Below are 143617 nucleotides of genomic sequence, written 5' to 3' on the forward strand. Positions count from 1 at the left end.
ATATTTGAGACCTTAAAATTCTTATAACAGACTATAGTTGCATACACACCATACATTCAAAGCCCATGGCTTTTCCAAACAAATCCTGGGAACTGTAGTTTATCCCTTGCAGAGCTACTATGCCCAGCACTCTAAAGGAACTACACCAGGGCCAGCACAAGCATTTTGCTGCTTGAGGCAGAGAAGTTACACACACACACACACACACACACACACACACACACACACACACACACACACACACACACACCGCTATTTCAAGGTACAGCCGTGTCACAAATTAAGCCTAAAAGAATCTGTTTGCCCTACACACACTCTACAGTTATAAACCTTTCCTTCTGCAGTTACACAGGAAGGAATGCTGATCTTCCACTCCCTTTGGGTAAACTAGAATACTGAGTTAATTGAAAGGGTGGCACCCGTGGTTACATGGCACAGGGCTGCAAATCTGGATGATCCTAAATATAGAATTCATCCAAGGCAGCAGCCTCATGTATGACCTCGCAGTGGGTGGGTCTGGCTGGGTTGCACAAAGATTGCTGCTTCTTGGGATCTCTCTCTGCTTAATAATGACTTCACAGTACTGCTTCCTCAATACCCACCTGAGTTTTCTCCCTTTCACTTTCTGTTTCAGCCTAGTTGCATCATCGGCTATGCAATCTGGCAATGGATTCTGTGTAATAACTCTTACAATAAACTTTATAAGCCCAGGCTTTAAAATCATCTTTTGAGATCCTTCTGAAATCCAGGGTTTTTGCTTTTGTCAGGGGCTATGTACTTGTTGAATTAGCTCCCCTGGGAAATATGTGTGACCTTGTGGTTAGCAGTTTTAAGGAGAAATCTAAAAGCCTGAAAAATAATAATCAATGTGTGTTTTATTAATTGTTGCACTGGGGATCAATTGTTCATTTTTAAAGGGCTATTGTGGTTTCAATTTGATGGTTATGAAGAACTATGACCCCATCTGCACTATACATTTAAAGCAGTATCACACCACTTTAAACGGCCATAGCTTCCCCCAAACAATCCTGGTTTGTTCAGTGTGCTGAAAGTTGTTAGGAGACCCGCCCCCGCCCCCTAGTTTGCTCAAAGAGCTGCAGTTGCTAGGGTGGTTTAACAATTAATCCCTTTCCCCAGGAAACTCAGTGGTTGGCCACTGTGAGAACAGGATACTGTACTGAACTAAATGGGCCATTTGCCTTAAAGAGCAGTGTTTTAATTACATTCTTTTTGGTCTCTTCTCCAAGCTAAACATACCCAACTCATCAGCTTCTCAGCCCCTCACTATCTTTGTTGCCCTTCTTTCAACATGCTCAAACCATTTAAAACTTGTTGTTTAGTCGTTTAGTCGTGTCCGACTCTTCGTGACCCCATGGACCATAGCACGCCAGGCACTCCTGTCTTCCACTGCCTCCCGTGTTTGGTCAAACTCATGTTCGTAGCTTTGAGAACACTGTCCAACCATCTCGTCCTCTGTCGTCCCCTTCTCCTAGTGCCCTCCATCTTCTCCAACATCAGGGTCTTTTCCAGGGAATCTTCTCTTCGCATGAGGTGGCCAAAGTATTGGAGCCTCAGCTTCAGGATCTGTCCTTCCAGTGAGCACTCAGGGCTGATTTCCTTCAGAATGGATAGGTTTGATCTTCTTGCAGTCCATGGGACTCTCAAGAGTCTCCTCCCTTTGCCCCAAACTGCACATAGTTACTATTCCATGTGTGGCCTGATCTAAGCAGAACAGAATAGGAACATAACTTCTCATAATCTGACACCTAATTCGACACCTGATGTAGCCTAAACTTTAATTAGCATTTCTGTGACTCAGCACACAATCATTGTGAGCCAATATGAAACATTGAGATGTTTTAGACCACAATTCCCATCAGCCTGAGCCAGCATGGAGTCCGCAAGGTTGCACTACCATTTGCTGGCCCAAAGTGAAGTGGGGAAAGGGCCCAGGAAGTTCTGGTTGCAAATTATTTCCCTGGCTCCATTTCTAGCCCTTAAAAGAAGTGCTCCTGAGTCCAGAATGTTTTTGCACCCAATTAAGAAAGCAACTTCAAATGCAATAAAATAATAATAATAATAATAATAATAATAATAATAATAATAATAATTTATTTATACCCCGCCCATCTGGCTGGGTTTTCCCAGCCACTCTGGGCAGCTTCCAACAAAATATTAAAATACAATAGTCCTTCAAACAGTAAAAGATTCCCTAAATGAATGAGATTGCCAAGGCATGTGGAATTAAAACTGAAAAAGGAAAGAGGGTTTCCTGTTGAAGGTCAGAATAACCCTGCCTGTATTGCTTGGCAGCAGTTGGAAAAGTAATGCTCTTAGTTCTTTTGACATGGCCTTGAAGGAGTCTGGAGTTTCTGTCCTATACAGGAAAGAAGCAGTTTCTCATGGGAAATACTATCATAAACATGTATCAATGACAGTTACTACAATCAGTCATGATTGTTTTCAGTTTCATCTCAGCTCTATAGCTTTTACAGTGTATTTAGATCTTAACAATGGCTTTGCCAACCTTCTTAGGTAGCTTTAATGGAATGAAACATAACTGGAAATCCCACTTTTATTGGGAAATTAATGAATGGTTTGTTGGCCTTAACCACGTGAGAAGGAAAAGGAACTGATTTTTTCTTGATTTGACTGTTTTATCTTTTGTAAACCACTAAGGGTTCTTTTTTTAGTCAAGCGGTATACAGTATAAATTTTATGAAAGAAAGAAAGAAAAGGTGGAATTCTGAACAAGCTTTTGATGTTAAAATAACGAAGTCTGCATGTTCATTCACCTATCTGACCGCATGCACCCAATGATTTGTCCATTGATCTATGCAGGCATTGACAGAACATGCGTGTGGATAATTAACATGTGCCATAGTAGGATGTGAATCGCCAGTCTCTAGGGATAAGTTAAATTGCCTGTGTGGTGAACAGAGTTCTCTTCTTAACCTTGATTGTAACCCTATCAAATTTGTCACTTTTCTATCTCCTACCTGTAGAAAGGAGCCAGTGTGGTGTAGTGGTTAGAGTGTCGGATTAGGACCTGGGAGACCAAAGTTCAAATACCCACTCAGCCATGAAGCTCACTGACTGACCTTGAGCCAGTCATTGCCTCTCAGCCAAACCTACCTCAAAGGGTTGTTGTGGTGATTAAATGAAAGGGGGGGTAACCATGAACTCGTTGGGAGAAAAAGTTCGGATACATTATGCAATAAATACAAATAATTATAAAAATAATTGTTTAGCATTCTCCACTTCAATCTAACATTATCCATATGCTTTGAAAAGCACTAGCACCACCTGTAGGTACAATCCAGAGAAAGTAAAGCATTCATTATTCACAACTGATTTTTCAATTGTTTAGTTGTTACTTAAACCTTGTTACACTGGTACCTCTGGATACGTACCTGATCCGTTCCTGGGTGCAATTTGCACCCCAAAAAGTACATATCCAGAGCGGCGCTTTCACGCACGCACAAAGTGCTGATAGAGTGCTTCTGCGCATGCGCAAAGCATGCATAATGCTTCTGCACATGTGCGCGTGGAACCCGGAAGTAAACACTTCCAGGTCCGCCGCGTTCTAATCCTGAAAGTACGCGACCTGCAGCGTACTTAACCCAAGGTATGCCTGTAGTTCTCAAGATAGTACAGTTTTCAGGTTCAGCATATTTACTTAAAAAAAAACAGCAACTAAAAACAGTTGAGCCATGTTCTCTAAAACGTCACAGTAGCATATATTTCCTTACTTCTATACAGTAAAGTGAGAAAACTCCTGTTGAAAGAAATACAGTGTTTGAAAGTGATTGAGTTCTGCTTTCACATCTTTGACTGGTACTCCCAAGGAAATAGTTTGATTCAGGAAAAAATGAATCACAGAAAAATATTCTTTTGTTGTAAAATGTGTCCATGTTGTTAAACTTGCCACCTTCTTAAGACAAAACTATTTTAAGACTTGAGGAAATTCCTGCTTCAACCACAAGGTAGCGCCCATACCCATTTTTTTGAAATTGCATATACAATACTGAGCACAGCAAAACTTTGCTGTAACTCTGTGTAACTTAGATAGAAACCCAAAACCTAAGGTACAATGTAAATAACTCGGGAACAAAACATTTTGATACAATTTCTTTGCAATACTCACAGGACATTCAGACTGCTTCTTTAAATGCTATTCCATACAGTGGAACCTCGGTTTATGAACACCTCAGTTTATGAATTTACGGTTCACGAACGTCGCAGATCCATCTGGCACGGATTAATTTACTTTCCATTACTTTCAATGGGAAAGTTTGCTTCAGTTTATGAACGCTTCAGTTTATGAACAGACTTCCGGAACCAATTGTGTTCATAAACTGAGGTACCACTGTATTTTAAAAGGAGAAAGTGCTTTGAGGCACCTTAAAGCAGGCATCCCCAAACTTCGGCCCTCCAGATGTTTTGGACTACAATTCCCATCTTCCCCGACCATTGGTCCTGTTTCCTAGGGATCATGGGAGTTGTAGGCCAAAACATCTGGAGGGCCGCAGTTTGGGGATGCCTGCCTTAAAGTAAGGTTACCAGATTTTTTTTCAGTCAATCAAGGGACACTTTTCAACTTCAATGGATTTTGTATGGGGACTGATGTGTAAATCCGTGGACTGTCCCTGGGAAATGGGGACGTCTAGTAACCTTACCATAAAGTCTAAGGCTGCTTATCTGAAATATAGCTTCGTTGACTTACTTTTGAGTAGATACATAAAGGATTGTGCTGCAACAGATTTATTGCGGCAAAAGCTTTTGTGGACCAGAGCAGAGGTTTTGGGTCCAGGGTTCCCTTGACCAACTATCTTCTTTCTGTGGCCCCCCGTGGGGCTCAGGCAGGGGCGTAGGAAGGGGGGCAGTGGGCACGCACAGTCCGTACAGAAGGGGGGGCAGGAGGGCACGCACAGTCCATACGGGCTGCCTCCCGCACGGCGACCGTACGGGCTGCCACGCATGCACAGTCCGTACGGGATGCCGCTTGCACGGCGTCCATATGGGCTGCCGCACATGCACACTCCATACAGGATACCGCTTGCGTGGCAGCCCATATGGACACCACGCGCGAGCAGCACCCATACAGACTGTGCGCACCCTCGGCCGCTTTACAGCTGGGGGGAGGCAGAGGCCATCTTGTCACCCCTCCCATGTGGCATGGATGCCGTGCAAGCGGCAGCCCATACAGCTGCCGTGTGTAAGCGGCGTTCCGTACGGACTGCGCATGTGCAGCATTCCGTACAGAGTGTGCATGCGTGCAGTCCATATGGGATTCCACACATGTGCAAACCGTATGGGCTGCGCCCCCCCGGGTGCCAGAGAGGGTTCCTCCGCCACTGGGCTCAGGAGCCCAGTTATGTCACCCCTTGCCTGCAAAGCTGGTAGCCTCTCGCCCTTTTTCGAACACCCTCCCTTGGGGAACATTCACTCAGCCTCCTCTCCTTTCTTCCCTCTCCTTGGTAGTCCTCTGGGCATCCGTAGCTGCCGCCCCTGGTCTCTGTGCTGCCCACCCCACCTCACCCCCCGCTCCAAAGAGAGGTGCCTCCCACAGGGGCCTGGGAAGCAACCCCTGGCTAGCCCCAGAGGCACCATTCACCTGGGGAGCTTGTAGCCAGGGCTACTGCACAAACAGCTGTGCAAGCCTTTGGGAGGCAGACATGAGAGAGCACCAGAGGAGAGAGGGAAGGAAAGAGGAACAGAGGCCAGTGTTGCCCACTACACCTCTGACCATTATTCAAGGTACCCCAGGGTGCCATGGCACACTGCTGGAAAACCTCTGAACTAGAGCCTTATTCAACAGACACATGTATGATCCGTACATACATAATATGTAAACAGTGGAGACAAAAGAACATTAAATGTCAGGGATAGCAACCAGTCTGTGACATTTCTATGAGGAGCCCAGCAAAAGCAACGATGCAGAGCAGTGAGTGTGCATATCTCATGTGACTCCATGGTGCGGTTAGGCCATTTTAGACTCTGGACTTCATAAATCTTCATTGTCTAAAATGTGAGAACCATGGGGAGAAAGCATGATCAAGTGTTCACACTGCAGCGAATGGGCTGTTGTGCCAAACCTTTTTAGGCCTGCGCCACAATGGAAAAATGCAAATGATACCGGTATCAAAACTGCAATGCATCTCTTTGCCAGCAAAATGCATTAAAAATATTCAATAATGTGCAAAAAACGCATTGGGGGGAAAACCCAGAAATTTCTATGGCAAATGGTGTGAGCACTGATCTTTGTTGTGTGCACAAAGATTAAGTTTCTAATGGCCCGTCTGCTGGTTAAAGAGGCAGATAGCTAAGCTATCATTGAATAGACCAGGGATGGGGAACCATTTTCGAACCAAAGGGCCACATTCCTTTCTGATCAATCTTCCAGGGGGCACATGCCAATGGTGGGTGGGGCCACAGGTAAAAGTAAGCAGAGCAAGGAATGTAAATTTTACCATTGTCTGGTAGCCTAGTTTTTGCACACCTCTTTCCTAAGGCCTACCTCTCTACCCTCCCTGCAGGCAAGGAAGAAACATTGTTGAGACTGATTTCAGCCAGGCAGAAACACTCAAGGAGGGCCAGTGAGGGCTGTGATCCAGAGACAGTTCAAAGGTCCAAATAGAGGGCTGGGTGTGTGTGCAGCATTTGCCCTCCTAGGCTTGAGGTTTGCCATCCCAAGGAGAACCTGTGGGATACACAGATGGATGGAATTTCAGATGTACAACTGGCAGACGTAACTCTATTTTATTCACATTTTTAGAGGTTTATTTGTACAGTTGGTAATGGGATCATGTTCTCTTTTTCTACAGTGTGACATGTTCTCATTGAGAATGCTTTCCCTGCATGTAATCTGTGCAATCTGTTCTGGGTTAGCTGAGCACATCCCTGTCTTCTTTCATATTTCATTCTTAACTATGTTGTTTCTGACCTTCTCTTTCTGGGTTAATAAAAGTGTGCAGGCAGATGTGCAGCTGGATTCTCTTCCTGTTGTTAATTATTATACTAATATCATAGCCATGAGGAAATATCGAACGTTATGTCAAGGGCATAAGCTGAGGACAAAGCAAAAGCCACAATCCAACAAATGGTAGTTGCAACTGAAATCAGTGGTACTTAAATAAGGCCCCACCTGCACTATGGCCATGGCTTCCCCCAAAGAATCCTGGGAACTGTAGTTTGTTAAAAATGCTGGGAGTTGCAAACTGGGATATTCTCTGATGTTGTTTAGAGCTAGGAGAGTGAGACATTTCCCCCCCCCTTCCTTGATAAAAGGATGTACTCAAGGGGCACAAAGCATTTTTGGAATTAAATGACAGGAGGTTAGTAATAAGATGATTAATGACTACACAAATCAATCGTTTATAGTCTGTAATTTAAAACCATTTTGCATCTGCAAATAGGGTTGCCAGAATCAATAGAGGACAGGACTTCTGTGCCTTTAATTGCCCTGCTCTCTTTTGAGTCTGGAAACCTTAAAGAGAAACCAGCAGACCCTTTGTTTAATTTCTAAGGTTTCTAAGGTTTCCAGACTCAAAAGAGAGCAGGGCAATTAAAGGCACAGAAGTCCTGTCCTCTACTGAGTCTGGCAACCCTATCTGCAAAACAACTTCATGGGGACTCCATTTTGGGCTTCCCACAGGCATCTCTTTGGCCATTGTGAGAAAAGGATGCTGAGCTGGGTGCACCCATGACCTGACTCAGCAGGGTACTGCTTATGTTCTTACAATTCCAATATGGGAAGCATTTGCTGCACTGGGTTGAAGGGTGAGGTATAAATTTAATAAATAAATAAATTGAAGAGAGATCGGGGGGGGGGGGGACAGCAAGGAAAGGAAGGGAGCAGCATGAGAACCAAATGACCGAAACCTTCTGTAGCAGTATCACAATAAACAGTACCCATAGACAGAGGAAAGGGCAGATTGTTCATTCCTCCGAGATAACAAGTTTGATAAAGATGAGAAGTTCAGTAGTTTGCTCCTGGATTTTTTTTTTTATTCCGGTAAATTTTTTCTTCACATGGCTGTAGTCAATTCGAATTAAGGCAACAATTCCCTTCTCTGTGTGTGTTAAAGATACTTCCTTCTCTCGTTCCCTCCCCTCTCTTAGATGCTCCATGGAAACCCAGATGAGACAACAAACACAGATTCCAAAGTTCAACCCAACAATACTGCCAAAGAATGGGAGAGATAGTATATCGTAATTATAGCAAAGTACAGCTGTATAACTTTCCCTAATGTGTGGCCCTTATTTGCCAGGGAATTCTTTTCTTCCTCACCTTGAATATGGACCTTCAAGGAAGTTGGGTATCAGCAACAGCTGATTTCATCAGCTGAACGGCAGGGGAAGAGACACTTATGGAAAGTTGGTTGGGTGATTACTAAAATATATAGGACTAGGATTGTTTTACTTTCAAATGTCAGTACTCTGAATTATACCTGGAATGAGACTGGCAAGCAATAGAACTCAGTAGACAGAGTGTAAGGTGGCATGTTTTCCACCTGCTGTTTCTGAACACCTTTCGGCCCTTGTGAGTTCCAAAACTTCCCTCTTCCTTCAGCATAGTTAAAGACAATGTTTGATAAGTTAAAAATTGGTTTACTTACAAATTCTTCAAAGGTCAGGTTCATGTGCTTCTCCATACACCAGTCAAAAATGTTGTACAAGCAGTAAAACTAGGCTTAGTTGTACAGTGGTGAAAGTTCCTAAATTATTGGTATAGGTACAGAAGAATGGTTTGTGAGAGCTATGTGGTCTGAGCTTGGAGCAACCAGCTCAGACCTCTTCACACGTTGAGCTTCTCAGGTATACTGAGGCGCAGCAATAAGCTCGATTAACCTCCTCCCAAGTAGCGAGGGAGTGACCTAAACTAAGTTTGTTCTATGGCCTTAACCCCTGTGTTAATTAGACTTGAGCATGTTGGTTATGAGACTGATCCCATACCCCCAACCTTAGATCCATGGAGGCCACTGAGCTCCTTCTGTGTATTAGATTTGTCAGTTTGTCTTCAGATTTTTTCTTTTGATTTTAAGACTCCTCCCTAGCTTAGCCTATGTAAGCTTCTTACACCAAGAGCAGGCATCCCCAAACTCGGCTCTCCAGATGTGTTGGGACTACAATTCCCATCATCCCTGGCCACTGGTCCTGTTAGCTAGGGATGATGGGAGTTGTAGTCTCAAAACATCTGGAGGGCCGAGTTTGGGGGTGTCTGACCCAAGAGGAAGAGGGATGGAAGCAGGAGAATAAGCCCAACTGGCCCAATCCTTTCCTCTCTGCCTCATCCCACTTATCACCTCTCCTTGTCTTTCATTCTTCCTACAGCCCTCTGTGTGTGTAGGAATCACATGGTGGCCAGATTTTTTAAAGCCTCATGGCATATACTGGTTTTCCAGATTTTTCCAGAGAAAATGTAAAACAAAACAAAAAACACCTGAGAATGAATTAGATAGAGGGGGCTGGTAGTGCAGATACAGTGCATCAGAGACTAATATAAAATATAAATCCTATAAATGAGTTTTTGGTTGGCATCCCTCTGTCTGGAGAGACAATGGCGTGTACCTCCAGGGGTCTGCTGTGGCTGCAGAGACTGGTAACTCATAATTGCTGCCTCCTGTGTTGCTTTTGCTGCGTTATCAGCACCAAAGTGATGTATATCGCTTAGGATTCTGTGCACATTTTACTTATTATAAAGGACTTTAATACAATTATATTATTTAAGGTCTGAAAGAGAGATAGCATTTCTTTAAAAGCACCAACCTAGCAGTCATTAAACTATATTTTCTCTTCTACATAATTATCACAGCTAAGTCTAAGCCTATGACATGATTAGATGTTAATATATTTACTTTCCTCTGACACCTGCAACCCATCTCACAGAGAATAGTTTAATTTTCTTCAGCTCAAACAGAACTTATATTAACATTGACTTTTCTGCCCTATCACATGATTTATCCATTCTTTGATCACTGGAGTCTCTCTGTCTCCCATATTCTTCATATTTTCTTTCTTGCTGTCACAATCATATTAATGGCCAATTCTTGATCTATTTTTTATTTTTAAAAAGTTGCTTTTATAAGCCAATAAGAAAAATTGCAAATCCATTATTCAGGCTTCCCCCTTTCATTTCTTCTCTTCTTATATATCAATAATTCTTGGCTGAAGGGCAATTCTGTCACAACTGGGGAAATCACCCCCCCCCCCTTTTGACACTTCCATCAATTACTGCTACATTTTTTTTGTTTATTTAATTTAATTTTGTTGGTGTAATACACCATGGTACCATCCTAGTATATCACCAGGTCATCATTTTGAAATTGATTCCCTGTGAATTATGCACGTAAAGAATGGCACTATGATGTTTCGCTCTAACCTCCTGTTTGTTTAATGCTTTAAGAGAATCATAGAATCATAGAGTTGGAAGAGACCACAAGGGCCATCCAGTCCAACCCCCTGCCAAGCAGGAAACACCATCAAAGCATTCCTGACAGATGGTTATCAAGCCTCCGCTTAAAGACCTCCAAAGAAGGAGATTCCACCACACTCCTTGGCAGCAAATTCCACTGCCGAACAGCTCTTACTGTCAGGAAGTTCTTCCTAATGTTTAGGCGGAATCTTCTTTCTTGTAGTTTGAATCCATTGCTCTGTGTCCGCTACTCTGGAGCAGCAGAAAACAACCTTTCTCCCTCCTCTATATGGCATCCTTTAATATATTTGAACATGGCTATCATATCACCCCTTAACCTTCTCTTCTCCAGGCTAAACATGCCCAGCTCCCTAAGCCGTTCCTCATAAGGCATCGTTTCCAGGCCTTTGACCATTTTGGTTGCCCTCGTCTGGACACGTTCCAGCTTGTCAGTATCCTTCTTGAACCGTGGTGCCCAGAACTGGACACAGTACTCCAGGTGAGAAGAGCTTTGTGAAACTGTTGGTGTTCATAGAATCAAATGTTTGACTTCGCCTTATAGAATAAAAATGGCAATACCTTGAATAAACGTCATTGAAAATAACAGCAGTTCTGCAGCACAATTCTATGCTTACTTACTTAGAAGTAAGCCCCATTCCTCATCATTTCTAATGCAGGTGTTGGGAGCCTGTGACTCTCCAGATGTTGTTGGACTCCAATCACACCAGCATGGCAAAACGTAAAGGATGATGGGAGCTGTACAGCAATATGTGGAGTACCATAAGTCCAGAGAAGATAATAAATGAAAATTGCTTAATTTGGAGTTCAAAATGGACCCAGTGCGAGGGGAATCGAGGAAGTCTACAATGTTAATTAAAATGTTAGAATTGATATGTTTTTTAAAGTTTTTATTCTTTTTTTGTTTTTGTGAATTTTTGTAATTTGTAATGTTTGAAAATCAATAAATATTATTTGGAAAAAAAGAAGAAGAGTGGATTATGAAGACAATGGAATACGCTGAAATGGCAAAGATGACTGGAAGAATCAGACACCAAGAGGAAAACAAATTTAATACAGAATGGAAAAAATACATAGATTATATTAAAGAATATTCTAAACACTTAAAGACGTTAGTAGGATTTTCATAACACGCATAATCTGCAAAAACCAAAAGCCTAAAAAAAAAGTATTAAAGTTAGATAAATGTAATCAAATGTGGTAAAGATTTAAAAAATGTACATTTTGAAAACCGGGGTGGTGGTGGGGAGTCCAGGGGTTCAGAGAACCCCAAGTTTGTATCATTGTTAATTGGTTTGAATGGATGTTTGTAATGTTAAAAATATGAAAAGAAAAAAGAGAAAAATGAGGTCATTATCACAACCATAGGCTGCAATCCTATACTCATCTGGAAGTAATCCCCATTGAATTCAGTGTGCTTTATTTCTGAGTAGTCAAAGGGCACTGTTGGTTTGTTACCAACTTCGCAGCAGCCCATATGTCATGTGAATTTGAAGTAACTTATCCCAGGCAATCCACGGTGGAAGTGGGATGAATTCAAGCCCACCCAGTGGACCATATTGGCAATGTCCTGGCGCAATTAGACATTTGTGAAGGAGATGGCAGTCCCATAAACTACTAGCACTGTGTTTCTCCTGGTTTGAAATAACACTTCTGTAAATACTATCCCAACTTTGCTCATTAAAGAGCTTATTCCAGATGGGCAGGGGAGAATAATAAAACTATTATTATTATTATTATTATTATTATTATTATTATTATTATTATCATCATCATCATCATCATCATCATCATCTTCCAGATGTTGGCTTTTGCTGATGACTGGCCGCATTGATCCCACCAAGCTGGACATCTCTGTGTTGAACACTATGAGTCCAAATCTACTAGCAGAATTAACACCAGTGGAACAGCAGCCATTGCTTAGAAGTAAACTAGCAGCAACCATAGCCGAGCTCACTATGCCGGTGATAACAGGTACATCTTCTACAAGCCATTTGCTATTTCATGTTGGAAGGTGGTGGCTCCATTTGAATTGGCTGCTTCAGGGATCAAACTGTTTTGGGTTGGTCCTGGCTGCTGTATATTAATTATCATGCTTGAGCTGAATGATCCTAACAATTCTGCAAGATGTTGTTATCTATCACCTTTATCCTTGGGGAAGGTGTGATATATTACCAAGGGGACAAGATTGCACACTGCCCTTCCTGGTGAATGCTGCTCATTAATTGGCCGAGGTAATAGGAAGAAGCTGCAGAAGCTTGGTCAGAACATAGTTTAAAACAGTCAGCTCTATCACAGAATCCTGGACAATATTTCACCTACAAAAAAACACCATTTTCTTCTGTATCCTGAAGATCATCAGTAGAATCAATTTCTGGGAGTTGAGCTTTTCCTAGAGTGAAGGACCTGTCACTGCCACCTCTGGCACCATCACCAACTTCATTGTCACCAGCCTGGTCATCAGCATTGTCACTGTCATTCTCATTCCCTTTCTGTTCTGTATCGCTGTCATTTTCAATCATCAAAACTTCATCCTTAGCTTCTGGGTCAATGTCTTCTTTAAACCACACTGCTTTGTAGCCATCGTCTGACATCCTTCTGTCTTTAGTGAGGATGGATCTCACTTCCTTTTCACTGTCTGTGTCCCCGTCACCTTCTGCACCTTCCTTGTTCGTATCAGAAGCTGCTGATTCCTGGCTGCTTTCCTCTTTCTCCAAAGGAGGCGGGGTGCCTGACAGCTTCTCTGCAACTGGTTTGTCATCTTCAGACTTCACACTTGCTGGCAACTTATCCTCCTTTCCACCTGAGTAGTTAGGATTCTCATTGCCTTCTAAGTTGCCATTGATCAAGGCTTCAACAGACTGCAAAAGAGGGACATTTAATGTTCATACTGATGGAAAGGGAAAGGGAAGTGAGGGGCATAGAGAAGGATCACCCCCATTAGAAATGATTGGGTCTAATCCCCCTGTGGTATAATTCAATCTAATGATTAGCCAAATCACACAATTCATTTCTGCTTAGTATGTTTGCCACATTTACATATTTACATACAGTGGATGCTCGGGTTGCGAACGTGATCCATGCGGGAGGCACATTCGCAACCCGCAGTGTTTGCAACCCACGTCTGCGCATCTGCGCACGTGCAGGTCATGATTTGGCACTTCTGTGCATGTGCAAAGCACAATTTAGTGCATCTGTGCATGCGCATGCACCGAAACCCAGAAGTAACCCGTTCCGGTACTTCCGGGTTCTGCGCAGAGCGCAACCCAAAAAGACACAACCTGAAGTGGCTGTAACCTGAGGTTTGACTGTATTACATACAAATGCTTCATGCAATACCAGGCAGAGAATGCTGAGAACTTACAAATGTTATGTAGTGGCTGATGCTCACATGGCAGCCCCAACTTTTTCTTCTGTTTCTGCTTGACAAATTGCAATCCTAGCTCAACATACTAGCTTGTGTGATGTTGTAACTGATGTACAGGTGTGACTTTCCAACAACTCGTTGCATATGCAGTGAAGAGTGGACCAAGGATGTTTTTAAACAAGGCTCTTATCTTTCTTTGGGTATTTCTGTTGTCATTGGCCATCGTTACAACATGATGAAAGCATAAAAGCTCACAAATTCCTACACTGCAGTTCTTCACAACTAAGGCTTGTACTCTCACTCCAATATCAATGTATAGCAAAAGGTCCACTTACTTCGCTGTCTTCTCCATTTTGTTTTAGTTTGTAATACTTGTAGGAGACCAGTCCGAGCAGCACTAATGTGACTAGCAGTAAACATCCCAAAGTGGCGCCCACAGCAACCATGTCATCTGCTCTATACAGACAACTCTGTTCTGAAAACAAAAACATAAAACAATAGCCTGATATTGGGAAAAAAATCTCTAGAAATCCCCATTGAAATCTGGTTCAATAATATTTGGAATGTGGCTTTATTGGCATGCCTTACTTGCCACAAAAGGGTAATTAAAGGCACCTGGCTTCCTTCCTTTTCTTTTATAAATAGATACTTTGATTTCATCCTCAACACAACAATCTCTGTGGAGAGACTACTTTAACAGATAATACATACGGTAAACAAATGTACTGCTTGTGCACTATGAACGTACTTCATATGGAACGTAATAAGGATGTACCACTGAACAAGTTACTGTAGTTAAGTGTTGTTCTTGTATTTAAATGAAAAACAATTTTTTAAAAAATCATTGGGCAAGGGGGAATTCTCCTGAAAGTCAATGTAAGACTTAAGGAGTAAGATAGGTGGGTGTGGATAACAGGTTTAAGAGGTTGTAATGTCATTACTGTACTTCCTCCTCTTTCCTTGATGGTCTCTTCCAGATTCCATGACGCAATATATCTAAAACAGTGTTTCTCAACCTTTTTTGGGCCAAGGCACACTTGTTCCATGAAAAAAATCATGAGGCACACCACCATTAAAAAAGTTAAAACATTTAACTCTGTGCCGCCCTATATTGACTATATAATTATGACTGTAAGAAACACTTGCCAATTGCTGTGTTGGTTGCAATCTTCTGTAATAAGGCTTCACAAGCCGCTGATTTCTCTGCCAGCACAATCCTTTGCTCAGCAAGTTTCAGGTTGAGCTCATCCAGCCAGCTTCTTTAAGTTTGTCTAAAACCACCCTCCCATGGTGGTGGCTGTTGAGAGCTGCGCTCACCCCGCGTCGTGACCCAGCCGGCTTCCTTTCCGGTGGGTTAGTGGTGTGTATTGGCGGCCGCCAGGCACGTGACAATGTAAATCACCCTTCTCGTTGCCGCACGTCGCGGCACACTAGTGTGCCGCGGAACAGCGGTTGAGAAACGCTGATCTAAAAGTATCCCTAGCTTTTCAGTTAATGTATCTAATACTGAACTAGTCATCAGCAGATAGCTATGCTCCACGTTTCTATCCAACCGGAAACACATGCCAGGATTTTCTTAGCTTGACTTGGATTTGCCTGCCGTAGGAATTTGTCCTTTCTCATTTCACACTTCACATCCCTGTTAACTATCAAGCTATCGTTTTAAAGCTTTGTGGCGATTAGTAAAACCGTGACCAGCTATTAGTTTCATGTCTGTAATCTCCAGCAGTGTGGACTTTGACTATTGCCTGCAGGTTTCTATTACTTCTAAGAGTTTATCATTAATATGAAGTGAAAGGACTAGCACATTTATTAAACTTCACCTCTAAAAAATAGCCAATATCACACAACTTCAGAAGTGCTGGAAGCAAGCTACTGCTTGCTAACTGATTTAGGAAAAATTGATATGTTACATGAATTCTTAAACTGACTTCATGTGAAGCCATTTTTGGAAACAACCCAATCAAGCCATTTAAAAATTGACATTTTTTATTGTTCTGAAACCTTAAGTTCCAAGACAATATCCATCCATCCCCCCCTCCACACTTGTGGCTGGGGAAACCCAGCCAGATGGGTGGGGTATAAATAATAAAATGTTGCTGTTGTTGTTGTTGTTGTTTGTTGTTGTTACAATTGCTTTGCCACTTTAAATGCATTTTGCTTATGTGGTTTTTTTCTTGCTACTTATTAAATTAGGGCTTTTTTCCTCTTTAAAAATAAAACAATCTTTTGGATAGAGCAACAGCCAGAAGGGTGGCTCAGTTTTAGAAATGGAGAAGTGTGATGCCTAGTTCGGTGGTAAATGACATACAGTACTCTGCAGGCAGACGGGCCCAAATGAAATGCAATTAAAGGCTCTCCAGCTGCAGGGTCCAAAAAGACTTCCCAACTTGAGACCCTGGAGAGCCACTGCCAGTCAGCCAAAGGTGGAAAGCATGGTGGGTTAGAGCAGGCCCTCCAGATGGTCCTCCAGATGTTGCTGAGCTGCAGTTCCCATCAGCCTCAGCAAACATGACCTATGCACCACTGTTTTTGGCAGTTCATTAGTTCCAATGCACCACAGAGGAAAATCGGAACTCACGTCTTTCACGGTCATGCTGTTGCAGGAGTCTTGTAACTCACACAAGAGCATGCCCCCCCCAGCAAACGGGCATCTTTTGTTGCCGCACCCTGGGATCCAATCCGAAGCCAAGATGGCTTCTGTAATTCCTGGATGTCCCACTCAAATTGGGACAGTTGGAGGGTATGCAAACATTGTACGCTAAGCACAGGGCTTAGGCCGAAATCCACACTGTACGTTTATAATTCATCTCTCCCCCCCCCCCCCAGAATCATGGGACTTGTAACTTGTTAAGGTTGTTGGGTAAATGTGCTTTAAATATATGGTGTGGATGTGACCTTACAGAGCCTCAGCATCTGTAAGGTCTCTTAAGTACCATCTCTTACCATCTCTTAAGTACCAGGAAGTGTTTGTCTTTTAGGCAGCACAGTCCAAAGCCCATGGAAATTAAGAAAAGGCTGATGGTTGTTGTTGTTTTTAATTAGGAAGATTGCAGTAAGGTTGGATGGTGCCTTTAAAGAGCATTGTGGTCCTTCACAGATGAATCCCTTGGCATTGTACCATTGGAAACAGGGGTAATAGCAGCTATAAATATACAGGAGTATTAGGTTCAAAAGGGACCCAGGTGGTGCTGTGGGTTAAACCACAGAGTCTAGGGCTTGCTGATCAGAAGGTTGGCAGTTCGAATCCCTGCGACGGGGTGAGCTCCTGTTGTTCGGTCCCAGCTCCTGCCAACCTAGCAGTTCGAAAGCACATCAAAGTGCAAGTAGATAAATAGGGACTGGTTTGGCGGGAAGGTAAACGGTGTTTCCGTGCACTGCTCTGGTTCGCCAGAAGCAGCTTTGTCATGCTGGCCACATGAACCGGAACGAGACGAGCGCCGCAACCCCAGAGTCGGACACGACTGGACCTGATGGTCAGGGGCGCCTTTACCTTTACCTTTTATTAGGTTCAAAATCTTTCCAGACACATTGTTTTCCCTGGTGCTTTACTCAAAACAGCTCCCATCTAAATAAAACCTATGCTACAATATCCCAGTGCCTGCAAAACTGAAAAACTGATGAGATCCAACTGTTTCTGGACTACAGTTCCTATTATCCCTGACTACTGGTCCTGCTAGATAGGGATGATGGGAGTTGTAGTCCAAAAGCAGCTGGAGACCCAAATTTGGGAAACCCTGGTGTAGACAATACTGAGCTATATGGTCCAGTGGTTTGGCTTCCTAAGGCTGCTTTCTATGTTCCCATGGGAGATATCACCTTACTCTGTATGGGGATAGAGCCAAGAAGGAGTGGCTTAGCAATACTTGAATCATAGCTGCCAAGTTATCCCTTTTTTTCAGGGATTTTCCCTTATGCTGAATAGGCTTCCTCGTGAGAAAAGGGAAAACTTGGCAGCTATGACTTGAATTTGCTGTCTGGGAGAGAGAAATCCACTTTAGAGAGGAACTACAAAGCCTTCAGAGAACTACATTTAAAGAGGGACCAGGCAACAGGTCCACAAAATGGGATTGGCACTGTCCCTCTTTTTAAAGAGAGAAAAAGGAGAACTCCTGTGTTTGAGTGAAACAACAATGGAGAGCTCAGCCTCTATTGATTTTTTTTTAATGAAACCAGTCTCTCAATAGCATGCAGACTTTATTGCCCTCCTACCTTCCCACCTTCCTCTCTCCTTTAGAAGGGAAGTTGGAGGGGGGTGATTGTGGAAAACAAAACATTTCAAAGGTCAGCAAATTACGCAGGCCTTGGAAGGGTGGGGTTGTGTTCCTGATGTCAGCCCGACTCAGGCTAAACAAACACCATACATTTAAAATCACACACACACACACACACCCCAAATCCTGGAAACTGTAGCTCTGTGAGGGGCAAACTACAATCCCCATAATTCTTTGGGGGGGAGCCATGTGTTTTGAATGTATGGTGCGTATGCAGTGATATGCAACTACATTCTTCCACTCTGCATTCAGATAGCAACGGGCCACCTTGATGGCGGAAGAATTACATTTTCCCAGGGCTAATGTATTGTGCCTTGGATTCCAGAAAGGTATAATGCCCGTTCCTGACATTGCTTTCCTTCTTTCTCTTAAAGCTACCATGACTCCTGCATTGCAGGGGGTTAGACTAGATGACCCTTGGGGTCCCTTCCACCTCTACCATTCTATGATTCTATGACTTCATTTGACCCTGTTATTGACCCTGTTGTTTCACTTTAAAAGTCTCTGGCACGTTCTGTCCTACCTGTCAATAATATTTTCAGTCTGTTGCTTTCTGCTGCCTCTTTTCTTACCCATTCTTAACTGGCTTCTACCCTGCTCTATCTGCAAAAAAATACATCTCATGAAGCCCCAACAATAACAGTAACAGCTTCCAGTGGAGTTCACACCAAAGAAGCAGGAGAAGGGAGTTTGAGCCCCACCTGGGGGGGGGGAGAGACCCTACTGAACCACTCATCTTTTGCATGCAAAATAAATAAATAAATAAGACTCAAACCTGCACTGCATGCAGTTTCACACAACACCCAAGCCTTAGACACATATGGCTATTTAGACACATATGGGATATTTATCTTCCTTCCACCTACCCCAACACCCCATCACACATACCAGGGATTCAGGGGCTTTAGGACGAGGCCTATTTCGGATGGATAGCTCATGTTTCACATGCAGGAGATCCCAGGCTTGAATTCTAGGACAAAGCCCAATACAAATGGGAGGGGGTGAGCCCTCACACCTGGGAACACCTGACCTAACATGCCATATGAGCTAATAGACTCTGCATTGACCAGCTAGACTCTTTGGTCCACTCCCTCGCCCTGGTAACCTACCTGACCAATTCATACACACTCCCTGCTATTTTCCCTGCTAGGCTAGTTCTGCCAGGTTCGAGTAGGATTCATTGCCTGAGCCTCTTCTGTCTCACAGAACATTCAGTCACATGGGTCCCCCACCACCACCAGAAATGGTACAGGCCAGACACAGGTTTACTACTTCAGTGTGAACCAATTCTCAAATGCATCAGGGGGTATAGTGGTCTTACCTTACACAGAGAAATAATGCGAGCAACACTATCTCTAATCATTTTGATCCCACTCTGTCCCTGATCCAGCTAAAATTAGTCATGACTAAGCCCAAAGGTTGGCGGTGCGACGGGGTGAGCTCCCATTGTTCAGCCCCTGCTCCTGCCAACCTAGCAGTTTGAAAGCACATTAAAGTGCAAGTAGATAAATAGGTACCGCTCCAATGGGAAGGTAAACGGCATTTCCATGCGCTGCTCTAGTTTTGCCAGAAGCGGCTTAGTCATGCTGGCCACATGACCTAGAAAAACTGTCTGCGGACAAACGTCAGCTCCCTCGGCCAGTAAAGCAAGATGAGCGCTGCAGCCCCAGAGTCGTTTGCGACTGGACTTAACTGTCAGGGGTCCTTTACCTTTTAAAAGCCCCATTCAAAGGAGCAGAATTTTAGTAAGCCACGACTAAGCATTTGTTTCAAGTTTTTCACAATCAGTTTTAGCTGTATTGGGATCCCTGCATGTAATACCTAATGTCATGGCCTAGGCCCCAAACCTAGACACTTCTCCAACAACTCCCTGAACCAATCTCAAGAAGCTTTCTTTCATTGATGGATAACAGCCACTGGGTGGGACATATTCTAAAAGGGACTGTTAAAGCCACCATGCTGGTTATTTGTGAAAGAAAACCACATATGCAGAACCAAACCACGTGACAAATGTCATGCATAGTCTGCCTCTGAATAACATGTTTACTCTATGTCTTGGGCAACTTGTGGTGGTGGGTATTTGAGGAGACACAGGTTCTGATAGTCTATGAGATGAATTACCTGGTTGAGTGGACGTCGTTTGGGTGCCAGAAAATGAAGTTGTTATCGATAGGGTGGTTGTTCTAGTTGCATCTCCTGTGGTTGTTCCATTATAGAGAGGTGTTGGAACAGTGGAAGAAACAGTCGTATCAGTTACTTTGGTGGTTTCTGTCTGAGGTGCCTTAGTAGTCGATTGCCCTATAGTACCATCTGTTGCTGGGCTCTCACCTGTTACGAGATGCTTTGTGGTAGTTCCAGCCTGAGAAGGTGTATTTGCAGTCGGCCTTTTATCTGTTGCTGGGCTTATACCTGTTGTGGGATGTGTGGTGGTGGTTCCAGGCTGAGAAGAAGCTGAAGTAACAGTTTGGACCGTTCCACCTGTTGCCGTGGATATGGAAGGCTCAGTTACTCCAGAGTGAAAAGTTGTTTCAGCAGTAGATTCATCAGTCCTATCTGTTGCTTGGCTTATCCCAGTGAAGGGAGAACTGGCGGTCTGAGGTTCTAAAGTGCTACCTGTGATTATGGGAGACTTTGTTGTAGTTACAAAAGGAGGGATGATTGAGTCAGATGTTGGGCCTGTTGCAGGCTTCTCTGTAATGGCAGTATTCCTGGTTGTACTTGCAGAAGGTGTTATAGGAAGAGTAGTGATTGTCCCAGGTGGTAAATCTGAAATATCTGAAATAGTGGTCCCTGCCCCTGTGGTAGTGATGGCTGTAGGAAGAATGGTTGTAGCTGAAAATGCATTAGACCATGGTATTAGTTATTTTTCAGTGTTGTATCTTTACACCAAGAAACTGAACACCTTATTCATATGAAATGTGCACAGATTAAGGCTCACAACCATTATGAAATGGGGACAATATTGTAACAGCCCCTAGATGGTGAACCTTTATAGTTCCCATGTAGACAAAATCATGACAACAGGTATTTTATCAGAACCCTATGGTAAACCCTATGGCTGTTGGCAAAGATACTTATGCCCTTAGTTTTATGCTAGGAAAAGGGTTAGTGACTAGTTCAGATCCAAAATCACAGACCAAATGTTTTGTAAGGGCACATTTGGACTGTCCAAATTAGGCTTTCAGGCTTGCTATTTATTTTTTGCTGGGCCAAAAATAAGGCTAAGGTCCCTCAAGCCATATAGCACAACATGCCTTCCCTAAGGTAACTTCCAGATGGCTTGTTAATTGAGCATTAATCTTGGTTGGTTTGTACAAAGTTTGTGGGGTGGCTATATAATGTCATATATTTATTGAACCTTCATTCTGTTTTGTTTGCAGGGAGGCTATACAACATCACATCAAACAGTGGTAAACCTGCTACAGTTTAAATGTATCAAACTTTATCATGCTTTTAATATTCCATTGGGAGCCACCCAGAGTGGCTGGGGCACCCCAGTCAGATGGGTGGCACAAATAAAATAAAATAAAAATAAAAATAAAATAAGTAGTAGTTATTCTTACATTGGCTGAGCCAAGCCATTATTATCCTGCACTTTCCATTGCATTTTCCTGTCACTTTCCTTATGGCAGTATGTCCCATTGTTTTGAAAGTATGTTTGCTGATGAAGAACACACACACACACACACACACACACACACACACACACACACACACATGCACACACCGCTTTAAATATGTAATCTGAATTTGTTGGTAAATAGAGACAAATAGAGACAATCTGGAAGCAGACTTTTGCCTTAGTCTTTCTGAGCAATATCTGTGATCCTTATATTTCATCTACGCTGTATGTGCTAACTTACTTTCCAAAGGCTTGACATCTACAGTTATCAGGGTGCTGACCTCTTGCAGAGTAGCTGTGTCATTAGCAATAGCCTGTGCAGACATAAAAGTGGATGTTAACCCTTCACATAAATGCATTTATTCTGTCAATCCATTTATGAAGGCACCAAATTAGTTAAGGGCTCTGAACACTTCAAGCTTCTGTGCATCGGAGTCAATGCATGTGTAATCTGTACACTCCAGTGCTGCAGAACATACAACTGATGTCTACATATGCAATGCATAGATAGGTCTGGCAAGAGTGTGAAGCTTGGCAGCACAATTATGACCCCTAAAAGCATAAAATTAGGATGAAAGGGTTTCCTGTTTCATTTTGTTGATTGCCTTCATTCAAATATCCTCACAACAGCACTCAAATAGAGCAAGGCCACTATTTATTATGAAAAGGAAAAGCAACACAAAATAGGTAAGGTAGAAGATTAGACAATCTTCTATTGGTGCAGTGGAATGCAAGCTTTACACAGAAATCTTACCATATATATATATATATATATATATATATATATATATATATATATATATATATAACCTGGTCTAATAAAAGATACATAATCTTTCCTAATTTGTGTTTCCAGAGTGTTTGGAACAAATATACTAAAAGCTTGCCAATATTGTTACATTTTTTAAAACAAATGTGATTCTGATCAGAATGTTAATAACTATCGTGTCCCCTCTCCTATCTCTGTGTTTGTTTGTTTTTGTCCACTTTAAATTAACCATGACCAGACTCTCTTGGAGCGAGAAATAACAATGAGAGAAATTATGATGACAGCAGCCCATGCTTAAAAGGGGCCTCTGGTGCCTTTTTCTAACATCAGACATTGCAATCAAATTACGGTAATATAAGCACTCAATTTGGGGGGGAAGATGACCTACCAAAAGGGTGACGGTGGAGGCCACATCCAAAACTACAGCAGTCAGGAGAAATCCATCTACGGTAACTGTGAAATTCGTGCTGTTTTGGATTTGGTATTTGATATCAGGATTGAATTTCTGTGAATGGAGAATATAAAAATATATTAGACTTTAATCAAGTACATGGAAGCCAGACAACAATTTGCCCCTAGGCTCTCCACCCCATTCCCACCCTGGCTATGCAATATGCACCTAGTCACTAGTGCCAATGTCCTGGATGTGGCCTTGTCTGTATCAGCTTCCCTGTTATTGTCAACACTTTCGACATGTTTCCTTTCAGCCTGCCCCAATTATTTCCTCCAGGTTGTAGTGGGGTATGTATCTGCCCCACCTTCCAATGCTCATTTTGCAACCCCTTCAACACGGAATAAGATAAAATAACTAAATAAACTGAACCACTTCTTACTTCCAAATTTATCAGGAAGTTCTGAATTACACAATTTCAGAGCCTTATTTATTTGACAGAATGTCCAAATTGAAAATGGTCCCAGGGAATGATCTCAGGGCATGTGATACAGTTATGCTGTAAAAACTCGGCTGGCCAGTGCTTGGCTGGGAGGTTGCCTGGGAGTCCCATGTGTGTTGCCTTGATTATGGAAGAAAGGAGAGGGCATAAAATGTAAATAAATATTTGACCAAATAGTTTTTAATGTGGGGGAGGGGGAGAGGGATCGCGACCAATTTATCTATTTTATTTTTGGTGCCTGTAAAAGATTGCTTGATCCAGATGGTTTTTATTTCACTGTATACAGGTAAATGAGAGGCAAAGTGAGCAGGTCATATGCAGATCAGGGTTTGAAGATTTGCACAAGAACAAACATGAGATCATAATGCTAAAAGAGATATGAGGGTCGTTCTAACCCTCCATGCATTAACTCTCATGAACCTCACATAGGAACTGATATCATTATTAGTATCTTAACATCTCTTCCCCACCCCCCACCCCCTCCTGGCACCCCAGTGACCTTCAAAGGCATCTAAAATTCCATACATCAGTGAAGTCATCATCCGCTGCAAAGATGCGTAGGGGCACTGAAGGTTTCCGAGCCTCCATGACCAGGCTGGGAACAGGCAGGCCCACAGACACAGTTCCTGCATAAAGGGCTTTCTCAAAGTACGGCTTGTGGTCATTTCTACGCACAACCTTGATTTCCACTGTTGTTTGGGAATATCTGTATGGATTGTTGGTCTGGAAAGCCTGGAGAAAGAGAGAACAAGAAGCACAAGAACAGTCATTCTCCTCAAGGGATAAAATGCAAAATGACTTAATGGAAAGTAAGCACAGGGCCTAGGGCTTGCCGATCAGGTGGTCGGCGGTTTAAATCCCCACAATGGGGTGAGCTCCCATTGTTTGGTCCCAGCTCCTGCCAACCTAGTGGTTTGAAAGCATGAAGTGCAAGTAGGTAAATAGGTACCACTCCGGCTGGAAGGTAAACAGTGTTTCCGTGCGCTGCTCTGGTTCGCCAGAAGCGGCTTAGTCATGCTGGACTAGATATTGTGAAGCGGCTAGATATTGCTGGACTACAACTCACACCATCCCTATGGTAACCATTGGCCATGCTTGCTATGAACAACATCTGGATGGCAACAGACTCCCCATTCCTGATCTAATGAATGGCTAAGAGCCAATCCTCACAGCCTAGCTCTGCCTTCCCCAACCTGGTGCCCTCAGATCCTTTGAATGACAATTCCCATCAGCCCTAGCCAGTCCGAAACAATCAGAGGGCACCAGTTTGAGGGAAGCTGAGCTAGCTCTTTTCTCCTTGGTAAACACATATTCCAGCCAGGAGTTGATCAACACAGATCACCAAGAGACTTACCACAACATACAGCATGAAAGTCTTCAGAGTGTTAACAGTCTTGTTCATTGTTATTTCCCCAGAATCCTTGTTTATTAAGAATGTGTCATCATTTCCTAATGAAATTGGAGAAAATTAGCAATTGGAACTTCTGGTTACCAGAAGAAAGAATGGGATAGGTGTAGCGGGGGTGGGTGGGTGGGTGTGCAGCTGCCCTCCATCAAGTAAAAAAATAAAAATACTTAACTAACTGAGTAATTATTACAGTTATTATTATTATTATTATTATTATTATTATTATTTCGCAGATAGCTCAGTTCTGCCCTCCCAACATAAATCCTGGCTATCCTGGCTACACCCATGGCTCTGATACCACCACACAGCTGGGATACAAGGCTCAGTGTGTGTGTGTGTGTGTGTGTGTGTGTGTGTACACACCTGTGCCTGTCATGGGCTATCTACCCAATACATGGGGTAGTTTATTTAGAACATATAGAAACTCAAAAGGCTATGCAGGGATTTTATTCACTAAGCCTTGAATTACTTGGAAATGTTGGCAGCCAAAACATCTATTATTATTATTTTGCTGTGGGTAGGAGTAATCTACTCACCATCAGCAATTGCATACTCTACTTTTTCATTCAAATCTCTGTCCCCATCAATAGCATAGAGGGGTCCTGGCTCCAAGACCAAAGACTCATTCTGCAATAAACAAGGTAAATCATTTTCAGATGTTACGAAAAATCAAAGCATTTGCTCACTTCAGGTACTTTCAGCCATTACAAGTCTGGTTTTTAGTTAACAAGATGTTACAATAACAACATATCTGAAACAAATTAAAAATTATAGAGCTGATGCTGCAGCTGGCTGGTGATGAACTGAATGAAGCCTTTTTCACATATGAGTGATATAAACTTAATGATGATGATAATGATGTGGCTACATTCACTCTGTTGTGGAGGTCCTGGCCTGTTGAAGATGCTCTGTACCCCCATTGTTCCCATGCTTGCTCCCCCCACTAGCCTGCAATCATTGCTGCTCTCTATCTCTCATGCTAAAGAGGTTATCTAATAAGCTTGGCATGAAACCTGCCATTCTGCCTGTGGCCTCCAGCCTCAACGCAAGCTGTGTGCTTACATGCCGAACAGTAGGTTATTGCTTTCCTAGAGAACAACAAGTCCATGATCAGGAAGCAGCCACTGTAGCCTAAAGGAGTGGCAGCCACAACAAAGAGTCCCATTTCCTGGTAGTAGAAGCTAATTTCATGACACGTAGAAGTATTGTTTTGTCACTGCCATTTCTTATGTGTAAGAAGATGCTTATTGGGAGGGGTAGGCTGCTCATAGCATACCCACTCAGGAAAAATCTGCTCCTGAACCCCACTTGTTGTATGAAAGCACACTCCTCATTGTGTTGCTGTTTGGATTCATACCCCGGCTTGCTGGCATTAACCTGGAGAGAAGCAGAAGACTTGGGAGCAACAGCCCTAGCATGGCTAATAGGCTTCTCTGCAGGTAACAAGTTAGAAAGTTTGGCTGGCTGCTTAACCCATAGCTGCCAAGTTTTCGCTTTTCTCGCGAGGAAGCCTATTCAGCATAAGGGAAAATCCCTGTAAAAAAGGGATAACTTGGCAGCTATGGCTTAACCCCTCCCGCTTCTGCCACTTTTCCAGCTCAATATCGCCCTCCCCAAATTGCCTTTTCATGTGTGGAGGGAAAGACATGGAGGGGGGAGATATGAGAACCCCATTTCTTTCTCCCTCATGGGCAAAAAAAAGCAACAAGGGCGTGTTTTCGAGCTTTTTTAAAAAAAAGATGGGAGGGAATGGGCAAAGCAGATTCTGTCTGCTGTTTTTTTGCTTAGACATCCTTTGCCACAGGTTGCAATGGGTTAAAGGAAAGTGGAGGGAAGAACCAAAGATGTAGTTTGAGCCTCATGCAAAGTGTGTTTGGTTGGGTTGTAAAAGTAGCTGCCCCAGCTACGGTACTTTTCTTGGGAATAGCCAGTGCCCTCTTGGTATTGGCACCAATTCTGTTATGGGTTTGATGTGGCATGCTGAGGTGCTGCTTAGTTCCAGGGCACTCCTGGGCTGATCTTTGAGCCCATCGACTGCAAAGACAAAAAGAGTTCTATGGGGACCGAGAGGAGCAAAGTGAAATTAAGTGAGGCATCCTAGGGTGGACACAGCCTAAGGGTTCCTTGTGCATACCATATACTCCGAGACGTTGACCGTGCCAGTGTAGCCTTGGTTGATGCACATTATATTCCCTCCAAAAGAAGTGCATGGCTGGAACCAGGGAGGTCTCCGGTCAGCCTGTAGGACATGTATGGTTATTGTTGCAGTGGCTGTGTGTGGAGCTTCACCGGCCTTCCCATCCTATACGAAAGAAAAATGAAGGACAAAAACAAGAAATGGGAACATGTCCATTATAACAGCAGCACCAAAACAATCCCTAGCACTATACTTGCAAAACCCACCAGGGCAGGTTACCCTTGTCAGACGTTCTGAGTTCAAGTAGCTGCATTGATTCATACCAGCCAAATTGAATAAATTCATTTAAAGGCAATACCTCTGATCAAAGGGCATGTGTGCACCCTGCTGGAAACTGATAGTCCAGCACCAATGTGCGATTTGAATTATTTAAAACATTGGCATACTCCTTTATAGTTGAAAACAGAATGCAATGTACAGAAATAAAAAGAGTGGGAGGAATTCAACATTGAGATAAGGCAGTGGTTCAACCAGGGCAAGCATTATTTGGGGTTGCTAGATGGAACGATCCCTCTCTGCCTCTCCACTTGCACTGTTCTGGAAGCCCTTAGTTGAATACCACCCAGTACAAAAAACAAGACACAATTTGTTATGATATAACATTTGCAATAATACAATAACCACAGTGGCTGGCCACATGCAGCAGCCAATATTCATGGCCAGGAAACTCCTGGGTAAACAAGTAGGGTTTCAGCATGATCTTTCTTATGTATTTCAGTGAAGGGGGAAGCTCTGCAAACACTTTTATTTAAATATTTGAGTCTCTGCACTGAAATGACTGAGAAAGCATTTGCAGAGCAAGGAACTGTGTGCGCGCATCAGAGCTCTTATACCTAGGCCAGACTTTTGGGATGTGGGGGCCTGGCAATTGTCAAGATTGCCAGTGGCAACCCTGAAAGCACAAGGGCATTTTTCTGGTGAATGTGGAAACACACGTGCAGCAGGGCAGTTGCAAATAAACATATATTTTGTTCATGATAAAACTCACCATGGCATATAAGACAAGCTGCATGTAGTTAATTTTTTCATAATCCAAGGTTCTGCGCAAGTAAATTTGCGGGTTATTAACTCCTTCAGTGTTAAAATACTCCAATCCTACCTAGAAGACAAGAAGAGATAATGACACACTCTTCATCACAGATATGGAGCCTAATGCTATTTCAAAAACACTGTTCAATGTCAATGGTATTGCTTATTGTTGCATGTTTTGACATCTGAGCTGACTGGGTTATGGAAAGTATATGATCTCTGGTTTCTTACTGGTACAATGGAGTTTTCATTTAAATCCTTTTAATTAAGGCTTAGAGTGTGAAAACTATGCTTGACCCATGTGTATTTTAACTGTGTTTTAGACACTTCTAATTCTCTGGAATCAGCATGCATCAAAAGCTAATGGTGCCACGGTCATGTTTCCTGTGATGTGTCAATAGCTAATTAAGCCAGGACTAGCCTCCTGTGTGAGGTGATAGCCTGGGGTAATGCACCATTAGGAAATCAAAGGGTCAAAGGAACTGGGCATGAGACACCAATTGAGTAGGGTCCCCAGATAAAGAGAGGGTGGAAGCAACTGAAGCAATCTGGCTGGAAGCTTAGGAGTGAGGTAACACAGATAGTGAAGCAGTGGAGAGAGAGAGAGAGAGAGAGAGAGAGAGAGAGAGAGAGAGAGAGAGAGAGAGAGAGAGAGAGAGAATAATGTTTTATGTTTATTTGGATCCAGGGCTGCAACTATGGGAGAAGCAAGGCTCTCTTGGAATGTTAATGCTTTGAACCCTGCCATCATAGGCTCAGGTTGAATATATGTGCAAATAAACCATATATCCTAAAAACACCACAGTCTCTGCTGTGCCCCATTTCCAAAAGGAAACACAGACACACCTGGAACCCCCGGAATCACGCATCACTTGGAGATTGCAGTGGCATGCAACAGTATTAATGGCATGCAACAGTATGAACGATGCTTGGAGTGGTACATTTGGGAGGGATCCCACAGAAGAACAGCCTCTGTCCTAAGGGAGGCTGTACTCAGGTGTGCCGTCAGTGCAGGGCTTTGGAGCAGAAGTAAGTGAACAAATACACATTTCCATTGAAAAAGCTTCACTAAAACTACCTGTCTGTGCCACTGGCTATACCAGGCATAGGCAAACTTCGGCACTCCAGATGTTTTGGCCTACAATTCCCATCAACCCTGACCACTGGTCCTGTTAGCTAGGGATCATGGGAGTTGTAGGCCAAAACATCTGGAGGGCCAGAGTTTGCCTATGCCTGGGCTATACTAACTCCCCACCCAATTACGGTATACAGTATACCCGGTACTAACTGGTGGATCTGCTGTAAGGCTGTAATATATTGTGTCTTTGTCAGCGTCCTTAGCTGTTACATTAGCCTGGGGCACAACAGTTGTGTTCACTACTGTATCCTGAAAAACAAAACAAAAAGGAAGATCATTTTGAGCTATTTTTTGTCACACGTAATTTACAGCAGATAGATAATTTACATAATTTACTAGGCAGATAAGTAACATGCACACAATTTTCTCAGAAGAACCAAAATACAGTAGGTCACAACATTCAAATGCGATCTAGAATAAAGGAGCAACGAGTTCCTTGCAGATTTCTGGGCCAAAATGAAAAGGACCACAGTGATGAGGAAGCCTGAGGAGTCCCGGGGACCATGGTGCCGTGAGGCACGGAGTTTAACATCCTCCTACCTCTCTATTTTCCTCTCCTAAGCTGCTGTTGGCATTTTTTGAAAACACTTCCATTCCTGCCTATGGAAGCTGTGCAGGATCTTCCTCAGCTGTTATCTGAATTTACATAACCCTCCCAAAATGTCTGTGTTGACTTTGTTCATAATTATAGCCTCACATCTAGCCTGGCACTATACTAAATGCATAGACACATAGACATAGGCTTTTCCGTTTTTAATACTGTATTTGCATCCTGTCGCTTCTACAAAAACCTCACAGCAGCATATGGTTCTCTCCTCCCAACCTACATTTCCCCCTCACAATAACCTTGTGATGCAGGTTAGATGGAAAGAGAGTGATTGGTTTATGTCACCCCATGAGCTTCCTGGGGATTTGTAGCCAGGTCTCCCCAGTCCAGTCCTAGTCTCTAACCAATCCCCCCATTGGCCTCTTTATACCTTGCGTTAAGTGAGAGGGTAAAAAAACAAGAGAATTAATGGTTTATCACATAAGGCACAATGAAATAGAACCATACAACAAGTTATCACATGCAGAGGGGAGTCTGCATTGTATTTTAAAACCGAATATGTTTGGCTTAATCATTTTAAAGATTCAGTGTGACAAGATTCTGTGTGGGATAACGATAAGGATCTTATCTACGGTAGTATAAAAGAGAGTTATTGTTCCCTTCAGTCAGAATAGGAGAAGCTTGCATTTGACTATTAATAACTTTATTGTAGAGGGGATACCTTTATCTAAATTTACATTTAGTCTTTTCATGTTTAAATTGCTATAAGAAGAGTTTTCTGTATTTATATTAAATAAAGGAGTAAAACCTCATGTATTGCAGATACATGATTTTGCTGGCAAAGGAAGTAGGCGGCATTATAAATTACAACATATGAATTCTTTACAATACTAGTACAGTGGTACCTCTGGTTATGAACGGTTCTGGTTACGAACGCTTCAGGTTATGAGCTCCACTAACCCGGAAGTAGCTGCTCCTGGTTGCGAACTTTGCCCCAGGATGCGAACAGAAGTTGCACGCCAGAGGTGTGCACATAGCAGGAAACCCCATTAGCAAAAACGTGCCTCAGGATAAGAACAGTTTCAGCTTAAGAATGGACCTCTGGAACGAATTAAGTTCATAACCAGAGGTACCACTGTACCATATTAGGATGCTATCCCTTTAGAAATATTGCTAAATAAAAATAAACAGGGATATGATAGAGTTATTTAAACAGTGTGATTGAACATTGCAGCCAATATTTTAAATGAACAGCTACCCCTATTTTCTGAATGAACTTCTTGATTTGAGGTTGGAAATCTGTTGTGCACTGTAACTAGTCACTGAAGGAGACCTGAGGATGGAAAGGTATTTGGCATCTTCTATACAGTATATATTTTCCCAAATGGTTGTGTTAATTTGCATACAATTGTATCTAGGGCTAACAAAGTGAACATTGCTGTTTGAGCAGTTTTTATGAACTTGTTTCAAAGAAAATATTTTAGTGAGCTTAATAGTGTAATAGAGTTGAAATCTATATTTCTCTCTTAACTCTCTTGGATATTTGTTTGTTATTTTGGAGTTAAATTGGAAACAGCAATAATATGTTATGATTAAGTATTATTTCTATTTCATTGTTTTATACTTAATATTTGTATTTTAATGTTCTAGAGTTGTGCGTAAGGTTTTACTCTTCCCAAGATTATGGTTCTGTCAGAAGTATCGTTACAGCCCATTGTCACTTGTTGCAGAGACAACATCATCATCATACCTCTCGAACATTGACGGTGATGTTGGTTTCTGGAAACACAGGAGGGTTGTCGTTCACATTGATAATGTTCACTACAACAATAATACTATTTACCTGGTGGTGAGCAAAGCAGAATAATGTTAGCAATTGATTGACTGTTGAAATGCTGAAAATCAGGGGTGATGCTGGTGATGTTAGAACTATGATATTTAAACAAGGAATGTTGGGTGGTCCACCTTGGCTTCAAACATGAGCTAAGTTTGAAAATGACAATAATCCAAAAAGTTCAACCCAAGACATGTCTGCAGAAGCAAATGCCACTGAATTCAAAGATGTTGCATTACTTATTCTTGCAATTTAAAATAAAATAAATTTAGCAGTTTCAAGTGTTTTGTGTTTTTCTTTTTTAAAAAAATACAATACACCTGTTTTTGAAAATTGCAATTATCAAACAAAATTGAGGAGGGGGGAGCACTGGCCGCACCCCTGGCACCCATTGACAAGGGATGGAGAGAAAGAGAAGTGGGCGAAGGAGGCAAAGGGTGTAGCAGAGATAGAGGATGGGTGTGACGATGTCTACCATTAGCTTCAGCCCCACCCACACTTGGCATGCAGCCCCTGGCGGATTAGTTGCTGAGGGAATGTGGTTCTCACAGGAAAAACTATTGACCTAGATGACCTTGCAGAGAAGTGTTTCCCACTATGTTTGTGCAACATCTAACAACACAACACAAAGTAGCATTTCAGATATTACTCACGACCATATCCGCTCTAAAGCACTGTAGCTCTACAACTAGCGCTGTTGTAACCTGCATTAAAAACAAATGGTTTCAATTAAATCATGCTTTTGTAGCACAATTTTTATCTTGTCTTATATCTTATCTTATCTAATCCTATTTTATTTTATTTTATTATATAAGTTATTGGTGCTTCCCGATAGGGCCTTCCTGGTAGTGGCTCTCTGTTTATATAAAAGCACAGAGAGAATGGATAATTGCAAGGCACTTGTTTTAAATGTTTTAATTAAGGTTATTAATTTAATTAAGGCTATTAAATAGGTTTATCATATTTGGATATTTAGGTTCTGACTGTACTGTCCTGATTCATTTCCACCTCACTTTACCATGTTTCTAGATAGGAGTCTGACTGGATACCATTACTGTCATAGATGCTTTTGCTGAGATTCCTGGATTTCAGGGTGTTGGACTAGATGACCCTTGGGGAACCTTCCAACTCTAAGACTCTCTGATTCTATGCCATATTTCTGCATCTTTTTTATACCAGTTCGTTACCTCATAATCCACTGGATTTTTCAGGAGCAGTTGTGAGTTCTGAATCTCAAACTGGTCACCATTCATTACCAATGGGTTGATTTTTACTGTGACACCGTCAGCTGTGGTAATGTTGGTAATCAAAGCCCCAGGAGGGTTATTCTCTTCAACATCAACAGGGTTATCTTGCACACCACAATCTAGTGAAACAAAAGACAATACTTTAAATCTCCCAAAGCACAAGCTTAGTCAAAAGATCAACTAGTGCTTTGTGTATTCTACTCCAAGAATTTGTCTGCACAAATATATAGGAAATATCATGTAACTCAGACAGTGGTGGACCTACATTTTTGGGGCCCTGAAGCTTGAACTGCCATTGGGGGCCCCTTTGCAACCAGCAACAAGGTCTGGGTAACCCCATTTATCTTATTCAATGGGGTTGTTCCACAACAGATCGCCACACCTTTACAACATCTGTGCTACTGACACTCAAAGAATTGGGATCGTTGAAATATAGAAGAAGAAGAAGAAGAAGAAGAAGAAGAAGAAGAAGAAGAAGAAGAAGAAGAAGAAGAAGAAGAAGAAGAGGAGGGGGGAGGGGAGGAGGAGGAGGAGGAGGAAGAAGAAGAAAAGTTTGAGTCATGTAACTCAAATTGGGTCTACTAGACCCAAATATTTTAAGCAATGTGGACTTAAGTTGCTTCTGGGGCCCCTCCAGGATTAGGGGCCCTGAAGCATTAGTTTCATAGCAGATTCACCCCTGAATTCAGTAACAGGCAGGTGTAAGACAATCTGCCTAATAATCTTTCTTACCCACTTGATATCTAGATATATACATGTCAAGGTATAGTCTTTCAAATGTTAGCAAATAGTTAACTTTGCCAACATCTTCTAACCTTATAACTTGGGACAAACCCAACATCGTGTAAAAATATTCCTCTTCATATCATTAATTCCTTTAACTGATTTCCAGTTATTAAGTAAATTTCAGACATCATAGTCAAAAAAGTGCCATCCATGCATACCCCTATTTTTGTTGTCCATGTAATTAATTGTAAATCAATTATTCAAATGATAATTAACAATAAATCACTCCCTTTCTTTTGAAATGGCCGCCTTCTTGCCTGTGTGATAATTTGGCCATTCAAAGGTCTGCTACAAAATACATCTTTCATTAGAATATTGGAAAGGTTATATAGATTCTGGCTGACAGGAACCAAACCATGCTACAGCCTATGCTTGGAATACGAACGGCATTCAGGCTGCGATCCAAGGCACACTTTTCCAAGAATCCTACGTGATAGGACATATTTCCAGTAAAACAGGTACCAGCTTGTGCTGCACACTGAGAGCACCTGTGGCAATTGTTTTTCTACCGGTATATCCTTTTATATTAAAAAATCAAACCAACCCAGATCAAAGTTTTTCCCACTACCCAGAAAACATACTGACCTGAATTCTGTGCCTGAACATGAATTGCTGATAGCAAGAGGAAAATCACCCAGGTACAGGATTGCCTGAAAAGAGCCATTGGTCAGATGGAAAAGAAATCCCAAAAATGAAGGAAAGCGGATCATCCACTTTTCTTTGTTAATTGTTGCAATGTATCTTCTTCCTTTCACTGTTCCATGAGGAAATAATGTGGCAAATGACACTGAGCTGACACAGTCGTTTAACCTTTGCATCCTAGCTTATTGATTCACTTATTTATGACTTGCTTACTGTTACCAGTTCCTGAATGCGATAAGCGGATGGTCCCACTTTGCTGATATACATTGGGTTGTTCCTGCCTTAGAGATCACTTGCAAGTGACTAGGACCAAGGGTAATGGGTGATGCTGAACGGAAGAGGGTGGGCCATTTTACAGAATGGAAGGTGGTGAGTCATTTCACACATGCCCTCCAAAAAAATATCTGAATGGGCTACACTGGGTGTCAAAAATATTCAAACAATGCTTGAAACCAGACAGTGTGGTGCCATTTAGAGAGAGTCGGGGACCTATTCACAGGTTTTTAATACCCAAGCTAAGCCCCAAGAACTCATAAAGTAATAACAAAGATGAATATTGCTCTGGACATGTGCAGAGTGCCTTTGCTGACCTTTAGTAACATATTTGAGAAGAAAAATAAAGTGAGACGGCAAAACTTCAGGGGAAACTTCAGCATATCTCAGTTAGATTTCCAAAGAGAGGGATTGTGAATCTCACTCTGATCTTCAAACTTTAGATCATAGCAACTGCGAAGTCCTTTGAAATTCTGTGCCAGGGAGGCAGAACATTTCCCCTCTCTCTTTCCACATGACTATCAGAATAGGGTGCAAAGGTCATTACAGTGCTTGTGATCATCCAGCATTGCAAAGTTTCCTCTCTGTTAGGAGACTTTGTTACTATTTTTTCATAGTATATCTTTTCCTAAGGGAATACTTTTGCCATTACTCTGTAGTTAGGCCTTAAAATGTGCTGTGGGGTAAGCCTTATGCTTGTTTCTCCTGTGGTGTGCCAATATCTTCATGTTTTAAAGTGCTTTTTGCTGTTTCTTTATATATTGTGGCAGATTTGGGGTGGCCTCTAAACCAGGCATAGGCAACCTTGGCTCTCCAGATGTTTTGGAACTACAACTCCCATGATCCCTGACCACTGGCCCTCTTAGCTAGGGATCATGGGAGTTGTAGTTCCAAAACATCTAGAGAGCCAAGGTTGCCTATGCCTGCTCTAAACCCTGGAAATTAATAAATGCTAGAATTTTGATTATTTGGATGTGAAGGGAGAAATACAAGCTGCAGAGGAATTCCTGAGCTAGCCTATGCAAAATGACCTGGCCAAGCTAGGGCCGTTAAGAAACAAACAGAGCCATTGGCAGTACAAGAAAACTGTCCTTCCCCCTTCCCCTGAGGTGTGAATGGGGAGGGGGAGGTATGGAAGGTTGCCAGTGTGAAGTGGCAGGAAAATAGAGTTTTTAGCAAGGTGCATTGGGAAGAAGGGGCAGAACAAAGGGAGAGCCATCTTGGGCAGGTTGGCTGAAGACTGGGAGAGATGCCTTTGACTCCAGGGCTGCACTGTTGTAGGGAACAAGCCCTGCTTGAGATGACCAAGCTGTGAGATCTGGACTCCCTCCATGCAAACTGAAAGTGTAAATAGGTGGATAAGTCATATTTCTTAAAGCTACAACAGTCTCAACTGCATCTTCAATTCTCCAAAGGAACACAAACCTTGTGTGAGCATCTGGAACCCCCTGGAACCTTGTTGAAACCCAGACTGAGATTCTTTACCTGGCATGCATATAAGCATGGAATACAGATGGCATTGATAGTTTCCCATGATTGAAGCAGCTTTTCATGATTTCCCAGGTAGGTGAGAGCACCTGTCCACACTATACATTTTGTAACCTTTCAATGCCAGGATTCTTCCACATGAGGGAATGTTCCAAAAGTTTAATTTACCCAGGAAAATGTAGCTAGGTTTATAAGATAACTCTCACATGCAAATAAATAAATAAATAAATAAATACTAATAACAAAAGAGCTTTGCTATAGTTTCTTTATTTGATTTTGGAGAAGATGAAGACAATATGAAGATAAATAATTTTAGACTCTACCATGAGGCATATAAATGCCTGAGTCTTTCATTCTAAGTCCCATTCCTTTTGATTTATGCAGTGCTTACTAACTTATTTCCATAGTTTGTTTTCCCCAATCACTTAATCCACACATGAAAAACAGAAGTTGCAATTTATTTATTTATTGAAGATCCTCATGGTGCTGGATGCTTCATTCCTGATTTTCATCTACTGTTGCTCCAGATACTGCTTCATTTATTTCTGCAATCAGTTGGCAAACCAAGCGGCTAATTATCTGAGGGGCACCCTCTGCATCATTTCCTGAAAAACTGCCATGAGAGAAATGTAGGTAAAATATCATGCAATAGTTCACTGGCCAGCATTCCTGGAACATTGCCTCCTCAATCTGCTCACTGAATCTGGAAAGTCTTATGAATGAGTTCTAACTGACTGACTTAATCTACCCATCCTTCATGCTCAGAATCAGAAAATTACTTGTCATCTTCCCCATCCCCCATTGCCTTGTTTATTTCTTAGTATTTCCTCCCTCCACTTTATCATCTATTCTTCCTTCGCCCCCTACTGCTCCTGACTTGAAGCACATGTAGCAACGCACTGCTTCCCACTGCTGCTGTGGGGAGAGGGTTGGGGAGAGGTAACCCCCTAGAGCAGGGGTCAGCAAACTTTTTCAGCAGGGGGCCAGTCCACTGTCCCTCAGACCTTGGGGGGGCAGACTATATATATATATATTGGGGGGGAATGAACGAATTCCTATGCCTCACAAATAACCCAGAGATGCATTTTAAATAAAAGGACACATTCTACTCATGTAAAACCACACTGATTCCCGGACCGTCTGCAGGCCAAATTTAGAAGGCGATTGGGCTGGATCCGGCCCCTGGGCCTTAGTTTGCCTACCCATGCTCTAGAGTAACAGTAAAATCAGCCAAGGAAATAGTGTAATAGTGAGGTGAGATGACCAGAGCTGTACACAGTATTCCAAATTCAGTTGTGCCATAGATTTGTGTAATGGCATTATGATATTGGGAGTTGAATTTTCAGTTCCTTTCCTAATGATCCCTAGCATGGAATTTACCTTTCTCATAGCTGTCACACACTATATAGACATCTTCACCAAGCTATCCATTATGATGCCAAGTTCTCATTCTTGGTTAGTCACTGCCACTTCAGACCCAAAGAGCATCTATGCATCACTTTACACTTGTTCACCTTGAATTGCATTTGCCACTTTACCGCCCATTCACTCAGTTTGGAGAGGTCTTTTTGCAGCTCTTCACAATTTCTTTTTTTTTAAAAAAAAGAATTCATGACCTTGAACAATTTAGCAAACTTGGGCACCTGGATCCCTTTGTAAAAAAATGGCGTTCCATTGGCTACTTCCAAGTCTCACCTTGTATCAAGGTTCTGTACAAATTGCAAACAAGTCTTCAGATTAATGAGTTTCTCTTCTGAACTCCACAAGTCATCTGTGTTTTTATCAGTGAAGCCAGAAGCATCCTTTACTCCAGATGAGACACTAATGCACAAGAAAGCAAGGTCAGAGATGAGAGGGCAGATTCTGCTAAGAGGCCACTTTTGGGGTTTTCTCCCTTCTCTAAAGACACTCATCCCATCCACTCAAAAGGAAGGTGCATTGTTATTTTAGAATGTGAATCCACATAAATTAAATACATCTTTGGAAAAAGCTTCTTTCTTAAGTAGCTTTATTAACCTTGCAATTTCTCCTCTCTCTGAAGACTGATTAATGTCCACAAAAGCCTAAAGTGTATTGGGATGAAAATATCTTGATCAGTTCTTGCCACTATATTTTGCCATTCTTGAGACTTCCGGTTCGTCGCGGCGGTGAGAAGGACGCAGGGACTTTCTCGTGCCGAGGTCCCTGGCTTCTCGGAGGGGGGGGAAGTCCGCAGAGCGAGCGGACTCCCCGTAAAAACATCGGATCGAGAGTTCCGATGACTCAGGAGCCCAGCGGCCGCTCCGTTTGGCGGATCCCCCGCCGCCCGAGAGCTCAATAGAGCGATCGTGAGCCGGCGGGGTTGAACCGTGGGAGCCATTTTGGGCCACATCTTACCTCTGGGAAGCGAAGCTCCGAGTCCTGACCCGGCAAGCGGCGGATTCTTCCGATTTGAAACTAAAGATTCCTAAAGAAGTAAGTGGAACTTTGATTTGGACCCTAAATTTGCTGATTGGAAAATAGGAGAGACTTTAAAGAAACGGAAGCCGGTCTCTTCCTAATGGGAAACTGGGAGGCGTTTGGAAAAAAAAATCCTAAGCTGAATAACAAAAGAATTTGAAACTGTGGACCCGAGAGGGAAAAAAGACTTTTTGGAACCATCTCAGCCCCTGAGTCCGGCACCCCTTGAGGTACAGCGGTATTAAAGTGAAGAGCGTTTTGACAGCTGTCAAAAGCTGTCAAACTGTCAAAAGACTGGGTGGATTGATTGCACTGCTGTGAACAGGAAAGATTGTTTGAAATTGTTAAAGAATTATTTAAATTGGAAGTATGAATGGATTTGGGACTGAGTTAAGAACTAAGAAAAAGAACAGCCAAAATGGAGTCGATCGTCTGAGAAAGGAATTTTCCAGTACCCATTGTTCCCTACACCCTGTTTATCTGCGGTTACGAGAGGTATGAAAACAAAACTTTCAGGAGACTGTGCTGAACTACTTGCTGTCATGGGAAGATTTTTACAAGGAACGGCAACATCCCAACTCACCACCAGTTGAGACTGAAGTCCAAGTCCAGGACTTAGAGGTTAATCCAAATTTGGAGATTATTGACTCTGAGACTGTGGGTGATAAGAAACAACTCGAAGAGGACTTGGACTATGACAAATTTGTTTGGGATGAAGCAAAATATGATCTCCAAAAGGGAGAAAAACAAGCAGAACAAGAAGATGAGAGACAAAGAGACTTAAAGTCTAATGGAATTGAAGATCCTAGAGGGGTTAAAATGTGGAGTGGGGTTTTTGTGGGATGGGGAGGACAGGGGCAGAGGGGGGCAAAGGTCTGGAGATGGATCTGGGAAAGAATGGGTGTGGGGTAAAAACTTTAGTTAAAAGGTATTGTTTTGGTCTCTGAAAGACGGTTTTCGAAATCTTGGCTTGATAATGGAAACGCTGAACCAATTGGGGGGGAAAGACCTGGGGAGAGGAGATGGAATACAAATAAGAAAGAGAAAAAAAGTTATGTTTCCTTAAGGGAGTATAAGAATGGTTGGGAAAGAACTTTTAAGTGATTGTAAATTATTGTAGGTTAAGTGAGGTATTTAGGCAGAAAGCTGCCCACCCTCCTCTCCTTATTCTGAGGCACTCAGTGGCAGGGGGTGCCCAGATGGGTGAGGAGAAAATGGAACCTTGGAAGTGCTGTTGCCCTGCAGGTTCCTCTTGTGGCAGGAGGGGACCTGTGGGGGGACAGCATGAAAAAGGAGGAGGATTGAGTTAATATTATAAGATTAAGATTTGAAGCTGAGATGGAAAATTCGCCACAAGTAATTAGATTTTGTTGGAAAACCATGAGGAAGACTACCGAGGGAGTCGCAATTAAGATGTTAAAATAATAAGAACTGGGAAGTTTGAATTCTTCCCAATTTTTTCTTTTTTTTCTGTTTTTTCTTTTGTCTTTTCTTTTTTTTCTTTTTTCTTTTAGGTTTGTTAATATGATTATGAAAGAGTTGGGGGATGCAGATCCCCATAACTCCTCCCTACCTGTTCTCTCAGTGGCAGGGGGGGGGATATGGGGGGAGGAGGGAGGGGGGAAGCAGAACTCAATTCATAATTGGACCCCTTTGATTTTTAAAGCACACGGGTCCTACTGGTGGCAGAAGTGGACCGGTGGGTGGAGGGAAAACGAAGGGACAGTGTTATATTGTATGTCTTGTTTTATAAAATCAATAAAAATTTCTTTAAAAATATATATATATATATATTGCCATTCTTGTGTATATACTCCTACAGTTGAATATCCTTCTGAATGCATATTCAATTAAAATAATAATAAATATGTGAGTGAAAAGTGTTCATGCTAAAATGCAAGGGAAGGGAAGATGGAGCAGAAAAGCAGATAGTGTTTTATGCTTCCCTGGCTGCCACTTCACCCCAATCTGCTCTTCCTCCCAGGAGTCTATGTGCATGTGTGAAACCCTATGGCAGAACAAAACATAGGGAGAAGGAAATGGGCAAGGTGTCCAGGGACAAGCTAAACCCTTCCCACCCTGCGACTTCCCTGCTTCCCTCCTGCTGGTGCTTTGCAGCAATAAAGTGACCCATCAGAATTTCCTTATGGGTGTTCACATATGGCATCTGAGACATCAGTCTGAGCCAATACAGTATTGCAGAAATAGAAAATGTAACACCCAGTTATCCCTACCTTGTGTGTGCCTTTCCTTACATGAACCAACCTGGAGTCTGCATTTATCCTGTGTTCCTCCAAGGAACTTTCGGAGGCTGGCAACATGGGAACAGGCAGAGGCATTGCATCCTGTTTCACTGATTGAGGCAAAACGAGAAGTAACACTCTGCAGCTGCTGGCACTGCTTCAGAGGTGGCAGGGTGAGGCATCACCTGCAGGGGCACTGCCTTGGGGGCTTCTGCTGCCTGAGGCAGTGGCTTCACCCCACCTAATGGCTGCACCAGCCCTGGGAACCAGTGGTGGCTCCCCATTTGTGGAATGCTTTCCCCAAGGAGGCATGACTGGTGCCATCTGTTTTCAAGCACCAGGCGAAAACATGTTTATTTTCCGAATCCTTTGGAGCTTAACTCTCAGCATATTTTTATTGGGGTGGGGTTGAGCTGGCTCTTTTATTATTATTCTTGTGTTTTAGTTTGTGTGTTCATCTTGTTTTATATCTGTTTTTAATGTTTGTTCGTTGCTTAAATAATAACTCTGAAAGTTCTCAAAACTGCCTCCCATTTCCATGCACCTTATATACACTTTTGCAATACACTCCTAACTCTGTCTACTGATTTTCTACTGATATCCTGCTTCTGATCTTCCAAGAGAGTCCCAGCATTTAAAATCAGCCTACACATACTGTATATGGCAACCCTTCATAGGCCTACAGTTTGGGAACTTCACATATGGGATCTTTTGAAACGGTGAGGTGAATAAATGGTCTTTCCCTGATGACTTTTCAGTCTTAGCATTTTTAGGCATTATCTCTGCATTTACTTGCGCTTGTAGTTCATCAGGTTTTGTAGTAACTTGGCAGCTTTCTCATATTCTCTTCTCATTCCTGCATCATGCATCAATTTGAGCTCGATTTGCCTCTGGTGCCTAGGGTTGAGAATCATAGAACTGTAGAGTTGAATTGAATTAATGAATCAAGCTAACATAAAATGGATTAAATTTCACTTTAAGTCATCTATCATTTGCCCAAGGGTAGGCCATCCTGCCTGTTGCTCTACTGGGAGTGCAGATGTTGGGGCTGGAGCAGAGAGCATGTTGATGTTGTTGTAGCCGCAGCAAGTGAGCATTCTCTAAGAAAGATACTAATAACTGGAGGCTTTCTTGGGGAAAATTGGGGAACAGAAACTTGTTGGGAAACACTAGTTTTTGATGTGATATATTTATAGCACACTAGCTGGCCCTGCCACACGTTGCTGTGGCTCATCCCTGTGATTTCCCCCATCCTGTCCCGACCCATGACGTATCATGCCCCCTCTTCTCCCCACCCCCAGCTCATCCCTGTGACTGGCCCCACTGTGTCCTGACCTATCTCATCCCCTCCTCCCCCAACCCCCACCCAGGCAAGTCAGTACCTCCATTCGGCCTAGTATGTAAATGAGAGCCAAGGTGCTGTTGAGAGGGAAGTTTCTATAGGTGCAGTACCAGTATAGCCGCTGCTAGAGGGCGTTGGTTTGCAACCTTGTTCTTTTCCCAGCATGAATTTTCGTCTGAGTGGTGTGTTTTGAAACATGGGGTTTGGGGGATTTAACCTGGCACAGGTGTGACATCTGTCTTTGAAAACGGTATGGGGTCACTCTCATAATCGCATGCGGCATTGTGTCAAAATTTGAACGCAATTGGTCAAGCGGTTTTGGTGAAATGTGGATACTAACAGACATGGCCAGTTTACATTTTTATATATATAGATTAGCTATGCAATGTCATCTCAAAGACAGTTAATTGTAATTAAACTTTGAAACTTGAATCTTAATAATAAAAGTCCTAACAGTGGTCACATTCCCTGCATGCCTGCTAAACTAGCAGAACTGCACAGTGTTCTTTCCTACGCTCCTTCCGTTTTTTTAAAAAATGATAGATTGAAGAAAAACAAGCACTAGCTGTCAATCCAATCTCAGAAGTGTCTAAGGGAGCTTGCACTTGTCTTTGCAACTGTCCATTTTTCCAAAAAGTGATCTGCACCACACTTTTCCTTTAGAGTACTGTGTGTGTGATGAAGAGGGGGAGGGAAAGATTCACCGGAGTGACTGGGTGGGAGGGTTGAACGTGGGAAATCTTACAATTTGAAAGGAATAAGAAGAAAAAAGGAAGGGCTGAGTCACAGGTGTTTACCTCCCAAGAGAAGGAAGTGATGCTGAGATGTGAGACAAGATCATCACCACAGTAGCTAGCTGCCACAGTCCAGCCATCAGCGAAGCCATGATGCCTCCCTTAAAACTGAAACAAGTTTTAATGAGTAACAGAAAGGCTGCAGTTCTTTATTGGTACACATTGTCTATTGTGTCACACAAATAATGGCTACGAATGTTGCTGACGTCCTGGAGCTGGAACATTTCCCCCCGAGAGGGATGTCTGGAGCCCATTTTTATGCCCTGTTTCTGGTGCCAGGCAAAGGCTTTTTACCAGGCTTTTAACTTTTTGTTGATTCTGCCTATTATTTTTATGCTGCATTCATTAGGAGTGTGCAATGGCCAGAAAAAAATTAACGTGTATCTTTTGGAAGCAGCCCAATTTGTTTTAGAGCAGCAGTGTCTTTTTAACTCCACTCATTACTTGGGAGAAAATTACCTCTGTTAAAAATGAAGCTTTGCCTCCCTCCTCCCTGGCCATTCACTACAGCGGGGGATCTAAAAACAGCTACAAATTTGTTCCTTTTCATACAATGAAATTTAAGCCTGCCAAACTGCAGGCAGATACATTCAGATGTTTTGTGTAGGATACCTTTGAATTCTGATTTAAAAAACGAAAAGAAGAAGCCAATACAGTAACCTTTTCAATTTTTTTTATCAGAATTGGATATTATTTGCAAGCATGGTCATCCCTTCTGAGAGGATGAAGCCCCTTACATTTCAGAACAGCTGCAGTGGGCCTCCAGTAAGGGCAGATGTTACTGTTTTGGGGTTGGTATAATAATAGTCATGGAAGTAGTGGTGGGGAACCCCAGCAAGGACCCTGCTAACCCAAGGGTCATTGGTGAGGAGCTGTCTTTCAGGGGAGGTACAATTACTTCTCCCTGGGAGAGATCTATCCACTGATGTCACAAGGGAAGGGGGTAGTGGGGTAATAGCATGAATCCCCACAGAAAACTGGAGTAGGGGGAGGTATAATCCCCTCAGCAACAATCCTGTTACCCCAAGGGTCTTTGGTGGAGGATGGCTTTCAGATTTTGGGGGATGCAATGGAGAGCTCTCTATAGATTTGCACAGGAAAGATACAGATTCACATGTAAAACAAATAAGTTTTAATCCTTCCCTCAGATCACTCTGATTGGAGTGGCCTTGGGAAAGAATTCAGTGTGATTAAAAGCTGAACCTGTCCATCAAAACAAAAGAGACCACCCACTTCTCCACCCTTCCTTTCTTCTCAAGCTCTGGGTGCTTCCCTGGTCATGTGATTTTGTTTCAGAAGAGAAAAACAAAACAAAATGCCAGTCCATTCACCACTGTGCCACCTAATTCTGATGTATGTCAATAACCGGCCTCAGGTGGAACCTAGGCAATGATCATTTTAACTCTGCTGCTCAAAATCCTTTAATGACTGTATACTTAAGAGGGAATCTTGATGAGCGGAGTTTTCTCATCACTGCATTTCACTACTGAAATTCTCTCTTCTCCACAGCTATTAAAAGGCATAGGATCCTTGTGCTGATTTACATCTAATTTGCCAAACATTATGTTAAACTACAAGCCTTGTGCTGCTTCTGCCTACTACATGTGTTAAGGGATGTTAAAATAACAGAAAAGAGAACAGAAGAGCTTTACATCAAACAAATGAATGGAGAGAGGTAGCCATCGCATGTGACATTGTCTAGAAAGATAATTTATCATTGCAATAAAGGTCTGCATATAGAACAGGCTCCCCATGGCTTTGGCATCAATTTTGACACCATCAGAAAGAAAAAGGGAATAGTGTGGATTGTTACGCTGTTCTTTCAAGCATCCAGCTATAATATATGTTCCTTCACTTAGTAATACTTTGAATAAAATTAAACATGTAGCAATTTCTTTTTTAAAAAACCCCACAATAACACTAATCATAAACCTTAATGGATTTTATTATTATTAAAAAAAGACAAAAAGCCTCTCAAGCACTTTCTATTGCGATAGGAGGAACACAAAATAAGTTTCTAAAACAGCATCCTAGAAGCAGGTTTACCTCCTTTCTGCTGCGAATTCACACATAATTAGTCTTTAGTTTCTTTCAGATGAGTCATAAAAATAATTAGATGTTGGGCTTTGTGGCTGACAGACATGACTAAGGCTTAAAACCCATCAGCCAGCAACCCAAAGGGGTGTTTTTATAGCCCTCCATTTCCCACTGCTGCGTCCTTAAGCTCCCTGAGAAGCCACTCTAATGTTCAAGGGCACTCTAGGTCAGCTTTGGCTGCAGTGAAGAGGAAGTTGGCAACTCCTTTCTGTGTGTGTGAAGATATATTGTCTACTGTTTCTATCCTGGTTACAGATCTGTGTTGCTAAAAGGGAATCTAGTGATAACCCAGTCCTACCTGCTGTGCTATGATGGATGCTAAATTCCCTTGTGACGTTGGACAAATTTACTTATTTGCATCCTGTGGAACCATACCGCAGAGCCACAGCCATAGTAAAAAAATGTGAACCCCACAAGGACTCTGCCAACAAATATGCCAGCCAGGAGGTCAAAATACTTACCGTTTCGAAAGATGCTGCTCTGGGACAAGTGAAAGTTCTCTCAGCTGTTGCCTGCAGTGCTGCTGCCCAACTCTTACCTGTGCCTCTCTCCTATAAATATTCTGCTCTTATCAGTAATCGTTAGGTAAAGACTGAAATTAGGGTACTGGCAAATAAGCCAGATTGCCTTTTTAATTTCCTAATTTGTCTGGCAAACATCCTAGCAAGCATATTGAGAGTGATTAATTTTCTGTGAATAGCACTGCTATCTCTTATTTCACCTTTAAATTACGCTATTTGATAGTAATTAAAAACATATATTTGTTTGCTTAGGTTTTATCTGCCAGGGTGAATGTGTGTATCTTTTAGGAATGTTCTTGACATTCGAGAGCTCACTTAGAATGATAGGTGTATCAAGAGGTTACAATGGAAGCATTGGTGGTAGTCAAATATCCACCTTCCTCCCTCTTCCAGATGGCTTACAGCTACCTGACAAGCTTGGCTTGATCAACCATGTTTTTGAGAGAGGAATCTCTCTGGAATTTTTCCAGGAACCTCCTGTTGCCAATGTTCCCTGCTTCCTGGGTTGTGTATGGAGGAAGTCTAATCTGTAGGGAGAGAAGGACACAGAAGCAGATTGAGTAATCCACCTCTCCAACCACCACCACCACCAAGAACTGGGTGGCCTGAATGATGCCAGCAAAGGATAGCCAGTGGTCAGGGAAGACAGGAGTTGTATTCCAGCAACAGGCTCTCCAGCCAAGTGGGGCTTGAAGTTACTGCTGATCAGCTGATTAGTGCTGACCAAGCTCTGCTTTCCACATGGGGTGACTGCACTCTGGAGTGCCCCATGGAGAAAGCAGGTCTGAAAGCACCTATCAGCTCCTAGGTGCTGACTTCAAGCTCTGCTTTCCAGTGGGGAGTCACTACACTACAGAGTTCACCATCCAGAACTCAGGAGCAAAGCGGATTCCAGCTGGTCATGATGGCAAGCCTCCCATGCCAGTGCTCAACCAAGGCTCCCAACTGGGCACTGGCAGCTGTGTCTCTGCCACTCACCTGTCACCACATATGACACATGGCTTGGGGGAAAATGGCCTTACAGGCTAAACTGGGCCCTATGAGGACTGTGGGGCTGGAGGTTTCCCATGATTGTTTTAGATCCGTTCTAGATTAGACAAGAGCTGAACTACTGAAAATTATGGCAAACTGACCCTGTGCTGAAAGAAGGGAAGATGAATGTTCCATCCCACACTACCTATGCTCAAGCAATTTCTTAATGGGGAAAGCTGTCTTCCGGTGTTATCTGGATTGCAGTTCTTAAAATATTGAAATATGTGCCAGCATTTGCCTCTCCCCTCTGAAAAGGCACTTCATGCATGTAACAAAAGCTGAACATCATTATGTCTTCTAAATTTCTGGCAGTAATTAAATCAGTTGAAACTTCTTTCTTTCTGATCTTTTAAACAACACAACTATTGAAATGCTCAAGCAGTTTTTCTGAAGTATATCCTCCAAGGTGTTTGCTTTTTGGAACTGTGCCAGAGCAGGGGACCTGCGGAGAAATGGAAGGTAGGGGAAAGATTAAGTATCCTTTCTCTACTCTAAAGAAATTTCCTTCTCCTAAAGTGGCTTTTCATTTATAAATCATGGTTGGGGTTCAGTTATATGCACTTGTGAGTGGTTTTGAGCCTCTAGCAGTATTTGTGCTAGGTGTGAATGTCATTCATGTGGGATTTAGCTATTTCTTAGTTTTATATACAACATTCACCTCTACAGAGCTCAAAGCAGTGTGCATAGTTCTCCCATCCTCATTTCATCCTCACAACAAACCTGTGAGGTAGGTACAGGGCCGGCCCTAAGGCAAGGCTGGGGGGCGCCAGGCCGGCAGGGGGGCGCCGCGCTGCAGTGCCTGCGAAAGCCGCACTGCGCCCGCCAGACAGCCGCGCGCTCGGGGGCGCCGGAGGGATAGTTTGCACCACGGCGCCAGGGCACCAGCTACGCTTACGACGGCCCTGGGTAGCTGAGTGACTAGGTCCAAAGTCACCCAGTGAGTTTCATGGCCAGGTGGGGATTTGAACCCAAGTCTCCTAGATCCTAGTCCAACACTCTACCACTGTGCCATGCTGGCTAAAAGCATGTTATAGCCAATGTAGGTTTCATATTAGCATTGCAAATTAACTGGAACCAAATGGGATCTAGGCCTCAAATGCAAAACAAAACACCTTAGTGGTAGAACTACTTATTAAAAGACCTACTTATCATGCTTTTCCTCTAACATTATGTGGCGATGAGGGATGTATGCATGGGAGAACTGTTGAGCAGGAGAAGGTGCTTAATCCTTTGCCCACCCACCAATTCTCTCCTGCAAATGCTTTGGAGGTCACACCCCACCCCACCCCACCCCAAATTTCCTAGCTGGGCTCCAAGATCATAAGCATGCCCTATTGCACATGGGTATCTGATCTGCAGAACCAACTTTAAAGAGATCCACATACGTTAGAGACTTTATTCTCTGAGAACTCTAATTGGCACATTTCACCATTTCGATGCCAGAAGATACCCCAGCTTTCCTGGGGAAGAGCTCATAATGAAGGCCGAGACATTTTTAGTAACTTTACATGCAAAAAAACATTCTGCAGAAAGTTCTTCATCTTTCTAAAACCCTTTTGTGTGAAAGGTGCAAGGAAGCTGGTGAAGGTTCCTAATGATGATGATTGATGGATTGGCTAAACAGCCCCATGATGGCAGCAGAGAGTAATAACAAGAGAGAGAGAGAGAGAGAGAGAGAGAGAGAGCTTTTGACAAGTCAGAGCAGTGCATGAGGCAGGCTGTCTTTTTGCGTGTGATAGATCAAATAGCAGCTTTGTGGGGTAGTTTTCAGGGAAAGAGCTCAGGGAGAAAGGATCACACACACCTTCTCCCTGAAGTGAAAAACAAGAAGACCAGGAGATCCAGGCACAGCTTCTATCAGACACTTGTTGGGGCCCAGAAGCATCTCTCTGAACAATAGTTTAAAAACTTTAGGGTGAAGGAAGCTGTGGTCCAGCAGCATCTGGAGGGCAACGGATTCTCTACCCTTGCAGTAGAGGAAGAACTAGCCCTCCTACCTCCACTCATCCAGCATATGATGAAGGCACATTTTCCTTGGTAGAAACATGTTTTCCTGTTGTCCTACGGTTACCTTTGGCTGCTAGTTCCTGAGTTACAACACAAATCTGTTCACAAGAGCAGAAGCAACGCTAGACCATCCACCATGCTTCCACCACCATTAAAAAACAACAGCCCTAGCCTCTTTCCAGCTCAGTTTAGGCACATCCTACTGCCATTTGCTTCGGGTTGAATTCATCTGAGCTGAACTCAGAGAGGACCCATTGAAATTAATGGATCCAAGTTAGCTATGTTCCATTAATTTTAATGGATCTACTCTGCATAGCACTAACATTGGATACAACCCTGACTTTCTCCAATCCTTCCATCTTCGTCCTTGCCAATAAAACACTGTTATGTGTATGTACAGGAACTGGCGCAATGATTCATTGGGGCATATGACCATGGGGAATTCCAAATAATCTACCGTAAGGTTCTCCACCTACCCTAAGGATGTGGCCACCACATGCGAAGCAAAGCAAATTGAGGTCAGATGGTACTAAGGACTGCCTGGCTAAATCCATTCCCATAGAAGTAAAATATCCTTTAATCAGCTTACAGAGCACAAGGAAGAAGGAAAGCTTGTGTTTCGTTTCGTTTAAAATAAAAATAAAAAGCAGCAGCTCTGCAAGAAGCCTAGCTGTGGTTCTGATTTTTCCTAGCAGCAGATGGCTCTAGTTTTGGAAGGAGTTATGGCGGTGAAAATGTTCAGCAGCTGCCTGAGAAAGGACCCTAATTGGAACAAGGGGATTAGGGAGTTTAGCTTTTTAAATGTTCCTTTAGGGCACTGTGTTTTTTAACACTTCATATCTGCCTGAGGAGGCAGTGTATACATAGGGGGAAACATTCAGTCTCTCCTGCTTAGCTAACAGAGACAGAACCTGAGGAAGAATAGCGCATTGGAAATGAAGTAAGGTGGGAAATTACCATTGGAGGTTTGAGATCTGTCACCATCCACTCTCCATCTGAGCAGCTTTTTTGCTTTTTAAGTGCTAGGTCAGAGCTTCTGGAGACTCTTCTTCGCCCCCAAGGGTTTTTGTTTCAGCAAATCAGAAGACCATCATTATCACCGTTGCCCCAAGTTTAAATGTTGGCATAGATAGTTCTCTCATTTAGATGACGAAATGCATTTCACTATCAAATTTCCTGTCATTTGCAATGCAAAGTTCTGCTGTCTTTAGCTGGACTTCCCGGTAGGTGTATGCAGCCTTTAAAACAGGGGCGGGGACATTATCTCCACCGCAAAGGCCACATTTCCTTCAGGGCAAACTCCTGAGGGCCACATGACAACAGTTTGTGGGGCCAGAGGCAAAAGTGGCCGGCACAAAAATTGCAACTTTTACCTTTGTACAGTTGGCTGCTTTCTTTATACAGTTACACACAACTTCTTTATCCTCTCATCCTCTTAAAGAAGAGGCATGATCAGATTCCAAAGACGCAGGCCAGCCAGGAGAAAACACTCAGGGTGTGAAGCAGGGCCCTTGAGGTGTGTGGTCTATAGAGTGTTCCAAGGGCCAGATAGAGATGCCTGGAGGGCCACATTTGACTCCTAGGCCTGAGGTTCCTACCCCTTGCTTCAAAGGGGTGTTTTTGTGCAACTGTTTTACAATACATTTTAAAAGGGAGGGACTATATTTTGTGTACAATACAGTATGTTTTGTTTCATTTAGTTTAAAATTATTTCTGATTATTAATTAAACTACTCTGAAATATTAAAATATTCTAAAGCAGTTTTTAACACTTTGATTTTATACTTTCCCTTTTTAAAAATAGTGTACAGTACTTTTAAATTTTGCATATTTGCATCAGTGAACCCTGATGCTCAGGCCTTTATTTGGACCACAAGGACAAGATCTTCCTCAAATACAGTTGTCCATTTTATAAAACTACTGGCTGACCCTCCAAAGATTCTATCATACAATGTGAAAGAGCCCAGCCATAATCCAATCATTATCAAAAGCAGGGAGGGGAAGCTGTGGCTCTTCATAGGCTGCTGGGCTCCGTTTCCCATCATTCCTGATCACTGGCCATGCCAGCTGAGGCTGATGCGAGATAGAGCCCAACAACATCTGGAGGGTGACATGTACCCTATGCCTGATATATAAAGGCAGGATGGAGACAGTACTGATCCAGGAGAGTCAGAAGCCTAAGCAGGGTAAGAAATGGGCTGGAACACCCCTTGTTCTGCGATCAGCTTTTGTGGAAGGTAGCAGGGAAGTTGCCAATGCATGCAAATTAATATATTCAGGAACTAAATACAGTGGTACCTCTACTTACGAATTTAATGCATTCCGAATGCACATTCATAAGACGAAAAAAATTGTAAGTCGAATCCCATAGGAATGCATTGGGAGAAAAAATCGTAAGTCGAAGCAACCCTATCTAAAAATTCGTAAGTAGAAAAAATCCTATCTAAACCACATCCAAGATGGTGGACAGAGCTCCATTCATAAGTAGAAACATTCGTAAGTAGAGTTATTCGTAAGTACAGGTACCACTGTAATTAATCAAAATGGATGTTTTGTGTTCATCAAGGTGCTATGGCACAACTCTCCAGAGAATACAGTCATTTTTGTGGGGGCGCATACATATCTTTGAAACAGGAAAACTACATTGCAGAGGTCATGATTTAATGTAGGGTGGGTCACCCATGATTTGAAAAGCAACTATCGGACTATTTGATTATATGATTTTTATGACATGGAGCAGACCTTCTCACACCCACACCCACACCCACACCATATACACTGGAAGAAAACTGAGCAGACTGAATCTGTGCAGTCTCCTCACATTATCCCCACTGCTCCTGTAGATTATGCTGCCAAAGGCAGATGAAACTTGGCTACACAGCATCCTGCAGTGCTCAGTACTTCACAAAAATGGGACAAATGGAGGTCAATAGCACTTTCTATTCTTTCTATTTTAACTTCAGTTCCTATATCCCTGAATTTATGGTTCACAATACTCCAAGATAGTCAACAAACTGGAGGATCCCCAAAGTGAATATTGCAAATTATGCGATATAAAGTCAGTGCTGTAAAAGGAGGAAATCCAGCTAAAACAGGTGAAATCAATGCTCCGCTGTTACAGCATGTAGTTGAAACACTTGCCAATGCAGCCAAATGTCAAACATAAATCCCAGTTTCCATAAAGCAACAATGCTTCCTGGCTTGTAATCCAAATGTGCATACAGAAACCAAATCATGCAAAAGGGCATGATGAATTATTTTCAAGTAAACAGTTAATACTAATTTTCTGGAGACTCAAATTAAATTAATGTCCAGATGGTACATTATGGCAGCCAAAATACACAGAGTTAATGCAGCATATTCCCTATAATGTGGGAAAAGCGATGGACGGATCAGTTTTCTCTGTCACCTTTGGTGGGCATGCCTGGACACACAGGGATTTTGGGTCACAGTACTAAATAAATGTGAAGCCTACAGCACAGGATGGAGACACATAACCCCTATCTCTCATCATTATAATTTACTTCATCATCTTTTCCTTGCTGCTAAAACTGTGTAGGCAAGTAAGTGAGAAAACACAGCAATTCTATCCCCCATGAGATTGGATTAATAAAAAATGGGAGTTCATGATCATGCCCAAAATTACCTGTCAAATCTGGGGGGGGGAATCACTTCCTCACTAATTGGTTCCCATTTCCCCCCTCTTTCATAGAAGAAAGTTTGCAACCAGACATGTTCCTTATATTGACAATGGTGAGCCGCCTGCTTGCTTTTGCTTACTGGTGATGATTACTTAATGTGTTTTGTGTTACATTTTTCTCAAACTGACCACGTTTGTTTATTGCATTTGTTATTTCCCAAAAAATACTCGAATAAGCGTAATGTGTCTGGCAATGAGCACTGCTCAGCAACAAGAGCAACAGAAGCTGAACTATCGCTTATTGAAACAAATGGAGGCAGCAAAGTAGTTTAAAGAATAATTCATCTTGGGTGGCAGCTGAATCTATCACCGACTGCTGACTGCTTTTTTGTTTTATTTGTTTATTACTGTATTGAATTTGGCACTTCCTGAAATTAGTTTCAGAATAGACCAACAGGTCTGGGACCAGTTGTGTGACTTATAAATGCTGTAAGCACTGAGAAATGCAATTAGGAGCTGTGGAGGTATATAGGTTATATTTGCTCTGGAAAAAGATGTTCATTTTTAGCTTGTCAATTGCTGTGCTTCTCCATGTTTACAGAAGCAAAGGTCTGCCCAGAGACCACCACTTCCCCCAAATAATGTGTAAAAGAAATTCAGCAATTCCCCCTCAAACGGAAAAGTGCCCCCAAGCTACAAACTGAAGTAGCTCAAATAAAGAGCTTCACCTCTGCTTGTAGGGGAGAGGTCTTCCCCTGCTTCCCCTAATGGTTATTGTATTTTAATATTCTGTTGGAAGCTGCCCAGAGTGGCTGGGGAAACCCAGCCAGATGGGAGGGGTATAAATAATATGTTGTTGTTGTTGCTGCTGCTGCTGTTGCTGCTGTTGTTGTTGCTGCTGTTGTTATCTCCAGCAAATGTCCTCCTTTGGGTGCTCCCTTTAAGTGCTTTTATTCTACTTTGTGTTTGTTTCTAATTCTGTGAAATGCTCTTGTATGGTGGTGTTTCACTTTTTCTGTTTCCTTGTTTTAAACTGCATGATCTGCGGCCCTCCAGTTGTTGTTGGACTCTGTCAGCTCCAGCAGAGATGATGGGAATTATAGTCAACATTTGGAGGGTCTCAGGCTAGCTACCTCAGGAAGAACTTTCTGGCAGGAACAGCTGTTCAACAGTGGCACAGACTCCCTTGGGAGCTGGCGGACTCTCCTTCACTGGAGGTTTTTAAGCAGAGGTTGGAAAGCCATCTGCCATGGATGCTTTAGTTGGGATTCCTGCATTGCAGGGGGTTGGACTAGATGACCCTTGGGTGTTCCTTCCAACTCTATGGTTTTATGATATTCAAGCAAAGGATATCCTTTCTCTGACGAGTATAAATAGTATAGTGTGAATAATACTGATAAGCAGACCATATCCTGCTTGGAAAGAACATGTGTATATACCTACTTTAGTTCCATCCAGGGATAAGGCCGAAAGTCAATTAAAATAAATTGTCAATCAGAACTTGATGGTGGTTGAAGAAATGCTCATAGAACTTCATTTTTGCATGACAACACATTGCAGAAGTTGAACATGAAAAATGGGGGGGGGGAGAGAAAGATGGGCATTAACTGAATAATAAAAAGCCATTGGATTTATTCTTGCATGCAGATTACTGCCTTCTAAACTGCAGGTGGAAATTAATCATGCTGGGTAAATGCAGCTTGATTAATATATTGCTGGCTTATTGGAAAACCATTTCAGTTTTTAATTACACGCACGTCTGCTTCCAAAGGACCAGTTTTTAAAGAAGCAATACGTGGCAAAGGTGTATAGCTTGTGTGCTATATTTCTTTAAGAGGAAATGGCCAAATGAGCTCCAATAGGGTGGCCTACTCATTGGGGGGGGGGGAACCCTGACCTGCTCTTGTGCCTTTCATGGTGGTTTGATCAGTGATTAACAGCAGTGAGAGAAAAAACCCAGGTCAGTTAATTCCTGATGAATGAAATCACCTTCTGTCTGGCACCCTTCTCCCCTCCTCCAGCTTGTTCTGTTGTACCGTAATTAGAAAGGTGATCAAAATGCTTCGTATAGTTTGGGAAAAGCTAATTGACTATGAGGTAAATAGGGATACTACCAATATACAATAAATTTGGGCAATCACTAATTCATATTTGCATTGCTAAATGTAGACAACAGTACTTTACATGGGGAACAATCCACTAAGTACTGTTGGATGAGGTTATATTTTTAGTATACCTAGCTAGCCTTTGTTGTTGTTGTTTAATCGTTTACTCATGTCCGACGCTTCATGACCCCATGGACCTGAGCATGCCAGGCACTCCTGTCTTCCACTGCCTCCCGCAGTTTGGTCAAACTCATGTTCGTAGCTTCGAGAACACTGTCCAACCATCTCGTCCTCTGTCGTCCCCTTCTCCTAGTGCCCTCCATCTTTCCCAACATCAGGATCTTTTCCAGGGAGTCTTCTCTTCTCATGAGGTGGCCAAAGTATTGGAGCCTCAGCTTCACGATCTGTCCTTCCAGTGAGCACTCGGGGCTGATTTCCTTCAGAATGAATAGGTTTGATCTTCTTGCAATCCATGGGACTCTCAAGAGTCTCCTCCAGCACCATAATTCAAAAGCATCAATTCTTTGTCGATCAGCCTTCTTTATGGTCCAGCTCTCACTTCCATACATCACTACTGGGCAAACCAAAGCTTCAATACGGACCTTTGTCGGCAAGGTGATGTCTCTGCTTTTTAAGATGCTGTCTAGGTTTGTCATTGCTTTTCTCCCGAGAAGCAGGCGTCTTTTAATTTCGTGACTGCTATCACCATCTGCAGTAATCAAGGAGCCCAAGAAAGTAAAATCTCTCACTGCCTCCATTTCTTCCCCTTCTATTTGCTAGGTGATGAGACCAGTGGCCATGATCTTGGTTTTTTTGGATGTTGAGCTTCAGACCATATTTTGCGCTCTCCTCTTTCACCCTCACTAAAAGGTTCTTTAACTCCTCCTCGCTTTCTGCCATCAAGGTTGTGTCATCTGCATATCTGAGGTTGTTGATATTTCTTCCGGCAATCTTAATTCCGGCTTGGGATTCATCTAGTCCAGCCTTTCGCATGATGAATTCTGCATATAAGTTAAATAAGCAGGGAGACAATATACAACCTTGTCGTACTCCTTTCCCAATTTTGAACCAATCAGTTGTTCCATATCCAGTTCTAACTGTAGCTTCTTGTCCCACATAGAGATTTCTCAGGAGACAGATGAGGTGACCAGGCACTCCCATTTCTTTAAGAACTTGCCATAGTTTGCTGTGGTCGACACAGTCAAAGGCTTTTGCATAGTCAATGAAGCCTTTGTACCTAGTGAAATTATTAGCCATGTTGCCTATCAGAACTGAGCAGCTTTCACTGAACAACAAGTTAATTATGAAAACATCCATAATGTACTGAAATAATTGGGGGGGGGCATCACTGAAAAGATACAGAACAGACAAAATCTATAAATAATGTGAGGATAAATACACAGGTGTGTGGTGTGCAAAAACGAGTTCCATGTGCATATTTTGGGTGGAAGCTTCTGACCCAGATGGATCCCAACTGGTTTGCACTGCCTGAGGCATGGCACCATTTTGAGAGGGCTCCGAGTAAGCCAAATCAGTTTGTGCCTTGGGTAGTTTGATAACTTTACCGAGTAGCTAATGAGAAAGGCATCTGCATATTCTGGAGGGCTCACACTATTATGCATGCTGGCAAGAGACCTTCATATTGATTAGCATAAGCAGAGGTCAGGAAGGACACACTGCAGCTTTCTTTCCTTGTGTGCCTAAGCTTTTGCCTTAAATACTTTACTGAGCACCCTGACTATTTTAGAGTGAAGGAGCATACTCAAAATGACAACAAGACTAAGTGATATTTCACTCATGCGCACCACGAAATTCTTATTCACCCAACCTAGAATAATAATACAGCTCTTCTTCACATAATCACACAAATGCTTTCTTTAGTCTTAAAAAAACCCAACCCCTCTTTATCACTAAGCTAGATGACCACACTGTGAGCTTCAGTCCATGCCTCTTTTTTTTGTAACTTTGGAACTAAAATTGTGCATTGTGAATTTGTCCTCTCAATCGTGTCCTCATTTATTAATTTACTACACAGCTGTAGGTTGTGAGAAGCTTGGTGTGGATTATGTATTTAAAAATTCATTAAAATGGCATGAATGCACAAGTAGTTCAAACAAATTTCAAGCGTGTGTGCTATTTTTCAGTAAGAGATCAATATATTTGTTACTACATATAGTCTGAAAGCTACTCACTGAAAGATCCATTTTTCACACACGTTATTCTGAACACCTGGAAATGCTAGGACACAGGACTCTTAAATCTAATTCCCTGACTTTCACATCTTTCTTCCTAACCTATACAGGTTCTCAAACAAGGACACACACATTGTGTGTGTAGGTTAGATACCTGCAGGAGGGGGCAGCATCTGACTGGCATTCCGGCTGCTGGACAGGGGAACAAATGAAAGGAAGGTATGGGCACCGGAGTCAACTACTTCCATTAGCCTTTCTCAGTGGTATTAGTCTCAACAGCCAGGAGACCCAAGGTCAAGAAATCGGGATGCTGCCTGTATTTATTCATTAGCGAGAAAAAAGCACTTGGCACTACTGAAATGTTACCATGCAAATAGTTAATTGACAGCCTGTGTTTTATTTCATTTCATTCTTGTTTCCCAGTCCTTGTGACTCTTTTTTTAAAAAGTAAAATGTCACACTTCTGTTTATTTGTTTACTTGCCCTATGCTCTCGTTCTTACACATTCATATTGCTACATTAATGGTAAATGTTATGAAAAGAACAGGTCAGGAGGGGAGAGATTTAAAAAAATGGAACATGAACAATTTTTTAAGGGATAAAACATTTCTAGTGTTGAGATGATTTTGGAAAGATATGCTTTTAGCTGGAGTGACACAACAATCTGGTAAACATCATTTAGAGAATGTGTTTCAATTTGCAATCTGCCTGCACTTTGTCTCCATGTAATCGCCAGCAACATGACAGTGTGTCTTGGGTTAAGCTCCGTTACGATTTCAAATAAGACAAAAGGAAATGGGCAAACAGCAAACACAGTCCCTTCTGAAATTGAGAAAGACAAGACCTGCCCTACCCTCTCAAGGAAGTTTCTCTTTTTAAAGTGGTCTGAGAATTTGTTTACAGCATGAAACCCCTCTCCAAAGGGGCTGGTTTGCTAAAAAGGTGATTGTGTGTGTGAATCGTAGGCAAAGCAGGACTGAAAAACACAGAAAGCTGCCTTATAGCAAGTTGCACAAGCTCAGTATTGTCTGCACTAACTGGCAGCAACTCTCCAGAGTTCAAAATGGGCCTTTTCCAGTTCTACCTGGAGATGCTAGGGATTGCACCTGGAACCTTTTGCTTGTAAAGCCTGTGATTTGTTACTGAGTTATGGCTCTTACACAACCTGTACTGGTCTCATAAACTAACAGACTGTTCAGGCCCACTGTCACTAGATGTGATGTGGCTGGAATGCCAAAAATGCCAAAAAAGTAGCTTCTGAGACTCGGAACAGAGAAAGAGGAGTATGTGATCAAAGCAGGAATTAGGGCAATTTCATTATGTAGCAACTTAAATGCAGTTTGGCTACCAGATAATCAGCACAGGCATAGTTCTGTAACTGAATAGTAATTGGTGGCTGGAGGCAGGAATGGGCTGGATGAAGATCAATAAACTGAAACTGAATCCTAACAAGAGGGAAGTGCTGTGGAACAGTAGTTCCCAGGTTTGGGAATTAGGGGAGCAACCTATTCTGAAGGAGCAGGTGCATAGTCTGGGATGCTCTTCCATTCCGCCTTGTCAGGGGAGGCCCAGGGGGTGTAATGACATAGAGTGCCTATTTCCTGCTCCAGCTGGTTCTCCAACTACAGCTGCTCCTGTGCAGGCCCTGGTTAGACCACTGTAACGGACACTACATAGTGTTGCCCTTGAAGACAAATTGGAGATTGCAGCTGGTGTAAAATGCTGTTTAAATAGTGTTGGTTAATATGGCTATGCAAGACCATATTACACCACTCCTGAAAGATTTGCACTTGTCGCCTGTTTATTGCTGAGCCCAATTCAAGGCTGCCGAAAGAAGTGCCTCCCTCTGTCCTGTCATTCCCATGATCTGAGATCTATCAGGGAGGCCCTTTTGGTTATGTCATCACCAAGCAAGGTCTGGACTTTCAGCACTCATAACAAGACCTTCTCAGTGGTGGCATCTTGGCTGTGGAACAGTCTTTTCCCGAGTTTAAGAAACACTAAGATTGGCTAGTTTACAGCCCCAGGTGAAAACACATACTTTTCATCAGGCATTTTGTGTAAACAGTTTTGGCTTCTGTATCAGGGTGTGTTGATGCACTTTTGTATGTTGTGACCCACTCTGAGATTGATTTATAGTAAAGGGTGGTAGATAAAATTTAAAAATAAACACCTATTTGAGAATTGCACTACTGCCATGTCTTCAAGCTTTATCTCAACAAGAAGAAAGCTAGAAGTAAATTAAATTAAATTAAATTAATTAAAGCTCAAATTCTAACAAGAGTTTAGACAAGCGGCACAAAAATGTTTCAAGGCGATCAGAAAAACAGCAGTCAGTTAATGGCCAAACACTATGTTGCAAATCCATACTCTTACTTTGTTCCTTAGCATTCTGCCTTTCCTACTCTAACTTGCTGTTAAGAATGATGCCTTCCTTTCATTACCTGTCTGGAAGTATTTGGTGATAAGCCAGCAGCCACCTGCTCCTTTGGATCCATTCCAGTCCAGCTTTTGCCCTGGTTATGGGATCAAGATGGCTCTGGTCACCCTAACAGATGATCTCTGTAGACAACTGGTCCGAGGCGGGCCGGGACTGCTGATTCTTTTAGACTTGTCAGCAGCCTTCAACATGGTTGATCACAATCTTTTGGCGCACCGCTTTGCTGATGTGGGGATTCAGAGTACAGTCCGACAATGGCTGCATTTCTTTATCTCAGGGACAGAGGGTGGCACCAGGGAAGGAGATGTCGTCGCAGCACCCCTTGGTGTGTGGAGTGCCACAGGGCACAATCCTTTCCCCGATGCTTTAAAAAACTTTATGTGCCCCCTTGCCCAGATTGTCCGGAGTTTCGGGCTGGGTTGTCATCAATATGCTGATGACACCCAGCTCTATCTGTTGAGTTGGCCCCGGACACACTGACCAGATGTCTGGAAGCTGTGGTTGGATGGCTGCATGGGAGCTGGTTGAAGTTAAACCCTTCGAAGACAGAGGTCCTCTGGCTGGGTTGGGATGGCATGGGGTTGGGGGGGGCAACTTGTGCCAGTGCCTTCTGTCAAGAGTTTGGGTGTAACCTTTGACGTCACCTTCTCCATGGAGGCGCAGGTTGCAGCTACTGCAAAGGCGGCATTTTCCCATCTCCGCCGTATCAAACAGTTGGTCCCTTACCTCTCCCGCCCTGATCTAGCCAGGGAGGGCAGAGAATAAATATTATTATTAAATAATATTATTATTATTATTATTATTATTATTATTATTATTCACAGTCACTCCAAATCCCATACCTATTTATCACTGAGTGATCTGCCACCAGACCAGGCTTCCTCAACCTCAGCCCTCCAGATGTTTCTGGCCTACAACTCCCATGATCCCTAGCTAGCAGGACCAGTGGTCAGGGATGGGAATTGTAGTCTCAAAACACCTGGAGGGCCGAGGTTGAGGAAGCCTGCACCAGACCATTCCTAAATTGTTCTGATATACTGTTATAAGATGGGGCATGTTTAGCTAAACTGATGGGTAGCCTGTATTTAGGGATATTTACATGAGAGGAAATTTACATCAAATTTCTGGTTACCTCTAGATTAAGTTACTGCAATGTGTTATATTGACGGTTTGAGAACTTCAGCTGGTGCAGAATTCAGTGGCCAGGTTGCTCACTGGGGCAAGATGGTTTGAGCATGTAACACTAATCCTGGCCTGACTTCACCAATTATTTTCCAGCAGGGTGGATTTGATTTAAATCACTAGTCAGTAAGACTTGGTACTCCCGCATTGGGAGAAAAAATTCGTAAGTTGAAGCAACCCTATCTAAATATTTGTAAGTAGAAAAAATCCTATCTAAACCGCATCCAAGATGGCGGATGGAGCTCCATTCGTAAGTAGAAACATTCGTAAGTAGAGGTACCACTGTACTATTAGAAATACACTGACACATAATTATGAAATTATTGTGAGGTTTAATAAGTTAACTGTTTATATTTGGACAACTTTTCTGCTGTACTTTATTGAAAGGAGGAATATTATCACTTCCTTAATAACAATTTAAACAATTTATTTAACTAAAACAATAACATTATAGCATATGTATCCATGTTTGTTAACTGATGTGGTTAAACAATAAAAAAAAACACACCTTAGTCATGCTGGCCACATGACCCGGAAAAACTGTCTGCAGACAAACGCCGGCTCCCTCTGCCTGTAAAGTGAGATGAGCACCGCAACCCCAGAGTCGTCTGTGACTAGACTTAACTGTCAGGGGTCCTTTACCTTTTTTTTTTTAACTAATCAAACAGACAGACAGACAGACAGGCAAACAAACAAACAAGAATCTTCCGCAAAAGTTATTTGGACAGAATAGTTAAGGGAATCATTTGTTCCAGCTTCTTCTCTTTTTTTTAAGTGGTAGGGTTGGAGGAATCCATTAATTCCCATGATGCTACTTGTAAAGAAACAGGTTCTCTGTCCTACAAGAGTGGCGATAAAAGGTAATTTCCCAAAGTGCTTTTTTTGCAATGACCATTTCACATTTTGTGCTAGAAGGAAAGAAACAAATGGAGGGAGTGGACTCAGGCTGGACTCAGGCTGTATGCCAGCAAAGACCCCCCCCCACACACAAAAATGTTTTGCAATTTTGACTCCTACATTAACATAATTTTTAAATTAACGTTAGCTGCATTTACATTCTTCTTGTGATTTTGCACAACTCAGTTCATGAGTGCTGCACTTTCATTTTCAATCACTTATTGTGCTTCTGGTCCTTCAACTGACAAGCTTATTAGTTTATTCATTAACGGTATGAGTTATAATTATTTGATTAAATCTGCATTCATGAATAAAATAATAAAAGCATTATTCCTTTGCTTTTAGATGATGCACTCATGTTTCACAGCAGGCACCTTCTTAGGAGACATTCCCTCCTGCAGGACAGGAGGAGAAACACACCTTCTTAAAGCCACAGCAACTTCTGCCACCACCTTGGCTGCAAAAATCCACCCCAGCAAAAATCCTGACTACGCCCATATCTGCCACCCACAGTTTTTGTAAGCACTTGCATTAAAAATAATTAATAGTGTTTCTTCAAAATTTGCTACCTGATCATTCAAGGGCATATTTCGACTCCATTTAAATATTTTAAATTAACCAATTACATTGAGGCCCTAAACATGATAATCCAGTCCACACATCTTTGCTCCTGGCTGTGCCTTGGGATATTCTATTTGAAGACTGAATGTGCTAGGGAGCATGTTATATTTTGTATGGAGTTTGTGTGCTTATCTTCCCTGAGAAAGCTATTTATCTTCCCGCAGAGGTGCGTGTTGCAATTGTTATTTGGAGTATAGTTTGCACTAGTATCACACAGCCACCTACTGGATGTTAGCTGTGATGTCACGAATGACGCAACACAACTGCTCTCTCCAATAGCTGCAGGTTTACGAACGTGAACTTTTTCACCCATCTTTAAAAGGGGAAAAAGAAAAAGAAAAGTGTATGGAGGATAATGCATTTTCGTGCAGCAGGGCTGCATCTCTCCACCAGTAGTTTTGAAAGATAAGGTCAAAGGCAGAAAGGCTGTGCCCATCACGAGCCACCCAGCCATTCTAGGCAACTTTACTCCGGGAGGGGAGAAAATGCCTTTACAGTATTTGCAGATTTCTCCCTGACCCTGTTTGCCAGTAGCTATTTGCCCTCTCCCTTTTATCAGATTTGTAAGCCTACCACGAGGCGACATCTACCGCAGTAACGGCCCCGGGTGGGAATCCCGCAAATTCTCGGGACCTTCGATTGTCTGCCAACGCCTCAGGTTCCCCGTTCCCCTCAGGTTCCCCGCAGCCTCGTTGTTCCTGTGGCGACTTCGTGCCCCGAGAAACCTTCTAAGGAGCGGCACGTGCGAGCGCTCAAGCCAGGGTGCTCGTGGGTCTCTGGGCTGCCGGTGGCAGATTTTGGCGCGTCGTCGTCTGGGACTCCTGCCAGGCGCTGTGAGGCACTGAGGCGCAGGAACCACGGGTCTCCTGCTCGGCCGCTCCCCAAATATGCTCGGATTGCGCCGCGCAGGGTGCTGCTGATTGGCTGTCGGCTCCTCGCACGCGGCCCAGCCCGGCCTCCCCGATAGAGCGCCTCCCTCCGTCCGTCCAGTCAGCTTGCTTTCCTCGCCTCGGGGTGACCCACTTGTAGCTCGCGCCGGGGCAGCAGAGCTGGGCTCGAGCGGGAGAAAAAAGTGAGCGGGACTTGCAAGGGTCCGGCGCGTGCGTTGCGCGCGGACGCGTTTCCTCTTCTAGACGCGCGAAAGGAAGCCTCGAGGGCTTCTTCCGTCTTCCCGCCCGACTGGTGGCGAGGGTCGAGCGGGAAAGAAAACTTCGGGAAAGGGGCCGCGCCGCGTCGGTGAGGCGAGAAGCAAAGCGCGCCGGCTGCTGAGAAGTCCCTCGCGAGCGGGACCCAGCGGCGCGGAGGCTAGGCGTCTCTCTTGCCCCGATTCCCGCGCGCCTTTCGCTCGCCGTGATCGCTCCCCTGGCTCGGCGATGGAGTGGGGCAGCCTGGGCGCTGGTCTCGCCCAGGCAGCTCCGGGACGAGGTGACTCTCTTTCGCCGGCCGAGCCCTGCCGTTTAGGGATCATGAGGCAGTGAAGCTCTTCGGCCTTGTAGCTCGTCAGGCGCCGAAGCGACCGTCGGCGGGACGCGGGTGCTGAGTGAAAGGGCGGCGAGCGGGAGCAATGGGGGCCAACAGCACCCCCGGCTTCAATGCCACCGAAGCCTGCCCCACTCCCGAAGAGGAGCCGGACTACAACTTCGCCGCGCTGGTCTTCGGCGTCTTCCTCATCCTCTTCATCATCAGCGGGAATTTGCTGGTGTGCCTCAGCGTGTGCACCGAGAAAGCGCTAAAGACCACCACCAACTACTTCATCGTCAGCTTGGCCGTGGCAGACCTGCTCCTGGCCATCCTCGTGTTACCTCTCTACGTCTTCTCAGAGGTAAAGTTCATCGTCTTTCCCTCTCGCCTCGCTTTCCTGTTTTCCCCCTCGCGAAGGTAATTTTCCATGCAACCTTTATTTGAAGGGGTGGGAGGAGGCACCACCTATGTTAATAAATACCCCTTATTTTGAAGCACGACTTATATACTTCAAAAGGTAAGGTGGCCAGGACTTTAAAGAGAGTTGTGCAGCGGGGGGGGGGGGGATTTCAAGGTAGGTGCAATTTGCTGCGTCCTAGTGTTGCCCGAGGAGGAGAAAAGCAGGACCTGTCAAGATTTCTCTTTCGCACAACTCTCCAAAAGGTCCCCAAATCCTTGTCGACTATTGCAGATTTGAATGCCACAGGGCAGCCTTTGCAGGAAAGCTTGTCGTGCCTTGTGGGCATGTTTGGGATCCTGTAATGGAAAGCCTGTGAAATGTTGCTTCAGTGCTTAGACCTTGTCTTGTGCATAGTTGTCAGGGACTTGCTGTGGGACTTCATGGAGTTTGGGGATGTTGTGCTGTCTAGGTGAGCCTGCGGGGCTAGCTGGGAGCAGAGAGCACACACCTACATTGCAATCTTTGCAGCTGCTGTGTGGACAGTGTCTCTTGCATGCAAGAGACGGGGAGGCCGGCAGGGCATCAGCACAAGCTGAGGGCCTGTACCTTTTGTACCTTCTGTCTAGTGGTTGAGAAAGACCCGTGCAAATGTGTTCAGACCAGAACAGATGCCGCAGTTCTGTCTTTGAAGTTTTCTGCTAACGGTATGATTGTTGGCACTTCAATATGTAATGCTACGTGGATAAAGGCATATTACACAGCCACAGGTCTGGGCCTTGGTTGAATATTGTCAGGACTCTGGTTATACAGGAGAAGTGGCCTATTGATGATGATGGGTTGTTTTCCTATGTAATCTGTGGGTGTATACTTCCATGTATAAGACTAGGTTTTTCCCCTTAAAAATAATGTCCAAAATTTGAGGGCGTCTTATACACAGGGGCCATCTCCCCCCATTTTCTTAAATCGGAGTCTCGAAAAATAGGGGACGTCTTATACATGGGGGCATCTTATAGATGGGAAAATACGGTAGTTCTTTCTGACAGTGGTTTTTGGGTTTTTTAACATATGAGGAGTGGGCGTATGTAAGAAGGGGATTTGTCCAAACTATTCAGTATGTCTGTTATAGAAGTGATATTTATGTTTAGATCTCTTTGGTCCAAGCCCGACATTTCCTCAATACTGACTAATCTTAAATAGCTAATTTGCAACAATTTTACCATAGAATCTTGATGCTAAAGTTGCAAGTGTCTTCATAACCTGGGGAAATTAGCTAAGAAATGAAACGAAATGTGTTTTCTATCCAAGTTTCAGCACCATGGGTCATTATGGATTTATGTAGCATAAACACTTACATAGAGTCATGGCTTGAAACTAAACATAAGTTTACTTCTGGAGAAGTTCAACCAACGTTCTAGGACATCTGCTAAGGAATGCAGCCTAAACCTTTGTGGTTTTGGGTAGTTTTCAAGCAGTGTGTGGACAGTGGTTGCAGCTAGGACTGGACCTTAGGGCTGAAGCTCAGGGCTCCTCAGCCAAGGGTGCTCACTGAGGAACACCCAGAGAGTGACAGGTGGGGGTGGCAATGGCTCTAGGATTTCCACGGGCATGCTAGAGCCAACCGGGGGTGATGGTCATTGTTGCAACAACTTTCCTATTTTCTTCCTCTTTTGTTAAACAAAATAGGTAGTTGGGACCAGACAGGCAAGACACATACTTGGTCATTGATGCTCATTTTATTGTTTCTGCTTCAAGAAATATATTACCTCTTTCTACAAAAATGTGGTGCTTATTTTCATGCAAACACCTTTATCAGGGCAGCACAAATCAGCTCAATTTTGTTCCTGCAGTCACAGCAGGGTTATGATTTAAATGAGTTCAAAATGTGAAACTAATCAGGGTTGGCAAACTGTTTTTTGTTTGCTTTTTGTCCTAACGTGTCAGGAATGTACAATCAGTTGTACAGCATGGAATGGCAGAGGAGGAGAAGTGGAGAAGTATTACCAGATGAAGTAATATACATAGCCACCATTTGGGAGGGGGAGGGGGGTGCCTGTAAGACCATTAAGTCAAGGATCTAAACTTATCTAGGTTTGCCACTCTGTGCTGATCTCATGCAAAACATTTGGAAAATCAGAAGTTGAGATAAATGAGAGCACTGTTAGTGCTAGTTAAGTGAGCCAGCTGATACATGGGAGATTTACAGTGTCCAAGTGGATCTCAGATAAGCCCAAATGGCAGGTGCTTGGCAGATGAAGCAGAAATTCAAGTGCTTCTTCTTGCAGATTTGGAAAGCATATTGTTCCAGAGCTGAACATTTGTTTAGCTTTGGTTTCTTTGTCATTGAAAATTTGTGTGGCATCTGAGGAAGACTAGAAGATAAAACCCACGGGCAGCTTGAATTAGGATGATTTGCCTTGCTGTTCACTTACTTGTAGGGGCTAGGGGTTATTTTGTTGGGCATTGATATGTGTGCATGCATGCCTGTCACAGGTCTCTGTTTTACAGCATAACCAAGAATTAATGTTCAAAGTAGGTGTGCCATTCCCTCTTAGATCTGATTCAAAGTCATTTGGAGTTAATGGAAGTCTTGTGAGGCAGAGGTGTGAGAGGAGCTAAATGTGGAGTAGATTGAATGTCAGAAATATGTATTAGAATATGAATTAGAAACAGTGATGCGACACATACCACACCCTATTATTATCCATTATCTTAGCAGGCTGTTATTAGATGAAAAAAAGCACTTATGTTTCCAAGGGTACCTCTAATTTAAAGAAGAAAAGAAGCCTTTTGAGCTAAAACATTCTTCCCATTTACATGCAAGTGAATACAGCTTTTGGTTAATACTTGCTTGGCTCCTGATCTCATGGTCCATTGAAGTAAACCGGAAAATAATACCCACCGGCTTTTGATCCTCTGTATATCTGTGCTTTAAAGCGCACAATTCCGTATTTAGCTCTCTATTCTGTTGCATGTGCAGTTCTTAAAGACGCGAACTGTTTTTCTCTGCAAATTGTCTAATATTGTTCAGTTTCAAATAATGGAACAGTGGTTAGAGGAACACATTATTGAGTCCTTGGTTCTGTTGTATCTCTGACCCTTTGAGATACTTTATCCTTTTTCCATTTGCAAAATGATGATAACAATACTGTATGGTTTCAGCAAAGTTTGAAGCAGTAACATCCATGAAACCTGTGATATGCAAGGAGGGTAGGGAGTTATTTTGGCTGATGATATACAGAATGCAAAACCTGTGCAACTAGCCATTATAGGATTCAGCGAATTGCTGAGAAAGATTTTGAAGAGCAATATCTTCTTGCATGTGAATCCTGAAACATTGATATTCAAAACTTACCAGGAGGGCATGGCTTACGTAAAAGATAGGTGCTCAATGGAATTTCCCAAACATCCCAGGGCAAATAGATATGCAGCAGTCAGTGGTGCTCAAAATTTATGAAAACAGGTAGAGCACAGGGTAAGAAGACCCACACATGTATGCATCACATAAAATCCAGAGCAAGAGGCGGACAGGATTTCCGAATGGTTTATGAGATTAGTATGGCTTAGAAGTCAGCAGCAGAAAACGGCCTGGAAAAGATGGGAGTGTTTGGATGATTTGGGAACTGTGGCACTGCAGGGAAATTTTAGAGCAAACATGCACAACTCATGACCTATAAGGCTGAATGTAGCAAACTACCCATCTATTGTCGCGTCCAAGGTACCAGTACTTGACAGGCTCCCTGTTTTCACATTTCTGAGCAGGTAGCAGCTTAAAAAAAATTAAGGTTAAATTTGTTGCTGGTAGTTGCATTCAGCTTGGTGAGTCAAAGGCTACACAGGCCTGTACTAGGAGATATACAATACCATAGCAAATACAACACATGGTAAAAGAAGAGGAGCTATGGTAGCTTTTCTTCTTTCACCTTCAGAGAGTAGCTGTTTTCTGCTGAATTGGCAGAATTCCAACAAGGGCAATAAGACCCTAGCGAAGCCCTGTATGGAAGTACATACATTCCCAAAATTTGTGTGTGTGTGATGTGAAGCTGTTTAGATAGCTAGAGATATTTCCCTGTCCTACTGAAGCATGAGGATTGCCCACCTCATTCAGGGTAGCCCAATATTGATGTAATGACCCACGTGTTCCTTGAAAATGGTGTTCCTTGTGCCCATTAAGGACACAATATGTCTGTACAATGAAGGTTCTCCATAAGCTGCAGCACAGTGAACAGAAATGTGCCTCCCTGTGATAGGCAGAACTCGCCTTGCCCAATTGATAGGGAAACGCAAAATAGCCAAGGAAAAGAGGGATGCATGCATTGCAAATTAACTTTGGTATGCAGTGACAACACACATAGGTTTTTGGTCATGTTCCTCAATCTCTTTGCTGCCTTACTCGGACAGATTTAGCTTAATTGCTCCAAGAAAAATTATGAGCTGCAATTTAAGCCTCTGTTTTAGACTCCTTTTAAAGTGGGGGGGTGGGGTGGGGTGGGTTCTTACCTTCGCTTTGTCCTTTAGACATATGTCACTGTGACTTCTGCTGTCAAGTGATGCTTGAAAGCAGTCATCCTTCCCCTTCTTTGGGCTTTTCACCACGTAGCAATAATATTTTAAATATTTCCAGCAATTGTATCATAGCTTTTAATGATTATTTTAAGGTGAATAATTTGTTGGTGACAGGTTTAGCTCACTGAAAATCTTAACGAAGGTTGGTGATCAGATTCTGATTTTGCTCTTGTTTTAAAATGAGCCTAATTAGTTTATTATGATGGTGCCAATCATCCCATGGTAGAAATAAATTTGGTACCTCAGATGGAAAATACAAGAGATGTCTTATGGAAGGAAAAAGTACAATATTTCCAGTAAATGATCATGTATAGATGGGGAGGGGGAGGAGTGTCACTACGGTGCTGCTAATGCAGTGGTTTGACTTCACCCCCCAGAGGCACGCTCCATTGTCTCTTGACGGATGCCAACCAACCATAGCTGGGGGTGGGAGGCTGTGGTCTCCAGATGTTGTTGGATTACAACTCAGTCTCCACCATCCCTGACTGTTGGTCATGTTGGCTGGGGCTGATGGGAGCTGGAGCCCAACAACATCTGGAAGGCCACAGGTTAGACACCCCCTTTGTAGGGGGAAGAGGGGAAGACAAATATTGGTTTGCTAGCTGCCTTCCTCCTGCACAAGTATTGGGTGCAACAGCTTCCTCACTTGTACAATATTTGAAGTTGAATAGTTAGCTATAATGATACATATTTTGACCACTTCAGGATACAGTATTAGCCTTTTTTAATCCTCCCTTTCTCAGTTGCTCCCAGAGTGTACCAGATTCTGCTTTGTGGACTGCAAAAAAGCTAGAGTAATTCTCACAGTCCACAGCAATTGGATCATGCTGGACTGATAGCATATCAGAAGAATAAGCTATAACCCAGTAGTTGGTGTTTTTTTTTTTTAATCTAGCGATGGGAACATAAAAATGGAAGCATCCCATATTTGGAAGTAGAAGCAGTTGTTAAATGCTTATAATTTGAGCATAATGAGAGCATTTCACCAGAGGCTTATCATTCAGCGAAGGAGTGAACAAACAGGAGAATGAGATCCGTAGTTGTAAGATGCATAAATCATTAGATTGATTTGAACATCTGGGTATAATGTCAAGATCTTGAATTGCTTTTATGTGCCTTCTGGAGCTAGTGCTGATGTAATGCTGTGCTTTACCACCACATTCAAGTCTGGGAAAGGTCTGCAGAGTAACATGCTTTTTAGCTTCTCCCCTCCCCACCCCAATCCCTTCACAGCTCCTCACTAGCAGGAATTCTCTTTCCCTTGCCTCACTGGTCATAACTAGAGTTAAGGATCTCATTGGCACCAGATTTTATCATAACTAGCAATAACTAGGTTTCCTTGCAATCGGGATTTACGAACTAGCTTTAAATCCTGGTAAAAGGTTACTCCAGTTAGTGCTAACCACAGTTAGTTACTGGTGTTAATCTACACCAGACCCCAGCTTCGGAACTCTTTAAGGGATTTTTTCCTTCCTCTCATCTGTGAGATCTACAATTATAGACCCCACACAGAAACATCACCTTTGTTTTGATGTATCTGTTTCTTTATATATCATGCCAGGAGCAGGGGCTCTATAAGAATTACACAGTGCCTCTGGAGTTGCAATCAGACCAGAAGGGTTGTCAGCTCTGCTGATATCCCTGTAGTCTCTTTTATTTCCTCCTGTCAAGAGCCTACAAATTCTGCTATAAACCATTTGGAGTAGTTAGAGCACTGTGGGGTGATTTTCTCTCTCCATCAAGATCCTAGTAGCCCTTTCTATCATCTCCAGTGCAAATTCTATTAGTTTTGGATGAAATGTGATGCCAGCAGGCAGTCAATTCAATATTATAGCTTTTGCTGGGTTGTTGCTGCCTATTCAGTCAAGCCAGGGTTAACTACTTAGCTACTTTTTTAATGCAGTTCATTAGGAAATAAGAGTGAATCATCAGTGGTTGGCTAAGTGATTCCCCTTTTGGTTTTTTTTGGGGGGGTGGTGGTTTTTTTGGTGTGTTTTGCTTGCTGGGAGGGGACACAATAACACTCTGTAACAAGTGGAGGATGATTTGTCATTCAACAAGGAAAGCCTCATCAGCCTAACGGTGGCTTTCTTGTTTCCTATTCTATAGAAAACAGTATCATGTTTCGTCTTATCTCTTCTTTTTTTATTTACTCAGCATGGAATATATTTGTTATATTGGGCTGTATATAATAAGGCAGTCATATTCTGTTGAATAGAAATCCTTACCAATTGTGAAGTGCATCTCCTTTGACTTTCATAGGTGTCTTTATCTTATGGAGTCCAGGAGTGACACACACAGAGACCAAGAGGTCATTGATGCTAACTGAGGAAACACTGGGCCTGAACACCATCATTTCTCTCAAGCTTCTGAGTCTAGATCCCCACAGTTCATAGCTGCCTCCATCCTAGCTTAGTTTCATCAAGGAACTGATAAACTTGTGTCCAAGAGCTGGTGTGTTAACATAAGCAAAATCCCTGGTAGAGATGACAGAATGTTGGACTTTGGAGCAGATGCCCCACTAAGGTTTTGTGTACTCCACAGCAAGAGGTCAGAGCCAGAGAAGTGTAGTCTGGATCAACAATTGTTTTGCTTATTTGTGTTACGTTGTCAAGTTAGATTTTTTTCATTGCACTTTAATATTGTGTTCAGAAGCTGTTTTATGGATATTTTATTTTATTTTCTCTTTGTGTATGTTTACATAATGAGTACAATTTGCAGTGTGTGTTTGTGTTTGAATGGTCCTGACTTTTTCCATGTTGTCTTAGTGCTCAATAATCATTTCTGTTTTTGAGATTCTCTGTGGAACACATAATGTGCTCTTTGTCCTCTGTCCATGGTTCTGAAACAGCTCTCACTGGCTTCCCTTGCTGAAGTGCACCCTCGTGGCTCACCTGTAGATTTGGGGAGAGGGTGGCGCCATGGATTAGACCACAACGCCTCTTGGGCTTGCTGATCAGAAGGTCGGCAGTTTGAATCCTCGCAACGGGGTAAGCTTCATAGAATCATAGAGTTGGAAGAGACCACAAGGGCCATCCAGTCCAACCCCCTGCCAAGCAGGAAACACCATCAAAGCATTCTTGACATATGGCTGTCAAGCCTCTGCTTAAAGACCTCCAAAGAAAGAGACTCCACCACACTCCTTGGCAGCAAATTCCACTGTCGAACAGCTTTTCCATTGGTCTGTCTCAGCTTCTGCCAACCTAGCAATTCAAAAGCACAGCACACCAGTGCAAGTAGATAAATAGGTACCACTGTGGTGGGAAGGAACATTTCCATGCGCTCTGGCTTCTGTCACAGTGTTCCATTGTGCCAGAAGCGGTTTAGTCATGCTGAGCACATGACCCGGAAAGCTGTCTCTGGACAAATGGCGGGTCCCTCGGCCTGAAGCAAGATGAGCAACGCACCTCATAGTCACCTTTGACTGGACTTAACCATCTAGGGGTCCTTTACCTGTTTTACCTATCTGCTTTATCATGATAGGACAATAGGATGTACACAAAATTATATCAGGTGTGTTTGCATAAGGGCAATCAAAATTTGATACAGGGTATCATCCTTTTTTAAATTAACTTCCAGGTTTTTTGGTTGTGGCCCTCCCCCAATGCTTATACTGTACAGGGGAAAAATAGTTTTGAGGAGTGCAGTTTGCAACCTTCTGTATGCAAACTTTCTCTTACAAAGTGAGCACGGTTGCATCAAAGTTGATAAAGGAATTTATCAGTCTCTTATGTTCTGGTGCCCTTCATAGTCGGGGGTGAGGAACTTCCGGCCCTTCTGATGCTGTTGAACTACAACTGCCATCAGCCACAGTCAGCATATAGACAGATGTCAGGAATTATGGGAGCTGTAGCCTAGCAAGCTTTGGAGGGCCACAGGTTCCCCATGCATGTCCTCAGTTATTTCCCAGTATCTCAACAGGTTTGCAGCTTATCAGATTTGCTATTGACTATTCCTCCCCTTCTCATCAGTTAACTGTGCCAGACTTGAGTGCCTTGAGGGAGGTGAAGCTTTCCAAGTCCCTACAAGAAGCCCTTTTGCCACTGACATTGCTCTAAAACTGAACAGGCTTTGTGACATCATACCACTGGTAGGTGTCTTAGTATGAAGCATCGGAAACCAAGATTATACATTATACCCAATGTGACATTTTTAAATACCTGCAAACTTCATCCCCAAAGAGAAGGAACAACTGTACCCTTCTAGAACGATTGTCTAAAACACATTCCATGTGTGAATGTAATACACATCTGAGTACATGCTGCTAGTGTCTCCGTGCGTTGCTCTGGCATCTTAAAAGAAGGGTGGCAAAATGCCATGCCATGGGGACTCATAAATTGATTATGCTCAAAAGGTTTTTAATATCTCTCTGCCAACTTCTGAATGGAGGGCAGAATCAGCATCTCCAAGACATCATAAGCTACACTTCTTCTACAAACATGTATGGGACCCTGAGAGCTAAGAGCTGGTTTAAACAAAAAGGTTCAACTTGTGCCTTCCAGTGAATCTATTTATCTGCTTTCCTGCTCTTCTGGACTGGCTTCAAAAGTCTGTCGGATGCTTGAAATGGCTAAAGGCAATCTGTTGAACTGCCTTGAGAAGTCCTCACTAATACTCCCCCCATGTGCAAATCTTCCTCCAAACCTTTATAAAGAGTCAACTGAGGGTTCTTAACTGAGAGGTGACAGTAAGCCTTGCCAGCTGCTGGCTCAATGACTTCAGTAAGGGTTGTTTCAAACAAATCATAATAAACATTGGCCATAGTTTGTCAATTCAGATAACATGACAATCTGATATGCAAAAGCTGCATCAGTGCAGAGAAGGAGGAGGGTGTGAGTCCAAGGCTCACCTGGGCTTACCTAGGTAAGAGTTTCTGAGTCCCAATTGTTTATCAATGACAGTGAATGAGAAAGGTTCTTCCAGCACAAATTAGGCCATTGAATTGAAGAAAACCTGGGGAGGAAATGAGGAGCTTTGTGAGTGACAAAAACTGTGAGCTCAGTTCTGGTACTGAAAACAAATCCCTGGGCTGAGCATGTGCTCTAAGGTGTCTTGTTCCTCAATTCTAAGTGTATGTCTGGCTCCACAGCTGCTTTTAATCATTTGTTTTTCACTTTTAGTTAAGTGTGATGTACAAATGCAGCCATGTTACAGCATTCTGCAAGTCTTTATCTGCAAGAAAACTCACTTGATCAGCACATTTCCTAACCCATAAGTGACCATGCTTTGAAGTAGATTTGCTAACTGCATTCGCAGCAAGTTTTGTTGCATAAACATCTGTTTAAAAAGTCACTGAATGAAGAGAAAAGGAAATGTTTCTAACAGATTGCTTCATTCAGCATGGTTGAAGATAGGCCTTCAAAAATGACCTTTTTCCAAGTTACTTTTGAATATCTGTCATGGCTGCTATCTACTAAAAACAGATACCTGGGACAATGTGTTTCTAAACCAATAGCTGCATATTCCTCTGTCTCATTGCAGGCTCCAAACAAAGCTCTCATCAACTGTTCTTATTACTTGTTATAAGAGAGAACCTTTTATGTGCCCATAGTGCTCATTCATCATGTTGGACAAGATTTATCTCTGGAAAACCTAAATAAAGAATTGGCATGGTTCTCCTTTAGCCAATCCATTCACTTTCTCACCTAGTAGCATGTATGGGTTTTTCTGTGTACAAAATTTTAAAAATGAACTTATTTCCTGGAGATTAGGTACTTTTGGTGATTTGTTCTATTACTGTTCATATAAATAACAAAGTTATACTGTATATATAAAGACAAAGTTACAGGAACCCAAGTTAACATGAATGATATCATTAATAATAATTATAACAACATGAACAGCTATACATGAGGACATGTGTAGATATTTGTATATGGACTACAAAATTTCAAATACAAATTTTCTGCCACTTCCTTTAGTACTTCCTTCAGCAACAACAGCATACTGGTATAACTTACTCCTTGCCTGGGACTCTAAATTTCTTCACTTTTGGATTACAGTCTTTTGAGCCACAGCTTTCAGATTGAACTCAAATGATTAAAAGTTCATAGAAGATTGAAAGAAGATTAATAGGAATAATACATTCCTGAAAGAAAGAGGCATTGCAAGGGATTTATGGCCACCGTCTACAAATTATTCTCCATTGTGCTTCTGAAGAAGTATGAAATGAGTTAACAATCCTAGTGTTCTCATCAGTTTATCATCTGTATTGTTTGCAGAACATCTTTGGTAAATAGTTGTCATGGCTTTGAGGATAGTCATGTTCTCTTACTTTTTGGAGCAACAATTTTTCCGAAGATATTTTTCAATGTAATGCACTTTCTGAAATTTCAAAGAGCCACATTTTTCAAAGCTTCTGCTTGCTTTCCTTGTGTCTCTCCCTCTCAGCACACATCTGAGAATCCATCAGTGCCACCTTTATTCACCTGCTTACCTCAAACTTCCCTGAGTTGAGGGGGGGGGATCTGCAGGGCAGCCTTTTTAGGTTTAAGATACTATATACACACTTGGTTTGGTGACAGAAGGGAGGACTCTTGTGCCAGTTGAGATCAAAAAGAGGTGGTACTGTATATACTAATCAACCATCTGAAATTAACAAGATTCAGTCACTAGACATCAAAATTTTTGGGTACATGCAGTTGTTGCAGGCTAGTGTTTTAGTTGCAATACAACAGCTATAAGTGATAGTTGCTCTCTTTAGTGGCATGGCCTAATTTTTATTATGACCTGAAATATCAGTCTTAATGAATTCTTTCACAGATTCTTCATGTTCTCTCTGTCTGTTTTTAAGGGTGGGAAGGAAGATTTAGGAAAATAAGGTTTCTTTAAGTGTCTGTTGTCTGAGGAGAAAACTTTGCTGCTTTAGGATCTCTGCAGCATGTGGGGAATTGGGAAATACAATCTGGGGCACATATCTCTTGGATATATAGTTCACTGTGTAATCCCAAGGGTGGGCACATGACAGCAAGAGGGTCAGCTTTAGGCATTGCCCAGAGGAGCATGTGCTTTGGATGTTGGGAGGTAGATAGGTGTTTGGGGTCCTGAGAAACTAATTGGAGCTCCCTTACCCCTCTGCTAGAGGAAGAACACAAAACCCTGAAGCTGCCTATGACCACATAGCTGCCAAGTTTTCACTTTTCTCGCGAGGAAGCCTATTCAGCATAAGGGAAAATCCCTGTAAAAAAGGGATAACTTGGCAGCTATGCTATGACCAGGGCTGGCCAAAGACATTTTTGGTACTTGTGGCAAACTGCAAAATGGTGCTCCCCCCTCTCCATCAGGGAAGAACAGGTGAGATCTATATCAGGAACAAGTGGGGAATAAAGGTATTCATTGGGATCTGCTGCCCCTGTCAACTAACCTCGCCTCATGGATGGGCCAGCCCCTCCCTATGACTGGTTTGGGTGAGTCTGGAAGTTGCAGTAGAACCAGAGAGGCATAGCTGTCAAGTTTTCCCTTTTCTCACGAGGAAGCCTATTCAGCATAAGGGAATTTCCCTTAAAAAAGGGAGAACTTGACAGCTATGCAGAGAGGAGTGGCTACTTTTGGGCAAGGTGACAAAAATGAAATCTTCCAGCCAGCAATAGTGACATCCACAAACTGCATTAGGAGAACTATGATTTGGATTTGCATGGTGTGGTATCAGAGATATCATATTCCAGGATTTGGGCTTGAATGGAGGAAAACATCAGCGTGGTAGATCTTCTTACCAAGAGGAAGCAAATACATTTAACTCAGCAATGGTTCTCCAGGGATTCAGAAAGAAGTTCCCCCCCCCCCAGTCCTACCTGGAGATGCTGACAACTGAACCTGCGACCTTTCTGCATGAAGAACGTGTGCTGTACCGTTGAGCTATGGCCCTTCCCTGAAGGTTTGTTTATAAGAGTCTCATTGAGTGCCTTTCCCCAGAGAAATACTTGCTATAGCCTTCTAATCTTAGCCTCTGTACCATTGATGCTTGTCATGGAAACACTGAAAACTCTGGCTGTACAAAATAGAAGATAAAGAAGAGCTTCTGGTGGATCTCTTGCTCTGGAGCACTATTTAAAGGAGGCCTGGCACATTTAAGATCTCTAAAGCTTTACACTGTGTACCTTGGCAAGCTAATCTCCATCAACTCAGTATAATCAGGTAACAATTAACCTTGTGACCAGGCTGAAGCGGGTTTGGCCTCTGTTAATCCAGTTAGTCAAGCATCGAAGAGACGGCTGTGGCTTTGGTTAACATGTAATACATTTAGTTAGTGCAATAAGCATAAAACAGTTTCTTGCATAAAAGACACAAAGACAACATGGAAAATGGGGGTATGTGATACTTTGCTTTAGGTGTTTTTTCCCCTCTTGGGTGTGTGTGATGATGATGAAAAGCCAGTTGGAAAGAATTAGTGTCCAAAATCTCAGACCAAGATTTTCAAAACTAACTGCTGTGTTCTGTATATCTGTCTCAGGCCTTTTAAATGTTCAGCCTTTTTCTTTTCAGAATATACTTAGCACTATTTTCTGAATGAATGCAATCTGGAGCAATGTTGTCCAGTTTAGTTTGCATTTAAGACCTGTTTATATCAATGTGAACTACTTGGCTTTGTATCTGTAGTAATTGAACCCATTATAGGGATGTATATCTGCGACTGAAAGAGGGATTTAGTGTACTGACACTGGGAATAAACTTCTGCCTTTGCTGGATCTTTGTTCAAACAGATTGAATAATGTGTACATTTGATTTGCAGTGTGGCTGTTTCTGGTTCCTGGATCCACACAGTGATAAAATTAGAAATCTACAAACCACCACCTCCTGTGCATTCTGCATAATTACAACAGAGGTTTCTGAAGGCTGCTGTTAATTTTTCAGTTTGATCATAGAATCGTAGAATTGGAAGGGACCCCAAGGGTCATCTCATCCAATCCCCTGCAATGCAGAAATCTTAACTAAAGCATCCATGACATATGGCTATCCAACCTCTGCTTAAAAACCTCCAAGGAAGAAGAGTCCAGCACCATCCAAGGGAGTTCTTCCAGATGTTTAGTCAGAATTTCTTTTCTTGTAACTTGAAGCCATTGGCTTGCAGCCTAGCCTCCGGAGCAGGAATAAACAATCTTGCTCCATCTTCCATGTGACAGTCCTTTAGACATTTGAAGGTGGCTGTCATATTTCCTCTCAGTCTCCTCTTATCCAGGCCAGTCATACCCAACTCCCTCAACCATTCCTCATAAGGCTTGGTTTCCAGTCCCTTGATCATCTTGTTCACCTTCCTCTGTACTCTGCCGTGTCAATATCCTTCTTCAATTGTAGTGCCCAGAACTGGACACAGTACTCCAGGTGTGGTCTGACCAAGGCAGAATAGAGTGGTACTTTGACTTCCCTTGATCAGGACATTATACTTCTGTTGATGCAGCCTCGAATAGCATTAGCTTTTTTTGCTGCTGCATCACACTGTTGATTCATGTTAAGCTTGTGGTCCACCAAGACCCCTGGTACTACTGGCAAACCAGGTGTCCCCATCTTATATTTGTGCAGCTGGTTCTTCCTGCCAATTGTAGAACCTTAATATTTGTCCCTATTGAAAGTCATTTTGTTAGCCTGGGCCCAGTTCTGCAATCAGTTAAGGTCATATTGATTACTAATTCTGGCTACCCATCCCAGGTTGGCATCATCTGCAAATTTGATTAGCATCCCATCAATTCCTTCATTCAAGTAATTTATATAGATGTTGAACAAGAACAGGCCCAGGACAGAACCCTGTGGCACCCCACTTGTCACGTTTTTCCAGGTTGATGAGGAATCATTAGTGAGCATTCTCTGGGTTTGGTCAGTCAACCAGCTACAAATCCACATCACAGTTACCTCGTCCAGTCCACATCTTACCACATTTTGCACTGTGTGCAAAAAAACCAACCCGAAAGCATAGATTTGGGACTGGAATTTATACCGAAGCATAGATTTGGAACTGGAATTTATACCTGAAAACTAAGCTGCTCTCTATTGATCATGAAAACTAATAAAATTAGGAGACCCTATCTCCTTATTTGCTTATTAATAAGTATTTTGGGATTTATACTGACTGTAGTATATAGAAATTAACGTTTGTCAGATTTTTAGATGATCATTGCAGACACAATATTTTGATAGGAAACTAACTCTGAACTCTTATCCTTAAGCTCTGATTAAAAATCTCCAAGCCTGCACTCACTATTATCCTATTATCACCGTAATTATGGATTCTGACTTGAATAGTTAGTTTTATCAACCCATAGATATTAATCATACAGTTGCCATGGACAACTGAACAGGGAAGACTAAAAAAGGCAATGAACCAATTCAGCACTGAACCAATTCCTATGTTTTATGTCTTAGGTGAGGGGCAAATGCTGTTAATTATCTTCCTGAGTGATGACATTACACAATGAACAGTTCCTCTAAAGAGGACTACCGGAGGGCTGTGAGTGTTTAAGTTAATTGTACTGTAACTTAAAATCAATTATCGGGAGAGAATTTCATCCAGTACCCTGAGAATGAGGCAGTGAGATCTGTGTATGTAATCCTAAATATGAATATGATTAAGGTCTAAAGTCACCCTGGAATAGTACAGCATCAAGGAAATATGCAGAAGAACAGCTTGAGTTAATGTATCATAAATGAATTGCTACCAGGCTAGTCATTTGGGGCTACTTTTTAGTACTTCTTGGAAACTAATTCTGACTTGCAGCAATGGGCTAGTCATATGCCAAAATGTACCATTAAAATCAGTGCAGCAGCTCACACAAAATGCTTGGCAGGTCCTCAATTATTGTTTCATTATTTCCTTCAGCTTTCCAGATAAAATTTATGAAAGCTCCCCCCCCCCGCCACCTGCTAGTTCAGTGAGTGCATACTTTGCTTTGAGAATCCAGGAAATGTGATGTGCCAGTCACAATAGTGCAAGGAAAAGAAAACACACACTCAGGAGCACACAGCCATCCTCTCTTATTGGAAGCAGCAAGGAACTTTTGACCAGTAGGTTAGAAACTGGGATAGTAAAGCTAGGAGCCAAATGGCTTCTGGGACCTGGGTTGTGGGCACCCAAACAGAATGCCTAGTCGCCACTGGGGTGGGGGTGGGGCAAAACTTTTTATTTATTATTTTGATAAGCATGAACTAATATGCAATTCATGTAAGTGACACAGTGTTAATATCATATTTTTAGCAGAAATTGTTAATACATGTTTAATTTGGTGCTTGCAATAAAAATATTGGTACTGTACTTCAGTTTTCAAAACACTCTACTCTTTATTGTTAAACTCATTAACATATTGTCTATCCTTAACATATACTTTGAGGCTTCAAAGCACATACATTTCAGTAATCCTTGAGTGTCAGCCAGGCGCAAAAAATGACACCCGGACTTTTTGAGGTGCTCTCAATTGGAGAATCTTTAGGTGCCAAATGTGCCTGGAGCCCTGCTAATTTCAAACCCTGCTTTTGACTCTCCACAAGTAGGAATTTAGGGTTTGGTTGCAGGTCTTTCCAGCCCCTCTCCTCTGCTGATTGGAAAACGCCCTGAGGTGCTCCTGCAGCCCCCGCTGTCCTGCACAGCTCTGGAAAAGGCATTTCCCTCCTTCTCCAGCATGCTCAGCGACATATACCAGATGGGACACAGGTGGCACTGTGGGTTAAACCACAGAGCCTAGGGCTTGCAGATCAGAAGGTCGGCGGTTTGAATCCCTGAGACGGGGTGAGCTCCCGTTGCTCGGTCCCAGCTCCTGTCAACCTAGCAGTTCGAAAGCACGTCAAAGTGCAAGTAGATAAATAGGGACCGCTACAGCGGGAAGGTAAACGGCGTTTCCGTGCGCTGCTCTGGTTCACCAGAAGCGGCTTTGTCATGCTGGCCACATGACCTGGAAACTCCCTCGGCCAATAATGCGAGATGAGCGCACAACCCCAGAGTCGGTCACGACTGGACCTAATGGTCAGGGGTCCCTTTACCTTTTATATGCACACTAGTCTTCTAGCATTACACAGTAAGAAGCGTGAGACATCGTAGAGCTAATCTACGTACGTATTTATTTACACACTATGTACAGACAAAGAATTATGGTGTCCTCTCTCATCAGCTCCAGGAGAGAACAGAACAGAAGTAAAAGATCCTCAGGGTCCCTTCCAACTCTACAATTCTATGCCTAGTATCCAAAAGGTCCCTGGTTCAATCTCTTGCATCTCCAGGTAAGACTGGGAATGTTGCCTGTTTGAAACCCTGGAGAGCTGTTACCAGTCCATGAGCTGCATGCTCTCATGTTCTTAATAGTACTAAGACCAGAGAAGCACTTTCATAGAGTCCTGTAATGTGGTATGGAATCCAGCAGCAAGAGCAGCACTTGCAGTGATTGTCGTTGGGAACCCGGTTCTTCCTCCTTAAAGCCATCTTTCCATCCTTTCTCGGTTGGATAGGGGGTTATTTGGGATTATTGTGGATTAGTATGGATGTGCAATGGCTTCAGTACTCCAGTACACAGCTCAACATTTATTTATTAAAATTGCACTTGAAACAAATGAAAGCAGTGCATAATAAGTGAAGATGATAATAAATGTCTGTAGAATTGACTACTAAACATTAATGAGCAGCAGGACTCTGATTACTCTCTAATTGCCAGCATTAGAGAAGGACAAAACACTATTGAGGCATCTGTACCATCCTTATCACAGTTGTGTAAATTTGAAAATGCCCAAACATAATGCAAACCCTCTGCTCTTTTTTATAAACTGTCTGTTGGAATTTTCATTATACAAATAGCTTCAGATAGATTAGCAAACCTCATTACAGCAGCATTTGTTGTTATTCCCTTCTATGTAACTTCGCCGTTAGCCAGTTCCTTGTCTTAACCCAGCATTTTCCTTCCAAATATTAGAAACAGAACAGAGAGATACCATATGAAGTGTGTGTGTAATAAACCATATCTGGCTGGCTGGAGGCTAAAGGTTGTTTAAAAGGAAAAGAGCAACCTGCATTTCCTCTCCCTCACCCCCCCCCCCGATTTCCCAGTATCTGAGCAAGTTTGTGGTTTATTAGATTTGCTATAGACTATTCCTCCCCTTCCTATTAAAAAGGGCTCCTCCACACTCTGCTTGTCCCAGGCCTAGAAAGCATAGGTCCTAGAGATTTTCCACTTGTCATGTGCTTTCTAGGCACACAAGTCTGAGAGATTTTCTCTTTCCCCCATAATTTTCCCCAGGAAAACCCACTCTTTAGCATAGAATTGGAGTAAATGCCAATCCATGGAAAACCTGGTTGACATTTGCTCTGATTCAGTGGTAAGGAGCGAGTTTCTCCAGGAGGAAGTGGTGGGACAGGTGGAAGTGTGGAGTGGACAAGCCCCGAGTGAAATAACTGTGCCAGACTTGAGAGCATGAGGGATGTGAAGCTTTCCAAGTGCCTATGTATGACAAGCCTTTTTGCCACTAACATTGCTTTAAAAATGAACAAGCCTCGTGACACCATGAAACTGGCAGGGGTCCTAGAATGAAGCATCTGAAGGCAAAATTATACGTTGTACCCGGGTGGCACTGTGGTCCAAACCACAGAGCCTCTTGGGCTTGCCAATCAGAAGGTCGGCGGTTCGAATCCCCGCAACGGGGTGAGCTCCCGTAGCTCTGCCCCTGTTCCTGCCAACCTAGCAGTTCAAAAGCACCTCAAAGTGCAAGTAGATAAATAGGTACCGCTCCGGCGGGAAGGTAAACGCCGTTTCCGTGCGCTGCTCTGGTTCACCAGAAGTGGCTTAGTCATGCTGGCCACAAGACCCGGAAGCTGTACGCCATCTCCCTCGGCCAATAAAGCGAGATGAGTGCTGCAACCGCAGAGTTGTCCGCGATTGGACTTAATGGTCAGGGGTCCCTTTACCTTTACCCATTTTAAATACCTGGAAGCTTCCTCTATCTATATCTTCCAGGGCATATATCTAAGGCACACTCCTGGTGTGACTGTAATGCAGAGCTGTGCACATGCTGCAACTGTCTCGGTGCACTGCTGTGGCATCTTGAAGCAGGGTGGTGAAGTGCCCTGAGGACTCGTAAGCTGATTGTGCTAAAAAAGTTCCTACTAGCTCTCTGCCACCTTCTGAATGGATCACTGACTCAGCATCTCCAAGGCACTCTTTTGTTGTCTTGTAGGATTATCAGGTCCAGACCTACAGACCCTGCCTGCAGTTTTAAATAACTTTGGGACAGAGAGGAAATATGCAACTGCAGCATCTCCCATGGATAGCAGTTTCTTTTACCTACAAGGTTCTTGGGCTGTAGTTGCACCATGTTGCATGTGGGAGGGAAAGTCAATTGATCTTTGATACTGTGGCCAGACTGTTTGAGAACAGAGGCAGGAGAGGAGATGCCATACATTCTCTTGCCACCCGGGAGCAAAGGCACGATCTCTTGAGTCTGAACTTGGTAATGTCGCTGCATATTTTCTTCCCCTGTGCCTTTCCCGCATTATGTATTTAGTGGCCTTCGTTAAAAGGCTGCTGCTGCTGGGGGTGTAAACTGTGGTGATGATTTACCCAGGGTGTAAACTGGCCTCTCTTTTTGAACATTCCAGCAGTAGCATCCTGTCCGTAGCAACCCAATAGCCTGGCAACTAGAAATGAATGCAGTATTCTCACCTTGAGTGTTTTTTGCTTTTAGTTCTGCTTGAGTCTCGGGACTTAAGTCCATGGTTGCATCTCCAGTATCCCCCCCTCCCCACACAAAAGCTGCTGGGTTCCGATGGGGCTGCAGTACTGGGCCAGGGCTTTCTCCTAGGACTTTTTCTTTTTGGTATCTCAATTGCTTCCCTAGAGATGCTATTTGCAGTGTGGGGATGGGTAGATACAGATAACTCATCTCTTTTTCCCTGCCCCTACCCCAATACATCAAACAGCTTAAATGAGGCAATTCAGATACCTGCGCACCCACAACCAATCAGCATGCTCTGCAGAAGAGGGCCTCCAGCAGGTACCATCTCACTAGGAGGTCCATTCTGTACAGTGTAGGAATCAGGCATTTGGGCAGTGGTACTTTTTGCCTTTCCCAACATGTCTTTGAAGTGGAGAGCTTTATCCCAGCCTATTTCAGTACTGGAGTCAAAACCATGTTTATATTTAAAAGTGCTCTAGTTGCTTTTTTAATTGCTACAATATTGTTTACATATGAGATGGTGTAATTGCTTTTGTTGCTGATGTGTTTAGTGTTCAATCACATAAAGGTATTTTATGGGAAATAAAAATAAAAGCAGGAGAATGCCATAGGCGGGAAGGATTCAGCTTCCCCCCCCACACACACACCAAACTCTGCATACTGCTGTCCTAATCTGATTCCACCCCACCCCCACCCCATTGCTTTTACTTTTAGGAGAGAAATGCAAGAGGTCCAGTTATGCATCTCTGTATTACACCAAGATTGACCACTAGAGGGACATTACAGTGACATTTTGGTTGGTCATACTGGTAATAAAGTGGCTTGGGAATTTTTCAAAACTGAAAGTGGCAGTTTCACCATTACCCATGAACACTGATGCAACCAACCCACCTCTTCCTCTGCTTAAGTTTATTTGGCAGATCTTCTTCTGAGAAAAGTTTATTTGGCGTGCAGGAAACCGGCAAATAGCACCCCAGGAGATGACATCCTCCTCCCTGCTGTGAAATAAGGGATAACAAAAAAGATCCCCTGTGTTGCAAACACAGCGGATAACCGACTGTTTCAATGTTCTTCCTCAGCAAGTAAAAAGTCCAAAAGGGTACACAGATCAAAGGCAGAAATTCTCACTGTACAAAATGAAGTCTCTAATATTAGAGATCAGTTACCTGAACCATATGTATCCTGTGTACCCTTTTGGACATTTTACTTGCTGAGGAAGAACATTGAAACAGTTGGTTATCCTGGAAGGACTGTCTTGCCGCTGTGTTTCGAGCACCAACATCCTTCAGCTCACTCCCTGCATAAGAGACTTACCTTGGAAGGCATGTTGCCTCAAGCTTGAATGATTCTTTGTGATGTTAAACTAGCCTAAAGATCCCTCACTTTGGGACACTTTCTTATACCGTATTAGTTGGTGTCACCATGTGTATATTGTACGTTATCTGATTGTAAATTAAGACATAATTCAGTAGTAATATAAAAGTATTATAAGTATATTATTAGCTTACAGTGTTGCTTTTGGATTGTCAGAGTGAAATAAGGGGTGGCACTTCAGCCCTGCCCTGCCTTGCTCCACTGACACCACTGGTTATACTGCTTGAATGTAAAGGAGAGTAGGGACCACCATCACTGATCTATAAAAGGAGCCTTAGACTTGTCTGCACCTGGCCGTCTTTGTACCAGTAGGAGACCTGGAGAAAGAGAGATGAGGGGAAACGAATTGCTTGCTGCAAGTGAGGAAACAGCTGCTTCCCCCAGCAATGTTTTTGGGTTAAGAATAAAATGGGGCAGAGGTAATAAAGCTGCAGCAGAACTGATCGCCTGTCCAGTCCAGCCGCTGCTGCCCCCCTAATAGAGAAGGGTTAGAGGGAGGAGCAGATGCTGAGCCTGTGGAGATGAGAGCCGATTATCTCAGCGTGTGCAATGCCCTGTTTTGGCAGTTGCCGTTTATGGCACCTGGCCACTGAACATCTGGCTTTTTCATCTGGTTGTTTTTGGATGAACAGTAGCATGTGTTTCCAAAGTCACCTTTGCTTGCCTCTTCCTTCACCCGTTTTCTAGTCTCTGCTAATTCAAGCTTCATCCAAACCCTTTCAGGCCAGATTTAGTTAATCAGATCATCACAACGGTATGGTCTTGTCCTTTTGCTTTGCCCCTGTGGTGGAGAAGCTGCCACAAAGCCAGAATTCTGTGCAGGTGCACAAAGACAGAGATACTGCTTGGTGATAAGCCATGGTTCGAAAAGCAGGAAACAGCTTTGTGAACCTATGCTCTCTTCTCTCTCCAAAGCAATTTCAAACTATTCTTGGTGATAACCAGAGCTTTGTATTTCGTAGGCACTAACACAAACTGGTTAGCACAAAATAAGTTACTTAGTAACCATGCTTTGTAAACCCACAAAACACATTCATATATCTGAGATCTTCTCCCTTACAAACATGTTCATACATTGAGATCAGCAAACAAAGCCCTCCTGGTTTCCAGACCACCGGGAGAAGGGTCTTTTTGGTGGTAGCACTGAGCATATGGAACAACCTTGTTATGGCTATATAGCACCCACCATCCATAGTATGTTTTAAGTGCGTGTTAAAAACTTAATTGTTTACCCTGGCATTTCCTGATGATTGATATTGACTGAACATGCTGTTGCCTACTGAAGATTTGGTTTTATTACTAGAATTATTGTGATATGGTTGTACAATAAGTTAGTCCTAATAAGGTTGTACATGGATTTCGATGTATAAAAAATGTTTTGAAATAATTAAAAAATACACAGGAAACGAACATGCCAGGAAGAAGCCTAAAACCGATCTCTCTAATATCTAGTTTTCTATCTGGAACAAATAGTTTTCTGTGGAGGAGCAACTGGTCTTCTGAAACCCAAAACTGCAGTCTGAACGAAATAGTGCTAGGTACAGGTTTATTACCTCAGAGAAGAACTAGGCCTATACCATTTTTACTTTCCCATTTAAGAGGATAGCATAAGGATTTTAAAGTAGAATGAGAAAGGCAGATAATGACTCTTGACCAAATGGCCTGTTAACAGTTTTAAGAGTGTTGGAAAGAATATGTAATTTAAGAAGGAAGTGTGAAGGTGAGATTAAAACTACCATAGCTCTATCAAGAGAACCAATTATAGAACTTAATGTAACCCTATTGTGTTGTTAGAAAATAATCAGATGTGGGTCTAATTAGATCCCATTTCTCTTTTACAAGGCCCAATACCTGTAAAAGAGTCCAGTCTTTGCCAAGTACTTTTCTAAAAATGTTCACTATAAATGAATTTGGCAGCTGTGGCTAACTTCAGTGGGTATTTCATGATAGGCAAGCTGGAATGTGGATGAGTCTGTTATTTGCTGAGAAGAAAGAAACAATGCAGTGATTAAATAGAGAGAAGGAAGATTTACACTTCAAGCACATTAATTTTTTCACACCCCTGCCCATTTTCTTCCTTAATTCTCTTGGGCTGGTTTCCAGAAAAGCAAGGAGCGAGACCAGATTTCCTCCTTTAGGCAGTTTTCTCTTCAGCTGCTTGTTTGTTGGCCTGTACAATATAAGTCAGTGGTGGGGAACCTGTGACTCTCCAGATGTTCATGGTCCCTTCAACCCCAGCTGCATGGACCATGGCCAGGTGCGATGGGAGTTCAACAGAACCTGGAAGAGGCCACAGGTTCTCCACTCATGCTACAGATGAACAAACCGCATTGGACTTTGCTACTGGGGCTCCATAATTATACATGCCCCAAACTTTTGGGCTCAGTCTGCAGGCTTTACTTCTAGACCCACACTACACTTTGCCTTTAAGCACTGCCTAGTTTCCAGCAGTTTTTATTGCAAGGATTTCCAAATTTCCAAGCCTAGGGCTGCAATGGTAAGGATATAAAGAGCTCTGGGATTGGGCTGTCGGGAATTTGCTTCTCCGTTTGGGTGCAGAAAGTTTGCTTTAAGCAGCATTTTATTGCTTTGATGGTTTACAACTGATAATGAGCGCTAGCAAGTGATGAGTTTGGACATGGGAAGCACCTAGCCGAAACTTCAGTTCAGCAAAGGAAAGTTCATGAGGTGGTTCTGGGCACATGACAAATGCAAAAGTCTAACCTACTTCATGCTGGGTTACCTTGGGACATATTTTTTGTCATTTCTTTTAGCACAAACTGCACGCCACCTTACATTTACCAGTGCATTAATTAAAAGCTCAAAATACTTTTGAAATTGCTTTCAAAGCTGGCTTTGGAAATTCTGAACTTCTAATAAGAGTGAGCATCAAAGCAGCTTCTTCCACTTAGGTTCTCCTAGCAAGAACATATTCTGGAAGTGTGAGGAGTCTATAGAATGAGTACTTTTCCTTTCCTTTCCTTTCCTTTTGTTGCAAACTGATGTAGAAATGTGGAGAACCAGACTTGGCATGAAGTGCAAGTAATACATACATTAATAATAATAATTTATAACAATAATTAATAATTAGAAACTGAGAAATGCCCCCCCCAACTGACATATTTGACCATTCTCTCCTTGGTGCACTGCCTCCCTCTTTTGTCCTGACAGAAAGCAAGGGAGCAGCACAACACCAAGCCTAACATGTGCACAGCAACTGCCTCCCACAAAAGGGCCTTCCCCAACCTGGCACTTTCCAGATGTTTGGGACTGCAATTCCCTTCCACCCCAGGCCAAGAAAATGCAGTCCAAACCAAGTTGAGGAAGGCTGCCACAGAAAATTGATTTACTGGTGAAGTAAAGGGGGAGTTCTCCATTCCTTAAAGCTCTTCTATGCAGACCGAAACTTTTATCTAACAATATGATTTTAAAAACAAATTATTACATAACAGAACAAGTAAAAGCTATATCAACCAAACCACACTTTTGTCTTGGCTTCATGAATTCTTTTAATTTGACAGAGACCTGTGTGTTCTAGATAAGCAGTTGTGCTATGTGCGTGTAGCAAACCTGGGGGTCTCTTACATTATGTGCAAATATGTGGGAAGTTGATGAGGCTATACAGAACATTAACCTTCTCCTAGCCTGACCCTGAAGTCAGTTTGAAAGTTAAGGGATAAGGAAGCTGTAGCCCAAAAGGTGTGAATAATCCACCTTCGCTAACGTCATTGCAGAGGGAGATATATACTAACAGCAGAGCTAGGATTAGCTGACATTAGCGCAGGGTTTTGTGACTTATTTTCTTTCTAGGACAATCCCAGATTTTGCAGACGTGTTTGAGATCTATTAATACGCATTAAGGTGAAAAAGGAAGATTCTGAGATGCTGTTATCTTATGAAGAGGTGATGCTTTGGGGCTCACCATTGGTTGCTTGGTTACAAAGGAAGTATTGTGCCACTGCAGCTGATCTTGGGTTGGGGGCAGGGAGCTAAAGAGCCATTGCATTAGACTCTCTCTGCAACTGAGTGTATCAATGGCCTCCTGTACCCCTGTCTGGACAAATCTCCCCCATTCCCATGCAAAGCAAGTGAGATATGCATTGGTTTATATACCCCAAGGCAAGGTTGCATTTCGCTGGAATGGCACCTGTCTGGAGCTAAGAAGGTTGCAACCTGGAGATTTGCTTTATAACTTTAAAGCTACTGGTCAAGTGGGAAGCAGTACTACAGCCATGGCTACTCTTTGGAAGAATCTCTTCCCCTTTGTTTCCCTCCCATTCCTTTCACCCACCCCTTCCCTTGCATTAAGTAGGACTTGTGGGTATGATGGACAGTGGGCATGGGATGCTGAATGAAAGGATTGACAAGGAACATGCAGGAGAAGCTACTTTCACCTCTCACTTTATTAGTAGTGTTAAAGCTGCAGCTCAGATCTCCTGGTTGCACTCTGGCAACCTCTAGTCAATCATTGAGGAGGACTTTCTTGGAGAAAAGTAGCAGAGGCAAGCTTAGAATCTCTTGAGGATATGGGGAGGCATCTTAGTCATGGCTGGTGCTGTGAGAACTCCCTCTCAGCTGATGCTCTCTCTGTCTTCAGTTTCAGGGAGGCGTGTGGTCCTTGAGCACAGTCCTGTGTGATGCCTTGATGACCATGGATGTGATGCTGTGCACAGCTTCCATTTTCAACCTCTGTGCAATCAGCGTTGATCGGTAAGCTCCTTTGCCTGCCTTGGATTTCAGCTTTGGGGATTTTCCCAGCTTCGTTATATTCCTGTCCACCACTATCCACACATGCCTGTGTTCACATCCCAACACTTGAACAGCTTCCAGATGGATTTGAGTTCCATTCATAAACAACAACACATGAACTGCAGTAGGGGCCTCAGAAGGCATTTGGAAAAATTTGCCATCCTATAATAATACAGTTTGGATACATACCATCACTTTCAGATTAAAAACCTTCCTATCCCCAGGGTACAACTGATGAGGTAACTTCAAGAGTGGGGGGGTCTGATATATTCCATAGCATTTTCAAATCCTTGGATTGATCAAGACAATCCAGAGTTCTGGCACTGTATATTCTGAACTTGATATATCCTGGTCTGTCTACCCCAGTAGTCTTCAGCCTTTTCAGATCCAGGACTCACATTTAACCCAAACATGTATTTGGGGACCCATTTCTTTTTCTTTTTACCCATGTATTTGTAAGATGGTGTTGCTACTGCTGCAGCCCATCTTAGATTATGCCATGTCCTAGAAATGGGTCCCAATCCACCAGTTAAACCAGTGATCTATCCAATAGGGTCCCCTCTTTGAGCTGGTTGAGATCTTGGTGCTGAAGCTTGATCCCGTATGGTTGGTGCTGGTGTCAGTTGTGCTGGCTCTTGAGCTGGCTGGTCTGATACAATTGCACCACTTTATGTCTCTTCCACAGATTTCACAAATGGAAAGAAGGAATTTGAGTCCTGTGAAAGCAAAAGCCTTTGTTCAGTAGAACTGTTCCCTAGACTTCTGGCTGTCAACCAAGCTTATGCTGAGCCTGCATATGTCCGTATTACCTCTGGACCACAGAACTCATGTCTAAAGACTGAAAAGCTATAATTTTGTTGAACTAGTATACAACTATTCCATTAGCAAAAGTCAGAAGTCATTTTAGGTCATTGATTGATCATTGATTTACTGTTTTGTTTGGCAATCCACTTGAAAATAGTTTTAGCAAATTATTCTGCATTGATTCCTTGATATATATTATAAATTGGTCCAGCAAATGCTGGGTTTTTTTGTTTTTTTTATTAGTTTCAACAGTCCAACATGCAGCTTTGATCCATTCAAGGCAGCTGGTTCCTGATCACATGGGGAAACCTGAAAAACAATCAGCCAAACACACATAGAATCCCCCATCAGATCTCCCACCCAATTAGTGACAGACTGGTGTGGTGCTGGCAAGGATGCTGTGGCATAGTAGGACTAGTGCCATGGACCTTCTTTCCTCTCCATCTGTTCTTTCAGTGTGTGGAGGGATAACACCTGAAAGGCGCTACTCTAGGTCATCATAAGCTTGGACTGTGCTGACTGGGGTTGATGGGAGTTATTGTTCAACAACATCAGGAAAGCACCAGGTTGGGGCAAGCTACAACAGGCAATGGGGACTAGTGGGTACAGACAAAGACTTCAAAGAAAAGGTGGGTTTTGAAGGAAATAAAATGTTCTAGGAAACACTTCCCAGCATAAGGGCAGCAAGGGAGAAAACAAATTTCAGGGAATAGATTGATGGGAGCAGGAGAAACAAAGTCAGGGATATGTTTGATATAAGAACAGATTAATGGGCCAAAAGTTGTTTACCTCTGACAGTGTGTGTGTGTGTGTGTGTGTGTGTGTGTGTGTGTGTGTGTGCATGTGCATTCATACATCCTGGTTGGATTCGTAGAGCTTGGGTAGCCAACTTGGTGCCCCCATACACTGTTGGACTCCCTTAATCTCCCACCAACATCCCCAACAGTCAGAAGTGATGGGAGTTGGAGTCAACAGCAACAACTATGTTGGCCACCTGATGGTAGAGACTGAGGTGCTCTAGGCCATCCACTCCCACAAGACTACTCCCAGCTTCACCTTCTTCTTTGTCATTCCAGGTTCATTGCTGTCTCCATCCCACTGAACTATAACCGACGGCAAATTGACCTGAGGCAGCTGGTCCTCATCTCCACCACATGGATCTTTGCTTTTGCTGTGGCCTCCCCGGTCATCTTTGGCCTCAACAATGTTCCAGACCGGGACCCTACATTGTGTCAACTAGAGGATAACAACTACATTGTGTACTCTTCTATTTGCTCCTTCTTTATTCCTTGCCCTGTCATGCTGGTCCTGTACTGTGCCATGTTCCAGGGACTTAGGCGTTGGGAGGAAGCCCGGAAGGCCAAGCTGAAGAGCAGCATCTACTTGGGCAACAGGCCACTGTATTGTCCACCACCCGTCATTGAGAGGAACCAGGCTGAGGTCAAGTTGGAGGAGCGCAACCGATATACCTGCTCCGAGTACTCTTTTCCCAGGGACTACGTGACCAATGGGATTCAGACTGTGTCCTACCCACATCTCAGATACCCACCACATAAAGGACTCAAAAGGAAGCAAGCAAAGATCAATGGCAGAGAGAGGAAAGCTATGAAGGTGCTGCCGGTTGTGGTTGGTGAGTGTTCAAAGCTCAGTGGTTATTTAATAGGACTGAGAATCAACAGGGATTGGAAACAATTTAGAAGGTTCGTATTAACAGAAATGGGAAACAGGCAGTAACCAGTTGTGGGATTTGGGATTCTAATATGCAGACCATAGGGCACATCTACCCTAATTTTGTTTACTCTTGTTGTCTCTCTTCACCTCACAGTGCTGATAGCTGGTTAAACAAAAGCACTAAATTGATGGGATTGGGTGTTGCTTATCTAAGCAGCTGTGGCAGGCTGGGTCCTTTGTATGTCCCCCTACATGACCACATGCAGCAGAGGTTGGTTCATTAGGGCAAATGGGGCATTGTCCCACCTATCTCAGTCTGTCTTCAGCTAGCCCCTACCTTTCTAGAGTTCCCAGGGATGAGGAATTGATTGTTAAGCCATCCTGGAAATTGTGAGGGGAATAGCAAGGACTTCTAACAACTCTCAGCACCCTTAACAAACTATAATTCCCAGGATTCTTAGGAGGAAACTATGACTATTTAAAGTGGTGTTGTACTGATTTAAATGGGTTGACCATGAATTGTGCAACAGGAGACCAAACCAAGGCTTGTTTCTTCAGAGTTTTGTTTTGTTTCCCAGCAGCTCTTGCTATATTCCTTTGTAGCTTGGGGTCCATTTGGGGGTGGGGTAGCCCCCCCCCAAAACCAAAAAATGCTGTTAAGGTAAGGTGCTGGGTTCACATGTAGCACCAAGCCATAATTAAAACAAGGTTCATAAACCAACACTAACACACTCAGCAAGGTTTGTACATAACACTAAGTCATGGTTTAATAAAATATAATTTAATAACCCATGGTTAGCATAATGTGCAAATTAGACAAAAAAGGGGAAGATTTTGTGGGCACCTTTCAGAGAACATTTCTCTAAAACACCTTTTTCACATAAGAGTGTTTACCCACAAAAATCCAAATGAATCATATTCTAACTCTTCCGCCTGTTTGAAGATTTAGAAAAATATATATGACACACCTTTTGCTGCTGGATGTCTTGTTACAGGGATGAGGAACCTTTGGCCTTCCAGATGTTTTTGGACTACAACTCCCATTATCTCTGACCATTGACCATGCTGGTGGGAGTTGGAGTCCAACAGCATCTGGAGGGCCAATGATTCCCAAGCATTGTCCTGTTACAACTGGCCTGTGTGGCAGAGCAGTGCACAGCATAACTTTGTTGCTACAATTTGAATTTTTAAGTAGCAGGAATCTTTCCGCAAGTAACATATGCCAGTCATGCTTAATTTCTTGCATGATTCATTCATCCCCTCTGGGCTCTATCCAGACTCCGCCTTCAAGTCTGAGTCTCTGACAAAAGAGAAGAATCAGGGCTCCCACCCATAAATGACATTCTGCTTCTGAACATAAGTGCTAGCCTAGCTCTTCCATGAAGGGCTGTTAGGATCTCTTGCTTTATTCAAGACATGCGGAGATTCCCAGCTGTGTTGAGGAGCAAGGGAACAGCTCTACCTGCTATCTGACAAAGGAGATAAGTGTATGGGTGAACTGAGGATCTCTTTTATTTTTATCGTAAAGGGATAGTATAATTAATAGTAGGTTGGCTTGCACCCATGGTCAATGATTGTGCGCTATAATATCTGACATTAGAAATATCCCAAGTGGTTACAGAATAGGTACTGGGTCAAAAGTACACCCTTGTATTGATCACACGCCATACTCAGCCTGAGAATTGGTGTGTGTGCTTTAAAAAAACACAAAAACCTTTCAAATCTGTCAAAAGTACCTGTCATAACAGTTCCTTTGACATGGTTGATTGCCTGAATTTCAGAACTGCTGAGAAACCCTACTTAGTAGAATGTCAGACCACCTACAGAGAAGCAACCTGATCTGGTGAGGGTATATATGGGGCACTCACATGGTGCTCCCTCTTCTACAAGGGCTGCCACATTCACTGTGGTGAAGGGAATAGTTCTGTACATGGAAAGGGCTGTGCAGTGCAGAAGAAGCTATTTGCTTTGCTGCATACATGAGACTTTCGACTGAGGCACTAGAGCATCTACATCCTGTTGTCAGAGGGTGCACTAGCTTTTGCAAACTGGAATCAGTGCACTTAATTTCCATAAAGCATTATTAGTGGGGGGGAACTGAGGAGGGCATACAAAGTTTAGATTTCTTTTTCTGTGATGCTGATATGGGAGGCGTGAGATGTAAAGATCACTGTCAGACACAAGCAGGAAATGTTACTTCTCCCATATATTCCACCCTGAGTACTCTAAATGGGCCCTCCTTTGTGGCAGGCATTGGTACCCCTGTGACTAGGAGCTGCTTAATGCTAACAGTGCCGTCTGCGTTATTTCTGTAGCATCAAAGGTGGCCATGACTGGGCCACTTGAATTGGAGCTGGAACTGCTCTTTTGCTGTTGGAATCTTCCTTGCAGCACATCAGACCATGGATCCATCTAACTGGCAGGGGCTCTTCCAGATTGCAGGCATGAGTCTTTCCAAGCCGTACCTAGAGATCCAAGGAATTGAACTCAAAACCTTTTGCATACAATGCATGCACTCTACGCCTCTACCACTGAGCTCTGGCGCTTCCCCTAATCAGTCACTGCATCTCAGTGAAAGGGTCAGAGAGCCATGGCTGATTTCTGCTGGAATCAAAGGCTGTGGTTGTGGGAGAAGAAGCAAGACCCCTTTGGGGTGTTAATCCTGTGATCTCCCTCCATCGTAGGCTCAGGTTGTATATTTGTGTAAATAAACCATCTATTCTAAGGATACCACATTCTAAAGTCTCTGCTGCGCCTCATTCCAAAGGAAACACGAACCCTGGATAAGCACCTGGAACCCCTGGAATCTTGCATTGTTCGGAGATTGGGGTGGCACGCAACAATACTATATTAAAGGTAAATGGTAAAGGGACCCCTGACCATTAAGTCCAGTCGTGGACAACTCTGGGGTTGCGGCGCTTATCTCGCTTTACTGTCCGAGGGAGCCGGCATTTGTCTGCAGACAGTTTTTTCTGGGTCATGTGGCCAGCATGACTAAGCCACTTCTGGTGAACCAGAGCACCGCATGGAAATGCCGTTTACCTTCCCGCTGGAGCGGTACCTATTTATCTACTTGCACTTTGACATGCTTTCGAACTGCTAGGTTGGCAGGAGCAGGGACAGAGCAACAGGAGCTCACCCCGTCTCAGGTATTTGAACCGCCAACCTTCTGATCGGCAAGCCCAAGAGGCTCGGTGGTTTAGACCACAGTTTTAATGGAAATGTCATTTTAATGGAGGCATTTAATGAGAAAACCAATAGCTCATTTCAGCAAGCTCAGGAGAAAATTCAGCTGAATGGTAGGCCAAGAGGTTGGAGCAGGGGAGTGGTAATAGGACCCATTATTGTCAAAAGACTTTTGAAATTATGTGAGAAGCTATGTCAGAAGCCTGCCTTCAGTACTAGGACTAGCTATGCGTTTTTTCTGTGACCAGCTTTATTCAGGTCAAACTAAATGGTCACATAATGGACCCTTCCAGCTGTGAAATCTTTCTCTTTCTCTTCAGTGCTTAAGGGCTTCCTCTCCTCCACCAGCAATTTGCCTTTTTGGAGGCTTTTCGGCTAATTGTAGGGCTAAACTTGCAGGCTTTCTGAGGCATTTCTAAAAATTATAACCAGCTTCCCTCCTGTTGAGTAGTAAAGAGTACCTGTCTGCTGAAGAGCTCTCAGGCTAAACACAGGGGCTGGGTGAAGCCTTTACGACCTGTCACAATGCCTCTCCCACAAAGCCCTGCAGACTACAGCAAGTCTCCCAAGAGTGATTTGGGCAGGTTGCAGCTTTTTCTGCGGCAAAAGAAACTACATCTCCCTCCTGTAAAAGCATAGGAGCTCTGTTCCATATTAAATATGGTAATCTGATCACCGTTCCCCTGTACCCCTTCATTGTCCACACATGGATGAAAATAAGACTCCGCCCCCTGTGTCTAAGATAGAGACCTGGTTCAGATGGTCGTTCAGTGTTTTATAAAGAATGGTTTATGAAGCCGGGGACAACTATTGGGTCCAAGCACATCTCCCCCATCTCCCTGCCCCCATCATGCACTGGCTTCAGCCCAAAGATCTTGGCTTGTATTAAATGAAGATTTCTTGTTATGCAGGTGTGTGCGGGTGGGTGGGTGGGTAGATGTGTATAAAATGTCCAAAGCCCTATTTGGTTGTAATGCTGGTGCTTCCCAGCACTGCATCCTCCTGGCCACGGATCGTTTGTTTGCTTATAAGATTCCTATGCTGGTGTACAGGGAATTGCCTCCCAAAATGTACAAGTCAGTGTACTCTTCCTGGGCAAAATATTAAGAAGGGCAGTATACAAATGCCTTAAGCCATGTATGGGATACCTGTGGCCCTCCAGTTGTTGTTGGTCTATAAGTCCCACTATTCCTCATCATTTGCCATGCTGGCTGGGGTTAATGTGAGACATGGAATCCCAACAACATCTGGATGGCTCAGGTTTCCCATTCTTGCCTCAGTTAAGTAATTAACTATGGTTTGCATAGACACAATGGCTCAGTTTGAATATGACACTGAGCATGTGGGAAAGACACATGCACTAAAAGATTTGTTGTTTTACACACCCAGGGCAATAATTGAACCAGACACCAGTTGCTTGTTTAGTCGTTTAGCCGTGTCTGATTCTTCGTGACCCCATGGACCATAGCATGCCAGGCACTCCTGTCTTCCACTGCCTCCTGCAGTTTGGTCAAACTCATGTTCGTAGCTTCGAGAACACTGTCCAACCATCTCGTCCTCTGTCGTCTCCTTCTCCTAGTGCCCTCAATCTTTCCCAACATCAGGGTCTTTTCCAGGGAGTCTTCTCTTCTCACGAGGTGGCCAAAGTATTGGAGCCTCAGCTTCACGATCTGTCCTTCCAGTGAGCGCTCAGGGCTGATTTCCTTCAGAATGGACCAGACACCAGAGGATTCTCTAATAATCTCACACATGGGGTGAGAAGAGTTCCCTTAGGCAGGGAGTTAGAAATGGCTCTGCTTGTGTGGTGGCCTCTTAGGTGCTATTTAGGTATGGATTTGAGTGCTGAGGTGGTAGTGGTGATAGTGGTACCAATTTAAACAAAATAAATTGTATTCTTTCAATATTGTAAAAACAAAACAAAAACAAAATACCCCAGTCAGCTTCCCAGTTGGGAGGGGTCAACATTATTTCCTTTGATTGCTTAGCAACAATGATTAAGTGTCCTTATCAATGGTGCTGCCTACTGCATGCTGAAGCATTAGAGCTGTCTTCATTTTTGCCTGATTGATTTGCTTTTTAAAAAAACAATAAAGCTAAGAGTCTGGGGCCTCTGCTGGTCTGCTCCCCTCTCCACCAAATGCAACCCTTTCTATGCATCTGTTGGCAGCCTTGTACCCTCGTCTTGTCAGGGTTAAGATTCAGCTTTTTCACCCTCATCCAGCCCAGTGTTGGGTCCAGACACTGAGCCAGGGCTTGCACTGCCTCTCCTGATTCCGGAGTTATAAAGAAATAGCACTGGGGTCATGAGCTTACTAGTGACACTTCACCTCACATTGTAGAATCCATTCCACTTTTCCAAGTTGCTAATTGACATTATTCTTGAATGAAACTCTTCTGCATCAGAGAAACGGAGGCACAGAGATTTGAATATTTAAGTTACCTGACCTCTGGCTTCATGGGGAGCCTGCAGCCATCAGAACTCAGTTTGTTTGTCCTTGTCTCTCTGTCTGCCACAGGTGTGTTCCTTTTCTGCTGGACTCCTTTCTTTGTGGTCCACATAACCAGAGCCTTGTGTCACTCCTGCACCATCCCCAGCGAGGTAACCAGCATTGTGACATGGCTGGGCTACGTCAACAGTGCCCTCAACCCCATCATCTACACCGTCTTCAACACTGAATTTAGGAACTACTTCCGCAAAGTTTTGCACATCTTCTGCTAACATTGCTGGATTCTAAACATAGAACTGGATTCTGAATATAGAACAGAGTGTACTACACAAGGCAAAGAGCCAGACAAATTTAACTTCTTTGTATAGTTTATTAAAGTTTTATTTCTTGCTACATTACTGTGTGCTTCAGTCTTTTTTCCCTCTGGTTGGGTGAAGACAGATGCTACAACAATGCAGTTCCTCCTTTGAATGCACAACAATTATGGACATAGCCATTTATCCATGGCACAAATGATCTTTTCAAATAACTCTTTTATTGTCAGATGGAACCGGCTTCCTCTAGTTTTGTGCTCCCCAGATGTTTTGAAGAGAAACTTCCATCATGCAACTCCCACCATGCAAGCTAAAGCTGCTGACAGCTGTAATGCAAACATCTGGAGGGCACCAGGTTGGGGAAGGCTGATAGAGGCGCTACTACTTTTGGTGAGACTTCTGATGTGGCATAAAAACAAATGTGTCATCACCCCTGTGTATCACCTTCGAGTGTGCATCTACATGCTAAGTTCCAGCATGTGCTAAGAAGCATTTGCAGTGGTTGCCCCCCACCCCAATTTATGGTACCATTTTCCCCTAAAAAAGAATTCAAGCACCTTCTGGTGGTGCTGTAAAACCTTTCCTAGTTCTAATGCTTATTATTTTATATCATTAAAATCAAAGGATTTTAAAACATAACTACCATATAACTGACAATCGCCAATAGATGTTTATCTCTGCCTGGGACCTTTCTCAAGGGCTATGGAATTGGGCAAAGGGGGAAGAAAACAAACATAGCCACCATATCTATAGCAATCTATACCCTCCACTAGCCTGCAACATTGGCCAGTTCCACACCCTTTGATCAGAAGCATAGCGCAATTTTCGCCAGGCTCTGAACATCCCTGCAGCATGGGAAAGACGCATGGCAGGAAAATGTGTGTCATGTATGTACAGTGGAACCTTAGTTCTCAAACACCTTGGTTCTCAAACGCTTTGGTTCTCAAACTCCGAAAACCTGGAAGTACCGTAAGTGTTCCGGTTTTCGAACAATTTTTGGAAGCTGAACGTCCGATGTGGCTGTCGGCTATTGTTTCCGGGGCGCCTGCACCAATTAGAAGCTGTGCCTTGGTTTTCGAACATTTCAGAAGTCAAACAGACTTCCAGAACGGATTAAGTTTGGCACTTTCGTTTTTGCTATTTATTTTGTGGTTTTGTTTTTGAAGCTTTTTCAGTTAATTTGTTTTTGTGACTGTGTGGAACCCAGTTCAGCTACTGATTGATTGATTGATTGATTGATTGATTGTGTGACTGTGGAAATGGATAAAAGCCCCCCATCCAAACAATGACTACCATCAGTGCAGGGAAGGAAAAAAAAATTAAATTTTCATTTTTATCATCTACAATACTGTCTTATTTATTTTATAGTACAGTACAGTGATTATTGCTTTCATTTTATGGATCAATGGTCTCATTAGTAAAATTCATGTTAAATTGCTGTTTTAGGGGTTGTTTTTTAAAAGTCTGGAACGGATTAATTTGTTTTGCATTACTTTCTATAGGTAAGCATGCCTTGGTTTTAGAACACTTTGGTTTTGGAACGGACTTCTGGAACGGATTAAGTTTGAGTACCAAGGTACCACTGTACTATATGTTTGACCTGCGTGCAGTGATTAAAAGACCTAGTTCAGTGGAGCCCAGATAAGCAAGGTATGGGTTTATGTACACTTCTGCATAAATTGTGGCCACTGAAGGCCAGAGGTCAGCAGTAAAAGCAGAGATTGCAGTTCAATATGCTTTGCTTATTTTGCCCGTATTGATCTCCACAAGGCAAGTCTGTGGAACATGTTATGGGAATGGAGCAGACATGACACTTAATTGCTAATGATCCTTTGAGCAGGGTAGCTGGAGAGCAATTCATTCATACATAGGAATGTAGGAAGTTGCCTTATACTGAGTCAGTTCATCGGCCCATCTATTGTTGGCTTTCCAGGGATTCAGGCAGGAGACTTTCCCAAACCCACTGGGGACATCAGGGATTGAAGCTGGGATCTTTTACCTGCTAAGGATGTTCTCTGCCACTGAGCTATGGCCCATCCACTTCCCTTCACTTGCTTGGGAATCTCATCAGAATGATTCTAGGCAAGACAAAAAAAAAAAGTGGTAGGTGAACAGAACCTGACATGGACCAGGGAAATGATGGAATGTCTTCTCTCAAAGAATCATAGAATTGTAGAGTTGAAAGGGACCCTCAGGGTCATCTAGTCAACCCCCTGCAATTCAGGAATCCTGCCCACAGCTATCCCTAGGTGGGCTTGAACCACCAGCCTTCTGGTTAACAGCCAGATGCGCTGACCCATTGCAACACAGAGGTCGTCAGAGGAGCAGCTTCTTGGACAGATGTGCCCCTCTGATGACCTCTAGTATTAAGTACGCTGCGCAGGTAGCTCTACAAAGTTGCTTTTTCTTTTTAAAATGCACAATACAGTATTTTCAGTATACTGAAAACCCAGCATTGTGAAAGCCACCTGCAGAGCATACTTAATAAAGTCTTTCCCCCACCTTTTGTAATATAGGCTGGGACCAAAGAATCACAACAACTGAACAAGGAGCCGGCCCTATTCTCAGCCCACCCAGTCCAAGGAATTCCAGTTCATCATGAAATCCTACAGGGAAACTTTGCTTAGCATCTTTAGACTTTTTCCTGATGAGCACAAATTATGTGAAAAATCTGGGCCAAAACCAAAGGAACTTGACAAATGAATCAATAAATAATATTTTTTAAAATAGTTTTAAAATATTTTCCCCCATATAAAGGTCTCCATATACCATGAGCAGAGAATTTTGACCTGAGCCGAGAAACTGAAAGTATATAGGAAAAGGCCCTTGTAGAGTTTGCCCTGCTCTCCTAAGGCCCAAATCCACACATCAAACTCCATTCATCCCTGGAATTACTATCCCTACAGTTTAAGTCAGCCCATCCAGTTTATATAATGATGCTCCAGAGAAAATGAAAACACAAACAGGATGTCTGCCTGATTAAAGATAAAATCTCATACACACACACACACACACACAGTTTATAAGAAACGCTTTGCTGAACTAACTCCATATAGCCCAGGCATGTACTGCTTCCTGCTGAAGACTTCAAAATTATTGTTTCTATTTCCCAATAAGCTCTTGCAACCCACTTGTAAGAGAACTCCTGCTGGTTCATGACTGTCCAGAAGGGTAATAAAGAAGGGAAGCAAGCCAATTTTCAGGCTGGGCCAATCGCACGCTTCATTACCTTCCTTGCATGCACAGCAGGGGTTATTTAAACAGAGCCTGGCAGAGTTTTCTTGTACGCCCAGGGACTAATATCTCTAGATATTATACATACATAGGAGTTACAGTTTGTCTGGAATTATGCTTGGGGTGGCTGGATCTGTCAATTCTGGTTTCTCTTAGTTTCCCATTTTTCCAATCTCAAATTCAGTTCTCAAGTTCACATCAGTTTGTGGGGTTTTTTAAGTCCTCATGAAAAGTCATCATAATTTTAGTGTGAATTTTTCATAATTACACATTTGTATGCCATTTTGCCTAACATATACATTTTTGAGAGCATTTCCCCCTAAAATAATGCAGTTTGTAAGTCCCCCCCCCACTAGTTATTTTTATGCACATGCTACTCCACTACTTGCATTTTTGTACATATTACTTGGCTGGTGACCAACATTGCAAAATAGGAAGAATGTAAACTTCAAAAGATGGCTATGTTCTATTGTTTCAAAAAGTCTGAATTCAGCAGATTAACCTTCAAATGCAACTGAATTGAATTTCTCTCTCCTCCCTAAATAGCACCAGTGCGCTCTCTCTCTCTCTCTCTCTCTCTCTCTCTCTCTCTCTCTCTCTCTCTCTCTCTCTCTCTCTCTCTCTCTCACACACACACACACACACACACACACACACACACTATTGAGCTCCAGGTAATAGATTCGGTTATTTGCATCTAATGATATTAATTAAGAGGCAGATGATTAAACCAACTCGCTATTTTGTAATATGTTTGCTGTTCTAATTTTAACCTTCGAATGTGCCAACCAAGTGAGATTGAACCAAGGACTGTTGTCCCAAGGCAGTTCACGAATCATGTAAAGATATGCACAGAATCCTGTAGCCATGATGACTTCTAGCGTCCGCCTTGGGAATTCTTTGGAGACGATTCCTGAATTGCTTAGGTGTCACAATGGAACCAATGGGATAGAATCAAATGATAATTTGAAATGGATTTCCAATTAACATTGAAGTCAGATCACAGCTGGAAATTATAAAACGTAGCTGTGGCGACTGGGGTTGAAGACTGGTAAGTGGGTGTGGAGCTTCTTGACCCAGGCTTTTTCTTTTTTCTTTTTTGGTGTTGGGAGGCGGGAGATTAAAACTGCTCTTCCTATTTTCCCTCTGCGGAGAAAAATATATAGGGTGAAAGCAGCACTGCAGAGGGATAAATTTTTAGCAGAAAAATACAGGAAGAGGCCATAAGACTTCCTTCCTTCCTTCCTTCCTTCCTTCCTTCCTTCCTTCCTCCCTTCCTTCCTTCCTTCCTTCCTTCCTTCTCTAGCTGTTGGTCTCCTCTTGCAGCTTCCACAACTGCATTTAAAGGGGAGGGGGAGAAATGTAAGGAAAAACTACGGGCAAATAAATGGCACATTATTTCGGTTAGATCTGTTCCAGTTTCTCAACATTTATCCTGAATAGCTTCAAACTGAGTGCCGTACTGAGAAAGTAAAGACTGTCTGCTATGGCTCTAGCATGCTCCCACCCCTGGTGTACATATTATCCACAATCCACATCTCTCCTGCAGTTTCTTGAGAACTACTACTGTTTGTATTGGGGTGACGGTGCAGTTACCCTTTAGTGTTCAGAGTGAGCAATGTTCATCTGGGGAATCTTGATTAGAGTGTACACTTTACCTGCTCCAATCACACACAGAGAGATGCTCATAGGTAAGAAAATAATAAAGTGGTTTATTGTAGGAAATACATATCTTGGATAGAAAAGTTTCCAGTTCTGGTCTAACTAGTGTAGAGCTGAACAAGATAGCCATAGTTAGTTGAAGATTGCTTCTAATATTGAGGTCCAAGAGAGGAAGTGTGAGGAGGAGGAAGCTGTAAACAGAATGAAACATAAGATGTATCACTCTGCAAGGAGATAAATAAGGTGATAGGTTAAAGGATCAGGGATGGTCTGGAAATGTGGATGTCCCTCACTCTATCTTAACCCCATGCAAACTTCTCTGAGTTGCATCCAAATTGCCAACAGTTCAGTGCGTTTTCCCTTAAACCAGCTTCCATCCAATTTGAAAATGTAAGCCACATTCACTTGACGGCTAAGCCCTTTGAGACAGCCATTGCACATGTGCAGATGACAGCTTCATGAATAGGAGTTCCAGGGGACTTCAGGTAAAGACATCCCTGCCTCCTCTCTGGTGTGCACACCATCTTGCAAATGCAACTTGAGAAATAGAGGAGTCTCGCTGCATTTTAAGACATGAATGTCTACATAGCCCAAGACTGGGTGGTGGCAATAGCAATCCTAAATTTATTTGCTTCTATTGAGTCCTGTCAAGGAGAGTCTCCAGAACTAGCAGCACACAAGCTGGGTAATATTTGCCTCTGTTAATGCCCAACACTCATGCCTCATATAATTCTGTGGCTCCCTCCCACGCCTTGCCTTGTTTGTACAACTAATGACAACTAGCATAATAGCATAAGCACGGAACTACACAGCAGGGCAGCACCAGCAGGGGAGACACCTTGAAGAGTCACAAAGTGTGTTCCCAAGGAGGCTTATCCTCTTGCACAGGCTGTGCACCGCTGAGTTGTGATTAGGCAAAGCTACATGGCACTTCCTGACATTTTGTCCGCTAAACTGGTCAGATAAGAAGGAGTTGGGCCTTAGAGAAAAGAGGAGGGGAGAGGAAAGTAAGAAGGAAGCCAGTAGCCAGAGGTGCATGAAAATGCTTGACCATGAAAGGAAGGAAGATTGAACTGCCGTGGAGTATATTGTTCTGCATGGTACACTTCTCTTGGAGGCAAAATGTTTAAGAGGTTCTAGCACTTCCCTGGTCTTGGTTTCCTTTGGAATGTGGTTACTGAAGGCTAAATGCCATTTTGAAATATTTGCATGTATTTACCAATATATCGGTTGCACATAGTTGGAGGTAGAGCTTTGAAATGCCTCAACAGACCCTCAAAGCTCACTGCTCCCACTTCAGATCTTCTAGCAGAACTGACAGCACAATAAGATTCTTGCAGAGAACAACTCAACTCTTTAAAAAAATTTTTTTTAAAAAAAAGCTTCCTTATGTCTAACTTGAAATGCCAGTCTAGAACCTTTGCTTACAAAATACCCAGCTAGGAGTGGTTGTGAGGGAGAAGAGAGGCACCCTCCCACCCCCCACCCCATTCCTAGATTGGGTCTCATTTTAATTTTGGTTACTTTTCCCTTTCCCCACAGAAAGAATGATCATGGATATAGTGAAGTGGAAGAGGTTGGGAGATGTAGGCATACACCTGGTATTGGGACATATTTTTGTGTCATCTGTGTTCTAAATCTGACCCTTAGGTTTGCACCATGCAAAGCAACCCTGCTGAGCTCAGTTTCCCCAGTCACCCTGATGCTGTTGGACCCAGTTACTCTTTGCAAAGGTCTTGTTTCCCTGCTGAATTGCACTGCTCCTCTGGCAAAAGGCCAAAGTCTAGCAGAAGACATGAGGAATGTGAAAGGGACTGAAAAAGAAGCAACTCCTTTTCCCAAGCCCATCTCCTTTTGCAGCCCATTAAGAGTCGAGTCAGCTCTTATCTTCATCAGATAAAGGTCAGGGTGGCACAAACACGGCAGATAGCACTGGTGGCCTTTCCATTCAGAAGGGAGATGATAACCAAGAGATGATAACCAAAGAGGTAGGAAATCAGGAGTCCCCCTTCTTTCAACCTTCAAATCCTGGTTTTGCCATGAAGCACTTGCTTAACTGTTGTCTTTGTCCATAGAGTTTTCTTGGCAGGGATACTGGAGTGGCTTGCCAATTCCTTCTCCAGGAGGAAAAAAACATCAAAAAACATCAAAAAAAACCAAGATCATGGCCACTGGTCCCATCACCTCCTGGCAAATAGAAGGGGAAGAAATGGAGGCAGTGAGAGATTTTACTCTCTTGGGCTCCTTGATCACTGCAGATGGTGACAGCAGTCACGAAATTAAAAGACGCCTGCTTCTTGCGAGAAAAGCAATGACAAACCTAGACAGCATCTTAAAAAGCAGAGACATCACCTTGCCTACAAAGGTCCGTATACCGTGTTTCCCCCTTTTTAATACGTAGTCAGAAAGTAAGCCATAGCAGGCTTTTTAAGCATTTGTGCAGATTAAACACCCCCTGAAAATAAGCCATACCTCCGCGCAGCAGCGCCGCTCGCCTCGAGGCAGCGGGACCCAGCAGCAGCGTCGTCCTTGTCCTCCCGCTGTTGCTGCTGCTGCTGCCGGGCCAGGCAGAGGTGAGGCCGCTGCTCGCCCCTGTGGGCTGCACCACTGGAGTGATGGACGGCGGCGGGAGCGCTGCTGGCCCCTTCCGCGACGCTGGAGTGTCATGGGCTGCATGGCCCAAGGCAGAGTGGTGACGGGAGGCCCGCAGGCCCTTCCGCACCACCGGGGCGACACACGGCGGGAGCGCTGCTGGCCCCTTCTGCGCCGCCAGAGCGCCCGGCGAGGAGGCCTGCCGCCCCGGCGCCCAGAACCAGCAGCGGCAGAGCGGAGCGCTCCGCAGCGCCGATCGGGCGGAGCGCTCCGCAGCGGCAATCGGGCGGAGCGCTCCGCAGCCCTGATCGGGCGGAGCGCTCCACAGCGCCGATCGGGCGGAGCACCGAGCCAGCGACCTGGCCTCTTCCTGCCTGCCGCCCCGGCGCCCAGAACCAGCAGCGGCAGAGCGGAGCGCTCCGCAGCGCCGATCGGGCGGAGCGCTCCACAGCGCCGATCGGGCGGAGCACCGAGCCAGCGACCTGGCCTCTTCCTGCCTGCCGCCCCGGCGCCCAGAACCAGCAGCGGCAGAGCGGAGCGCTCCGCAGCGCCGATCGGGCGGAGCGCTCCGCAGCCCCGATCGGACGGAGCGCTCCACAGCCCCGATCGGACGGAGCACCGAGCCAGCGGCCTGGCCTCTTCATGGCCCGGCTGAGGAGGCCTGCCGCCCCACCGCCCGGAACCATAGATACCATAAAAACATAATAACAATAAGACATCCCCTGAAAATAAGACACCGTGTGTTTTTTTGAGGAAAAAAAGTTATAAGCCGGTGTCTTAAAAAAGGGGAAACACGGTAGTTAAAGCTATGGTTTTCCCAGTAGTGATGTATGGAAGTGAGAGCTGGACCATAAAGAAGGCTGATCGCCGAAGAATTGATGCTTTTGAATTATGGTGCTGGAGGAGACTCTTGAGAGTCCCATGGACTGCAAGAAGATCAAACCTATCCATTCTTAAGGAAATCAGCCCTGAGTGCTCCCTGGAAGGACAGATCGTGAAGCTGAGGCTCCAATACTTTGGCCACCTCATGAGAAGAGAAGAATCCTTGGAAAAGACCTTGATGTTGGGAAAGATGGAGGGCACTAGAAGAAGGGGACGACAGAGGACGAGATGGTTGGACAGTGTTCTCGAAGCTACGAACATGAGTTTGACCAAGCTGCGGGAGGCAGTGGAAGACAGGAGTGCCTGGCGTGCTATGGTCTATGGGGTCACGAAGAGTCGGACACGACTAAACGACTAAACAACAACAACAACCTGCTTAACTCTCCCATGTCTCCTCATCTGCATCCAAGGAAATGCATTGGCACACGTTCCTCTTCTCCTCCATTCCCTCTTTCTCCCCACCATCAAACATTTGACATCCTGCTGTCCCAGGTGTGATAGAGGATGCTGTCCCACAGTCCGTGCTCAAGTTAGTTTCAATTGCTAGTCCTGTTTGATTTTATAACTGGGCAGATGCCATCTTGCCCTTTGCCTCGTGGTTTGGGATCAAAAGCCCAGTTTAGCCTACTGCTCAAGATTCACCACAAAGTGATGACACCTGTTGAAAGCGTTTGCCAATATCTTTCCCATTCACCCTTGAGCTCACATTCTAGTTCAAAGAGCAAGCCAAAGCCCCTACCTTATCCAAATTAAGGGCATTTCTTAGTTTCTGCCTCTTCCTCTCACACCAGAGACATACTGCTTGCTCGCATTGACTGCTAATCATGAAACTGCGCTGGGCACCAAGCCAAAGTTTCTTGCAAAAGACCCCACTGAAATGGAGACCGAGGTAATGTTATTGCCATGTATATCCCTAAGAGTGGTTAACACAAAATGGACAAGGTGACATTGAAGCATTCCTCTTGTGTGGGATGTGTGTCAAGTACACACAGATGTGAACTTCCCCACATTCTGATTATAAACTGTATTACTCTCAGCATAAGGACCAAAATGGTGATGACACAAGTTCCTCTTACTTTACACTTTCTACCGAGGAGAATACTGCTCATTACATTTAACCTGCAAAAGGTGCAAGAAAAATTCATTTACCGTAGAGACATGTTTTTTAAAGCTCTGCTTTCCTTGGATGAAATAAAAATGCACTTTTTGGCTTTTATTTAAGACTTTCTAATGGGCTGTTTCATTGCTTAGAATTTTTCAAAGCTTTGCAGCCAGGACTGGAAATCTGGCAACAGAGTTCTTTGGCATGATCAAGAACAACCTTTCTCCCTAAAATTACACCAAAGTGCAATTGAAAGTCTATATATAGAATGCATTTGCAAAGCACTCATGAATGTCTTTGCAATGCCAGAGTAACATTGTGCTTTTCAGTGCTGCACTGAAGCAAAAGTCAGCATGACCCTATTTGGGGAGCATCTGATTGTGCGCAGCCACTCTGTATTTATTTTATTAAGTTTATTTTTAAGTATAATGCAAATTTATAAATAAATACGAGGACCAGGACAGACACTGGAAAGAAAACGGCAAGTGCTATCAATATCAGCAACATTTCATTGTGCTTCTCTCATTCCTCCAACTCCCAAAAATGTTCTTCCTTTTATACGAACGAATATGGCCTAAAACCAGTGCTATTTTATATCCTGCAATTTCAACACTCAGGAAGGTGCTGCTTTCAAATCAATTCCCTTGCAGGAATGTAAGCCTCTCTCCTAAAGTGAAATGCACAGCTGCACCTTTTCACTTATTTCTGGCAGCACGAAATCAGAGCTGTAAACTCTTTATAAAGTATTAGTTTTACTGATTTGATTACTGATTAGTGCTGAGCTCTTTCTTGCAGGGAGATATGAGAGAATGTGTTATCATTTATTTTATGGAGTGAAGTGGGTGGGGGTGGAAAACAAACTGAAGTGTGTGAAAATTAAAATGATAGTGACCTCTGTACGACACAGTGCAGTCTTCTCAGTTTCTCCTCAGGAGTAAATAAGAGGGTGTTTCGTGCAAGACGAGCTGGCCTTTTATATGTGAGGTGTGTGTATGTGTGAATTGGCTAGGTCTAGCTGTGCTATAATCTCAAAGTTTTGGTGATACTGGACAAATCAACCATTGTTTATAGCCATTCAGACACCACAGATTTGGATTTGCACTCAGGAAGTTTTCTGACTGCTTTGCAGTTTGCTCAATGTCTGCACAATACAGAATTCTGAATATGTCAGAGAACTTTGTCTTGCAGGGGGTGGGATGGAGGAATGCAACAACCAAAACTAAAACCAGTGATAGGAGTCAAAGTCCAGGTATATACCCTAATGTCAGCACACAAAACCCACTCAAGAGCTGGGCTGTTCCATATTTGTTTTGTTACATGAGAGGTAGGGAGAGAACAACAATGGCAACAATTCAAGTTTCATGTGGACCACTTTGGAGGAACATAAAAAGAAAGCAGGTCTCATAAACCACTTTAAAGAACCTTTTCAGTCACTTCAAAGAACCCACCAGAGCTGCAGGATACAACAATTCAAACAACCCATCAGCTTTGCAGCGGTTTCACACAGAGGACTGTAAACATAATGTAAGTTCCAGAGTTCTCTTAAAAACACGTAGAGCCCCTAAACGTTCTCCCCTCCGTGTCTTGTCAGTTTTGGCACAGTTAGAGAACAGTTAGTTGGCCAGCAACATGTAAACAACATCACGGTTTGATCTTCTGATGAGTTCAGTTCAGTAGGACTTCACAGCGGGGTTACTGGTCCAGCCAGTCCGCTCCATACACATGTCCATATAGATGGAAGAGGTAGGGCTCTTCAGACAATAACTTTCTCTATCACATTGTCTGCAACATCCACTTCTTCTGCCTGAACAGTAACTGTGGCTGCCTGGCCACATATATGCTGGTGGTCTTTCCAATCCTGAACAGGAGGGGCAAAAAGAAAAGAGTGTGAAATGAAAGCAGTGACTGAGTAAAAGACAAATGTAGCAACACTGGACAAGGGCTGAAGAATTCTAGCTTTATGAAGGGACATTCTGCTTTGAGATTCCTCCAGTACATACATCAGAATCCTAATATCACATAGCAAAAGGGAACTAAAATCCCAGTTATACCCTGTCTCTCCAAAAAACCATTTTCTCATAGGAAACTTAAGAGCACCAACTAAAAACAATAATTTTGCAACAATTTAATTAAAATCCACATCTTTATATATATATATATATATATATATATATATATATATATATATATATATATATATTAAAAGCAGCCCTAAAACTACCAAATGAAAAGACTTGAGTGACTAAAATATGTTTTAACGTGGCTCCAAAAGGATAAGAGCCAGGGAATAAAACTAGGGAGGGGACTGTTCCCTAAATGGGCTACCATCATAAGCTATGGGCTTTTCAGCAGACAATGAAACCTGCCAGTTGCGCCTCACTAGATAATCTTCATGTTTGGGTAGGTTCACATGGGAACAGGAAGTCCTTCAGATTGGTGGGTTTTCCATGAAGGAATCTACCAAGCAGCCCTTCTGATCAAGCTTCAGTGAAATAAATGAGTGGTGACAGCTGAAAAGTGAGAGGCCATGGGTGCTTGTTTCTCTGGCTATACGGAGTTTAAGGAATTTATTACCTTCCGCTGGCAAAACGTTGAGCAGTAATTGACTTTATGGCAGCCAGTGCACTCGTTCATTGCTTCCCGACCACAGTTTACACAGGATTGCTGTCACAATGCAGACACAGAAGCTAAGTCAATGGGGAGGAAAGAAGCACTCTCTCTTGCAAAGCCTTAATAGCACAAGATACATGATAAAGAGCAGAAGTGATGCACAATTACAGGAGTCCTGTGTAGGGAATACTTTATTTTTTAAAATAAATAAATAAATCGACTCTTGCCTACAGCAACTGAACACTTGGAAGGATTAAATAGGCACTTCAGCTCCCTAGACTTCTCCCCTCCAGTCTTTCTGAAGGACCACTAGGAAGCCAAGGCTATACTAGTCAGCTTGGGACTCGGCTATACAGCTGCAAATAAAATGTTTTAAGTGCAACATGCAATGTGACACAAGATGGCGATGGTGAGCCTAATGGAAAATTCAATTTATTTTTTAAAACGCTTAAAAAAAACATTTTCAGAAAGTTTTTTTTATATGTGTGTAGATTCCACCCTGGAGGGATACCTCTGACTTTACAGTTGTGAAGATCTTATGTAGCCAAATATATTCAAGTATTTATACAACAGAACAATTGTGGATTTTTACCATATCTTCTTTAATATTCTGTGTACGCAGAAAGCAGTATACTTCTTCAAATGCACATATGGTTCAAAACAAGGTTAGATATGAATAAACATGTTTATTAAGTTAAGAACATAAGGAGAGCTTGCTGGATCAGGCCAATGGCCCATCCAATCCAGCATCCTGTTCTCAACAGTGGCCAACCAGGTGCCTATGGAGAAACCTGCAAGCAGGATCTGAGCGTGAGACTACTATCCCCACCTGCAACACTCAGCGACCAGCATTCAGAGGCATAGTTCCTCTGGAAGTGGAGGTGGAACATAGCCATTGTGGCTAACAGCCATTGATAGCCTTATTATTATATTTACAATATAAAACAAAACATTGAAATTATCTATATGAAAACAGTTTAAAATGGTATTAAAAATATTATAAAGGTTAAAATCACCTCTAGCTAAACAGAAATCAAACACATGTAACTTCTGTATGACTGGATAGGTTTGCATAAACAAGAATTGTTCAAGCAGTTTTAGCATATTAAAAATATAACTTGATTATAGGTTTCAAGAGCTAATGCATTTCATGCAAATCCTGCAACCTTATGAATGTTTATGGATGAGCCTGGGGGGGGGGGGAAGTGGGATATATAAATATTATAAATATATAAAATAAGTAAGGATTGTACAGCTTTATGCACAGTTGTTGTGAACCACTTTATTTTTTAAAAAAATGAATTAACTGTATGTATTTTCTTAAATCAATCAATTGATGCACTGTTATTGTGTGACTGAGTTTCAGATTGCTTTTTATGTCTGGCTGCTTTGAGCACAGGTGGATTTGTGGGAAATGCTGTATATAAATAAATGGACTGCGTCTATGACTTGAAAAGAAAAGAGAAAAGAAAAAGTCCCACTTTGTTCAATGGGGCTTATTCCATAGTACACGTGTTTGGGTCTGCAGCCTGAACCTGATATATGGAACAGGACGGCCCATAAGAGGGCTCATTAGGCTCCTGCTTTCATCGTGGCTCTAATGATGATGGATGCAGAAAAGCTTGCTGCATGGCCATTTGTGGGGAAGGCAGAAAACAGTGGCAAGCACAAAGTCCAAACTGATTATTATTATTTTTAGCTCTCATTATTTCTAAGCTCATTTCATGAACTACTTCTCTTCACATCTCGAAATACCAATTCCAGGAAAAGATAGATAGATAGAGATAGATAGATACTGTAGATGATAGATAGATAGATAGATAGATAGATAGATAGATAGATAGATAGATAGATAGATAGAGGTGGGTAGGTAGATGATAGATAAAAACAGAACTTGTCAACAAGTTCCTCATGAAAAAGAAAGTTTGGGGGGTGAGGGGTGAGAGAGAAAAACAAGCCAACATCATGCAAGGGAAATGTGTGCAGATGGATTGCAGGTTCACAGCTTAGGTTTTCAAAGAGCAGGAGGAATTGACCCATCCTCTATTTTTCTTCAAAAATGTGAATCTTAAAAAAGTGACCCCTTCAGGCTTCATTTCCCCAGTGTAACTTGCTCTCGGGGACTCTTGAGCACTGCTAGTTCTGACTGGAACACAAGCATGTGCTGAGAGAGCTCAAATATGGAAAGGGGTAATTTTTTTAAAAAAAAATAGATAAGTAAAACTCATCAAAACAATATGGTGCTGAACTGTGAATAAAAGAACAACAGTTCTTGATCATCAAGGTGAGGTAACAGGAGCCTACAACAGAGGGAGACAAGGTGGTGCCCTCCAGATGTTGTTGGACTACAACTGTCATCAATCCTGACCATTGACCAAGCCAGCTAGGGCTGATGGGAGTTGTAGTCCAACAACACCTGGAGCGTACCATATACCTTTCCTTGGTATATACTGAAAAATTGGGAGAATATCCTTCAAGAATAAGAATACTGAGAGGCATAACTTTTTAAGCTGAAGGCTCTGCATTATACCTCCCTCCCCCCCCTATCTGCCTTTTGCCAGCCACTTGGAAGAACCAGGATTTTTATTCAGAATAAGAGCAGGTGATGAGGGTGGAGGTGGGGGAGAGCTGTTAGGAATTGATCAAGCGTGACTGAATTTTTTTCATTCACCTAAAAACAAGCATTAAATCCTCATGCAACACTTTTAATACAACTGGCCGGGGGTGGGGCACTGCTTTGGGGAGCTGTCATTATGTCCTTTGGTTCATAAGATCCCATTAAAGTGAGCAAACTCTACGTGTTAGGGTGGCTTGTTCAAAACCTGAACAAAAATAAGGTCGCAAGGAATGTTTCCCAGCTCAATCTGCTTATAGCTCATACCTAGGTGTGATTAGCAATTGAACGAGGCCAGCGCAGGAAGGGATTCTTGGCAGTGAATAAATTGACATGCTGTGAAAGCATTAACACAGGCCATATTTAGTGCAGATGGATCCGCTAGCTTTCGGGCCCAACTGATTCACACTCTCATTATCACCTAATTTGTTTGCACCATCTGCCTGCAAATTATCTGCAAATCTTGAAATATAACAGGTGCCAGAGAATTATATACCTTGATTTTAATGGGGGGTACGGCAGCAACCGCTCATGTACCGCTCATTGAGACAACCTGACGCTGCGCCTTGCACAAGGTTTGATATACGTGGGAGCGGCATATGGGACTAGGGCCAAAGTAGATGTGCCAGCAGGAGACCGGAGATTGGATCGCCTATGTTTTCTAAAAAGGCAAATGTAGCTGTAGTGGTCTGCCAATCTGGATCAAAGCTATAACGTTGGGTGGGCTGGTTCAAACTCACCCTCCCTTGTACCATTTTCCTGAAAGGCATTACAGCCTTAATTCTGCTCTTTGCCTCTCAGGGCAAAATGTCCTTGTATGGAAAGGATGACACACACACACCCTAGCTCTAATCCAAATAAGCCCCCCACCCTAGTGCATTTGTCTCTTGCAAGAGCCGCAGAACAACCTGCTGCCTCATCCTAGCTGAGCTGTGAGATTGGGTGAGATCTACACTGAAGGAAGCAACTGGGATGTTCTTTGATCAGGGAATGGATAGTATTGCACAGATATCTCCTGCTCCGCCACCTTCAGTGCCAGTGGGACGCACAAAGGAGTGGTTGGATAGTGCTCCCTCCTTATGAGTCGGAAACAGGACACATATGCACTGTTTTAGCCTCCATGCAACTGCAGAAGCAAAAAAACGTAATACTCATCAAGTGCTACATCAGGCCAGGGGATGCTGCTATCTACACTGCACCCAAATTTCAGAGGGCATTATTTGAAAGAGGCTGCACACTTTGAGCACACAGAGCCATGTGTGCAGCGGGGACCCAAAGCCTGTTACAGGAGGCAAAGAGCACCAGCCATTTCAGAGCTCGTCCCAGGGAATTCCCAGTTGTGCTTGTGTTATCTGACCATGCCAGTGGTCTTGGCTGCAGAGCATCATGATACTGAAGCCAGAGTAAGAGAATGTCCCAAAGGCCCCCACCAGGGGATTGGGGGGCGGGGAGCAAACCAAAACTGGAAACGCATAACATTGACAGACAATGACAACATTGTTCCAGAACAGAACAGAACGTTCCTGAACTGTTGTTTGATAGCAGTGCCTCGTGCTTACCTTAATGATGATTTCTGTTTTTCCATCTACATCTTCAGCTTGTTGAAATAACTGGCCCTGATACTGCTAAAAGGAAAAAGACATTGCAAACTTCAGCTTTATAGGCATCTCAGGCTGCTCTTTGGAGTATAGTTATATGATCCCATTAAAGTGTTCTGCTGCTATATAATTTTCTGTTCAACAACAACACTCCTGTGAGAAGGGAACTCGGTGTGATGCAGAAGGGCTGTGATGAGGATCTCCTGACCTGTGCAATCTTGGCAAAGTGAATAGAAGCTGCAGGGACCTGACACTGGTTGGAGCCAAGGCATTGGTTAGCAGCAGGAGTGGACCTGCTGTTCAATATCACCTGATTAAAAGCTGCTTTTTCACGGGGGAAAAGATGCAGGTACCTAGGTTTGTGTGTGTGCGAGAAAGGAATCACAAGGGCATCCAAACATGCTGCTGACAAAATGCTGCACTCGCAAAAGCTGTTAATTTGGACACAATTTGATAAACTTCAGAACAAGAAAAAGTGTATTAATATTCATTCGAATTTCAAGATTTTATCTTTATCTTCTCCCGTCAATGAGAGCTTCCTAGGGAGTCCAGGTGCTCCCCCTTTTCTTCCTGCCATTCTGATATATTTAGTTCGGTTTAAGAACTTAGATTCACCGTTCTCTGGTCTATATTTCTCTTTGCAAGACTACCAGAGATGGTAGTTTAAAAGCTCCACCTTTAGGTTTGAAGCTCAGCTTTTACTATATTAATTTTGTTGGTGCTCTTCTTCCAATATCAGGGCCCTTTGATCTACTATCTTTAGCCTGTAGTTTATTTTCTTTTATATTGGTTGCTATATCCCTGCCTTTCTTTGTTGCTTTGAAGAGTATCTTGGAGGGTATAATAGTCAATTTAATCTAAAAGAAGGAATAAACATACGAGCAGCAGATAACATTAAATAAAGGAAGATTTAAGATGAAAAGGGGTGGAATAATAGATTATACAGCTGACAAAGGACTACTTAGAATGCCATGGAGAGATGGACTGGGAAGTCCGAGGATAAGAGATAATGGTGAATACTGTATGGTGTGTATATATAAGTTGTAAAAATGCATAAACAAAATAAAATAAAAAGAACAAGAACAAGAAAATAGCATTAAAGAGCTAAGCATGGGAAGCAGCATCATGACACGAAAGACAGAAAGCAACTGTCCGCTTTCTACTTGTTGGTCCAGCTTTGATTCATTGGCTGGAAGTTAAGATGATACAAGGCATTGCCTTGGTACCAGGCTCTATGTAGATCACTACCGACAACAGTGGCCAGCAGCAATTCTGAAATCTCTCCCTCCAGGATCTTTCACCTTCCTATATGTGACACCCTGGTTGAAAGGGCCAGGGATAAAACCCTCCCCCTGAGCTTGCCTTGTCTGGAACCTCTTCAAAACCTTAAGATGCAGGAAGGCAACCACAAGGATCCCAATAGATATAGCATCAGAGGAGGCAGCATTTTTACTTTTCTCCCATTGTTTCCAGTAGTTGGGACACAAGGTGTTAATTTGAAAAGAATGGAGGAGCGTGAGAGTGTTCCACTGCCCTCATTTCCCATCTGCCAACGACAGCCTGGCAAAGCATTGGATAAGGTGGACAAACTGCCTCCAGATTCCCCTCCCCTGCTTTAAAACTGTGCAGTTAAACTGGTAAAGGAAGTTTAGGTGTGAAAATCAAGTATTTTTGCATAAATTCCGGTTCTCCACAAAATCTCCTTCCCCACCATCCCACCTCCAGTTAAAAGAAAAAAGAAAATGGATATGCCTGTAGCTTTGCTAATCTTGGAGGAAAGTCTTTATATCCAGACAATCTGTACATATGGTGTCCTCTTCCTCCCCTGCCAGCCCTAGACATTTGATTGATTGGTTGCAGTAGGCTTTGAGGACTCCTGAACTCTTTATTTGCTCTACCTGCTTCCCTTTGACAAGTTTCAAGTTGCCACAGGCTTATAATGAGAAGGAGTGTGACTGCCATTGGGGTGATCCATCTTCCTTTTGGCTTAGTTATCCACAGGAAGGCTTAAACTTGGGGGGGGGCTCATTAGGGGGACTTCCTATGGTGAATAAGTTTGGTTTGCCGTAAGGTAGGGCAAAAATGGATTGCAAAATTTCACATGGACTTTTTTTTGCACTATAACACTTTCCTCCATGGTCTTAACTCAATATTCCTTCACACCAAACCCTTTATTTATATACCCTTCATTCAGCATGGAAACAAAACACACCATAAATTCACAATGCAGGCAAGCTCCAGAGAGCCTTAAACTAAGCACAAGAACTCTGTTAAGCAGTGATAAGTTAAATGTATCAAGACTGGAGATACTAGGCAAAATTAGATTCAACACCAGCCTAGGGTGTTAAATCTCCCGAGGAACAGTTCAAAAACAATCTAAAGCAAAGTAGATTTATCCAGGAGTAGAACCTAATACTTAAGCAGATTAAAGGCTTAATTTCAGATCATCTTTATGACCTGACATCACGGCATTTAAAGGTTTGGAGTGTTGTGAGTTTACAGGAACATAAAATGACCATGGCATTAGGCAGAGAGGAAAAGATGGAAATCTCACACTTTTTATGATACACTTGCTCTTTAAGCCAAGAGAAGCAGCTTTCAGCCTTCAAATACTGTGTAACATAGATACCAGTATTAACACTCCCAAGTATTCCAATGCCATTAAAGTGTAGTAAGCACTGTCAAGGGGAAAAAAGATTTTGTTTTGGTTTTTTGCCTAGGAAGTAAAGCCAATTACCAGCACAGGCTTGACAGTCGTGACTCATTTGATTGTTATAACTATTCTTAAGTTGTAGTGTCTGCCTCTACTGTACTATATATTTTGGAAAGTTTTTTGCTCATTTTCCATTTGGGCACCTATTAAGATACCGCAACCCCATTTTGCATGATGGTTCCTGAGATCAAGGAACAGGTTTACGTCCATGTAGGGATACAATTGGATGCCATTTTGATTCATGATGGCAGACTGAAAGTTTCCGAACTACACTGATTTCAACCACTGATTTCAAAACTGCAATCATTTGTTGGTTTCTTAAAATTCCCAAGCAACACCAGATTTGATGCTGCTTAGTATTAATAATTTGACTTATATATTCATATCATTGTCTTATATGTTCATAGTGCCTTCTGTGCAGACTTTTAAAAGCCTGCCAAAAACTTTCCTATTCCGCCAGGCCTATGCAGGCAATAAAACGCACAACCCGAACAATGATCTACTGACGTTCGTTTTTAAATATTTGTTTGCTTTTTATTCATTTTAAACTTTTTAATGATTTTTACTGTCCAGTTTTGTTTTTATAAACCACTGCAATAGATTTTTATGATACAGCGATATATACATATTTTTTAAAATAAATAAAATTGTTAAAGGCCTGATATAGGTCTCTATGCTTCAGAAAGAGCTTGCTAGTCAGAACAAATAAACTGTAAAAGTTGTGCTTTAATTAGCAAGGAATGGGTTTGCCCACCAGTTTTTGTAAGCCTATTTTCTAAGAATGGTAACATGGTACATATGAAGGAAATGCCTTGATCTTTAAGTTGTAGCGAAGAAATGGTGGGAAGGCTTGGTGTTGGACCTCACTGCAAATGCTGCAAGAGAAGCCCATGAGAGCCATTAGGTTCAAGGGTACCTCAACTTTACTTACATAGCAAACTGTGTATATCAGTTAACTATTTGTATCTTGTTCTCAGGATTGTGGGGAGGGCTGCCAGTTACGTTAAACAAAACTGAATCTCAATTAGAACTTCTTTCTGTTAACTCTAAGGAAATATGTGACATGTATGCATTTTAATGCGTATCTGCCAAAGAGCTGAACTCTGTGGCTTTTAAACAGACCCTAAAAACTTTTTGTATCCTGAGTTTCTTTATTGGATTTTATTAGTGGCTATATATAATGTTATCTCTGCTGTGTTAGTATATGCTATCCATTCTATGGTTGCATTGCTCTTAACATTTTCATCCTCAGCCGGTTTGCACAAGCTTGCCTTAAAATGTGGGGGTAGAAATAAAAAAATACCAATATACTGTATATATAAAAGCTGTGGTCATCGTGTTGCCGCCTTATAATTACCTCTCTACAGCCACATATAACCATGCTTGGCATTTTAATCCACAAAAAGTGTGCTGTGCAGACTAATCTGTGCTGGAGTTGGCATCTCTCTCTCATGAGACCTCCCTTCCAGACTAACAGGGCAATCCTGTGCATAAATACTCAGAGGTAAGTCTGAGTTAAATGAGACCTAACCAATGTAAGTGGGTACAGATCTATAGCCTTAATTGTGCCATTTTTTTCCTGAGTCCAGACTCTGTAAAGCTTCCCATATGCTTGAACTGGAGGGGAATTTTTGCCAGAAGCATTTTCCCAGCCCTGACAGAAAAAGTTTCCCTGGGCTATGGAGCTCTTGAAGATAGAGGATCCCTTGACACACTTGTAATCCAATATTTAGGTCACTGTTAGGATGCAGAAGGACACAGAAGTTTCTAGATGCACAGTTCCCAGGCATCCTTTAGAACAGGCATCCCCAAACTGCGGCCCTCCATATGTTTTGGCCTACAATTCCCATGATCCCCAAGAGACCAGTGGTCAGGGATGATGGGAACTGTAGTCCAAAACATCTGGAGGGCCAAAGTTTGGGGACGCCTGTTCTAAAGGATGCTTTAGAACATCTATAATGGTTAAACCAGTTAACACTAGGCTTCTATTTGTTGTACAGAAATGCAGTTTTATCCAAGGAATGTTGGATGCTGGGCTGGAGGGTCAACCTGGGATCAATGCCTATGCTCTGCTCTCCCCACCCCCAGCAAGATGTGGCTGTTTCTTCCAGTGTACCCCCCAAACCCAGTGTGCTGGGGAAAATATGGTGTTGCCCAGCTATGCAAGCCAGCACATCTATCTCTTGCTGCCACCAAGGCAAAGCTCTGGTTATGACAAGAGGGACAAGAGAAGACCATTTCTCATCCTGCAGCAGAAGCCGACATCAAGCTGGAGCAGGATGAGAAATGTGTGCCACCTCCTCCCTGAAATGCTTTTACCTCTGAGGCAGAAATAAAATATGGTCGATTTTTCCACCCAACATTATAAACATTATTTACCCCTTCAGAAAACCTAGATGTATGAAATGTTCAATTATCTTAGAAAAATTCAAATACTATAGAGGAATGTTTAAAAGAAATGTCAGATTGAATAGTCACCTAACTACCTTTTTTTCTCTTATTTCGGGACAGCGGTTTCTGACTGTGTTTTATTAAAGCACATAACTCTGGAAGGTAATTACAATAGTCACACACCATGTCCTCAGGCTCAAGCTGGTATATAACCTAACAGGAAGCAGCCTGGGTAGCAGCAATGTTTTTCATGAATGACTGGTGAGGAAACTATTGCTCTAACAGTCCTCATGTAATGCAACACCACAGTAATAGTAAAAAAAAGTAAGTAAAGGACCCCTGGATGGTTAAGTCCAGTCAAAGGCTACTATGGGCTGTGACACTCATCTCGCTTTCAGGCCGAGGGAGCCGGCATTTGTCCACAGGCAGCTTTCCGGGTCATGTGGCCAGCATGACTAAACCGCTTCCGGCGCAGCGGAATACGCTGACAGAAACCAGAGTGCACAGAAATGCCGTTTACCTTCCCGCCACAGTGGTACGTATTTATCTACTTGCACTGGCATGCTTTCAAACTGCTAGGTTGGCAGGAGCCGGGACAGAGCAACAGAAGCTCACCCCGTCACAGGATTCGAACCGCTAACCTTCTGATCGGCAAGCCCAAGAGGCTCAGTGGTTTAGACCACAGCGCCACTTGGGTCCCACCACAGTAAAAGCACATTGCCTTACATCTCTTGAATTGCACGCAGTTGGGATGGGTTGGTGATTTCCTCCAGCTCTCCTATCTGCAGCCTCTCCCCTCACCTGCAGCCCAACACACACATTCCAAAGGACCACCCAACTCTCAGGAGCAGATTTCCAGGGGGCACAGGAGGATCCAGAGCGATGGGGAGGGGGTGGCAGGAACTCCTGGCCTTATGAATGTAAACTCTGTTCTGTTGTTTAAAACTACGATTTTCCTCTTGGTGTCTCTACCTCCTCACTCCCATGCCATGGCCACTGGTGTTGTGCAACTTGCCTTCTCCTTTGCTCCCCTATCCCACCATGATTTGCTGCAAGTCCAGGGTTGTGATGTGGCACTGCAAATCCTCTAATGAGGGCTGTGCAATGGCAGCCGTATATTTTGATGTGTACAGGAAGGAGCGGGATTAAATCTTTTTTGAGTCTCAGATAAAATGAAACAGAAAAGTTCATTTGACGGTATGAATTCTCCAAGTATCGAAACAGGAGAAAATGTCTTCTGTGGCACAGAAAATTGCAGCTTTTCTCTCTGCCACCAATTCAGTGCCTGCATTTATGAAACCAGCTTGTTTCATTTGCGCTCATTAACAACTTAATTTAAATGGCAATATTATCTCCTTCATATATGACTCGTAATTTCCGGGTCATGACTTGCTGTCTTCTTCTAACCCAGATGTTTAAGCCAGTGAATATCCTGGAAAGAAGCCATTGTATTGTTCACACATCACTTGCCTTCTGCACACTTAAGCTGGGTCTATAAGAATAATAGGAATATGGTGGGATTTCAGGTTCGGTGTGCCTGCCACTTCTGATTACTTCCCTCTGCTCCCCACCAATGCACAGGAGAAATGTGCACAGGAGAAAAAGTCCAGTCCCATTGCCTGCCATGCTAGTTATCCATTTTCAGGAAGTTTTTAATGTAAAGGAGCATTCTAAAACAGCATACCCCATGCCTTCAGCCTCAAGTGGTGCAACCCACGATACCAGGAGCCTGTCCTTTTATTCTGCTGTATGTGTGTAGGGCTAGCTGAAGCAATCATTGTGAAGGAAATGTAAAGCCCTGTGTTTGGTGCAATGTGAGGCACGGTGCTTAGAGATACGTGCAAGGCATCAGCTGACAATGCAACTATCAAGGGTGGAAAAAAGGCATGTGCTAACCAGTCTTTGAACTACAACCCAAATGCCCTCTGTGTTGGGTTGGGTTTTTCCGACTACTCCTATATGTCCCCTGCTGTGATACCAGGAGGGGTTTTTGTAGACCTTCAAAGCCCCCCCCCCAAAAATTTGTCCAATTATTATTATTATTAAAAAATCTTTTTACCGACTGAATGCTCCCATAGCTGCCCCCATCCCAGTGATACCAACAATTTTTTTGCACACACACCCAAATGCCCACCAATAATTTTTTTTAAAAAAATTACTGATCACTCCTATGGTCCCCTACTGTGATTCTGTGGTGCCAAAATGTTTTTTGTGATTACCCAAGACTTCCCCAAATTTTATCATTTCATTCAATCAATCAATTTAATTACATTAGATTTGTTTGTTTGTTTTTAAATGGCCACACCCACTTTGACATACAGCCCTTTGCCCCTGGTGGTTGACCACAAGACAATGAGTCCCCTAAAAGGTAATGCACTCCTGGTCTAATAACTACCATCATGTCTGACCCCTGAGGTTCCTGGGGGATTTTTGGTCAGCAATCCTTTGACATCCCTGCACAAGGCCATCAAGTGACCTTTGTTTATTAATGTACTGTATTAATAATTTTATATGCCATTCCATAGGAGTTCAGAGTGGCATGCCATGAAATAAAAAAAAAACAAGAAACAGTAAAATCCTAGAGGGCTCAAAAGTGTTTTAATACATGTTTAAAGTGTTAAAATGTCCTTCTAACACAAGCAGCGAAGGAGCCATTCAGATATCCTGGAGGTGGTAGTTCAAGAGGTGGGGTGGGAAGGGACAAATAGACCATAGAAATGGCCTTGTGCAAGCTGTTACCTTACAGATAGCTGAAGAAACAGCAAGATCAGGATTATATGGAGGAAGGTGATTCTTCAGGAAACCTAGTCCCAACTTGTTTAGGACTTTATAGGTCAAAAACCATCACATGGAATTGTGCTTGGAAATGAATAGGTGCCAATGCAGTTGGTACAAAAAGAGGGTGACATGAGTCTTATATCCCACCCCCATAGGAAGCTTTTGTGGTTGCTAGCTGCTCCAAAGCCAGGACTGCAATTCAAACACTCTGTCCACTGCATCTCACTGGCTCTATGAAGTTTTAGCCACCATGGTTGCATAGAAAAGTGAGCAAATCGCCTGGACAAACAACCAAGGTTAGGACTAGGTAGTGGCTGGGGCTTTAGTGTCCTTATAGTTCCTAAACCTATTCCTATTACATAGTTTCTTTCCCCTGTGCTGGCCTTTTTCATCTCATCCTCGCCCTGCTCCACTCACCCCAACCTTGAATAAAAAATAAAAAATGTCATTTTCCGTGAATGTCTACATGCAGTAAATGGCATAGTTGTGCAAATGATTATTTATTCTGGCTACAGCCGGAATCTGTGAAAGTGGACCACAGCTTAGATCTGTTCTGGCAAATAGCAAACACCCGTGGAGCTTGATGTAAAAACGGTGTTGTTGTTGTTTTATTATTGCTAAAGACAGTGTTACAATTTTCATTAAAATCAAACTCCAGTCATTCAAAGTACAGGTAATTTCTGCATCAGATTGAAGAGTACAATCTAAACTTAAGAAGTTCCATGATAGCCAGCCTTCCACTATGGCATAAAAGAAATTGTGAAGGCTACCAACTTGCCACCTGAGCAAGTCGGCTGCAGACTGATTTAGAGCTAGAATTGTGTTGTCATTCCACAAACATAGTTACCTCTTTCCTCTCCACATCAGCTTGAATTTTTGCTTGAGTGACAGCCGCTTCTCTGTAGGAAGAGCTGGCCTGCTTAGCTTGCTCGATCAGAGTCTTCAGCTGCTGAGCTGTGCTGAGAAGGGAGTTGACCGTCTCCTCAAGGTACAGCCAACTCCGCTGCTCTGTCATTTCAAGACCATTCACCACAGAAGCCGATATGGTTTTGGTGGGGGTGGCAGGTGGCACAGCCAGGGCAGGAAGTGAGGTCAATACTGAAAATCGAAAGAAATCCATTGAGATACTTTGGTTCGAGTTCAATTGGAAGCTTACTGTATAGTAGCAACTTTAGTCTGTAACTGCTTTGGTTCACCTCTCTGCCCCTTTAGAGGTTCAGAATTACCTACAACCTGGGCTAATCAAAATTTCATACCGCTTGCAAACCTCAGTTCCTGGAGGGAGTTCCAGAAGCGCAGATTTCAAAACTATAAGTGTTACTGCATACGCAGTAGTTCCTTCCAAGCTTTGGAAATCACTTTCTGCAGAGATCGATGAAAAAGTTAGAGCTTTGTGCGTCTTCCCAGAAGCAACACACAGCCACTTCATCTTGCAACCCGAAAGGACAGCAGGGGCTTCCTTTACAGTACAGTTCTGTCCATGTTCACTCAGGCAAAATTTCCACTATGTTCAAGGGGCCTTAACCAGGAAAGCGTCCACAGGACTGTAGCCTTAATGGCATCTTTTAATGGGACATTGATCATGCACTAATCATGTTGCCAGCTCTGAGCCTCTGGCAAGTGCAAGCACACAGGCTGAATACCAAATAAACTTTAGAACATCTTTGTTGAGGGACCAGGAGTGGGAAGGTTAAGTCAAGCTGTTCTCCATAGCTGCATCCTTTAAAAAAGTTGGGTGGTGATGGGTACAGAAGCATGAGCAATGAAGCACTTGGTCTGCAATGGAAAGGCACATGTGTGTGTGTGTGTGCAAGCTGAAACTAATCAGCTCACTGTGGTTACACAAGCCGCAACTGTTTTCAACAGTATTTGCATGGGGCCCCTACACAAGCCCCCACAGAGGAAACAAAGCTGTCTGCTTTCTGATGCCAGCTGCCCACAATACTTATGCTGCAAAAGGAAGTTGGTAAAGGGTCCCCCAGAAAATGTCAGACTCTTGCTTGTTTGCTCAGAGGTAAGCTCCACTGTTAGGTGTGTTTAAAATCACAATATACTGTAGACACAAATATTTGCATGTAATCCTATCTATGTCTACTCAAAAGTAAGTCTCTCTGAGTTCAATCCTACTCCTGGCAACTGTTGGTAGGAGTATAGCCTTAAAGCAGGCATCCCCAAACTGCAGCCCTCCAGATGTTTTGGCCTACAACTCCCATGATCCCTAGCTAACAGGACCAGTGGTTGGGGAAGATGGAAATTGTAGTCCAAAACGTCTGGAGGGCCGAAGTTTGGGGATGCCTGCCTTAAAGGCACAATTACACAAATGTACAGATTGGATCAAAATAAATTCAAAATTCCAGTTTTCATCCAGAAAACTCTGCAAGAAATAATATGTCTTTACACCAAGTATTCTTTCAGTTCCCCCAAATCATTTAAAAATGCTAACTACGTTTTAAATACAAACTTGCATAGCAATTATTTAGCATGTATTAGACTTTAACCATACTGCAAGGAGTGCAAGTTTCAAAGTTAAAGCCATGAATTAGAGAATCAAAATGTAAACCCCAAAGCTTTTATTAAGTTAGTAAACGAAACAGATGTTTGCTCAACTGTATCAATAGGATTGTAGTTAATTTGATTCAGGAAAACATCCCTATATTCCACATATCTGCAGAAGCAACAGCTTTCAGCTACTAGACTCTCTACATTGAGGAACAAAGCTTGACATCTGATTGCCTGATCTTTCAAGAAGTGTTTATACTTCTGTAGTCATGCCAAGTTAATGTTTTTTCCCCTAGTGCACTTGCTCCTTAGAATAGCCAATGTGCAACAGTGTGCTCAGAAGTGAATGAAAAAGGAAAGTTTAAGAGGTCATATGGAAAATACAATCTTATTAAGATCCACACAATGCAATATCATAGCCACCACCAGAGGTTTTTGTTCTCTCTTTGCTCAGTGAATAACCCTAAAGAACTCGACTGGATGTGATTCTGCTAATGCCATGGTGCTGAGAAAGTATAACCCCTTTACTATCATCATCACCACCACCTACACATGGGCTCTATGACATGTTCAGTCAGGCTCAGTGTGAGTTTTTGCCATGTGCTTCAGCTGACACCAAAGCTGCTACTCAGCCTGAAGTTCATCTACAAACCATGGCACCAGACTTGTGGGAGAGAGTCCAAATGCAGTTGAATCAATAACAAGGTTTCCTCCAGAGAATCAACAGAATGCTACCACTGGAACAACCCCAATTATTCCAGAAACTGACAGGTTTCATAAATCCCCTGGGGTGGCCAAATTAAGAGATTCCCTCCAGATGTTGTTTGACTACAACTCATTGGCCATTAGCCAGTGTGGCTGGAGTTGCTGGGAGCTTACCCATATTTGAGCTGGTTAGCAGTCTGAACCCAATAAAAGCCTGGTCACAAGGCCTCTAGCCTCCAGAACACCTGTCTCCTGGCCAGTATACAACAAAACACTCAGCACATGCCCTGATATAAGTATTGGGCCACAACATTGCTGCATTCGTATCTGAAACTGTATTTGCACCCATCTCCTGATTCCCTATCCACCCCTCCAATCTGTGGAGAGGTTAGCTAGCAAGCATTGTAAAACATACTGAGCGCTCCAGAAGTTGTGTTATTTACTACCTCCAAAAGAGAACTTGATGAAAACACATCAAAATCAAACTAGGCCCTTATGGAAGAAAGCAGAGATTGACATATGACATCCTGTTAAAATGTCTCACTTACATAATTAGTTTCCAGTTGCGCAGACAAGAATTTTCCTCCGTTACCAATGCAGCCCCCAGCACCCACAAAACCTGGTATGAAGGCTTGGGGGGACTCCCTAAAGCAGACTAGGCCTGGGCAATATACAGTGGTACCTCGCAAGACGAATGCCCTGCAAGACGGATTTTTCGCAAGACGAATGCGTCTTGCGATCTGATGGTGACTCGCAAGACGAATTTGTTTTGCAAAAAATTCATCTTGCGAATCGCGGTTTCCCATAGGAATGCATTGAAATTTAATTAATGCGTTCCTATGGGGAAAAAAAGAAATTTCAATGCATTCATATGGGAAACTGCGATTCGCAAGACGAATTTTTCACAAAACGAATTGACTCACGGAACGAATTAAATTCATCTTGCGAGGCACCACTGTATCAATGTATCGCCCAGGACTGGTATGAGGGGCAGACCAAGATGATGCTTTCACTCAGCGGTATATCATGGGTGAAACCGCTGCCTCCTGAGTCCCTCTGCTACCAGCGCCCAGAGGAGAAACACGCTGCAGCTAGCTGCTGGAGGCAGAGGGACTCAGGAACAGCAGCAGTTTCACCAGCGATATACTGTTGAGTGAAACCGCCACTGTGGTCTGTCCTCATATTTGCAGAGAGGAAGAAACAAGCTGCATCGGCGAGGCACTGATACAGCTTGTTCCTCCCTCGCTTTTTAAAACCGCTTGGCTGAGGAGCGCACCACTGCCCTTGCCTCAGCCAAGCAGTTTTACAGAGCCCCCAACTAGCCACCGGCTCGCACGATCCAACAGCGGGATCGGGCTCCATTAAAGTGCTCCCGCTCCCCATTTGAGGGAGCCCTGATTCTTCTCCTGCTTGCGTGTGAGGAGAAGGATTGAGGCTGCTCAGCTGGGGAGTGGGAGGCTTCTCGCCCCACCCCTGGCTAAGGAGCACAAACAAGCCCCACATCCCTCCTCCTGCGCCCCCCACCCATTTCAAGGCAACGGTGGCTGCTGCCTTAGCTGCTGCCACTGCCTTGGCAAGGGGAGGTGCGAGCGGACTGCTTCTTTGTCTCATTTGGGAGAGGCAGCCTGTTCGCCCACCCCACCCGGCCTGTGCCAAGGCATCGGGTGTGGCAGGCATGTGACGGAGTGTTTACGCACCTGCCTCATCTCCTGCTGCCTTGACATGGGCGACGGTGGGCGCTGGAGGACACGGCATTTTGGATGAAGCAGAAGCTGTGCATGGTGGCTGGCAACTGCCTTCTTCCTTCCCGAAATCGTGATATACTTGCCACACCATAATGTTTAGCTGGCAGTATATTACAATGCTGGAAAGCAGTTATTGCCCAGCCCTAATGCAGACTGGGGAACCACAGGGGGAAGGGGAATTCCATTGCACCTGTTGGCGTCACAATGCCTGATCTCTCCCATAGCTCTTTGGGATGAAACTTACCAATTTTGGGATGAGAGGTTGGCAGTGCTGCTTCTGGGAATGCGGAGATTTGACAATTGTCCTGATAACTTGGGTAGTGAGGCTCTGGATGTCTGACCCGGCAAGGCTGCTGAACGTTTGTGTCTTGTACTACTGGGGTGGGGGGAGGGGAGGGAGAAGGAAAATCAGGACTCATGAAAAGAAATCCTCATTTGGTTTTGATTTTACACTTTTGATTTGAGTACCCAAGATGCAAGATTACAGTACGAAAAGGAATGAGCAGCAGCTGGAATTATTCTGGAAACAATGTGAACTGAAGAGCTCATATCACTCTTTGTTAAAGAGCAATGCAAAGACTTAGATTAGAATCCACAGATTTTTCTTTGCAAAGTGTGTTATTTAAATAGCTGGGTCCCTCATAACAGCAATCAACCAGTAACGAACTGAATTGTTTCTCTTGTAAGACAAGCAAGACTGAAAATATGTATTTAATAGTTTAGCATAAAGTTTCAGCTTCAGTGCAGAGGATTAAAACTGGAATTCAGAATGTGGACAATCAAGAATTCAGAGACATAAGTTCCTTTTTCTAAATAAATACCGAAATTCTAGCATCTGCTGTTTTTCCTTTTAAAAAAAGTAGTAATGCTTATCCAAAATGACTTACTAAGGATTTGCAGGCATCCTTGTGCAAACAGCCAGAATTTTATCCCTTTAACAGACCTGTCATTCTAAAATTTGATCAAAAATGCTTACAATTCCTTAATGTTGTAAGAAAATATTGTAATGGTGTTGTTGTGGCTACTCTCGAGTAAAGACGCCCAAGTCCGTGCTTGTCTTTAATGGTTTTATTGTGCATAATATTTACAGTGCAGAGATAGCAGAAAACATGACCTACTAGTCACTCGCAGAATCTGGGAGTGGACGTTTCCTGTTGCGTGACCACATAAGAGCTTGGGCACCCTGAAATGCCTCCTCCTGACCTTACGTTTAGTGGTGCACCTCAATTTGGGCACCGGAAGGGGCTGCGTATTCCCCTCTACCTGTTGGTCAAGGCAGTGCAAGGGCTCTCCCACATCACTGAGCCTTGCCTCCTCTATCCCGCTAACTTCCTCATCTCTCCCACCTGACCAGCTGCTGCTGCTCTCACTGGGCGAAGTGCTGGTCAGCAGGATGGGGGGAGCTTCCCTGTAGGAAGGTCTCCTGACAATTATCAATTCTAAACCAATTTTGCAACCACTTCTGAGATGTTGACATTTCATGTGGAGTATGTTTTATTAAGTTTACTTACCCTTACTGCATAGAACCTTTTCAATAAAGGTCAGTGGTCTCAAGCCAATACTCATTCATATGGAGAAATATTTCAACTCATTAAAATTGCTGTTACCTGCAACTCTCTGTATTCATATACCCAATTTCACAACTACATGCAGTCTCAGGCTTGTATGTGGCTCAGTATAGGTCAGGACTGCTTGCATGTAGGGGGAAAAGTCCTGTGTGAATTGGGCATAATGTTTATTATGATATTGCTAAAGGCTGCAATCATAAACACAATTTCCTGGAAGTAAATTCCATTGAAATCAATAGGGCTTACTTCTAAATATACTCCCCTAGGATTCCACTGTTCAACTGTACAGTGATCCTATACACATTTACATGAGATTAAGTCTCACTAAACTCAGTTTAGGATTTATTTTAAGTAGACATCCACAGGATTGCACTGTAAAGTCATTTGAGTTGCTGTCTTCCAATTTTCTTAGACATTGGCCATGTTTGTCTAAACCAGTTCATCTTAAACTATAGTTTACTTATGAACTCCTGCTGTGTGAGTCCCCCCATGTGGCTCAAACAAGCCACTGCATAGTGTTTCATGTCATTCAAACCCATGCCATGGTTTCTTTGGAACAAGCAAACCACAAATAGTAAACAGTATAGCACAGATTAACCAAGAGCAACCCTTAGTGTATTTCTGAGCTTATCCCTTGCAGTCTGTTTGAAACAAACCATGGCCCAGGTTCAAATGACACAACAAACTATACTTTGGCTTGTTTGAATTGTGTGGGATAAACTGTGGCTTATCACGGTGGCTGAAGCAGCTTGCTGGCTCCCTAAATCTGAAATGTTAGCCTTAAGCATCTATAATGCCACACAAGTATCCCAATCACATGTGCATACATGCGTGAATTACTTATTTCACTTACCGGACGTACCAGTAAAAACATCACCTTGGGATGGGCTTTCTGATATAATAGCTGTGGCCTCAACGCTTGATGTACGGTCAAAGGTCAGCGTGCCGGAGGTAGTGATCTGTCCTGAAGGAGTCACAGTGACTAAAAAAAAGTGTAAAAATGTTTTCCAAATATTAGTGAAATGCTAATACCAATCAGCTGGAGGTCTCTTCATTTTTGCTTCCAAGTTGCAGAAACCAGCCCACTAACTCAGGGGTGACTGTGGCCCTCCAGATATCTATAGACAACTCTAATTATCTCTGATTACTGGCTACGCTGGCTGGAGCTGATGGGAGTTGGGAATCCAGAAACATTTGGAGCGCACAGCTCAGCCACTCTTGCACTAACTCATAGTCAAACTTCTATTACATTTCAGAAAAAACAGACACAGCCCTCCTCTGACACCACTGACAGAAGAAACAATCCAGAAGAAGTAGGATAAAGGCCTCCCAATTGCACTGATCAAAGAGACAGAGTCACTGGAAGGGAAACCTCAAATCTGGCCTACCAGCTGGAGAAACTAATGTAAAAAAAACTTAATCTAAATATTCAAATTTTAGATAATATATTATGCTAGTACTTCCTTGATGTGTTTGCCATTGCAACGCATGACACGACCACCTGCTGGTTGCTGAAGGGGAAAAAACCTCAGCAGTGCTTGCTTTTCTGAATAAAAGTGAGAAAGCAGAAAGGAGGATGGACATTTCATATGGATAACATTTAGAAAGTTATTTTAACATTTCAACATGCAAAGGATGTATATACATACATACATACAGTGGTACCTCGGTTTAAGTACACAATTGGTTCCGGAAGTCTGTTCATAAACTGAAGCGAACTTTCCCATTGAAAGTAATGGAAAGTGGATTAATCCGTTCCAGACGGTCCGCGGAGTACTCAACCTGAAGCGTACTTAACCTGAAGCATGGGTGTAATTGGTTCCGGAAGTCTGTTCATAAACTGAAGCATTCATAAACTGAAGCGAACTTTCCCATTGAAAGTAATGGAAAGTGAATTAATCCGTTCCAGATGGGTCTGCGGCATTCGTAAACCAAAAATTCATAAACCGAGGTGTTCATAAACCGAGGTGTTCATAAACTGAGGTTCCACTGTATACAAATGACTGTGATTCATTTGACAAGGCTGTTTATTCCAAGAATGACTTACAAGTAGTAGCAGCAGTTCCAGGAAGCAGGGTGATGTTTTTTGGGGAATCCTTCTTCACTGGAGTTGTGGGCAATTCGTTTTCTTTTTTCCGCCTTTTATAGGGCACAAAGAGTCTCACAGGACCACTCTGGTAACAAGCAGAAAACACCAGTGCTCAAAGCTTCTCCGCCACGGCCATGGCTGTTTCTGTCAAACTGTCTTGCTCTGCGTCTCAAGCAACTGATTTGGGGTATCATGCAAGGGCAGCATATGGTTCTTATTCAGAGTGGGATTCACCCAATGACTCCTGTCATTGTGCAAGGGGGTTTCCCCCTTGCACCTCCTGAAATTGGTCCTGGAAGGGTTGGGAGAACCCCCAAAACAGCACATGGTGGGAGGAGATGGGGGTCACTCTGTTTGAGATGTAACGCTTGTCATAGTGGGGTGTTGCATCCCACCTCTAATTATTTAATTTAGCATTACAGTATTGTTAGTACAGTACAGCCAGAGTGAGGAAAGAGATGCCTGTGGGTGGTGGTGTTTGACCTCAGTGAGAAATTTACTTTACAATGTGGAAAGTAGGGTTTGTTTGTTTGTTTTAAAAAAGGAATATTTCCTTAGCCAGAAAGTCCACCTTTCCGCTGGATCTGAGAGGGAGTGATTTTCTTGATAACCCTACAGTTAACACGGTGTGCAATCACACAAGACTCAGAGAGCAGGCCTTTTTCTGTTGCTGCCTCCACACTCATCTCATCTGAAGTGATCTTTAGAAAACATAGTAAAAATGTTCTTACTGAGGTGTGCATTTGAACAGGTTGCTTACAGATTATAACTGCAGTAGTTTAATTTACTCTTAATGAAGGCCACTTGACAGATTAATTTATTAGAAAACACTAGAGCTTGTATATATATATAAATAGAATGTGTATTTTTAAATAAGTACGTTGACAGATAAATTATCCTCAATAATATTTCTTCCATCAGAAAGTCAGATACTGCAACCGTAACAACGTCTCAGTGAAGAGCCGTCATATGAAAAGACCACCCTTCCTTTCTGCCTTTCCCTACTAAGCAAAGCACACCTCGATCTATCAAGTTTACAGTTATCCCTTTATTGAGATCCTCATAACATAAAACTTACGGCACTACAGTGTACCATTAGAGAGTCCCGCCAGTTTCTGCAACAACAGCTACACACTCACCAGACTCATGTCATCACAACAGGCAGCACAAGTGCATGAGGCAGCATGAGGATTTAATATCCCATCCTAAATTGGGGAAAGTAAAGAACAGTATCAGGGGAAAATATGCCAGGAGACCCATCCTATGCTTTACTGTACAAAGCAAAAGATCAAGTTCAGGGTTCCCAGCACCTTCTTGAACTTATTCCTAGAAGCCCTAGTCTAGAGTTCCTCCCAGCCAGCCAGAAAATTAATATTCTGTTCTTTTTCATTCTGCTCTCTACATGTTCTCTCTACTAATTATTATTATTTTTAATGACTGATGTTTAATGTATTTTTAATCTTTTGTTGGAAGCCGCCCAGAGCATAGGTGCCAACTTCCAGATGGAAAAATCCAGGATCGGCAGCTGCGCGGAACCGGAAGTCATGCTGTGGCCATTTTGGAACTGGGCAGAGCGACACCGGAAGTTGCTTCTACGCATGCTCTGCCCATTTCCAAAATGGCCACAGCGCCAGAAATCACTTCTGCACATATCCAGAGACTCCAGACATGCGCAGAAGGAGCCTCCCTGGGCCGGTAAGAATCCGGGGGATTTACGGGGCTTTTTAAAATCCGGGCTGCCAGCAGGAAATGGCTGGAAAAACGGGGGTTTCCCGGGGAATACGGGAGACTTGGCAGCTATGGCCCAGAGTGGCTGGGGAAACCCAGCCAGATGGGCGGGGCATAAATATGTTGTTGTTGTTGTTACTACTGTATTACTACTACTACAGTACTGATATCACCCTGTGCGCACACAACAAGCAGCAAGTCCCACTGCATTTAGTGGGGCTTACTTGTGAATTAACATTTTCTTTTTCTATTTTTATTTAAAAGCGGCTTAATATTTCAAAAATCTCTAAGCAGTGCATATCATTAAAACAAAAGGACAACTGAAAATGCCTGTTTTTGGGTCACCACCCTATGATATTTTGCAGGGTGTGGCGGCATAAGGAGAATTTCCCCAGATGATCTAAGTCAGACCCCTAATTGGGAACCACTGATCTAAGTGATCTTACAGGTCTATAAATGTGCAGGTGGTCTTTCAGGAGTCGAGTTGTAACTCTTCTGAGACTAGAATTGGGATTTCCACTGTGCCCAGTTTCTCTGTGCCTGGATGAGGGGGAGGGAGGAATGACCTTCTGACTTTTGTAGGAAATTAATAAAAGAATGAAAGAGAGTCCACTGTACATGAATAAGACACTGTAGCGGCCTTCCTGCATAGCGGATGCTTCTCTTCCAGTCCTTGCTGCTGGCTCTTCCAGCCATGGCTTCAAATTCAGTGGGGCTGTACCAAGTGTCCCCTTGTTTAATGCAACGTCCTCGACCACCTTGAAGAGGGCAAAACAACAAGCTTAGCTCCTGCTTAAGAATTGATTTGTGCAGAGATGGCCAAGCTAAGCTTGGAAACAGCCTTTCTCTGCTATTTCTAGATCTTGCAAGGGCCTAGAGCAGGCACTTGGCCTAACTTCATGAGCCGGGGAGAAAAGGGGAGTCTGGAAATTCCACTCATGCAGTGTCCCTGTACAGCCGTACCTTGGTTCTCGAACGCCTTGGTACTCATACGTTTTGGCTCCTGAACGCCGCAAACCTGGAAGTGAGTGTTCTAGTTTGCAAATGGTTTTTGGAAGCCAAACAACCAACACAGCTTCCACAGCTTCCAATTGAGTGCAGGAAGCTTCTGCAGCCAATCGGAAGCCACGCCTTGGTTTTCGAACATTTTCGGAAGTTGAACTGACTTCTGGAACAGCTTACGTTCGAGAACCAAGGTACAACTGTACTTTGCACTGATAGAGGACATTCAAAACACATTTTATCGGAGAAGAGGGAAGGGCTGAGTCCCAGTTCTTCACAAAACAAGATTCTGGCCTGCCACAACCACAGGAACTTGAGGCTGAGCCACATTGCTCACTGTTGACTCTCAGGCTTCAAGAAGGAGCAGATTTCTAATCCCCCTCAGATCAGAAAGAGAGGAAGAGACACCTTACCCGAGCCAAGTCGGTTTTTGTACAGGATCCCACTGATATTTCTGCACCGCACAGGCAACTCATTGTCATACACTGAAGGATCCCAGTTGTATTTTGTTCCTGCTTTTTCTTGTCCAGACGTTAAAGCAGTAGGAGACTGAGGCCCTTTGGATTAATAGAAAGAAAACGAAGTCACACACAGCACACTCAGGTTCTAACTTCTGCCTTTCCCACAGGAAAGCAAATACCACTAGATCAGGAGTCAGCAACCTTTTAAATCCGTGGGCCGGTCCACCATCCCTCAGGCCATGTGGTGGGCCAGACTATATTTTTGGGGGGGGGGGGATGAACGAATTCCTATGCCCCACAAATAACCCAGAGATGCATTTTAAATAAAAGGACACATTCTACTCATGTAAAAACACGCTGATTCCCGGACCATCCGCAGGCCGGATTTAGAAAGTGATTTGGCCACATCTGGCCCCCGGGCCTTAGGTTGCCTACTCCTGCACTAGAACATTCTGGATTCTCAACATGACTTCTGACCAATAGATCAAAATGGAACAACTCTTTATAGCATTCATATACTGTTTTTCTGCCAAGGCACCCAGAGCAGTTTACAATTTTTCCAGTACCAGAACAAATAAATGATATAAAATATAAAGAGGACTCTGTGGTGTGGAGGAGACAGTCGAACTGCAGCAGCCCCTGCCGCCCCCACTCTAGTTGGGAATTATTTTCTTTAACAAAAGAAGAGGAAACAAATATTAAATCAAATATTTCTGTATATCAAACAGCATATCTGTTTGAAATACAGAAATCATGTGGAAAGGGGCAAAGATCATTGTTGCGGCATAGAGAGGAGACACACAATACGTTTCTTTCACATGGTTCCCCCAGTTCAGCCATTACTAGTGCAACATGGGATGCAAGCATGCAGCAGAGCCAATTACATTGTTCTCATAGCATATGAACTGGCCCTGATTTACTGATTTCATTACACTGCATCAGATGAAAGAGAAGTTTTTGTTTTTAAAAAGGCATGGCAAAGAAAAATCATTTGGGTGTTCCAAGTAGCTATTGCACCACCATCTGGAAAACAATAAGACAGCAGGCCAAGAACAGCCTTGAACTACTGTACAAATGGGATATGAAGCTGAATTGTTTCCTTTCATGTCTTTACTCAAGGCACCTGCAGTCGTTTGGATAGTCCTGCTGGCTTTTCAAAAGAAAAAAGGATTTAAATATAGAAACAAAGAGACAGAACTTATCAGTTATGTTGATACTTTTTCTTCAATGTTCAAAATTATAGTTTTACTCACAGTATGCAAGCACAAGTCCTTCTCCAGGACTGCAGGACTGCTTCAATATTTACTGAAACTGTGATTTCCCAAAAAACATGCTAGACCTGAATAATTGGATCAAAGCCAACATAATCCCATTTACTTGGACTAAAAGCCTGATTGTAACACATTATACAGAACTCCAGTTGAGCTGTGGTTTCTGTAAACATAGTACTCACAACAATAACGTCTGAGTAATCTTTCATTTTACAGTACTTATTGTTATTCATTGTTTCATATTAATACATATACAGTAGAAAAGAACAACAAAATACAGTATGTAAGTTAACAGTTGTAAGCATAAAGCACACACAGAGAGATTGAAGAACAAATGCACAGACAAATATTGGTGATTCATGTAGATTTAGCTTGTATAATGATTGCAGAAGCATGGAAAAAATGGAAAAGATGGCTGGGTAAGATTTGGAAGATATCTGGCTAAGAAATGGGTAAGTTTTTGAAGAAGAAAATTTTGGATTTAATAGTAGTGAATAAAACAATACAATACAAACAATTAAGGGATGGAAGAATCAACTCTATTGAGACATTTCAGAAAAAACTGGACTCTTTTTGCACTTTATTGGAATCAACACTAGACAAAGTAAACAGTTGTGATGGATATTCTATGCATGATATGAAATTTATTCACGTTGCTATAGACCATGAGAGAACCTTCTGTTCCTGGAAAGGATTCCAGTTCAACAGAGGGGGAAGGGGTAGGTGATTTTAACCAATACCCCCTGAAGCCCCAACATTCCAGAAGGTTTCCCAACCTCCAAAGAAGCTTCCCAAGTATAGAGATGGTTGCAGGAGCAAGGAGGGATCTGTAGAAATCACCTCTCTTGCCCTTTTCCCCAAAGGGAGAATCCGATGAGTGGAAATCCACTCATAGGAAGTGTGGGTCCAAGTCATTATACTTATTTCGCCAAAATTCAATAAACATTTGTCATCCTGTCGCAAAATCCTATTTGCCTTCCATCTCTCAGTTTAGAAATTTCCCTTAGCTACTTGAACTCACTCCAAGTACTTTCATCTGTCATTTCCGATATAAAAGTGAACAGTCAGAAAATACACCAACAAAACGTCAAGAGGTGATAAGCCAAACATTATGAGTTAACTGTCACAATAACCTTATCATTGCAAGGCATGAAACTAAACTTGAGGAGTGACACTTTAAAAAGCTTTGCAAGGCCACATAATACCTGATGTTAGAGATGCTGATGACCCCTTTAAGCCTGCAGTCTCTACGATGCTGCCATCTGTGTGGACCACAATCAGAGTGGCTTTCTCAGTGTTCAAGCTGTCTCCAATTTGAAGAGCTGTCCTTCCAGACTGAAGAAGAAAGAGCTTTAGCTGATACAACTTGAAAAGGTTTTATATTAGTTTGCCTATAGATTTCTAAGTTACTATGGAAATTTCTAAGGTGGATTTGCATATTTACAGGGGAGAGGAGAAATCCACATCTCCCTTGCTCAGCATTCATTGTGCAGTTGCACAGACAGTTTCCAGAGTTTTCCTGGGCCAGTATGGATTGGATTGGGGCCAACAGGTAAATAAAACTACCGTAACTACAAGCAGAACATAAAACATACAACATTGAGAGAGGTCTCCGTCCCAAGGATCTTACAGTCTAGACTAGATGCTGCCTGTGCAAATCATGAACTACTTAAACAATTTTACATTATTGAGTTTTGTACAAGTGATATAAAGGGGGGCATTGTAGAGTCAATGGCTACATCAGGGCAGCTTTATACATTTTCAAGTGATTGGCTACTCACTGATTCATGTTGAATCTACACATGTTGGCAAACCTGGGTTTTCTTCTGTGTGATGTGTAAGATTGCCCATAATGGAATTAAAAGGAAGGCTACACAATAATGTACTTATTCCACAAGCCCTGGATAAAAGCAACATCTGTGCAGTTGGATTGATGAATTGTCAGTGACATACACACACAGCTTTGATGTTACTTATCCCAAACAAAATATTAAATATGAAGGAATAAATACTGGAGAAGAATGAATCAACCCTGACCTTACCAGCACATGTCCTGAAATAGATGCTGCATTTGCTACTGAAGTAGTGAATACGTTGTCTGCAGAGGCACCCACGTTGGCTACAGTTACTGTAGTCACTTCTGTAAAATATGGCCAAAATAATGTTTAATTTTCTGCTACAGCCTCCCATGTCCAGATAAATTCCATGCAGTAAAACATGCAATTGCAAATGTTTTTTTTTATCAAACTATCTAGGTGTAAGGTACCCCATGATCTTTCTCCCTCTGAGGTGTTCACTTCAATGCATAAAGCAAACATTTTTGGCTCAGTGAGCACAGATAATTAGTAATAAGCCACCGATATAGTGACTGCACTTAAATGTAGTGGTGAGATGCAGTGGGAAACTTTTCCCTTTTACAATGTGTGTGTGTGTGTGTGTGTGTGTGTGTGTGTGTACTCAGAAATAAATTTCCTTGAGTTCCAATATTTAGTCCCAGTGTATGAGGTCAATATATGCATGTATTTATAGAACTTTCTACTTCACTTGCTTTTTCAAGTGTTTTAATTTTTAACTGAGTGAAGCTTTATTGTATGCTACTTTGATATTTTATGCATTTCAGACATCCAGCCATAATTCCTGAGTGAGGCAAAAAAAAAGGTATAAATGCACACAGACAAGTTATATTGCTGTGTTTTGGGTTGTCACATCTAACCACTACAAAGGAGGGCTCCGTGTCTTTCTTCAGTTGGCTGACAGACAGAAATTAAACAGGCACAGCTCTCCCTCTCCCTTGGGAACTATGGAGGAACCATACATCTGCTAGATTTCTGCTTGTCAAGCTGCTGTCAAAGCAGGCATGGAAAACCTGTGGCACTCCAGACGTTGAGATTCCAACTCTCATCATCATCAAACAGCAAGACTAACACCTGGAGGGCCAAAAAGACTCCCTACCATGGTATTAAAGGTTCAGTAGCCCTATGACTCAGGGAGCAGTAGAAATGAAACACTGAAGCCGTGACAGCGACGACTCTTCCACTTTACTATGTCTCGGAGCCGATTCACACATGCATGTGTACACGTGATTTCTATACACTTGACTAATAGCGGCTGAGGAACGTGCGAAGTACTTCCACAGAGCAGAGAGGTGTCTGATGCAATACGAACATTCAAAACGTGATGCTACAAAAACAGGCGGAGGTCCATTAACACTCCTTGAAGCGCACGAGCGCGAACCAGCCAAGCGTCAGGGACGAAGCTGAACGGACTGGCTGGCTGGGCGTCTCTGCGCATGCGCCGGGTGCGCTGACCTGCGAAGGCAGCCGCGGTGGCGTCGTCGCTGCTCGGCAGGGACTCGGCTCCCATCTCGATGTGTTCGGCATCCGCCGCCATTACGGTCACGGCCGTCACCTCCTCTTCCTCTGGTGGCTCCGCCCCCGAGCCACTCGCCTCCACACGCTGCTGGTGCTCCGACCCGTCGGCGGCTGCGGCAGCTGCTGCCGCCGCAGCAGCAACTGCAGCGGCAGCAGCTACCGCTGCCGCCTCAGCCAAGCCCAGTTGCTTCGCGGCCGAGTCCGAATCCTCCATCCGAAGAGGCCTTTAGCCGGGGGTGTTGGAGGGGGCGCGGGGGGTGACCGAAGCGAAGTGAGCCGAGGCCGTCCGATTGTGATTTCGGCTCCGATCTCACCCGAGCGCCTCTTTGACGGCTCCCGAGTGACGAAACGAACTGCCCAAGGCCCTCTCCGATCTTGCCCGAGTACTCTCCCGAGTGCTGCCGATGGCAACCCTGGCCGAGGCCTCCGGAGCCCCGCTTCGGTCTCACCCGAAAAATCCCGAATAGTTCCCGATCTAAGCCGACCTCTTCCGATCAGCCTAATTCCCAATTGAAGAGATCTAGAACGAGGCCGAAAGCTTGCGAAGGCGCCCGAACTGGTCCAGGTTCGTCTCGGCTTCTCAAAAGCGGCGAACGACGGCGATTGCCGAAGAGACCCGAGTCTTTCCGGCTATAACCGAATCGAAGGGCGTAAGCGGGAAGCGAGCGGGAACAGGGATTTCTGAATCCCGCCCCTCACAATCCCAAGCGACCGGAGCTGTCCGATTCAGCCCGAACGCCTGAGCTCCGAAATCTGTTGTGCAATCCCGCCCGCGCGAAAAGCAACGAACGACAGTATGCGGAGGTTCACGAGGCCCCGAGTGAGGCTGCGCAAGGACTATCGGGATATTGGAGGAACTGAGGCGGGGCGGAGAGCGAGCGGGAGGCGGGGGGGAGAGAAAAAATGGCGGCCGTCAGGCGAGGTGAGCTCAGTGCCGCTAAGGCGCCGCTGTTAATTCCAGGGCGAGTGAGGGGAGGCAGGCCCGGTTCCCCTAACCATGCGCGCGGCTCCAGAGCCTGGTGACGAGGCCGCCGGTTGCTTACTGGGCTGCGTTGCCCTTGTCTGGTATTGGGTTTCCATGGCAACAGAGAAGCAAAAATGCGCGTTCTTGCTCGCAGTGGCGTTTTATTCATCAGTAAACTAGGCTCAGATTGCAACCCAGCATTTCTTTCTTAAGTACATCCACGCAGGAATTTTTCTGCATTTTGTAAGTGTTAGTGATTAGGGCTTAGCCGTGTCTAGTTCTCATTGAGGCGGCAAGTCTCTTAAGCAGAGCTCTATCGCCTCTGACAGGGGCGGAGTGTTAGCGTGATTGAATGCTTCTCCATCGGCACCCTCCAACATATAATTATTTTACATAGGAAACTAGATATCAGGGTGAATTGGTTGTGTTTCAGCTTAGCCTTTCCCCTGACATTTCTTTTCTACATGGAGGGGATTTTCGGTATCGAGAAGTAATTCATTTAATTGCAAACGCCTCCTCCTACAGCCAGAATTAAATCAGTATAGTCCAGGGGTAGTGAGCCTTGGGACATACCTGCGACCTTGATCCAAATGTGGGTGACTTTGAGCCCACTGCTGTCTGTCATAATAACCTAGGTTATTGTAGGGATAAACGGGGTGGGCTAGAGGATATGTACCCTGAGCACGGGGGAGAAAAAGTGGGATGAATATGTACCCCACAAAATGAGAGGTATTTGTGGAAATGCCTCTCTACTTACTCTACTTACATTTCTCACTTCAGAGCAGTCAAGAGTGACCACACATTAATGGTTGTGGGTCAAATCCAGCAAAGCCATTGCATGAGCAGAACAACTTTGATTTGTGCAACAGAACTTCTCCCTCTCCTACAACTGAACACTCCCCCATATCTGCTCTGGAGGGCCAGTGGGAGGGAATCCTGAGCAAATCTGGGAATGGTGTGGATGTAGGGGGTGCTCTGCTGCATGTGTGGAAGTTTCTCTTACAACGTTACTTTGTTGGTTACAACCCTTATTACTCTTAGCCCTTTATTTTTGCAGTTTAATATGGCTGCTTCACTATATTATTAGGTGCTTGGGGGGGTTCACAAAAAATAATTCAGCCAATAACACCACATGCATTGTGATTCTTATTGGGAGTGTTTCTGTGACCATGTACTTTAAATACATGGGCTCTCTCTGTGTGTGTAATAGTTATGGGTTGGAGGGGTGCAGATGGCATTACTAATGTAATGAATAATATAAACTCTCATGTAGGACAGTTCACATAGATATGTATTATTATTCATCAGACTGTAGATGTTGGATTAGATGGAGAGGGTATCCATACCTATCAGTTGCTTAAACATAGTGTACCAGACGCTGTCTTACATTAAATATAATTTCAGGCTACACCTCCATCTCACAGTCATGCCCACATCTTATGAATTGTTTGCACTATAAAGTCTAACTTCAACTACATCTAAAGGTTTATTTTGTTTCAACCTGATTTAAAGACTGACTTAGGCCCCTATTGAAATAATTCACAGACTTAGAAACAATAGCATGCTTAATTCACTAGAGGGGGATAGAGAACTTCTTTGTGTAACTAGGTTATACATCAAGCATTTTATGTATGAGCAGAACAACTTTGATTTGTGCAACAGAACTTCTCCCTCTCCTACAACTGAACACTCCCCCATATCTGCTCTGGAGGGCCGGTGGGAGGGAACCCTGAGCAAATTTGGGAATGGCCTAATAATGTATGGGAGTGGTGAATGACTGAATTCTTTATGTCCTTCCTAGCTTTGTTCTTCTTGCTTTCAAACGTAACATTCTGATCAGTTTTAGGCTTTAGTCCTATAACCTTTGTGCATGTTTGTGCAGAAATAAGTTTCATTGTGTTATTTATGGCTTCAGTAGTGTGGTTAGGACTGTAGCCCTAAATTGAAAAAAAATTCCCAAGATGACTTAAGTGGTTTGTAAATTGCAGCATTATCCTTGCAGGGAGTAGGGGTGGTATGAAATAGATCTTTCAGCATTGTGTTTACAGCTCTGAAGTGAGCTGTTCATGTTCTAACTGGCTCCTGTCATAGTTTAAATTGTTTTCCCAGTAGCTCTGAAAAAAAGTCATTTCTGCTGTACAACATGTATTCAGCCATTCTTAGGTTTTTAATCTTTGGTCCAAAAATTATAGACTCTGCTAATTATTATTTTTGTCTTATGTACAGGAAGAGCAGCATCTGTTGTATCCTTTCTCATTCATTCAGATGATGAAATATTTTTTTTTCTATCTGTGATTTTCAAATGTATTATGTGATGCAGGTATTCAATAGCAAACAAATTGACATGGGGAATACTACTTGAAGACATCTAAAGGCAGCCATGTTCAGGGAAGTTTTTAATGTTTGATGTTTTATCTTATTTTTAATACTCTGTTGGGAGCTGCCCAGAGTTGTTTGGGAAACCCAGCCAGATGGGTGGGGTATAAATACATTATTATTATTATTATTATTATTACTGAAGGTGGAAAGTTTTAAAACTACTATTATGTTTCATTATACTCGGATAACTTTTAGTTTGTAAATTCGTAGTGAAATTTGAGATATGTGAAAGCAGTATACAGTGGTACCTCTGGTTGCGAACGGGATCCGTTCCGGAGGCCCATTCGCAACCTGAAAAGGCCGCACCCTGAAGCGCCACGTCTGCACAGGCCTGTGACATAATTCGGCGCTTCTGCGCATGCACAAGGAGCGATTCAGTGCTTCTGCGCATGTGCGCGCGCCGAACCTGGAAATAACCCATTCTGGGACTTCCAGGTTCAGCCCGTTCTCAGCATGAAAAGACGTATCCTGCAGTGAACGTAACATGAGGTATGACTGTATGTTGTCACTGATTATAAGTACTAGAACTTGATTAATCTATAGTCTGGGAAACTAAGAAATGAAATGATCAGAGTGGTCTCCATAAAATAGAGTTGTATCCATTGGTCTTACTCAGCTGATGATAAGGGTTATATCAACAGAATGGATCAGGAAGCAATTTTCTTTGATTTTTCCTCTCACTGCAGTCATCCCCCCCCCATGTCCACCCAAATCTGCTCTGGAGGGTCCCCCAACACTCCGGACACATGGGTGATACAGTTTGTAACAAGTTCCCTAAAAAGCATTCCAGACAGTCTTCAAATATTTCTGCTGCTACAATTCCTTCATTTTCATTCTCATTCTTTCAATCTGGAGAATGTGAATACTCAGTTCTGTTTCAGTAGAACTGACATCCACTCCACAAGCTGGAATATAGGTTGTTTTTTTTACCTGTAGGTTTTTTGTAGTGCAGTCCTATGCATGCCTACTCAGAAATACCGGTAAGTCTCATTCAGGTCAGTGGGACTTAACTAAATGGGCATGACTCCTTCAGATTCATTCTTTCAAATAAATATTTGACTCTGTATGAGTGTGCAGGGTTCCTACAGGCATTGTTTCCAAGAGCAAGTACTGCACTTTCAGGAATTCATGTGTTCCAGCAAGACTGGTGTATATGCTTTTTTCTGTAAAAATAGAAAGTGGCCATCAAAACAATGCAGAGGAAGCACACTTCAGCTATTTAAATATTGCTCTGTTTTGGAAGATTGACTCCTTATGTGCTGCTGTTGGATTTATAGAACTGAAGAAAACTGACAGAAATCAGCAATTGTTTGTGTTTGTGCACTTCAGATGTCCTTCAGGAATTTATAAGATACCGTAAGTAAAGGAAGAAGATGTAAAAATCAGTCATGGTTAAGTGGGCGAAGGATTTCGGTTACAATATACAAATGGAGGAATGGGAAAATTTATGGAGTAGGGATTTGAAATTCACGGCTTGCTTCACTATAAAAGAAAACTTTATGAAGATGCTATACAGGTCACATACCCCCAGCAAACTCCAAAATGTACAGACCCAACTCGGTTTTATGCTGGAGGTGTAGAGAGTTAGAGGGAACGATGTACCACATAGGGTGAGATTGCAAAAAAATAAAGAGCTTTTGGAATGTACATATAATGAATTTTTAAAACTGTTCAAAATAACGTTTAATAAAAAACTAAAAACCTTCCTCTTAGGCATAATGGCATCAGACATCCCAAGAGAAAAAAGAAGGATCTTTTTACATGTAACAACGGCAGCAAGGATACTGATTGCCAAGGGGTGGAAAGGAGATAAAATTCCATCATAAGAGGAGTGGCAAGTAAAACTGTATAAATATATAGAACTAGCATATACGATGGAAAAGATCATAGATCGATCGACGCCAAAAGTTTAAAAGGGAATGGGAGATTTACAGACAATATTTAAAAGAACAGTGTCAGCATATAAAAACTTTAGAATGCTTTGAATAACTCGGAATTGAATAAGGTATAAAGAACACAAACAAGATTTAATAAAGTTTAAGCTTATTGAATAAATAGAGGCAAGTAATTAAGGAAACAAAGAACCCATATCAAGGAAGTCTGAAGTTGAAGGCTGGAATATTTTTGTGCATTCGCGATATATTGTTCTATTTCTTTTTGTTTGTAAGAGATGTATTGTGTTTCTTTTGTTCTGTTTTCTTTTTCATTTCTTTTTCTTTTTTCTTTTCTAAACTTTCTTTGTGTGTATGTGTTGATTCTAAACCAATAAAGATTGAATTTTTTAAAAAAGGAATTTATAAGATAACCATGATGTTTTCAACTTATTCCATTTTATACTGGGTTATTCCCTACCTCTTTGTGTGCAATCAGCTGAGATTTTCTTAGCATGATAGCGTGAGTTGCATTTCCCACTTAAAACCTTGCTTATAGATTGTCCATGAACCTTGTCTCAGCATGGTTTATACATTTGGATGGAGAAATGGAACCCCAAATGCAAATGTGGTTCTCATTGCCATGAATGGAATGGCAAAACCCTCCACATGTGAATCATTT

At 43.0% G+C, this 143617-nt stretch overlaps 5 protein-coding genes and 1 long non-coding RNA gene across 14 annotated transcripts in view; 3 read left to right on the top strand and 3 right to left on the bottom strand.

The window, feature by feature from the left end:
• Positions 1-9694: 9694 nt before the first annotated feature.
• On the bottom strand, positions 9695-34364 carry CDHR5 (cadherin related family member 5). Of its 4 annotated transcripts, XM_035122257.3 has the most exons (16): positions 34132-34363; positions 32701-32879; positions 32167-32217; positions 31430-31522; positions 29283-29381; positions 27954-28064; positions 26903-27070; positions 25305-25395; positions 24715-24809; positions 23886-24092; positions 22856-22972; positions 21940-22012; positions 20405-20908; positions 20198-20272; positions 14138-14277; positions 9697-13296 (listed from the first exon to the last, which is right to left on the bottom strand). In XM_035122257.3, the coding sequence occupies exons 1-16, from the start codon at positions 34208-34210 to the stop codon at positions 12754-12756; spliced, it is 2625 nt and encodes an 874-aa protein (XP_034978148.3). In that variant the 5' UTR covers positions 34211-34363; the 3' UTR covers positions 9697-12753. The 4 variants fall into 4 exon arrangements, with proteins under 4 accessions (XP_034978162.3, XP_034978156.3, XP_034978148.3 ...); XM_035122271.3 differs by having other exon boundaries at positions 9695-13296; positions 20198-20554; positions 34132-34364; XM_035122265.3 differs by having other exon boundaries at positions 9695-13296; positions 20198-20689; positions 34132-34364.
• Positions 34365-36200: 1836 nt separating this feature from the next.
• On the bottom strand, positions 36201-46859 carry LOC148687589 (uncharacterized). Of its 2 annotated transcripts, none has more exons than XM_088665940.1 (5): positions 45326-46859; positions 42771-42875; positions 41424-41528; positions 37645-37770; positions 36201-36562 (listed from the first exon to the last, which is right to left on the bottom strand). In XM_088665940.1, the coding sequence occupies exons 2-5, from the start codon at positions 42857-42859 to the stop codon at positions 36445-36447; spliced, it is 438 nt and encodes a 145-aa protein (XP_088522066.1). In that variant the 5' UTR covers positions 42860-42875; positions 45326-46859; the 3' UTR covers positions 36201-36444. The 2 variants fall into 2 exon arrangements, with proteins under 2 accessions (XP_088522066.1, XP_088522060.1); XM_088665934.1 differs by having other exon boundaries at positions 41424-41549.
• Positions 46860-62527: 15668 nt separating this feature from the next.
• Positions 62528-97185, top strand: DRD4 (dopamine receptor D4). The gene is made up of 4 exons (XM_035124091.3): positions 62528-63322; positions 88533-88645; positions 90565-91118; positions 96862-97185. The coding sequence occupies exons 1-4, from the start codon at positions 63065-63067 to the stop codon at positions 97062-97064; spliced, it is 1128 nt and encodes a 375-aa protein (XP_034979982.2). The 5' UTR covers positions 62528-63064; the 3' UTR covers positions 97065-97185.
• A 10802-nt stretch (positions 97186-107987) lies between these two features.
• Positions 107988-138086, bottom strand: DEAF1 (DEAF1 transcription factor). Of its 4 annotated transcripts, none has more exons than XM_088653155.1 (13): positions 137659-138086; positions 136393-136490; positions 135556-135685; positions 133032-133175; positions 132235-132374; positions 131028-131093; positions 129847-129973; positions 128662-128781; positions 126476-126604; positions 122130-122380; positions 113362-113427; positions 109153-109242; positions 107988-108436 (listed from the first exon to the last, which is right to left on the bottom strand). In XM_088653155.1, the coding sequence occupies exons 1-13, from the start codon at positions 137933-137935 to the stop codon at positions 108332-108334; spliced, it is 1743 nt and encodes a 580-aa protein (XP_088509281.1). In that variant the 5' UTR covers positions 137936-138086; the 3' UTR covers positions 107988-108331. The 4 variants fall into 4 exon arrangements, with proteins under 4 accessions (XP_088509281.1, XP_034978127.3, XP_088509274.1 ...); XM_035122236.3 differs by having other exon boundaries at positions 126476-126607; XM_088653148.1 differs by having other exon boundaries at positions 128653-128781.
• Positions 138087-138516: 430 nt separating this feature from the next.
• The window catches only part of TMEM80 (transmembrane protein 80), an 11596-nt gene continuing 6495 nt past the window's right edge, over positions 138517-143617 (top strand). The window contains exons 1-2 of one of the 2 annotated variants that reach the window (XM_035122214.3): positions 138517-138643; positions 140912-140928. In XM_035122214.3, coding sequence (XP_034978105.1) covers positions 138625-138643; positions 140912-140928 — 36 coding nt within the window. In that variant the 5' untranslated portion in view covers positions 138517-138624. The remainder of the gene's footprint in view (positions 138644-140911; positions 140929-143617) is intronic. The other variant, XM_035122205.3, reaches the window with a different exon arrangement.
• On the top strand, positions 142282-143369 carry LOC148687590 (uncharacterized). Its single transcript, XR_015946212.1, has 2 exons — positions 142282-142420; positions 142778-143369. It is a non-coding gene; the product is annotated as an uncharacterized LOC148687590 (long non-coding RNA).

The sequence above is a fragment of the Zootoca vivipara genome, chromosome 1 (assembly GCF_965207765.1).
Source record: "Zootoca vivipara chromosome 1, rZooViv2.hap1.1, whole genome shotgun sequence".
Lineage (NCBI taxonomy): Eukaryota > Metazoa > Chordata > Lepidosauria > Squamata > Lacertidae > Zootoca > Zootoca vivipara.

Excerpts from the sequence above, each read along its gene's own strand:
- LOC148687589 (XM_088665934.1), bottom strand. The coding sequence starts at position 42,859 with ATGGCTTCGCTGATGGCTGGACTGTGGCAGCTAGCTACTGTGGTGATG. Across the intron at positions 41,550-42,770 it reads TCACTTCCTTCTCTTGGGAG|TTCTATGATTCTCAACCCTA; the intron begins GTAAACACCTGT and ends TCAACTCTACAG. Across the intron at positions 37,771-41,423 it reads CTGATGAACTACAAGCGCAA|TGTCTCATCTGGAGTAAAGG; the intron begins GTAAATGCAGAG and ends CTTGTGCATTAG.
- DEAF1 (XM_035122226.3), bottom strand. The coding sequence starts at position 137,935 with ATGGAGGATTCGGACTCGGCCGCGAAGCAACTGGGCTTGGCTGAGGCG. Across the intron at positions 128,782-129,846 it reads TGGAACTGCTGCTACTACTT|TCACTGTGACTCCTTCAGGA; the intron begins GTAAGTCATTCT and ends ACTTTTTTTTAG. Across the intron at positions 109,243-113,361 it reads AAACAGAAATCATCATTAAG|CAATCCTGTGTAAACTGTGG; the intron begins GTAAGCACGAGG and ends GCATTGTGACAG.
- CDHR5 (XM_035122249.3), bottom strand. The coding sequence starts at position 34,210 with ATGGCTCTTTTCAGGCAATCCTGTACCTGGGTGATTTTCCTCTTGCTA. Across the intron at positions 27,071-27,953 it reads AGCTTGTCTTATATGCCATG|GATGGGAAGGCCGGTGAAGC; the intron begins GTGAGTTTTATC and ends TCTTTCGTATAG. Across the intron at positions 22,013-22,855 it reads CCTCCACCGTCACCCTTTTG|GCTATTGCTAATGACACAGC; the intron begins GTAGGTCATCTT and ends ATGTCTGCACAG.
- DRD4 (XM_035124091.3), top strand. The coding sequence starts at position 63,065 with ATGGGGGCCAACAGCACCCCCGGCTTCAATGCCACCGAAGCCTGCCCC. Across the intron at positions 63,323-88,532 it reads CTCTCTACGTCTTCTCAGAG|TTTCAGGGAGGCGTGTGGTC; the intron begins GTAAAGTTCATC and ends CTCTGTCTTCAG. Across the intron at positions 91,119-96,861 it reads GGTGCTGCCGGTTGTGGTTG|GTGTGTTCCTTTTCTGCTGG; the intron begins GTGAGTGTTCAA and ends TGTCTGCCACAG.